The 125,996-nt window shown below is 40.5% G+C and overlaps 1 protein-coding gene across 1 annotated transcript; it reads right to left on the bottom strand.

Annotated features, from left to right (window-relative positions):
* Positions 1 to 4,976: 4,976 nt before the first annotated feature.
* Positions 4,977 to 53,279, bottom strand: LOC122801269 (vomeronasal type-2 receptor 26-like). Its single transcript, XM_044070819.1, has 4 exons — positions 53,265 to 53,279; positions 35,207 to 35,437; positions 30,917 to 31,040; positions 4,977 to 5,893 (listed from the first exon to the last, which is right to left on the bottom strand). Exons 1-4 carry the CDS (start codon positions 53,277 to 53,279, stop codon positions 4,977 to 4,979), a joined length of 1,287 nt encoding a protein of 428 aa, XP_043926754.1.
* Positions 53,280 to 125,996: the final 72,717 nt, after the last annotated feature.

Below are 125,996 nucleotides of genomic sequence, written 5' to 3'. Positions count from 1 at the left end.
ACTCTGCGGTATCCCTCAACTTAGTTAAGGAATTTTATTTTGACTTACCTTTTCAGGATTAACACTGGTCCATAACAAGTATTGTTTCATTTTTACTTCAATGATGTCTGTAATATGAAGCAAGCAGTACAGTGAATTTTCATTTAGTGGCAATGAAGTAGCTGTCAAGATCCATTTACTTTCCACTGGGTTGTTTCCGGAGTTGTCAAAGCTTGAGGGAATGTGAAAGATGCACTTCTGGAATCAAGAAAACCCATTGGTAAATCTCTTTTAAATCCCATAATGTCAGGTCTGATGGCTTCATCAAAATATTTCTACAACTTCATGGTTTGGGTCTCCCCCTTTTCCTGTTTATATGCAGGCACTTTCAGGGTTAGAGAATTAATTCAATCCTTAATATGGGGAGATATTGTATTAGGCAAGGATTGTCATGCCATTTGGATAAAGAGATACAAAAAAATAATCAAACCATTAGAGGCAAATAAGTTTGCTTAGTCAAGTCAGGGGTATACTGGCATTGTCTAAAGCACTGATTCAGGGTTTTTCCTAGATGAGATCAGATGTTTCACCTTCCCAAGTGCTTTTTAAGCTCCCTTTAGGACACCCAATTTTGTCCAGAAACATGAATGTTATACTCCAGAAAGCAATGGCACGCCAAGGACTTTCATAAGCAGGTTTTTCCTCACAAATCTTCAGAACTGTCAGAACATCAGACCTAGCTCAAGAATGCCATTCAATACAAGTCTTAAAGAGGATAGGCAGATGGACATCTGATGCTCTTTTAACATACTTTAGGAAATAACGTCACATATTTTCTTTTCACAGGTAAGGTCACACTGATCATAGACCATTCACTTCATTCATTCATTCATTTATTCATTCATTCATTCATTCAGAAAACAGTTTGGAGAGCATCTATCTAAAAGAAAGGTTTAAACCTTTATTTGGATCCAACATCCTGGTCAGTACTACAGCTTGGCTTTTTTAATCTGTCTTGCTTTTAATTTTGGAACATTTGGAAACAGAAATTAGCAGAGTAACCTCTTCCCAAGTTTCAGTTGTATACTTAGGTAACAAAGATTTAGTCAGCATAAGTAAGAAGGTACTCTTAGCCATAATATTATTGGACTTATCAGCATTAAGGTCAAGTCATCTGAATATGTTAATCATTTGATCTTCCATAGTATCAAGATTTTGCTGGTGCTGGGGCATAAAACCAACAGCAGTGGAATTATCCAGGAGGCACATTAACCATCATATTGCCAGATCTGCTATATCTATTGATATTTATGTAAAAGAGCATTCTGACTTAGGGGTGCATTTAAATGCTTTGGCTTTGATTTAGTCAGTCATCAATTTACACTAGAGTTTCACAAGATAATTTATGCTCAAGTTTCAAATATGTTGTGCAGGCTAATTCTAACGGTTGATATTCATTACTTTGCATACAAGCTGTTGGACATGCTCCACTTAAAGAAATCCCAATCCCTCCAAGCTACGCAGTCTAGGGACCTAAATCTTGTCACCACAATAAAAAGAACATGCTGGAGGGATAGATTCCTGTCCCAGAGACTTCCCATACTCTGGAACAAACTACCTATCTATATCAAACAAAGCTCCTCATTAGCACTCCAAGAAAAATCTTGATGATTGGATGGGAAATAGGAAATTCACCCCGGGGATCACCTCTGTGGCTCTCCTCAACAGGGGCACAGGAAAATAATTTTCTTGGGTGGTAAAAGCCCAGGTACCTTTTTGGCTAGGCTTATATAGGCCCTAGGGCCAATAGCCTAGTACCTACCTATGAACCTATGAACCTACAACAGTTGCTTAGTATGTTATTATTATTAATTGTATACTCTAATTAAACAGAGGCCTGTGAGGGGGAAACAGAATGCAGAGACATGCTGGTACAAATCTGCATCATGGTCTCACCTCCCTTGTATAATACCTTAGTCTTCATAAGACCCTTATTAGGGCAAGTGGGGTGTAAAGGTTGGGATCTGATGAACTAGACTGTCTCATATAGGGCATTTATTTGGGGAAGAAGTGTGCAAGGCCTTATTTTGAGTTTTTAATAGCAAAGATCTGAGCGGGCTTGGTGTATGACACTTGGACAGGTTTGAATGCCTGGACTGGTGGCTTTTGCTTACTTCCACCATATAAAAGGAAATTTGAATTGATAAACATGGTTTACAGTGTTGAAATACAGCATAAGTGGTTATTATTATCTTTTGTTTTGTTGAGATAATGTTAAACTGATTGAATGGCTGATTGCAATGGCTATTTTGAGTAGTTTATTGACTCGGGACATGAAAAATTGCTGCAGACTAAAACCATTAGCAAAATAGGAAAGTTGACATCTCTTTTTAAAATACAGATTTAGCCAAAGACATTCAAAGATCATTTTAGCAGGACTTTTATAACAGAAGAAAAAATCCATTTTATTTGTTACTACCAATACATTTCAAAGTCACAGAATAAGATATACCGACAAACTCTTCAAAATCTATAAACAGAAGTAGAAATTCTGAGTTTGAACACTAAACTCATTGGACATACAAGGCAAGTGTGGTCTTGTACTGTCATGTAATGGGGACTCAGCATTTTGGGAAGTTTACAGAATGGCTGTAGAACAAAATCTTTTCAGCATGCAGTTCACATCTTAATATTTTTTAATACAGCAAAGTGCAACATAATATTAATCACTTGGTGAAATTAACAGATATAACCACTGCATAGAAGATCAACTATGTGAAAAAAACATATTTGCTTTTCATGCCTGCATGGAGCTATTTAGTTCAAAATCAGAAAATGGGGTGATAGTCCAGTGTAAGCAGGTGCAATGCAGTGTAGCTTAAAGGTAGTCACATATAGTGACTTGGCTCATGATTGATGGTGAAGTCATTTTTGTCTGAGAGAGCATTTGGGGCTTGGCATTCATTGCAGGCAGAGGTGAAAAAATGATTTTGTAAAGGGTCTCAAGAGAGGTCAGATAATTAAGGTGAAATTCTGTAAGTTTTGCTATGGACAACACAGCTGATATTTGAAAAATAAAAAAATAACATTGCAGAAGATGATCTGTTCCATTATAATCAGTCACCAGAGCTGTGGATGAAGACAATGTGGTTCATACAGCCTACCTTGATATGGCCAAGGCCTTTGATACCATTCCCCACTCAGGAATCAAATAAAAACTCACTAAGCTAGGCATCAACCTCTATATGACTAGGTGGGTTGCTAACTGGCTCACAGGTAGAACCCAGTGTGAAAGTAGCTGACTCCAAGTCAGACTGCCGACCAGTCATGAGTGGAGTCCCGCAGGGGTCGGACCTGGGTCCTCTCCTGTTTGCTATCTACTTATCTGAAGTCCAGGCCAACATGAAGGGACTCTGGCTGACAAAGCTCACAGACAATTGCAAGTTGGGAGCTATTATTAACTCCCCAAATGATGTTCACATCCTACAGAAAGGCCTCACTGAGACCGACTGGTTTCAGAAACATGGCCTTAAGCTCAATGCCAAAAAATGTGTCGTCATCCCCTTTGGGAAAAACCCAGTTCCCATGAATTACTACATCGATGGTAGTCCACTGAACACAGAAGGCATTATAAGAGATCGGGGAACACAGGTTGACAGCAACCTCTTTTTTCACCACCACATTGCCACTGTGGTCAGAAAGTCCTACTATGTGGCACATCTCATTACTAAGAGTTTTGCATCCAGGAAGAAAGAGGTCATTGTCTCCCTCTACTCTTTCCTCATTAGGCCAGTCACTGAGTACAATGCCCCATTTGGCATGTACCACACTAAACACCTGCGACAACTGGAGAGGCTGCAAAAGTACCTCACAAAGAGGATCCTAGGCCTTAATCTTTTGTCCTATATGGACAGACTAAAAAAAACTCCAACTATTCTCTGTGTCATATCACCTACTTAGAGGCAATCTCTGCTTGACATACAAAGCCATGTCTGACCCAGCTCTGTTAGAAATGCTGCATCTAGAGAAATCCCAATCCCTCTGCACCACATGCTATGGAATATACTTCCCATACATGTCAAGCAAAGCACCTCACTGGCCCTCTTCAAGAGAAATCTTGATGAGTGGATGGGAAATAGAAAATTCACCCCAGGGATCACTCCAGTGGCTTTACTCGACAGAGGCACTGGGAACTAAGTTTGGGTGGCATGATGCAAGGGTAATCCTATGGGCTAGGCTTTTAAAGGCTCCAGGGCCATTAGTCTAGTACACACCTATGAACCTATGAACTTATAATCCCTATGGATGCTGTAGTGTCCTAATGAAGTATATTTAGCTGTTGTTAATAACTTGTGCATGGCTCTAGGAAGTATTTTTTGTAAGCACAAGAGAAGACAGTGGAGTGAAAAGAGAATGCCAGTATAAGGAATGATGAAGCCTGTTCCTCTTTTAAACTCTGATATGACAACTACATTTAGGTAGTTAGAAAGAAGAACATTCTGACATTTAGTTTAGGATGGGGTCAGGTGCATAATATCTAATGTAATTTGATAGCTAAGGATATAATCTTACCCCTTCTCTTATTTGTTTTTTATTCCGACGTCAGAGTAAAACTTCAGTCTGGAATTAATTTCAGCGTTATTATCACTCTCTGTTTTGAAACACATAAATGCTCTCCACATTGCTATTATAATATTCTAAAATATAATTTGCTTGAGTAAAGCTTAAATTCAAAGGAAATATGTAATGCAGTGTATAGCTTCATCAGCTGTTGATTCATTTATTTGTTCAACAGGGTAGGACAGATGTACAGACTCCCATGTAGAATGCACCCAAGCTCAGAATCAATCTGTAGAGCTAAGGACTTTGAGGTAACAATGCTAACTGTTGCACTAAAATGCCATCCTGCCAGAGGTTGTTGTTTTCATAAAAGCTGCTTATGACTTCTGTTACTGCAATAATTCAACTGATACATATTTACATATTTGATGAAGGATCTATAGTTTCTTGGAAGAGTTTATATTCCCTATTAGGTGTTGCCTCGTGTTATGATGTGGTTTAAAAATAATGATGTAACATTTTGGGCCAAATATGCAAATAATTACTCCAGCACCAGATGCTATGATGGCAAATATCTCTACAGCCACCATATACTTTCCTGTTGTGCTGAGGTATGCTGGTATGAATGACAGCCAAACACTAACAAATACAATCATGCTGAAGCTGATAAATTTAGCTTCATTAAAACTATCTGGCAAAGTTCTCACTAGAAAAGCCACAACAAAGCTGATAGTGGCCAAGATACCCAAGTATCCCAGCATGCAGAAGAACATGACTACTGAACACTCATTGCATTCTACTATAACTTTATCCTCTTCAGTTTTCATATTCTGATACAGAAATGGTGGAAAAATTGCCAACCAAATGATGCATATGATAACCTGCACCAGGGTGCCAAAGAAGACAATAAAGTAGGGAGTTTTTGGTCCTGCATATTTCCTTAACTTGCTGTCAGGCTTTGTTGCTTTAAAAGCAATGACCACTGTAACAGTTTTAGCCAGTATCCCAGAAACAGAGAAGGAAAATACTATCCCAAATACAGTCTGTCGGAGCAAGCAGGTCAGTGTATGTGGCTGACCAATGAACATCAAGGGACACAGGAAGCAGAAGAACAGGGAAACAAGAATAAGAAAACTGAGTTCACGGTTGTTTGCTTTCACAATCGGGGTGTATCTATACTTAACAAAAGTACACAGGGCAAAAACTATAATCATTGAAGAAAATATTGTGGAACCAGTCAGAGATGACCCAAGTGCTCCTTCATAAGAAAGAAAGTCAACAGATTTCTGGATGCATGTAGTCTGTTTCTCATTTGACCATTGGTCTTCAGGGCATCTGAAGCAGTTATTAGCATCTAGAAAAAAATATATATGGTCATACAAATTCGTAAAGGAAATAATCCTTCTGTTACACATTTATCAATAATCATGACTGCATACTTCTCAATACACTTGCACATGAATGATTTTTTTTCAAACTTTTTAGGTAAAACATGAAACAAATAAGAAGCTGTAACATAACTTAACGGCAATATTTCAAATACATGTACTCACCTTCTTCTCTAATGCATGTCAAATAGCAACTATGCTCATAAAAGTCAGTATAAATACAACTAAATTTCTAACAACTCAGATAAAATAAAAATTGCAAAGAAGTTGAAAGGTATAGTTGAGGGGGGTTTAGAAGTGTTCAGCTGTCCCTGATTTTTCTTCATATTTTAGTTTCAAAAAACAGTAAAAAGGTGACAACATAGTGTAAGGATGCAGATGTATCAACCAAATAACTAAGGCATTCAATAGCACTGTTTTTATTCAAAACTGTAAACCATTAAGCACTTTCGTCCATACCAATCAGATCCTGAAGAAGCCCTGATCAGTGTGGATGGAAGCCCTTAATGCTTTACAGTTGTTTTGAATGAAAACTGTGCTGGTGAACATCTTAATTATGTTGTTGATACCTCTGCATCCTTAGACAACGTTGTCACCTTCACGTTGTCTTTTGGTGTATTTTTGGTGACTTTAAATCCTTTGGAAATCATATTTTAATTTGCTTTATGAAAAGTTGTGGTGCTACGGCAAATCATTGAGGATTGCAGTTACTAAATAATGACAGACATTTGAGTTACATACTTCATAACTGTCAGAAAAAGCATGCTGATACAAAGCTTGCTAATGTGAAGAAATCTCTCCCCAATCTTTTAGTATTCCCTTTGATTCTTGAACTAAGATGTTGACAATTATGGGTCACACACTATATTCTGACAGTAGTGAGCTGTGTTGCAGTTATCTGTTTAGTGTGCATGGGTCTGTGTGTGTGTGTGTGTGTGTGTGTGTGTGTGTGTGTGTGTGTGTGTGTGTGTGTGTGTGTGTGTGTGTGTGCGTGTGTGCGTGTGTAGGTGCGGGGGGTTTGAAATTACTCTGGTTAAATATTAATTTTTAGTTTACTATATTCTGATATATGACATGTATAGCATCAATAACATTGTCTTCAGTTGTTGGGTACGGATGCTGTCTCTGGATGAAAGTGACTGACAATATTCAGATTAAGTATATTTGTTCTGGCTTTGTAGTATTCATGTGCATTTGTGTGAAACTAGGTGGAGTAATTTACAGGGTCTATTTTAACACAATTAGATCTCTGTGGTGCACAGTTAATGACATGGCTCTATTTGATTTGTAAGAGGATTGTCTGTGATGAAAATGTCTATAAGTGAGTAGTTGGGGATGATGAATTGTATCTAACAGTATCACATTGGCCACATTGGGACAGCTGGAAGCTTGAAAACAAAGCATTTGGACTACATTTTGCATCCAGGGACGTACCTTTAAACTACATTTAAAATTACTGCATTTATCATTTAAATCAGCTTTATGTGTTTCCTGTTATGCTTTTGTTCTGTATCTGAAGTTAAAGCTATTAATTGAAGGCATTTTTATAGCTGCAGTGATTTATAGCATATTATTTTCAAGTGGTTTATGTGTTCTGCCTAGGTGTTTAAACCATTTCTGGGTGGGATCTCATTTTATTGCATTTTTGCTATCTTTCTTCTGATTTTTTTTCCATCCTCCACCCCTTTCTTGCTGTGCTTTTAAACTTGGAGACTTTTGAGCTGCCTGTCCTTATTGTTTATCTAGCCTTGGTAGCTGAGCTGCCTGTCTTTACTGTTTATCTAGCCTTGGTAGCTGAGCTGCCTGTCCTTACTGTATATCTAGCCTAGGTAGCTGAGCTGCCTGCCCTTACTGTTTATCTAGCATTGGTGCTACTCGCAGACCCACTCTCATCCTTTGTATACCTTAAGCTATCAAACAGCAACACCTATCCTCAACAATCACTAAAACACACACCAAAAGCAACACCTAACAACATATATAAACCTACACCCAGTGATTCCCCCCAAAAACAAAGAACAAAAGGCAAGCAAACACTTTACTTAGTACTCTAGTGGACTTGATTGTACAACACACAGATGCCCCCTCACCAGGCTGATCAAGCGGAAGGTATGGTTAGTTCTTTATATGGAGTTGGAAACTGCAAAACCTCATACACACTCATGTCACTGCACCACAGGTACCAATATAATGCTAATATAGTCCACATGGGTGTAAAAGACCACAGACATATATCACTGGATAATATGAAAAGAGATATTATTGATCTCTTTGAATATGTGTAACAGACAGGTTTGTGCCTTGCATTGAGCAGTATGCCACCTTCACCAAGGATGATGCCACAGTATGAACAGAAAGTGACTGACTTTAATAATTGGCTTAGTTTCTGGTGTTATTCCAGGTGGATCCAATATCTATTAGTATAGGAGGATATGGTAAACAGTCCACATTTCTTTGCTAAAGATGGTCTGCACCTGCCACCCCCCCACCAGGCTTTTGGATATTGGCTAAAAGTTTATCTATTCTACAGTGCCTTCCACACATTTAGACCAACAGCAGCAAGGATATGAGCTAAATGTAGAGGTGCCTTGATCCACATTACCAAGAAATACACCTCCGGCTTGGTTAAGTAATACCATATTCCCATAACCATAAGCTTCAGGAAATTTCTAAGGCTTTCTGTTTCTGGGTCGCATTATCAGCTCTCTGCAGTACCCTTTGGTTTATCTACAACTGCAAGGTTATTCTCACAGTGTCCACAATTCCCTCAGTCAGGCACACTGGTTATGAGGAAAAACAACAAATCAAGTTGTACAAGGTATTTTAATAAGAGCGAGACCCTAAATTCTCAGTACAAAACTCCAGATTAAGCGCTTTCATTCCACAAGGGAACTTCATCAAAATAACACAATCCAAAATTCAAAGCACTTAAAATAGTATCATCAATTAACATACACTTCCAGCAATAGGTTAACTGAATGATTACAAATTATTATGTATTAAAATGTGGTCTAAGATATCTGAAAATCAAACACAGTAGAATAATGATAAAATGGATGAACACTATAGATGAAAAATAAAACTGAACATAAAACTAAAACATAAAAATTATGTCTACGTACAACCATATATCTTCCAGCAAATGCCCAAGTATTCCAGGAGAAACAAATTGTCAGCCAAAGATTTACTTTAAGGCTCTCTTTCTTAAAGGGGAAATAATGGTACAGTGTTCATTTAACCATGGGGGTGAACAAGCATCCAGTCTGAGCTGCCACATAAGTTCACAGAACTCAAGGCTGTTTTCCCACTCACCACTCCTCTCAAATTGTTTAACCTGTTTCAACACCCAGAATTTGAAACAGTAATCTACACATACCAAAGTGTGTTTAAAAAGGGCAATGGTGTCTTTCTTTCTACTGATTTCATAAAAATGCTCATAGATCATCTGTTTCAACTTTTTTTCTGTTTTGCTTGGTTGTATTCTAGTAAAATGCTCGAGATTTTACATGGTGATGGAAAATATCAAGAAGTATCTATAAATTAGATTAACTTTGCATACAGGAATGTGGACATGTATCTTGAAGACTACTTGTTCCAGGAGGTGTTAGATGAACAACTTTTTGACTTCATGCGGGTTCCCAAACTGGTGATTCGAGATATTATTGGGATCCCTAAAACATACAAAGATGTTCAAAACTCCCCTTTGAGACCAACTGTCTCTTCAGTAGGGCCAAAAACGCAACCGCTTGTTATGCATGTGAATAGCAAGTTAAAACCATTCTATACCATTTAGCCCCACATTCTAATAGACCTGTGGGACTTCCTGACCAAGTTCAGGGACATAGAATTTAATGCAGACTATTTTTTTTTCACAATTGACATTAAAGATTTGTTTAGTGTCATTCCCCACAACATAGGGCTGTCTTGGTTTGAGGAAGTTATAGTGGATTTTGACTTCCTTTCCCTCTTGGAATTCAGACTCGTCTTGGAAAACATGGAGTCAGTACTTAAGTACAAGTTTGTATTTTTCCAGGGGGAGTATTACAAGCAGATAGGTGGGGTGGCTATGGGGGCCTCTTGTGCCCCATATTTGCCAATATAGTTATTTTATACTGGGAAGAACATTATGTGTTTACTTCATCATTCTATCAGTATAGTAGAAGCCATTTTTGGCACCTGGGCAACATACTTATTGTATGGAAGGGCCCAAGGGATACTGCAGAAAAACTTTTAGATTATATTAACAAAACTACTAATTTTCTGAAATTTACATCCAGTGTGGGAGAAAACGAATCCTGTTTTTTGGATGTAGACATTAGGAAGGACTTGAGTATGAATAAATATATTTCTCAGTTATACAGGAAAAAAAATTTCTAATCCATACCTACATTTTAAAAGTGAACACCCCTACTTCCAAAAGAGGAATATTGTCAAAGGGCAGATGGTTAGGACTGCCTGCATGACCACCCTTAAGACTTAATATCTGAGTTGGAATATATTGGAGACCTCATCGTTAGAAGAAGGCACCCCAAATCTATGGTGAGTTCTATTAGAGATGTAATGTTGGAAGGACGGGGTGTTAGATTTAAACCTATTTTATCCATAGAAAACCCAGTGGGTTGTTCACGAACAATGGATGGTGCTTTGCCAACAATGGATGTGGATCACAACAGTCAGGTGGGTGGTGGTGAGCCTCACCAAGGTAGGGAAATCTACTTTGTGTCAGATTTTCATGGAGGCATCCACTTTATGAAAAATATTTTCATGACTTACTGGGGCATCTTTGCTAGTATGCCCAGTACTTTGGACATTTTTTCCAGGGATGTAAAATTTAGTTTGAGAAGGGGTTACAACCTAAACATTTTTGAAAGGATTAATAGCAATACTATTGGGACAGGGTGGCGAGGCAAATATAAGTGTGGTATGTGCCCCCAATGTTCTTCTATTGCTGACACGGATAAACTTGATTTTCAGCACCCTGGTGGGATTTTGAAAGCCAAAGGCTATTATAACTGCCAGACAAGGGGGTTGTTTATTTGGCATTTTGCTTAGTCTGTTTTGCATATTATGTTGGCAAAACAGAAAGAAAACTGAAACAGAGGATCTATGAGCATTTTTATGAAATCAGTAGAAAGAAAGACACCAATGCCCTTTTTAAACACATTTTGGTATGTGTAGATTACTGTTTCAAATTTTGGGTGTTGGAACAGGTTAAACAATTTGAGAGGGGTGGTGACTGGGAAAACAACCTTGAGTTCTGTGAACTTATGTGGCAGCTCATACTGGATGCTTGTTCACCCCAAAGGTTAAATGAGCACTGTTCCATTATCCCTGCTTTAAGGAAGAGAGCCTTAAAGTAAAACTTTGACTGACAATTTGTTTTTCCTGGAATACTTGGGCATTTGCTGGAAGATATATGGTTGCACGTAGACATTTTTATGTTTTAGTTTTATGTTTAGTTTTATTTTTCATACACATTGTTCATGCATTTTACCATTATTCTACTATGTTTGATTTTAAGATATCTATCTTAGACCACATTTTCATATGTAATTATTTGTAATCATTCAATTAACCTATTGGTGGAAGTGTATTTTAACTGATGATACTATTTAAGTGCTTTGAATTTTGGATTGTGTTATTCTGATAAAGTTCACTTGTGGAATGAAAATGCTTAATCTGGGGTTTTGTACTGAGAATTTGGAGTCTCGCTGTTATTAAAATACCTTGTACAACTTAAGTTGTTGTTTTTCCTTGTAACCAGTGAGCCTGACTGAGGGAATTGTGGATTCTGAGTTTTGGATTTTGCAGTCAGTATTTTTCACCTTGTGGTTACCGATGTTTATACTCATAGTATCTAGCCTTATTCATAGCTTATTGCAGTCAGAATGACATTCACATTTTTTCTTTATATCGATGACTTGCTTGTCTTTGCAGAATCTTTATCCTGATGACAAGAGTCATTAACATGGGCAATGTCTCTTTTGAACAATCTGGGCTTCCAGACAAATATTGTAAAATCATGCTTGGTTCCATCTCGCAAGATTGTTGTTTCTGAGATACCTTATAGATTCTTGTCTTCAAATTAACTTTTTAACACAAGACAAAGTGGATCTTTATCTAGATGTTTCCTGAACTTCTCCAATCAGTCTTAGGCTTCTGCAAGAGAATTTGTCAGGATTCAGGGATTCATGACTTTGATGATTCTCATGATACCGCTTGCCAGATTACACATTAAAAAATATGAATGCAACATTTGCAATCTCTGCAATATCAAATTCCAGTTTTGGGCTTTATGAAAAGGGAACTGCAGTGGTGGAGATGACAAATCCATCTGAACTGAAGTCTCAACTTTTATCCTAAGACTCCAAACCAATCTGTCAAAACAGATGAATACGATTTTAGTTGTAGTTTCCAGAGGGGTGAAAGTACAAGACCTGTGGAATCTTTCAGTCAGACTACAGCACTTCAACTTAAAAATGATGTTAGCTGTGATCCATACCTTAAAGTTTCTGTATCATCTTTGGTCCCCAGGACTTCTTTAAATGATTGCAGACAATTCATCAGTAATGTAATATATAAACAAGTAGGGACATACAAGGTCATACCCTCTCTGCAGGCTGGCAAGGATAGCTTGGGAGTCAGCTCTTCAGCATTCCTTATCCCTCCAAGCTGCTTACAATTTGACAGAGCAAAACTTGTCTGCCACTAAGTTTTGATCTTACATTCCTTCAGAGCAAACTTAGTGGTAGACAAGCTGAGCACAATCAAGGTAGGACCTCACAGATGGAACTGAATAGGTGAGGTCTACTAAGAATTGATCCAGGTGTGGTGAAATCAAGTAGATCTGCTTCCTTCCTTCCTTTCAAAATAGACAAACAAGTTTTGTTACAGGGGTCATTGCAAGCAAGCCTGGAAGATGGATTCATTTTCATTTTCTTAAAAGGGAATTTTCCTTTTATGCATTTCTGCACTTTCCAATGATATACGTGTAACACTGAAGATTCAAAAGCATACCCCAAAAATAACTGTGGTGACCACCATTTGGCACAGGCAATATTGGTTATCATTTCTTATGGAACTGGCCAAAGGCAATTACCATGAGCTACCTCACAGATTGAATGTATTCACACAAGACTGGGGGGGGGGGGGGGGGTTGATACACCTTTTTATCAAACAACTTCAACTGACTGCATGTGTGATTCAATTTTGATATCTTTTAGGCACTTATTTCATAAGGACTTGCACCGAGTACTAAAGGACTCAATAAAGTCTACTAATAGAAAACCCTATGTTGGTAAGTAGAAACACTTTTTTTTAATTGGTGCATAACCAATATACAGGGTCCCATCAGGGAGTTTGTAATGCAGGTGCTCAAATATTTATATGGGTTACTTTCCTTTTGCCTCATTTATTCCACTATAAATGCTCATTTTGCAACCACTTCAGCATGCCAGATCTCTTCTCCTCTCTTTATTGTTTGTTGAGAAATAGTTACTGAAATGAGTTTTACAGCTGAGACCTCCTAGTAAAGAGTCTGGTCCTCCTTGGGATCTGATCTATGTGATGAAGACATTGTCTGTATCACTATATGGACCTGAACATCAAACCAATTTAAGGTTCATGACTCTGGGAGCAGTTCCCAAAACAGTTAATGTGCAAGACATGGGGAATTCATCAGACAGCCAAAGTACATCATCTTAAAAGAGTTTTGGATGTTATCCATGCCTTGAAGTCTTTCTATCACCTTAGGTCCCCAGGACATCTTCAAATGATTACAAACAATACCACAGTCATGTAGTATATAATACTGCCATGAAGGTTGGCAGTGATAGCTTGGGAGTTAGCTCTTCAGCAGATACTCTTTTTTTGCAGGATGCCAGAACAATGTTGAGTACAGTTTTCTGAGTTATAACATCTCATGGTGAATGAACCCTATCTGATTTTCCATTGGGGTTGGTGTCTTGAAGGACAAGCCCATTCATGCTGAAAGTGGGTTCAGAATTTACTTTGAATCAAGCCACCAGGAGAACAGGTTCTGCATGCCCTCGATGTGGATAGGCAGCTCATGCACTATCTTGGGAGAACTAAGCCATTTGGAAAAGATGATTAGCTATTTATTTCTTATCAAATGGGAAAAAAGTGGCACTTTGCATTCAAACAAACAATTTCCAGGCTACTGTCTACAACTATTATTTGGTTATTCCCTCCATAGCAAATCCACACACATTCCACTAGAGCCTTGTCTTCTTTGAGGGTGTAATGAATTTGGTGGACTCTAGAATCATTCTAGAGGCACCTGCTTGGTCCTATGTACACACATTTATAAAACATTACAAACTGAATTCCATTTCTAGGCCCAGGTCAAACTTTAATAGAACCAATCTCCAGAGGTTCGTGGATCCATATCCTTCTCCCTTCCAGGGTGGATTGATTTGGTATTTAACCTACATATAGCCTAAGGGCAACTGTAGTAGTGGAAATGATGAACATAGTACAGTTGTGTAAGTTGCACTTACCCATAACAGTAGATATTTGAATTCTTCACTGCTACAGTAGCACCACCCACCCTCTATCCCATTACTCTTGCATGCAGTAGTCAATGGGGTATAAAGTAGGGTAGTCTTTTTTTTTATCATTATATGTTTTATTATTATTATTATTATCGGGTAGCTATTACAGGACTGTTAGGCTCTTCTCTCATTGTGTGGTCAAGAAAGTCCTGAAGAAAGCTTTCCTCTGTCAACTGGTTTGTATAGGATATGGAAGTCATCTCTAATCCTGGCCATTGGGTCACCATACTAATTGCCAGTCATATGACTCTTACATAGTACCGTGTGAGTAGGATACGTATTTATTTTAGCTACATGGCTGCCGTACTTGCCACCATAAGTCCAAGTGTATGTTAGACAAGCCATAAGAACACAATGACTGTGGCAGGCAGGTACAGGTATAGCTGGTGTTAATATTGTGGGATACCTTATCATCTGTGCCATCTAAAACCATGTGACAATGCACACGCATATATTTCTTTTGCAAGATATTTGGAATGTGGATGCAAGTGGAACAGTACACATGTAGCCAAAAACAACTGATCAAACACTTATGGAGTATTGTATGTCTCACTAGACTGTCCCTAAATCCAAACAATGCTACACCTCAAAATGCATTCACTCGAGGCACTCCTTAAAATGGAGGATATCAACATCTGTGCAGTGACAGAGACCTGGTTCAAGGCTCCAGAGAGCACCCCTGCATTACCAAGCTATAATTCATACCACACCTTTCGGCCACCTAACCTGGACCAAAACACTAAAGGTGGAGGCATGCCCATATTCATTAAGGATGTCCACACCTCCAGGCAAGTTGCTCAGCATAATGCATCCGAGATTATCTAAGTACAACTAACGCTGGGCAAGACTGAAATCCAAATTGTAACTTGCTACAGATCCCCCACCATGCCCCAGGATTCCCACTCCTCATTTCTTGATACACAGGAAAATATTAGGGTACAACCCAACACCCTAATAGAGGGCGATTTCAACTACCCCACCATTAACTGGGAAAACGACTCATGTGCCAACTGTTTTGCTCAATGTTTTCAGGAATTCATAAATTTCAACGCCTTGGATCAACTTATCCACACCCCCAACAGGGGCAGCAATATCCTAGACCTGGTCATTACCAACATGTGTGACCAGTGTTCCACACCAGAGGTCAATTCCTCATTGGTCAGATCCGACCACAAGCTAATCAGCCTAGACATCCACATCCCACCCCCACCCCCCATTAGGGAAACCACTGTAAAAAATTTCTCCAATGCCAACTTCACACTTCTTAAGACAAAAGTGGCAAACTTCACAACACCCATGCAAATGGACAATAGAGGTACGACTGCTGAATCCTACACAAATGCACTTTATAAGCACTTACACAAGTGCATGGTTCATGCTATCCCTAACAGATCCAAGATGCTAGCCTCCAAAAAAAGGAAGCCGATCTGGTGGTCCCCTGCCATAAACAAACTCTACAAGAGAAGAAAGAAACTGTTGCAAAAAAAGAGTAAAATCCCATGACTAGAAGAACTCCCTGGTCAGCCTCAGTAAGAAGCTAAGATCCCTCATAAAATCCTCCAAAGCTAGTTATGGAAACAAAACCGCCACTGATTCAAAAGACAACCACAAAGCATTCTATAACTACGTCAAGAATCTCAATGGCAATACCTCAGATCTGCTCTGAGTTACAGCACAATGGCATTAAATATATAGAACCAACTGATATTGCCAACATCCTGGCAGGTAGGTTCAGTGCTAACTTTACCCCCCCTCACCCCCTAAAGGGCCCATCTCTATACTAGAAGAATGCAAAGTTCCTGTAATCATGGCTGCATAGGTAAAAAACACACTTTCCAAAACCAAGAACACAACATCCATGGGATCTAATAACATCCCAGGCTGTGTTCTACATGAACTACAGAAAGAACTGGCACACCACCTAAGCACCATGTTCAGTCATAGCCTCATCTCAGGCTTTGTGCCCTCTGAATGGCACACAGCAATGGTTATCCCACTCCACAAAGGGGGAGCCACCACGGACTCCGGGAACTACCTCCCCATTAGCCTAATGAGCCTGATCTGCAAGGCCATGGAACGTTTCATCATGGAACTTATAAACAAAGACACTGGTAATCTCCAAACTCTGGACCCCACCCAGTTTGGGTTTGTAAAAGGCAGATCATGTCTCCTAAATCTGATTGACTTCTTTGAAGCAGTCACCAAAGCCATAGATGAGGGTACGGTGGTTCACACAGCCTATCTAGATCTCGCCAAGGCTTTTGACATCATCCCCCACTCTGGAATTATAGATAAACTCACTAAACTAGGTATAATTCCCTATGTCACAAGATGGATTGCCAACTGGCTCACTGACACAACCCACACTGTGAAAGTAGCAGACTCCAAATCCGACTTCAGACCAGTGACAAGTAGAGTACCACAGGGTTCAGTCCTGGGTCCTCTCCTGTTTGGTATCTACTTTTCTGAAGTACAGGCTAACACAGAAGGTCCTTGGCTAATGAAGTTTGCAGATGACTGCAAACTAGGAGCCATAATTGAAACTCCTAAAGATGTGGACATCCTATAAAAGGGCCTCAATGAGACAGATGCCTGGTGTCAAAGCCATGGCCTCAAGCTCAATACCAAAAAGTGCATTGTCATCCCCATTGGTTAAAACTCTGTACCCATGAGCTACCACATAGGTGGTAGTCTACTTAACACCGAAAGCGTGATAAGAGACCTTGGGACACAGGTGGACAGTAGTCTCTCCTTTGATAATCACATCTTCACAGTAGTCAGAAAATCCTTCTACATGGCACACCTCATCACAAAAGGTTTCTCATCCAGGAAAAAAGAGGTCATTGTTCCCCTCTACTCATCACTCATTAGACTCATTATAGAGTATAATGCCCCTTTTGGTATGTACCTCACAAGACATCTACAACAACTGGAAAGGCCACAGAAGTACCTCACAAAGAGGATTACTGGCCTCAAACAGATACCTTACGCAGACCATCTCAAAAAACTCCAGCTTTACTCTTGTCACATATCGCCTACTCAGAGGTGAGCTCTGCCTAACATAAAAAACTATGTCAAACTCAGAGCTGTTGGACATGCTCCACTTAAAGAAATCCCAGTCCCTCTGAGCTACACGCTCTAGGGACCTAAACCTTGTCACCACAATAAACAGAACATGTTGAAGGGATAGATTCCTGTCCCAGAGACTTCCATACTCTGGAACAAACTACCTACCTATATCAAACAAAGCTCCTCATTAGCACTCTTCAAGAAAAATCTTGATGATTGGATAGGAAAAAGGAAATTCAGCCCGGAGATCACCTCTATGGCTCTGGTCAACAGGGGCACAGGAAAATAATTTTCTTGGGTGTCGAAAGCCAGGGTACCTTTTTGACTAGCTTGTATAGGTCCTAGGGCCGATAGCCTAATACCTACCTATGAACCTATGAACATATATAAATGTATAAATATGCATACACACACACACACACACACACACACACACACACACACACACATATACATATATACACACATACATACATATATATATATATATATATATATATATATATATATATATATATATATATATATATATATATATATATATATATATATATATATGTATATATATATATATATATGTGTGTGTGTGTATATATATATATGTATATATATATATATATATATATATATATATATATATTAGTATATTTATGGGTCTACTTCATTTGATAGAAAGCACATTTCACTGACACTCATTTGCTAGAAGTTTAATTTCACTGAAAATCAGTTGCCTTATCACAATTCACTGAAAGCTCACTTCACTGAAAACTCATTTGACTGAAACTCATTTCATCGAAAGGTATATGCCCCATTCTCCACTGCAGTGCAACACTGGAGTTAGTATATATAGTAAGGGGGGTGGGGGGCACAGCCCCTCACATTGGGGGGTGAAGTTTGGATATATAATATCTTCTGGAAAGAGTTATTCATTTGACTTGTATGCATGTTTATGGTTTACAGCGTTTCAACTATATATGACTTTACTTTCAAATCACACAGTCTTACATTCCCAAAGACCACAATACCAAGACCAAAACAATGAAACATGAATTTCCTGAAACTTCAAAAGGTCTGTTCCCACAAGATCGACTCCCAAAATTTTAAAACATTAAAGGCACACCTATACATACTACACTCCACCACAAAACATAAGCCAACTAACGCAAACAAGTCACAGCTGACTTCTCTACTTTTAAGCAGGGGGGCAAGCCCCCCTGCACCCTTCCACACCCCCTGCTAATTATATATATCAACTTCAAGATCACACTACAGTGACAACAACTGGAAATATAACATTCTACTCCTCAGCCGACTTCAAGTAACAACACCAATGCAGTTTTGTTATATTCCCTTTTCTAAATAATGTACATACCATACTATATGAAAAATGTACTTATCTTTCTGACACTTCCTGTTCTATACGCCTCTATGATATTTCCCGGACTTATTACATGATGGCAACCATCTTTTTTTTTTTTTTTATTCCATACAACATGAATTGTCTTAAGGGAACAGTATCCTATAAAAAGCTAATTAGCACTCATATAATAGCTGATCCGATATTTTAACATTCAGTATTATGGATTTTCAGTATTATAATGTTTTGCTACAATAGTCTCAGTATTTTCATCTTCGGGAATATAAGATTTCATGATTTAAAAGGGGATCCATACACATATATATATATATATATATATATATATATATATATATATATATATATATATATATATATATACAGTGCTTTGGAGCAAGAAGAAAGCAAATCACACTGAGGAAGAAAACAAAATCCTTCTAAATATACTTAAAACTGATGGCGATCCCCTGATGGGATATGGAGAATATAAGAGAAGGAAGGATGGAATGTGCAATTAAATTGTGGTAGAGTCGGTTTACTATCAGAATTGCGAACGTCATTCGGTCGAACGTTGTATAGTCGAACGCATATGGTCGGAAACACAAATGTCGAAGGCAGTATAATCAATCGAGAAATGGTTTTACCATGGGTCGAGGTAGGGAGGATGTTTGTAGTAGGGTATTATACTGTACACCTACCTCGACCCATGGTAAAACCGTTCCTGATTGATTATACTGCCTTCGACATTTGTGTTTCCGACCATATGCGTTCGACTATACAACGTTCGACCGAGTGACGTTCGCAATTCTGATAGTAAACCGGTAGATTCACTTATATTGGGTAGTCATTGCAGGCTCCAGATAAAGTACATGAGATGTATAAATGATATGAAAGATACAGTCAAAAGGAGGTCCATGACATATACTTCCATGAGCTAGCAGATAAACAGGTCCTCTGGGGCCATGGCACTTATGGCAGATAATTAGCTCCTTTCAAAGCTTATCTGAGAAGTGTTGATCACAGGTGTTCCTGCATGCACATATGGTATTGCACCTCACAGATTTGGTTAATGTCTGTTTTTTTTTTTTTATTTTTTGTACTGGATTGTTCACAAGTTTAATGCAAAGCACTGTGTCCCATGCAGTACAGAGGGAGCCATGCCTCTGTATCTGCTGTAACTGCTCCACATGCTGCAGGCCAGCATGGCCAGGCTGTAACTGAGATCAGCCGAGAGCACATATATGCTACATGTCAGCTGTGTTAGGAATGGTTGTTTTAGAAACTGAAATAATTTTATTTTCTGGTACTTGTATTTTGTTTTGTTTTGTTTTCAGATGCTGGGACATCAAGCATAGGTGGTATATCACAGCACATGCAAGCCTTCTTTTTGATGGTATTGTGAATACAAAAATAGCAGACAGGATGGCAGAGTGAATACAAAAATAATAGACAGGTGAATATTATTCTTGTATATAAAAAGCTTTACTTCAGTAAATACTTATCCTGTTCCAGGTGAAGCAATAACAGATAGCAGAATAAAGGGAAGACAAGGAGTGAGAGTAAGGTCAAGGTGGAGAAGGAAAATTGGGATGAGAATTAGATGAAGGAAAAGAAGAAGAAGTAAGTGAAGTGAGAAAAGCAGAGTCAGTGCTTGGTATGCAGAGTTTAGTATAAGGAGATACAAGGCAGGAAATAGGGGCTTTGGAGATAGGGGGAGATAGTATGTGGTCATCCTGGAGTGTAGCAGGAGGATAGCAAGTGTTGTCCAGATGATCTCTGAGAAACAACTTAAATCTGGACTTATTAGCAGTATTTTGTATGTGAAGTGGGATTGACTTCTGTCTTTTAGATATCTGATTGGAGAGGACAGAGTCTCCAAAGCTGTGGTTAGACTTTGTAACTTTTAGTAGAAACTTGTCAAAAGATCTCAGAGTTCTGGAGTTAGAGTATGGCAGAATTACATTTTTGAGGGCAGGGTAGTTGTCAGATTGGTAGAGTAGAGAGTGGGTAGTGCTTAATTGGTTCAAGGCAGTTAGAGCCAGTTTAGTATGTGTAGGGCAGAGCAGTGATGAATTCTGGGTGGAAGGTGTACAACGAATTTTGCTATTTTACTAAAGGAAGTCTCCAATTTGTTTATGTCAGCTTTTCTTAGGTTTGTGAAAATGGGGGTGGCATAAAGGAGGGTAGAGGGTAAATGTGGTCTAGCTGGATATTTTGCAGATCTGTATAGGATGCCAAGTTTCACGTGGACCATTTTGATGGTGAGAGCTTGTTTGTCAAATTTTAGACACTGATCTAGTGTTACCCCAAGTAGTTTGATATGTCCAACAGGTTCAATTTTGGTTTTATTGAAGGAGAAGATATCAAAATGGGGGAGGAGGCTGTTTGATTTGTGATTTGAGGAAAGCATTAGTTTTGTTTTGTTTGGGTTAAGTATGAATTGGTATTCTGTGAGATAATTCTCTATATCAGCGAAAGATTTTTGAGTAATTTCTAGGAGAGTTGGTAGGAATGGGGCTGAACAGATCAGGGTGGAGTCATCAGCGTATTGCACTGTGGTGGCTAAGTTTGTGCCAGTGCACAGCTTGTTTGTGAAAATGCTAAATAGCAATGGGCCAAGTATGGTCCCTTTTGACACCCCCACTGAGATGGGCAGCAGGGTAGAGAGGTCATTTTGCCACTTGACAGCATGTTGATGGTTTGATAGATAACTGTGAATCCAGGCTAGAGCAGGCTAAGAGAGTTTTAAGGAGGTTAGTTCTTTGAGTAGTTTCTGGTGTGATACTGTGTCAAATGCCTTGGACATGTCAAGGAAAATAGAGGATAATAGCTGGCCGTTATTCTGAAGCTCGCTGATCGTATTTGTGAAACATTAATGCAGTTGTGGTGCTATGCTTGGGTCTAAAACCATATTGAGTTTTAGAGAGCAAGTTATTACTTAACAGGTAGACTAGGAGTTGTGTATGAATACATTTTTTGTAGGATTTTAGCTAGTGGTGAGAGTATAGCAATTGGTCTATAATTAGAGAAGTCGGTAGAGAAGCCACCATTGTAAAGAGGGATGATGTAGGAAATTTTCCAGAGCTTGGTGATGTATTGTTCAGAGAGGGATCTGTTTATGATTAGGCAGATAGGATAAGTGATGGTGCTAGCTGCTAGCTTGAGGAATTCATTGCAGAGCTGGTCATCAGTGAGGGTAGTGGGCTTTAGTTTGAGTAGAAGCTTTTTGATAATATTGGTTTGTATTGGCCTGAAAGAAAACTAATTTGTGTTGAGTGTGGATTCAAGTGGGATTTGTAGTGGGGAATTGTTTTTATGGATCCCCAAATTTGGGAGGATTGATTTGGTGAGTTTGTTGAATAGTTGTGTAATAGGCTTTTTTGTCATTTAGGATTTGTTTTTTTGGCTCTGTTTCTTAATTGGTGGTAGGTGATTAAAGAGGATTGATCTTTGGTGGCTTGATATTGTGATTAGGCTGTGTCTCTCTCTTTGAGGAGTTGTCTGGTCTCTTTTTGTAGCCATGGTACATGCCTAAATTTGACACAGATCTTCCTGTGGGGGGGGGGTGCCTGTCTGTGTAGAATATCTAGGAAAGTATTGTTGAAGTATTCAACTGTTTAGTCAAGGTGAAGGTGTTTTAGAGGGACCCAGTTATAATGCTGTAGAAGATAGTTAAAGGTTTCAGGACAGAAATTTCTTTTGTTGTGGATGTGTTTGTATATGGTGTGTTTTTGCAGGTTCGTCTTGTGTCTTATTAGGTAGGTGTAATGCTGGTTGCTGAGAGTGTCAGGAAGACATCCAACATTGTAATCTGTAGAGGGCCTGTTTGTTAGTATCTAGTCCAGTACTGATAGCTTTTTGCTGTGTTTATCTATTCTGGTGGAAACTGGAGTTATTGTTGTGGTGGGGAGATATGTTAAAGTAATAGATGCTATTGCTGGGTGGTGTTGTATATGGGTTTGTTTGGGAGTAAATGCTGGTAATGTGATAAGTATTATAAGAGGTGGCGAGGTAGGCTGTGGTGAGTAAGCTTACTAATAAAATTTGCTGAAGTAACACTTTAGTTTAGGAGTACTTTAGAGTAGATGGGTTCCTGGGAGTGGGCTTGGTGGTTTGTTTAACTTTGTGACACTCCACTAAAGAGTAGATACACCGAGAGTAACATGTGAGAGTAATTGGATGGTGAGAGGAGTGGGTGTGGCGATAGGCTAGGGAGATGTGTTGTGATAGGTTAACGAGGAATGTGTGTTTACAGGCTACCTACAAGTGTAGGGCTAGTGGGGGTGGTTGGAAATTGGGGGTAGGATAGGGGGGAGTGGAGTAAGCCTGATTGGATTGAGGGCAAATGTAGCGGGAAGGACCCTGTTTTTTTCTTGGCCTAACAGCTGTGCAAAAAAGTCAATCTTTATGTATAGACTGTTTGAGTTTTAGAGGTGTTTCCTGCAAAAAAACATACATCAGTAACTATAAAATGAATGTTCACTTTTAGTTTTTAGGACTTTTAGACTGCCAGACTGAAAATATTTTGTTATTAATTTAAATTATTGTGTTGACATATGGGGTAGTAAATGGTTGAGCAGTCACCTGTCTTGCTAATGTCTTTCTTTCACTTTCTGTCTTACTTATGTCCTTGTCTATGATGCACCCTGATTGTTCTCATGCACAAGTTGCACTATTCAGGATAATTGATCCCATAGGACCCATTATGTTCTTTGCAGCAAAAACTTACAATCAGAGGAAACTATAAGGCCATTTGGAACTTTGCAGAATTTCTCAGAATGGAATCATGCATCATTTTTCAGCACTTTTGTACCATATACTTGAGTACAAAAAATATATAAAGTAGGGCTACTACAAAATGACATGAACTTAACACATCCCTCCAATAACCCAACTTTATGTCAAAAACTACAGTAGGGCTGCAGTTATTGCATGTTACATATTTATTCTTTGTTGACTTGGTGGGTTGGATGCTCTTTGGACTTTTATTGGCCATGTTCCAAGTGCAGAAGGCACAAAAGCAGAAGCAAATGGTTCAGTTGCAGTACTTCTAGGATGATACAAGTAAACAAAATTAGTTTATACAACTTCAGGATAAACTAATGTCTCTTGCTGTCTGACAAGTTATATCCATTTAAAGCAGAAAGCATTTGAGTAAAAGCATTAATTCCTTTTGAGCAAAATTGTTAAGGTAAAGAAACTAGAGTCAGGACATGAAAGGGAAGTATGGTCAAAGAACTGAAGATAGGTAAAAAAGTTATAAAAAAGTACATAAAACAAAGGGAGGTTTAGTGATTAGTGGAGCAGAAAGAGAGTTGATTAGAATAGAAAGTGTTAATGTACTGTTACAACTGAAAGAAACCGTAAGATATATTTATATATTTGCCATATATATAAAATTAAAATCATAGCTTCATAGGTTCATAGATGTATACTAGGCTAACATCAACTGTAGCCCTTAAAAGCTTAGCTGTGCAACCTAAATGTGACCCGCAAATGTGATTTATATTTGATTTGAAGGGGGTGATTTACTGTCTGCCTCTGTCCATCAGAGACATAGGAACCAGACCAGGGTGAATTTCTGATTACCCACCTATTGGTCCCAGTTGCACTTAAATAGGGACAGGGAAGAACTCTGCTTCATATGTAAATTCTCTGGGAAACATGTCTGCCTCTCCAACACATGCTATTTATGTTGCAAGCAAAATGTAGGTCTTTTGATCTAGTAGTTCTGATGCTATTTGTTTTGTGGATGGGCAAAAGGTTCAGCAAAACAGGGTACAGAAATGCCTTGTACACCAGGCAAAGATCACCTCTCAGAAGTCTCTATGACACCTAGTAAAGTGACAGAACTGTGAGACACTCAGCCTAGGACATTGTGCTTAGTCTCTGTATTCTTTTTGTAAGAAACCTTTGTGGATGTTCCAGTTGCTGCATGTGTCTGGTCAAATACATACCAAAGGGAGCAATATACTCTATGATGGACCTGATGGGTGCTGAGTACAGTGGTATGATGACATCTCTGGATCTATATGCCATGCCCTATCTTATAATTTGAGCAACATAGAAGGATTTTCTTACCACCATGGACACATGTTCGGTGAAGACAAGGTTATTATCTACATGAGTTCCCCCTGACTAAAATCAACTTTTATGGGTGTTTTATGGCTGACACCTTTACCCTGGGTGACCGATTTCCTAAAATGTGGTATAATGCATTTCTTGGTATTAAGTTTTAAGCTATGCCTTTGGCACCAAGTGTTTGTCTATATTAGACCTGTCTAAAGGGTGTTCTTGTTTTGGGTAGATTCAATGACTGCTCCCATTTTGCAATCAGCTGCACACTTAGCATACCTTTCAAACATACCAAATTCCTCGGCATTTACTGGTTTTGAGGTCCAAATAATGGGGTGTCACAAATTTCCAATCGGCCCCCTTTGTTCTCAATTCTATCCCAGCTTTTTTTTTACATTCTTTCCCTCTGTAGTTTTTCACTGATGTCATCGTATGCAGAAGCGTACGCGATGATGTCAGCATCATGAGCTGCCTGCCAGCCTGCTGGAATTGGCTGAGGGCTCATTGTTTATGGTCAGCAATCAGTGTGCATGTAGGTCTGCAGCAGCAGAGTTTTCAGTTAAGGAAAACAAAGTAAAACACTAGCCGTTAGGACCATTCCGTACATTTTATTGTGCTGATATATAGAACATCTGGTCATGCTGCATTTTAGTGTGGGAATTAAGCATTTGAATTACTGTGATGCTTATGCTCCTGAACTTGGTTGCACACAATTATTTGAATTGCTGTGATGTATGTGATTCCATTTGTTCTTTCTGAAAAGACTTGTTGCTTCATATAGGTGTGTATGTGTGGGAAACACCCCAGTTAGGTGTAAATGGTGGTTAAGGTTATTCAGGCTCAAACCCTATACCCTAGGTACAAGAAGCAAGACCCTGAGTTCTCTAAACATAACACTACTTCTCAACAAAGGAGTTATAGCTCTTAACTTTACAAATTTTCACAGAATGTCTGGAATGTTTGGCTCATACTTTTGGTGTGCTCCTTTTAAAATTTAGATGGTGCAGTGGTAGTATTGTCACCTCACAGGAAAAAGTTATCTGGTTCAATTTTTGGCTGAAGTGAATTCTAACTGGAGTTTGTATGTCTTCCCTGCATTTGTGTGGGTTTCTTCTGGGTGCTCCAGTTTCCTTCCATGATACAAAAACATGCATTTAGAGTGTTTCTCCCCAGGCCTCTACTAAAAATTGTCTTAGTTCCAAATCAGACTTTCACATTAAACAAATGTAAAATAAAATTTGTGTTCTTCTGGCAAATCAATGAGAACTAAATTTACTAAACATTGATAACCATTTAAGTTTCAGTCTTCCTATCTTTCAGGAAACACATGGTAATGCAACATTTTATTCTAGTAACTTTCTAAGATTATACAAGCAATGTTTAAAATGTGTCCCCAATTCTGGGCCTTTGCCCCTCCCCCACAGGTTTTTCCTCATTTCTTGTGCTGCAGAGTTCTTCAGAGAAAGAGTAGTTTAGTGCTACTTATGCAAAATCTGCCTGCATTGTCAGTAGCACAACTGGTACTATGCTTGCTTTTGCTGCAGAAGGCTGTGGTTCTACTCCCACAGTATGTAGATGAATTGCTGATACTGTACGGTGTTGTACTTTTGAAGGGGTTGGATTCTGCAGTCCTTTGGCAGAGATACCTTGTAACTATGCACCTGTTATCAGTTTGCCAGCCATTCCCTGTCGAAATATTACTAGATTATCATTTTTTTAATGCAACACAGGCAATTTATTCTTCAAGGGCAACAGATGACTGTGCATATTTACTGATACTGGTAGATTATAAAAGTCTGAGTAGACTTTAATGATGGAAATGTTGTGAATTTTGAAGTTTTGTCATTATTGGTTCATGCATTTTGTTTCATTGCTTACTGGAAAAATGTTCAAAACAATAAATTTAAAACACTCTCTAACAAGTGTGCTGCATTATACAAGAAATATAATGTAATACAGTCAGGAAGGTGTATCAAAGAACATGTGTATGTTTCGTGTGCAAGGGGCCTATGATATGAAAACGGCTCAAAGGTAATCTTTATCCGCCACTGGCCAGATGCATTTTCTTTGAATGTGGGTTTCAATGCTGTTTCAATGGATGTGAGTTTCAAGGGCAGAGAAGTTTTAATGCTAAGTCTATTTTCATTGTGAGACTGCATTGTTTGTTTAGCAGACGTATATTAGTGTCTGTGTTATAAAATGTAAAATAAAGCTTTAAATAAAATCCAAATAATCATTGCAGAAATAAAGCAGTATGCACATTACAGTGTTTGTGGTAAATGGGGTGAAATATCCAAGTAATGGGACATTGGAATGGCTGCAGGGGGACTCTGGGGCCATATTTTGGTTGTCTGTTCTTCAGTTTGTGTTTGAAAGTTGTTATCCTGCATTTCCATTGGGGTGGATGGGATTACATAATTATGTATGCAAATTTTATGTTAATTAGTGTACAGATTTGTGCCTATTTTTCATGGGCCTTTGTCCAGATGTTTGATGTTTCCAGGTTGAGAGGTATGACACTTGATTAGCCAGAGGCCGTTGACATTGGTATTGACATCTGAGAAATAGATGCTAAAAGGAGCATGGGCCTAGCACAGAGCCCTGGGGGACTCCACTGTGACTGCCCTCCTTATAGAGGTGGCCTCATTGATTCTAACCTCCAGGGTTCAATTAGTGAACCAGTTAGCTATCCGATGTGTTAAAAAGGTGTTTATACCTAGTTATATAAGTTTGTTGACAATGCTCAAGTGGGGTGTTGTATCAACTGCCTTAGCCACATCTAGATAGGCAGTATGTACAGTTTTCCCCCTCATCCACTGCCTTAGTGACCTTTTCAAAGAAATCCACCAGATTCAGTAAGCATGACCTTCCTTTGACAACGCTAGACTGGGATAGATCCAATGTCTGAAGATCTCCTATGTCGTTGATAATTTTCATGATAATTTTTTCCATGTCTTTGCAAATTAGGCTAGTCAGACTAATGGATCAATAGTTTCCAGGATTTGTTGAGGGTTCTTTCTTATTAAGTGGGGGGGGGGTAACCACTGCAGTCCTTCATTCATGAGGTACAAAGCCTGTTTTAAGACTATAATTAAATAGTGACTCCAGCGGTCCTGATAAGTTGTATTTTAGACTATTCAGGAGGCATCCTGGGGTGTTATCAGGGGCCCACTGAGGCTGTGCTCTTGGCTTTAGTGAGTATTGCTAGTTGATGCTCCATATTTATAGCTCAATCGGCTGTATTTCAGGGTATTATTAGAGGGTTGGTTGGGGGGGTGGGGTAAAGTTAGAACTGAATTTGTCCACTAACAGATTTGCTATATCACCAGGCTTTGTGAATGTGGCAACATTAACCACCAGTTCAGCACATTGCTGTTTGCTGCCTTTGAGGTTTCTGATATAGCTGTAGAAAGCCTTATGGTCATCTTTCACCTGGGATGATATCTTAACCTCAGAACTGTCTTTTCTTGACTTAATGAGCCCTCTTAGTTGTCTATTTACATTGATCAGAGAGATTTTTTATCTCCATGCGAATCAATCTTCCTGATTTTTGCCATGTTTTTTTCCTTTTGTTGTATATCTTGTTTAATTTGGGATGCCTGCAGGGAATTTCTTTTCTGTGGCTAGTTATGGGCTTACTTCTGGTAGGTACAGCTGCCACTATTCAGCCATTGAGATGGTTGTACAGAGTTTCTGAGAGCAATTCAGCATAGGCTGATTTGTTCTCAGGATTTGGAGGGGCAATTAATTTTGACCAGCCATCACTGAATGAAAGGTAATTTGCCTTGGAATTGTTTCTAACTGTTACTGGCTTGAATGAAATTACAGAGCTGATTTTGATTTTGAAGGAGACAACTTTATGCCTGGACCTTAGCAGGGAGAACAAGACATTGAGGGTGTGCAGTGTTCTCCCATATTTATGAGTATGAGGTCCAGTATGTTGGAGCCTCTATTCGGCATATTCACTATTTGGTCAAGATTGTTTATATTTATGAAGTCCAGCAATCTCTGTGCCTGTAGATATGAGACCATATAGGAATCCCAACCTATAGAGGAGTAATTAAAGTCTCCCATGAGCAGGGTGTTAGGTTGGAGGGTCAGTGTCTCCAGTAGGCCTGAGTATGCATTGTGAGCTTCTTGAGACATGTAGGGTGACCTATAACCAGCCTGGATATGGTATGGGATTTTGTCTGTGGTAATCTGCACATGGAGGAAGCACGTCATCCTCTTCGACCACCTTAGAGGTATGCTTGTTATTGATGTATACTGAGACACCTCCTCCTTTAGCCCTTGTATGTGCAGTTACTGGTCTAAAAGTGCAGAAGGCACTGAAACCTTGCATTGCCGGGGTACTCTCGGCTGCTTTAAACCATGTCTCAATACCTGCACAGATAGCTATACTGTTGAGTGTGAAGAAGTCTTTTAGGGGGTATAATTTTTTAATAAGGCTCCTGGCATCAAGCAGTAACACCTTGAGGTTCTGTTGAGCTGATTGTACTATCAATTTGGCATTGCCTAAAAAAAGGCACTGGAAAGGTGCCAACCGTCCTTGGCAAAGCAATGTTGGTCTACTGACCATGTCCTCCCAAGCTTACAATTATTGGATCTTCTTAGAATGACACCAGAAAGGCAAACAGTTGTTGAAATCAGTCATTTTTTTCTTATATTGTGGCATCATCCTCGGTGATGGTAATATGCTGCTCAGTGCCAGGCTCATGCCAGGATAAGACACATAGGCTGAAAGCTCCATAAAGCCTCTGTTCATATAGTCAGGGGAGGTACATCTCAGGTCATTTCCTCCTAAATGTACTATGATGAAATCATACTGGCACCTGTGGTGTAATGACTTGAGTAAATGCTTGATTTGGTGGATCCTGGCTCCAAACAAGCAACTAACAGTTATCTCCTCCTTGTTCGGCCTGATTAGGGAAGCATCAGTATATCCTACAATTGTGTCCCCTGTGATGATAGTCCTGGCAAGTGTGTTTACTTACCTTAGTGGCTTAGTGTTTGGGGCTTCAGTATGAGTTACAGTATGTGTTTTGTTATGTGTGTTTTTTCTGTGGACCTTTTAATTTGCTGAAGCATTGTTTTGACAGCAGGCAGTCTAGGTCATCTTTGTTGTTTAGGAAGATTGCTTTTAAGTGCCTCAACATATGTTTATCTACGTGTGTGTTGTGTGATACGTGATGTGGGTGTTGCATGTGTGATTTCAACAACTTGATGTGGACTTGAATGAGAGAGGTTATCCTCCAGTGTCATTGTGTAATTACACCTCTTGGATACTGGGCCTTATTCTTTACGAATTTAGTGGTTGTCAGTAAACATGAGAAAATTGTTACATTTTCTCAAGATGGCCATATCCACCAAACTGGCTACAAAGAAAATTGTATAACCATATTGTCCAGTTCTTTGATGTGTGAGCTACAAGGGGGTGGTTTATTAGGGTTAGAAAGGTATTAAGGGTGCTTTGTTTGTGCAGACTAATAAGGGTACTTTACTGGGACAGATTATGCTAAACAGTACTAAATTTTACTAACTTTAATGTTTACACAACACTGAATTCTACTAAAGCTGTAGAAATTGTCATTCAAGGCCCAGCTAGCTGTTCTAAGTTTGTTGGTGCAAAGGTATTTGCTCTATATTGTTGCTTTATAAGTTACAGTTTTATGGATTGTTCTACAGAGAAAATTTGCTTTCTAGGTGTTTGTTACTGCATAGGGCACTACTAACCCATGCAAAGATGCAAAATTTATAACAGCTCAGAAAAAAACAGAAAAGTAAATAATGATCTCTCTGGCCAATAAAGCGATTGCACTATAAGACCTTTTGTGTATTTCCCAACTGAGATAGACTAAGCAAACACCTCCTCATAAGATTTGAAATAAGTATGCTTAATCATGAACATTGCTTACCAGTTTCATTGCTTATTTCTCCCTTGGAACATTGAATGCAATCAAAGCAACAGAATGGTTCTCCTCTACGAACAGCTTTCCTAAATCCAGGAGTACACGATTCACTACAGACTGAGTGCGGGATCTATTAAAAGACAATTCATTTTATACATTGCTTCAGAAACTTAAGGACACATAGTGCTTAATGTAGAAATCTGTTGTTACAAGAAGTGAACTGACCTACAGATACATTGCAATGGATGGTGAAATGATGTATAAGAAATAAGAAAGAAAGAATGACTTTCTTATAAGGGGCTATAAATACAAATCAAGTCCATTTATCACAAACATTACATTAATAGGAAACAATTCAATTTAGTCAAAATTTGCTTTACTGCTAAAATGTGCACAATTAAGTGTCTTAAGCTATTAATAAGTGAATATGTATGTGTGTGTGTGTGTGTATTATATATATATATATATATATATATATATATATATATATATATATATATAGTTCCACTTCATATCGTCGAAAGCTCATTTCATTGAATTTCAAAACAGCGAAACCAAATCATCGAAAACTCAAATCATCAAAAACTCATAACATCGAATCTCAAATCATTGAAAACTACAAAGCATCTAGAAATAACATCCCAGACACTGTTTACTATGCCCCCCACACCCCCCAAAAATTAAATATAACAACTCCAAGGTCGCACTACAGTGGGGTTAAGAAATTACCTTTTTCCCCCACTGTAGTGTGACCTTGGAGTTGGCATATTTAATGTACGGGGGTGCCGGTGGGGCTTGCCCCCCTTCATAAATGTAATAAAAACTCTGTGGGATGTTATTTCTAGTTGATTTGTAGTTTTCAGTGATTTGAAATTCGATGTTATGAGTTTTTGATGATTTGAGTTTTCGACAATTTGGTCTCGCTGTTTTGAAATTCGATGAAATGAGCTTTCGAAGGTATGAAGTGGAACTATATATATATATATATAGATATATATATATATATATATATATATATATATAAAACTAGATATCTATATATATATATATATAGTTTTATATATATATATATATATATATTTATATATATATATATATATATATATATATATATATATATATATTTTTATATATATATATCTATATCTATATAGCTATATCTATATATATATATATATATATATATATATATATATATACACACACACACACACACACACACACACACACACACACACACACACACACACACACACGTTTGTACAGTTTCTCGCAAATTATTTTTCTTTCCTAGTAGATTGTCAAGTATAGCTGTTTATACTCTATCTCTCTATGCCACCTTTATCATGTGCTAACCCTAATTTTGTCACTACCCCTAAACTCAACCCAACAACTTCCTTAGAAAAAACCCTTTCTGTACCCATGCTTCCACACAAGACATTCTATCACACAACATATACAGCAACTCACGTGTACAACCCTAAATCTGCCCTCTTCCCTCTCTCTTATTATACCCCTAACCTACAAAAAGATCTGCAAGGCCATGGAACGTATTATAATGGAACTTATAAACAAAGACATTGGCAACCTTAAAACACTGGACCCCACCCAGTTTGGGTTCATGAAGGGCTGATCTTGTCTCCTGAACCTTACTGACTTAGTCTACAGATGGTAAGTCAGTCCACATAGCCTATCTGGACCTTGCTAAGGCCTTTGACACCATCCACCACTCTGGAATCATAGATATACTTACTAAGCTTGGCATTAATCCTTATGTCACTCGATGGGTTACCAACTGGCTTACTGACAGAACCCATACAGTAAAAGTAGCTGACTCCAAATCCAGCACCAGACAAGTGACAAGTGGAGTACCATAGGGTTCAGTCCTGGGACCTCTCTTGTTTGGAATCTACTTCTCTGAAGTACAGGCCATCACTAAGGGACTCTGGCTAACAAAATTCACAGATGACTGCAAACTTGGAGCCATTATTGAATCCCCAAATGATGTGGATTCTCTACAAAAGGGCCTTACAGAAACAGATGCTTGGTGCCAGAGCCATGGGCTCAAGCTCAATGCCAAGAAATGTATAGTTATTCCCTTTGGGAACAACATGTACCTGTGAATTATCACATAAGTGGTAGTACACTAAACACTGAAAGTGTGATAAGAGATTTAGGGACACAGTTGGACAGTGGTCTCTCCTTCAATAACCACATCACCACAACAGTCAGGAAATCCTTCTATGTGGCACACCTCATCACTAAGGGCTTTTCATCCAGAAAAAAGGAGGTCATTGTTCCACTGTACTCATCCTTCATTAGACCCATTATAGAATACAACACCCCATTTGGTATGTACCTCTCAAGACATCTGCAACAAGTGGAAAGGCTGCAGAAATACCTCACTAAAAGAATCACAGGCCTAAAGCAGATGCCCTATGCTGACTGCCTTAAAAAACTCCAGCTATACTCTGTCACATATCGTCTACTCCGAGGCAATCTCTGCTTAACATACAAGGCCATGTCAAACCCAGAGCTGTTGGAGATGCTACACTTAAAGAAATCCCAATCCCTCAGAGCCACACGCTCCTGGGATCTACATCTTGTCATCACAATAAACAAAACATGCTGGAGGGATAGGTTCCTGACCCAGAGACTCCCCAGACTCTGGAATAGACTGCCCATACATGTCAAGCAGAGCGCCTCTTTTGGCCCTCTTCAAAAAGAACCTTGATGATTGGATGGGAGAAAGGAAATTCACCCTGAGGATCAAGTCATTTGCCCTGCTAGACAGGGGTCCAGGGAAGTAAATAGAGTGGGAAGAAATAGCTAGGGAATTGTTATGGCTAGGCTTGTATAGGCCCTAGAGCCAATAGCCTAGTACCAACCTATGAATCTATGAACCTATAAGAGATCTGAGGATGCAGGTTGACAGCAACCTCTCCTTCGACCACCACATTGCCACTGTGGTCAAAAAGTCCTTCTATGTGGCACATCTCATTACCAAGGGTTTCGCATCCAGGAAGAAAGAGGTCATCATCTCTCTCTCTATTCTTCACTCATTAGGCCAGTCATTGAGTATAATGCCCCATTTGGCATGTACCTCACTAGACACCTGCAACAGCTGGAGAGGCCACAGAAGTACCTCAAGAAGAGGATCCTAGGCATTAAACACTTGTCCTACATGGACAGACTCAAAAGACTCCAGATATTCTCTGTCTCATATCGCCTACTTAGAGGTGATCTCTGCTTGACTTACAAAGTAGTGTCTGACCCTGCACTGTTAGAAATGTTACATCTAAAGAAATCCCAGTCTCCCTGCACCACACACTCCAGAGACCTCAACCTCATTACCACAATCAACAGAACATGCTGGAGGGACAGATTCCTCACTCAGAGGCTGCCCATGCTTTGGAATAGACTTCCAATATGTGTCAAACACAGCACCTCTTTGTCCCTCTTCAAGAGAAATCTTGATGAGTGGATGGGTAATAGAAAGTTCACCCCAGGGATCACTCAGTGGATCTACTTGATAGAGGCACTGGGATCTAACGTTGGGCGGCACAATGCCAGGGCACTTCTATGGGCTAGGCTTGTAAAGGGTCCAGGGCCATTAGCCTAGTACACACCTATGAACCTATGAACCTATGAGTCTCAACCCTATGGTCAAACGTTTTGGAATACCCAAAAGTTTCAGCATTAACAATCCCAAGCTCACACAATTTATCCATATACACACATTCTACCTCTGTGTCACATTTTCATCACCTGTTAATGAACCCTCTCTACAAATTTACTTTATCCTGTTGACAAACTGATGACTCAACAGAGTGAAATTTACCCATGAATACATATATATTTATTTATAAACTTGCACAGATATATATATATATGTATCTATTTCTCTCTACATATAGGTAGATAGATATAGATATATACATACACACATATATATATATATATATATATATATATATATATATATATATATATATATAGATAGATAGATCAAAGATATACAGACCTGCAAAGTTTCATGACGTACTTACTAATATAACAATGCTTTATAGGGTGCTTTTAATTCTGACTTGTACACGACTCACAAGGCTATAACAATAACTACACACCTTTTGAAGTATACTTCGGTCACAGAAATTGCTACATTAAGCATTTTTACAAATGAGTAGATAAATTAGCACTTAATTCATTTTATGTATCATTTAGTTGTTTATTTGCATTCCTATCATAGTAAAAAAGGAAATATTTTGAGAATGATGTTGCAAACTGTTCACTAACCATTGTGTTGTACACATTCCATGAAATCAGGCTGTCATTAATGTATAAATTATATCTGGCAGGAAGGCTTGAGTCATAGTAGCCCACGTGAACATACTTTGTCATTCTTCCATCACTCGCTACCTGAAAGTTTAGTATGTCATAAATTGCGGGAGAATCTCCATTTCTGTCAAAATAAACGGTCTCACCAGAACTGTCTTTGAAAATTACATTCTTCACATAATGTAGGAGCTGTGGAGTTTAAAAAATATAGTCAGTCACATATTTTTTTAATTATAACAAAATCAGGCAGCTGTATATAGAGTTTTTTGCAAACTAGTATATAGTTCATGCTTTTCTTTTTAATTAGTTAACACTGACTAGTATTTATTTCTTTTCTCTGTTAGCTGATAATCTGAAATAATTTTACTTAAAGCATTTTCCCATGTGGTTACAGCTGTATACAACCTGCATACCTGCATCAGTAATAATAACGACAGTAATAATCACAAACTTAGTAATCGACAAAAGAGTCGTTTTGGTACAACCAGCTGTATTTTTCTCAGACAGCCGTTTCACAGTTTAGATGGACTTTTAGATCTGTTAAATTACTTACTGTAATCTGCTAATATCAAACCCACATACTTTCCATGGACAAAAATGCACTGTTATGTCATCTGAGGATTGTATTGGACTGGGGCTTCTAGATGTGGATGGCAGTGCTTGCTGCAGTGGGAAAATATCCATTTCCCCTACCTACATTGATGTATTAACCTTAAAGGTGAGTGTAATACATGGTGTGGGGATAGGAGATACAGTCCTTTGCATGCATGATGAGGTGGGTGGGTTAAGTCCTATAGAAGAACCAACTTATATTTTTGGAGACTTTCAACATTTTTATAAAGCCATTGTCTGATTCCTTTCAACTTTCATATTATTTGCCTCAAACTATATTTTTAATTGTCTGAAAACATTTGGCTGTATTTTTTTTGCATTAAACTGAAATTGAAAGATGAATTTATATTATCAAAGTCCATCATATCATAAAAAGTTATGGCAGTGCTGGGAGATACATTTGTCCCTTCAGCATGTCTTATTTAAGTCGCAGCCATATTTAGGTCCCTGGAATGAATAGTCTTAGTCTCATTAGATTTATAGGTATGCAGCAAGTTCAGAAGGTTTGGGTCTTGGATTATTCTGCAGGCCAGGCATAAGTCTCCTAGGCACATTTTTTAATGAAAGGAACAGGCCTCACTACAGTTCACAGGAAGGAAGTATCATATTACATTATATACTAAATTCCCTCACTAGACAAGACCTTCCTGCCTCTGATGCTGTGCAAAGGAATCATATTCAGACCTTTAATACACATCATTCCCAGCAAAGGGCTTGGGTTCTTATAGAAAAGGAGTGGATATTTTGACTGGAAAGAAAGGAGTATAGCAGTAGAAACAGAGTCAGCCTTAGGTCAAGTGGTGCCTTAGGCAAAAGGACTCCATAACACCCTCCCACACTACCTGGTACCCCCATCCTGGTCTATTTACACCATCCAGTTTACTGGAAAATTGACCCAGATAGAGAGGTGCCCTAGGCAGCCACCTAGTTGGCCTATGCCTAAGGCTGGCTATGAGTAGAGAGCCCCCCAGATTTAATAAACTCCATGTAGGAATAGTGTAAGCCCTACATGGAGTGTATCGTGGCCATGTCTGCAGCTCATGAAGGAGTGATACTGAGAGGGAGCTGTGTACACGGTTACTGAATCAGTGCTAGGGGGTGTGTCACAGTGCTTGCAGAAGTGTAATACACCACCTATGCTGTCAAAGTGCCATACATCACTAAAATATGAAAGAAAGTGTCCTTGGACACTTATTTATTAATATTTCCTGTATGTTACACAGGGGGTGTCTTACAGTGTCTGTAACACACCTCCTGCACTGTCAATGGGCTGTACGGCACTAAAATATTAAATTGTAACTGTGTCCTGGTCAGTATGTAAAATAAATACGTAGGGGGTGTGTTACAGTGTCGTAACACACCCGCTGTAATGTCCAAGTGTCATATACCTGTGTATATTTTTAAATTGTTTTTTTCATTCGTTTTTTTTTTTTTGTGTGTGTGTGTGTGTGTTTGCAGTCAAGTTTAAGCTTACCTGAGCGTGTTTGTGTGGTGCAGTGCATTGCTTAGCAAAGCTTAAATGTAACAAAAAGCTAAATAGAAATGCATAGCTGAAATCTTCACAGTTATGTTATCTGAATGGTTAGAGTCCTGACCTTGTACGCAGTAGGTGCACTGTTTGAATACGGGTACAGGCTGTTCAACTTTTATATGTGATAGCAATATTTCATGCATTATAATTTTTTATTGATGTATTTAGTGATATTTGTTACCTGTGTTAGTCCAGCTAATCCAAAAGCCCTTTTTCAGTGGAGTCCTGTGGAGCAAAGCTTCAGTTATACACAAGTGTCCAATACAATACAGTCACACTCCAAGTACTGTAATTAAAATATTTAAGGTTAGTGGATATAAAGTAAAAGGCATACATAATAATAAAAGTATCCCTAATTATGAATGACTTTCAATATTGTTTTTTTTTTTTTAATTTTTACAAATATCTGGTTAGCCTGTAGCTAAGCTCTGCTAAGGAGTGCTAAGCTAAGCCAAGCAATGCTTAAAGAGGACCTGCTTTAGCAGTACTTAGCAACATGCAACTCTGCTTAGTACTGCTAAGCAATCCCCTGTTTAAGCAGTCTTCAGCACAGCTAAGCAGGTTTGTGTGATGCTAAGCAGAGCTACACATTTTCAAAAATAGTCAATGGTGGCAAAGGGTGGGAAAACAGCCTTATTTAAACTGAACAGGTGGGAATACAGGCAGAACTGGTTGGAGTTTGATCACTGCAGGAGCTGTGGCTGGAGTTGGAAAGGGAATGCACTTTTGGGCACAGCGCTGGAAGCATGTTGGAGTCCAGGGTCATGGTTGGAGTTTTAGTAAAAGACCATGATGCCAGATTGCTGCAGGGCCAGAACCAGGGCTCTGAATACAAGTCTGAGACCTGGAACCATCTAGCACATGACCTCATCAATGCCACTGGAATCTCCTGCACTGGTGAGCAGGTGTGTCACCACTATGACGACCTGAAGCAAAGGAAGGGGGGGGCTCTTGACCCAATGGACCCAAGATGCTCAGGACAGGATTGCCCCAGAAGTTTATAAGTATAGCAAAGGGTTACTTATCAAATTTTAGTATGAATATCTGACTGACAGGTATGCATTGTGGTGTGTTCCCCCCCACAGCTGCAGAGGAGAGGGTTTGCAATCTAAAGGCCCATGCCAGGCACCTAGTGAGGATGTGCCGACAGTGTGGTGAGTACATATCTATCTTGCAATATATAGTACAATAAATAAGAAAGAGTATGTTGTTTACTACCAGTAGGCATAGTGTGTTCTGAGTGTACTGCAATAAATATGTTCTTAGACCCACAGTGATATAAGTGAGTAATGCCAGGTGCTTTTCAATACAGATGAAGGCAGCAAACAAGCTACTTTTGATGAAAGAAATCTAATACCGTAGTAATAGTGTGTAGGAATGACACAAGTATATACTGTAGTACTACTAAGAATCTTGTAATAAAGTACACTGTGATTGAAACTGTGAAGATAATAAATGACATTCATTCATCATTTACAGGATATGCAGTACAAATGTATTCAGAATTTTGAATGTAATAAACCACTGTGACATGTCACCCTAAATAAAGTTCTATCTTCCAAGTGTTGTGTTTATTTTGGTCTGTTGTTGAATAAATCCAATTGTACTGGTGCTCCACAGCAAATATATCTCTGACACCATGAAGTGACTGAAGTTTGGTTGATAAAGAACTGTTATGCTAAAGTGTAGATGTGGAGCTGTAGAACAGGATCCAATGCAATTTGATATATGTTCTACACTAAGATCTGAACCTTGTATAGTAATATGTAATGCATTATAGTGTTTTTCCCTCAGGATTGTTTTGTGTTAACCTTTGCATTTCAGCTGTATGTATTCCTGAATGTAGGTACGCTGATGCAAGCTAGTATGAGACTATAATTGCATGAAGACTGCAAATTAATTTTTTATTTATTTTTATTTAACATTTGTTTACTGGGAAAGTCCAATTTGAAACAAAGCCAGTTTTCAGCGGATGCCTGGCGAGAAATGCTCCAGATGCATGTCTTTGAAATATAGTGTAAAATAATAATATGAAATATATCATGTGCAAATGTATATGGATCAGGTATGCAACCCAGTATCCCGATATGGTCTGTACAGATCACACATATTCCCATCCACTAGGGGTTAAATGTATACACCTGCATTCCAACTATTAATACACACTTCCCCTACTACATGAATCCCAAGCATGTATGTTCAACAGTCACTGCAGTCTTCTGTGACACTCTACCTATATTACCAAGTCAGACTTTGTAACCAAGTGAGCTTTAGGTACAAATCAGTCAACCAGCGCACAGCACTCCCTGAGTAGCGCAGTATGATAAGTAATAGATATGCTGTTCATTTTTGCATGCACAGACTGGGGTTTGAATCCAGGGACCGGTACTACGATGTATTTGTAGTAACAGGTAAGTACTCCTGAGTATTTGTACAAACTGTCAAGTTGTGTCAACAGATATTTTCTCCACAGAAATTATAAGTAATCAAATGTTTGTAGTAGCTGTATGAAGGGTATACTAATAAATTGTGTCCAGATGTACTAGTGTGTAAACAGCAGTGATCAGCAAGTTGATAAGACTCCATTAAATAAAATGCCAGGCAGTACATTAGTATTCCAACTGAATTAGACAAATGAAATGTTCTACTGTTGTTACGGCTGTATGCCTGGTGCCCGATGCATGTCTCTCAAGTGTCATGCTGTCATGTCTAGTGATCACTGTTGCCATTAACCTAGGGCAAAGATATAACTCCATTTGACGTATGCCAGTAGCACACTCACACAACATCAGTGCAGGGTACACCTTGTTAGTCATATAAATTACCCTGACATGTACAAGTCCTCTGTAGTTACGTACCTATAGCTTTTATAGCTTGGCCCATACCATTCTATGTCAACAGCTTGAGAGGTATGTACTGTATGTCCTGCAGAAGCTTTAGGGCACATGCAGATGTAAAGGCAGGGCAGACCTGTACAGTATTAATTTAGTACTGTTGTGAAACATAGAGCCTATACAGTTGTTAATGGAATGTTTTCCTCTCCCCACACCCCTTATCTGCATCACAAAATATTATTGTTATACTATGGGCATGGTTTAATTTCCTCATATACTGTTATCAAAACCTAATGTTGGGGTTGTTTTGTATTATTGGTTATATATTTCAATGGTTGCATGCTAACATACCTTGTTGAAATTCGACCATCGTTGGCCTTTTGCCATAACTGTTACTGGCATGCTGTTACAATAATTAATGACTATTATTTCATTTACGCCTGTGTTCTATATGCTCTTCCATTTTATTGTTCTTGGTTAAATGGAACACCCATGCATGCTGTTATAACTAACATCAAATGTGTTGTTCATGATTAACCAATACACTTTTACCAACCGCACCACCATAGCATGTTTGGGTAGGCTGATCCCAGTAGATCTGCTTGTCTCACCTCATCTAGCCACGGCACTAGGTCCCAGCACATCTGGGACCCAACCTGGAGCTGCCTCTACTGCTGGTCCTACACCACCATCAGGTGGAACCGGCTCAGGGGGTGGGGCTTGTCCCCCCGTGGGCATGGGCACAGAGAAGATCCAGTCACCCATAACTAGTTTCCAGGGTTGGTTTGCAGGGTGCTCCAGCACAATTTGGATGACCGACTGCACCAGATCAAGGGCAGACTGGTGTACTCAAGTTGCAGGCTGGCCCCAGTGCTCAGACCCAGCACAGCCACCTTAAGGTCCATGAAGGAGCAGTGGTGATTGCCCATGGGTGGAGACCTCAGTCCCACTGTTTCCATCTGGAGGCATGTGGTCCTCTGATTCCCAACCACCCTCCAAGGTGTTTATCCCCCTCATGTGTCATACACCCCCTGTCCACTGTCTTCTGTCTGCAAATGCAATCTCTCCTACCCAACCTACCTCCCAAAATGTACCTACAATCCTTCCCCAATATTCCACTTTCTCCTTAAAAGAAAAAAAAGTCGGGCACCTGTCCCGCAAAAAAAATGTCATCCCATACATAGCTCTACATTTTGTCCTCACATACACTGGAATCATTCAATCAAGACAGCAATTAATCAAACAAGTTATGTTGCCCACACCCCTCCCTGTGGATGTGAGGCTCCAAATACCAAATTGTCCACAACATGCACAGCTGTTGTTGTAGAAGAAATGGATAGCTATGGTCCTTTCCTACACCCATCCTGTACATCCCTACCTACCTTTCATATTGGTTTCCTCCTGTTTCCCGCCAATTCACCACTTTCCTATCACACATTTCTTTCTTTAATTTTTTTTTTTTTTTGGAAATAGAGCAGGTTTAAGTGAGGAGTGTCACTTAGCATCACAGTGCATTACACAAAACCATGCAAACCCGCTTAAAACTGCTTTTATCACCCTATCTCATTCAGACACTGTTTTGCCCAGAACAAAATAACCAGCCATGATATGTCTCAAACATAGAACTGTCTACACTACAGTGCCAAGTATTGAACCCAGAACACTCTGAACTACAGTTAAAACAACACACCACTGGGCCAAGTCAGCTAAGTGGGTTAATGATGCTTTTGTAAATATATCATGCACTACAGTGATGTAACTTTAGGGAAAAAAATAACCCAAGACTTTCTGAACTAGCGACTGAACAACACACCACTAGGCCAGATCAGCTCTGGGGAGTTACTGAAGCTTTTGTAAATATATCATGCACTACAGCCATGTAACATTAGGGAACAAAAGACACAGCTATGAGGTATTGAACTCAGTACCATCAGAACTATAGTCAAAGCTACACAGCAGAAGACCAACTGACCTCTGAAGAGTACCAACTGTTTTTACAAACATATACTGATTGCCAGTCACACACTACTCCTACATATACTGGGGCAAATCACAGTGTACTTGCACCTCTGATGCAGACACAGACAAATAAATGCTTCTGGATGTACAGGAGGCCTATAATATCAGGTAGTGCTGACAACTGTACAGACTGTTACTGAATATACACAGTTGTGCCCCCTACTTCTGGCAGGGTTGTCATAAAACCTATTCTGTGTGCTGACATACCAGCAAGGTTATGCAGATTAGGGTTACAAAATCATGACAGACAGCTCAGTGTCACACATCATACCCATCTGAACGCACATGTCCATGTTAATCCTGTGTAACACACTGCATGCACGCACATATGTCTTACAAATACAACTGCCATGATAATGACTAGGTGGCTCTATCTGTTACATTTCTAGCATGTGTCACATCTGGACACCCACAGTCCTGGCCCACAGCCCTGTCTGTGGCGTGACAACTACATGCATGTCAATAAAACATAGGAATAACTGATTCCTGCAATGTCCAGCAAAACTGCTTGCTCCTACTGCAGTCACTGCCACCCGCAGTCGCACATTAAAGGTCTGCAGGGTGAGACACATTTCAGAATTATGAATATGTGTACTAAATGGTGCCTACCACTCTCTGGATGGTGCTATTATGTACAATATGCAGCACAGGCACATGCTTCATCTGGACTATTTTGGGCATCCTCAACCAGGCCATGCTGTGACACAACAGCTGACGCTGCACCCGCACTGACAATAACATCTTGCTGTCCCCCAATGTCTTCATCATCCCTAGTCTGAATCCTGGCCAGAATGCAGCAGCTTCGGCCTGCTACACATGCAGCAGTATATTCAGCTACCTGCGACAGACATAACATACCTCTCATACACCTAGAACAGGGCATCCACACAACAATCATACATAAAGGGTTGAGGGGGGAATGTTCAGGTAAAAGGGACATGTGTCACAGTCTCCCCCTACAAACATACACAGCTGATAGACCAACATCAACTATAGCAACATGCACATTCAGGTAAAAAGGATGTATGACACTCACATCTGCCTGTCTCTTTACTCACCCCAACACAAATTTAAAAAGTACACTGCTACAGAATCTGAAAGTCTGTTAACAATGGCCAGACATAGCATTCAAAACTGTGGACATAACACATCAATCTAAACAAGGGACAGTATTTTCACCTACCCTATGTGCTGCTGTAGCTCCCACACCTCGATAATGTCCTCCTCACAGGCCAGGAAAAGGGGCAAGGCCCACATGAAGGCCTTAATTATAGCACTGTGTTGCCATGTCACTTGCTAATGGAAAGGCAGCCCAGCTGTTCTGGATGGAATTAGCAAGTGGGGGCCACAGACTGGTGCACAGGCAATCACCTGTCCATGAGCTTTACCTACAAATGGCAAGCTGCTGCCTATGGTAAACAGGTCTGACACTTCCTTCATGAAGACAAACTGTGATTCTCTATGATACTACAACTGGATTTCTCCTCACATAGAAGTACAATACTATACCAGTTATGTCATAGAATTAAGCATGTTACAAAATGCAGATGTGGGGATGCAGTCATGGGAAATAGGAATTTAAACAGTAGGTGTCAACCACACTTCCTGAACTGACATTTTGTTGTCATTCTGTTGTCAAACACCTATGGCCATTCCTGATGGCTCTCTCTGCATTGACATAGATCACAGCTCTGGCCCCTGAGTCACCGCAGCAATGGTCAGCTCACATATGACTGCTACTGGATTGTTTGTTGTACAATACTGACAGTATGTACTGGTGGATACAGCTGGCATATCACATTGTGTACTGTCAATGAGACCCTTTTAGCCTGTGAATGTCATACAGGATTATTTCAAACATTGTCCAGGTCTCCCTGACCATTTCTGATGTACTCTGGCTAGGTCACTGTGTACTCCACACCTGATTCTCATTGCTTGACACCTATGGCTAGCATACCTGGTGCCCCATGCAGCAGGACAGCAGGTTATAGGTACTAGTAGTGGGAGGACGCTGGCTCTGGCTCAGCAGCAATGCATGCATAGTGAGCATGCAATGTAAGGTAATGGATACAGTACCAGAAATGCATGTACCATTATTGTGTTTCGAGGGGTCTGGCATGTCACAGACACATTCCCCAAACTCTGGGGACAACTATCACATATTGTCCAACTGGTGTCTGGAAATACACATTTGTCTGGTGGGGGGGGGTCTACATCTATCAGGCACATGTACACATTCTGCAAACATCTGGGTACTGCAGATGTCAGACACCTATGAGGAGGGTACCTTACACCAGCTATGCACTGCGCTCAGTTACTGTGTACCTCAGATTGTTGCTGGAATGTCCACATGCACTTATAGTACCACACACCTATTCATCGGATGTAGGCTGGATGACATGGTACTGTAATATTGCCCAAAGAGGACATCCAACAGTCAATGGCAGTGATGGGTGTGGACACATAACAACACAGTCTGTCACAGCACTCAGGCCATATCTGGTATTCCTGTTACCATATGAGGTTATTAGGCTATCAGCCCTGAGCAGCCATACGCCTAGGCCAGATGTTAGTCCATGTGCATGCAAGTCAGCACCTGATGTCCCCATCCAACAGGGACACAGGTGGTATCCCAAGGGTGTATGTGCAGTTAACCATCCAGTTATGCAGGTTATGCCAGCAAAGGTGTAAGTAGCTACCCTGCCTGATGTGGACAGGGTACCCATTCCACCACAGGGTGATTGTATAGGACACACATCAGGTCACACCCCAGGTTGTGTGTGTGTGTGTGTGTGTGTGTGTGTGTGTGTGTGTGTGTGTGTGTGTGTGTGTGTGTGTGTGTGTGTTAGCAGAGTGGAGCATGACTTGCACTTATGCAGCAGTCCCAGCAATGTGGAGTCCATGATTTCCTTGCATGCCACAGTGGGGTCACCCCTGAGGAGTATGTATGACACCACAAAGAGGGTTGGCAGGGATGTTTATACCCCATGTCTCATAGGTTCATAGGTGTGTACTAAGCTAATGCCCCTGAAGCCTTTACAAGCCTAGCCCATAGAAGTGTCCTGACATCATGCCACCCAATATTAGTTCCCAGTGCCTCTATCAAATAGAGCCACTGGAGTGATCCCCAGGGTGAAGTTTCTATTTCCCATCCACTTATCAAGATTAAAATTTCAGTGAGTTTAGTTTTTTTATAGATTACTACTAGGCTAACTGCCCTTGTGGGCCATTATAAGCCTAGCCAGTCACCCCATGTGGGAGTCAAACCCTGCATAGTGCATCTTTAAGGTAAACACCTTAACCATTATGCCAACCTTCCACCCCTTGCCAACCTTCCACCCCCTTAAATGTATGATGACATACCCTTATGTAGGACAATGGCCATGTAGAAGGGTTACCTTACAATGGAAACAACATTGTGTTGAAATATCATGTTGCCAAAGACCTGTGTCCATAGCATCCTCACGAATGATTGCATGCTTAGGATGTTGTTAGTACTGTGATAATATGTGGGGACGTCACTCTCCCCATAGGGGTTCACACTGCATGTTTTGGTATGCAGCCTGAGGCTATGTGTTTGACAACAGTCATGCATCTGTGTGAGACCCTCCTAGGCAGATGTTCACAATACTAGGGAACCTGTGATGGCACACAGCATGCAGTCATCCACAGATGTGGTCTGACATAGGATAATGGCTGTTACATGCAGCTGAGATGTGTACATCACACATAACTTAGTCTCAAACACAGAACAACAGGGGGTCAACTGCTTGAGGTGGATGCCCTCATGTAGAACAGGTGGGTCATGTCAGCACACTGGTGTGCTACACCTATGGTAACATATGGTGTGATGCATACTTGGGAGTGTTATATCTGTTATGGCGATGTGGGATATACTGTCACAGAGTTTGTCCAGGTCAAGGTAGGCAGTTTGTACTGTCCCCCCAATCCATGGCTTGTTGACTGTGTCATAGAGGTCAACCAATGCAAAAGACATGAACCCTTCCATGACAAAGCCTAAATGTGCATAATGGAATTTGGGTAGTTTGCCAATGTCCTTGTTAATGGGTTTCACTATAAACTATGTTATGGCCTTGCAGAACAGCCTAGTTAGACTACTGTGTCTATCATGTGACTGAGAGTAAGATGGCCTACCTTAGTCTAAAGGGGTGACAGTGGTCGTCCATCAAACAGATGGGACAAAGACGGGTTATCAGTCTTCTTTTGAATATGGTTCCTTATGGTTCATAGTTTCATAGGTTTATAGGTATCTGCCCAAAGGCATTTATAAGCCTAGCCAGAATGTGTTGGCTTTTGCCACCCCCTTAGATTAGTTCCCTGTGCCTCTGTCCAGCAGAGCCATTGAAGTGATCCCTGGGGTAAACTTTCTGTTTCCCATCCACTCGTCAAGGTTTCTCTTGAAGAGGGTTAGCAATGAACTCTGCCTAATGTAGATTGGAATCTTGTTCCAGAGCATGGGAGGTCTCTGGGAAAGGAATCTATCCCACCAGCACGTACTATTTATTGTTGTGGTGAGGTTTAGAACCCCATAGCGTGTGGATCGAGGGGGATATGGTTCTCTTAGGTGGAGCATGTCCATCAATTCTGGGTTGGACATGGCCTTGAATGTCAGGCAGATATCACCTCTGAGCAGGCGGTATGCAACCGAGTACAGCTGGAGTTTCTTCAGTCGAGCTGCATATGGCATTTGCTTGAGGCCAGTGATCCTATTGGTGAGGTACTTCTGTGGTCTTTCCAGTTGTTGCAGGTGTCTTGTAAGGTACATCCCAAATGGGGCATTGTACTCTATGATGGGTCTGATGAGTGATGCATAGAGGGGCCCAATGACCTCTTTCGATCTGGATGCAAACCCTTTTGTAATTAGTTGGGCCACATAGAAGGATTTTCTAACCACTTTGGCAATGTGATTATCAAAGGAGAGGTTACTATCTACTTGGGTCCCCAGATCTCTTATTGCTTCTTTCATATTTAGGGGGCTACCACCTATGTGTTTGGAGGTTTCCAAAGTTGCTGTTAATGAGATCCATGATGATGCGCTCCATAGCTTTGCAGACCAAGCTAGTCAGGGTACTTTGTTTTTTCCAAAGGGGATGACTATGCATTTTTTGGCATTTAGCTTGAGGCCATGGTTTTGACACCAGGTATCTGTCTCAGTGAGACCCTTTTGGAGGATGTCTGTGTCAGCCAGATAGTCAATTATAGCCCCTAGTTTGCAGTTGTCTGTGAACTTGGTCAGCCATTGTCCTCCTGTGCTTGCCTGTACCTCTGAGAATTATATGTCAAACAGGAGGGGTCCTAGGACTGAGCCCTGGGGAACACCACTTATAACTGGTTTAGAGTCAAACCTAGCTCACGCAACTCTTACCATGTGGGTTCTGTCTGTGAGCCAGTTGGCAGCCCATCTCGTGACATAGGGGTTTATGTTCAGACTGGTGAGCTTGTCTATAATACCTGAGTGGGGAATGGAGTCGAAGGCCTTTGCAAGGTCTAGGTAGGCTATGTGGACCACCTTTTCCTCATCTATAGCCTTGGTAATTGTCTCAAAGAAGTCCACCAGATTTAGGAGGCATGATCTGCTCTTAACAAAGCCGAACTGGGTAGGGTCCAGTGTTTGGAGGTTTCCAAAGTCTCTGTTAAAGAGATCCATGATGATGCGCTCCATAGCTTTGCAGACCAAGCTAGTCAGGCATATAGGGCAATAGTTCCCAGGATCCATTGTGGCTCCACCTTTGTGAAGTGGAATAACCATTGCTGTGTGCCACTCTGTGGGCAAGTAGCCTGTGGAGAGGCTGAGTTTAAACAGTGTGTTTAGGTGAGGGGTTAGTTAATCTTTGAGCTCGTGTAGAATGCAGCCTGGGACACTGTCCTGTCCCACTGATGCTGTGTTTTTGGCTTTGGAGAGGGCTGTTTTAACCTGAGTGTCTGTAATTTCAGGGGCACTACATTCTTCTGGTATAGTTATGGGCCCTTTTGGGGGTGAGAGGGGGGTGAAGTTTGCACTGAATCTGTCTGCCAAGATGTTGGCTATATCAGTCGGTTCAGTGTATTTTGTGCCATTCTGCACTAACTCTGAGCAGATCTGAGAATTGCCACTTAGATTCTTCACATAGCTAAAGAATTCCTTGTGGTTATCTTTGGAGTCCATGGCAATTTTTCTTTTGAAGCTAGCCTTGGATGATTTTATGAGGGAACATAGTTTCTTGCTGATACTGATTAGGGATGTCTTCCCTTCTTGGGATTTTACTGTTTTCTGTACACGTTTCCTCCTTCTGTTGTATAGCTTGTTTATGGCAGAGGTTCACCAGACTGGTTTCCTTTTCTTGGAGGAGTGAGTCTTGGTTTTGTTTGGGATCCATGCATTCTTATTGGTGCCCGTAGAGTGCATTAGAAAAGGATTTTGCAGCTTGGACAGTGTTATCCTTTAGCATGGGGGCTTTGAAACTTCCCACCTTGGTCTTAAGTAACATGAAGTTTGCTTTTGAAAAGTTTTTCACAGTGGTTTCTTTGACCAGGGGTGATGGTGGAATGTGGATATCTAGAGTGATTAGCTTATGGTCAGATCTAACCACCGAGGGGTTGACCTCCGGTGTGGAACACCAGTCACCCATGTTGGCGATGACCAGGTGCAATATGTTGTCACCTCTAGTGGGGATGTTGAGCAGTTGATCCAGGGTGTTTGAGTTTATAAATTCTAGGAAATTTTGGGCAAGGGAGTTTGCACTTGTGTAGTTCTCCCAGTTAATGTTTGGGTAATTGAAATTTCCCAATATCAGGGTGTTTGATAACACCTTTATGTTTCCCAGTGTTTCCTGGAATGTGGAGTGGGGGTACTGGGACATGGTGGGTGATCTGTACCAAGCTATAATTTGAATAGCAGTTTTGTCCATTGTTAGTTGCATGTGGATGATCTCTGAAGCATTGTGCTGTACCACTAACCAGGAGGTATTGGTATCCTTGATGAATATGGATACTCCCCCGCCTTTTGTATTTCGGTCCGAGTTTTGTGGCCGAAATGTATGGTATGATTTGTAGCCTGGTAGTACTAGGATGCTTTCTGGAGCCTTAAACCAGGTTTCTGTTACTGCACACATATCGATTTTCTCCATACTGAGGAGTGCCTCGAGTGCGTGCATTTTGATGTTTAGACTTCTGGCATTGAGTAGCATTACCCTCAGTTTTTTGTTACTTGTGCTGTGTACGGTGGTTGGTTTGTCTTTTGAGCCTTGCCTAAAAAAGGCACTATGGGGGTTGCAAGAGCTTTGGCCAGTATTCGAAAGCCGAAGGGCGACAGGTGCAAGCTGTCTCTAGCGAAGCAGCGTGGCTTGACGAGCATGTCATCCCAGGCTGAAAGACACTGGATCCCCTTTGAATGACACCAGAAGCTTAGCCAATTGTTGAAATTGATATTTTTTTCTCTATACCATGGTATCATTGTTGGTGAGGGCAGGATGCTACTTAGGGTCAGGATCATACCGTCCTGGGCTATGTGATCAGAGAGCTCCTTCATGTCTCTTTTCATGTAGTCCAGGGAGGTACAGCTCAGGTCATTCACACCAACATGGACAAAGACAGAGTCATATTTGTACTTGTTCTGGAGTGACCTGAGTGCTTGTGTTATGTGGCGGATCCTGGCACCCGACAGGCAGCTAACAGTAACCTTCTCCTTGTTCAGCCTAGTGAGTGGGATGTCAGTGTGCCTGACTATAGTCACCTATTACTAGTGTGTTGGGTATGTTATTTTGCCTTAAAGGCTGTGATTTTGTGGCACACTGGTTTTGTGAAGTATGTGTTTCATGGTTTGTGTTGGGGGTGGAGGTTGCTTGGTTATCTGCTTTGGAGGTCTCTGTTGCTTCTGCAGGTTTTTATTTAGAGCCTCCAAGTATGTTTTTGGGTATTTATGTGTGTTTTTTGCCTGTGCTGGTTTCATAGGTCTATGTGAGACTGGTGGTGTGATGCAAGTAAGTCCCTTCTCCTCTTGACTGCCTGGTCCAGTCTTGGGTTGAGACAGCTTAACCTCCAGTTTGGCTGTATAATTGCATCTGTCGCATGTATTAGTGTTTGGTGGAAGGAGGAGAGTGTTGTCTGTGTACATGAAGCAATTGTAACATTGCCTCAAAATGCCCAAATTCACCAGTTGGACCAGAGAATACACCTGAAACTGCCCTTTGGACATGCCTGGATAGGTACAGTGAACTGTTTTACTGATTGGCTGGTAAGGTCGAATAGAGAGCCTTGTCCTTCTCTACAGTATAGTGGGGTCTAGTGCTAAGGTTTATTAGTGCTTGCTATGAGTTTTGAGTAAGTGCCGGTATAAGAAGTGAATGGTTTGAGTGCTTAAGTTGAAAGTTTGTCTAGTTTTAAGGGAAAAACTGAAGAGCAGACTTTGTGGAGCTGGGAATAGTTATACCCTAGCTAACCGACGCTGCCAGGTGTGCAAAACTGCTCAAATGTGGGTTTTATAACAGGGAAATGAAAGAGATAGAAATTAGCCCAAAATGGCCAATAAACTACTAATTTCCTGGCTGAAGCCACTCCTCCAGGGACAGATAGGCTGATCAAAGCTCCCTCTCTCACAGTGAACAGAGAAACTTCCTTCTATCCAAGTAAGGTATGGGCAAACACAGAAACTTGTAACACAGCCCTGAATTCAGCGCTAACCTGAAAACTTGACTATACTAGATTAGAAAGGTGGGAAAACAAGTATAATTTTTTTTTTCTTTTCAGAAAATAAAACAGATACAGTCAAAAAGCACTTTAAATACACAGAAACGGCTATCACACTTGAGTGTGTAGCCTACAACAGATAAAAAGGTAATTTAAACACAAAAATGACTTTCTTAAAGTGCAGGCAGTAAAATAAATACAATATGTGACTGAAACAAGCTTTTTAAATCACAGAAACTCTAGAAAATTGGCGTTTTAGGCAGAATTAGCTAAAGACAGCAAGACAATGCAGAAAAATGATACTTAATCACTCCAAAGTCTCTCTTTTGTCTCTCTGCTGCTGTAGACCTCTGCAGGGCTCCAGGCAGGAGCTTGCTGAGCTGTATACTAGCACAAAAACCTTGCAAATGCGGGTTTTATAGCAGGGAAATTAAAGAGATAGAAATTAGCCCAAAATGGCCAATAAACTAGTAATTTCTGGGCTGAAACCACTCCTCCAGGGACAGATGGGCTGCTCAAAGCTCCCTCTCTCACAGTGAACAGAGAAACTTCCTTCTATCCAAGTAAGGTATGGGCAAACACAGAATCTAGTAACACAGCCCTGAATTCAGCACTAACCTGAAAACTGGACTATACTAGCTTAGAAAGGTGGGAAAACAAGTATAATTTTTTTGATGTTGCAAGGTTATGCTTGGGGTCATGTAGGATGCATCCTGTAATGTGATAGGCACCCATGGCAGATGTATACAATGACTATCACATGGCAGTGGTGACCTGTTCCCCACATATAGGAGACAGGGGATGTACTGTGGATATCCTGATGTACTCATGGGGAGCACAGGCAGTGCAGCCTACACCGACTCTGTCAGGCATCCAGTATGCTATACTAACAGCAGTGGTATAGCTGGTTTCCCTGAGCACCACAATTATGCATCTGCAGGTGCTTTCTGTGCTGTTGTAGACATATGTACAGTAGTGGAGATGACTGTGTGTAGTGGATGTAGACAATGTAGGCTCTGCATTTGTTGTGCAGATTTAGAGGACAGATCCCATTCTCATGTATACACTAATGAAACATTGCTCCAAAATGGACACCTGCCCCTACTGTGTCTCAGACAGTGGTATGTCATTTTTGTTATGGACAGTATGTATGGCACAAGTCCACCATACAGGTGTACATATCCTAGCAGCGGATGATGTAGGCCTGTCGGGTATACCTGACTACATGCAACTGTACAAATGCACATATAGCACTGATGTTTATGTGTGGATATTGGTGGCAGTTCTTAATGAGGGGGTGGGAGCTTTGAGACTGTGTATATATCCCCCAGGAGGATGTATTCCACATTGAAGGTGTATGTATGGCTGCCCTAGCTAGATGGGTATTGTGGGGATGGTGACTGCAAACATGACTGCATAATGGTTGCTTTGCCATGGAGGATGACACTGTAGGGATGGGTCAGTGGTAACCCGTGTTGTGTAATATCCACTGCAATGCACCTTCACATCATGCAGGGGTAGGCCCTGGCTGCACTAAGGTGTTACTACATCCACTGATGATGACTTACTGGCCATTTTTGTGCTGGCATGGGTACGTCTTACAGTGTATGTTAGGGTTGTTCATCTGACCCAGGATCAGGGTACAGACCCAACTCCGAATACAGTTGATGAGGTCCATATAGACAGAATGGGCTTCCTGGTCACATGTGGTGGCTGGTAGCTAGTTGTGATTTGAATAGGTTTGTGTTGGCAATGGTGAACTGCCCCTGCAGTGTCCCCTGTGCATCTTACTACCTGTACAGGATGGAAGTGTATATGTGTCTCATATATATGGAAGCCCTAAGTCCCATGGCATTACTGGCTACACTTTGGCTTCTGCATGTATGATAGGATGGTTTACCATCTAAGGCTGGGATGCTCTCTACACCTTTGAACCATGGTCTGTATGACTGCACAGACATCTACAGTTCCCAGGGTTTGGAATGCTTGCACTGAGGACAAAGTCTTGTGTACACCTCTAGCATTTAGCAGCATGGCCTTCAATGTGTGCGCCACTATGTATGTTGGTAGTGATAACTTCAACAATGTTACTAATGGAATCACTATGGGGTTGGCTGGAACCACTGCCAGATGCATGAAGACCTGTGAAGACAGATGGAGGCCATCTGTCTCACAGCTTCGTGGTCTGTTTACCATATCATCCTAGACTCACAGGTACTGGAACCCTTAGAATATCACAGGAGAAATGTGGACATGTTAAGGGCAATCATTTCCTGATTGTATTGCGGCATCTGTCTGGTTGACAGCATAATGCTGCATAAGGCTTGGGACATACCTGCCTGGGACACATAACTAGTGTGCACACTCATGTCTCACTGCATATAGTCCAGGGACATACACATCAGGCAAGTCAGGCACACTAACATGTACTGTGACAGACCCATGACAGTACCTGCTGGTGAGAGGCAGCAGTGTGCATGAAACATGGCAGGGTCTGTCACCTGACACAAAAGTAACTGTGACCATCCATATACACAGCCAGGTCAGAGGCACACCAGTTTGTCTCTGCTGTAGTCTCCTATGTATAACATGTTTGATATGGGCTGACACCTGTGTGGCTGTGGGACACAGGTGTGTGGCCATGTGTACTATGTGCTGTCTATGGCTGTGTTGTTCATGTGTGTCTTTACCTCAGAGATCTACTCTGTTTATGGATGTGTATGCTGAGGACGACTGCAGATGCTTGTGTGTATTGTGTAGGTGTGTGAGGTGTACTTATTGTGTTGACAACTTGCTTGGGGAAAGATATACGGCATTGACAGGCAGAGAGTATGGACTGCAGGTTCCTAAAGTCATTGCAACTATCACACAGTGTGTTCCGTGGTGATGTTTGCAGATGGCTTTCCATCCATGTACATGAGGCAGGTGCTACATGGTGCCAGGAAACCAATAGCAACCACACTGGCTAAGAAAACCGTAGGACATTGTCTAGCCATATAGACCAGAATCTGAGGGAGGAAGACCAGGGAGGCCTGATGGGGTCATCCAACAGACTAGGTGATTACTGATACAGTAGGTGGCTGATACCACAGCAGGCCAAGTAGATAGCCTATGACCAAGCAGTAATAGGTGCAACAGCTACATGCAGTGCAACACATCATAGCACATGCCGCAAGTAGCATGACACATCAGGATCAGGGGGGCAACGCATGCTGTAATGCCAGTATGTTGCTGATACGCAGAGACATACTGTGCTGATGGATGATGTGGGTATGATGTGGGGGTTATCAGTGGATAGTGCTGGCAAAAGTGGATGTGCAGGGTCTGTACATAATGGTGAGCAATGTATGCAGTCCTGCGATGTGTTCCCCTGTTCATATCTTTCAGGTGGGATATACAGAGGACACAACCCCCCCCCCCTCAGAAGCTGAGACCTCTGCAATTATCGATGCCCTGAGACTCCATCACCAGGTGCTGTTGGCATGGATCTGCCAAAACCTGCAACAACATGCCACCTCGTGGGCAGAACTGGTAGCAACAGTGAATAATGTGGGCCACCGGGACAGGAGCTACAAACAGGTTCGGCACCGTGTCACTGATCTCATAAACCATGCACAGCAAAGGGCTGCAGCTGTGGACAGGGGCCGTGCTGGCAATGATGGTGACCCTGCTATTCAACCACCGCTCTCAGCAACAGAGGAGTTCCTGGAGCACCTCTGTTCAGCCACCACCTCAAAGGAAACCATGAGTGTATATGCCATGGAAGTAGGTGGCACAGATTCCACAGCAGAGTGTCCAGGTAAGTCTCCAATGGACATCACATTAATATTGTAGCATTCATATTGGCAGGCTCTGCATGCCTGTATGCATATGCCAGGTGAATCTGCATTTGTGGGTGGGATTTTGTAATGTACACATGTGCACAGATATTGTGAATGTCAGCAATATGGGTAGTATCACAGCTTGTACTGTACATGTTCATAAATGCACATATCCTGCAACAATGTTATGAGTGTGTGTGTGGTGACAATACTTCTCCCCCACAAGTCCATAGGTACCGTTGGTGTGGCTGGGGAACATCAACCGGTAGCCAGTGAGTGTGTAACTATCATTTGTGGCTCACATATACCCTAGGCATGTTAAGGGTTGCCAGTTTGCCATATGCACAACTGTTAAGCTTAGCCACATTGCATTATGTGCATGTTCACTTGTGGTGGGGTTCACTGCAGTGCGTCACATTGGTAATCACATGCCCATATTTGCAGGAGCTGTAACATATTGGCACATAGTTTTGTATAGGTGTAGCCACTGTGCTATACAGGGGTACATTAGTATTGTGCACACAGGTGCACTGTGTGTTAGGTGAAGGGCCATCACATGCTCCCACTTTTCACGTATCTCATAAGTGTATAGTAGTAGCAACATTAACTGGACTTAGCTGCACTGCATTTTGTTGAGAGCCTGTCTAGAGTGTGTCTGTTGTGGTCTGATTGTGTGTTGTGCATGGCATCAGTCAGAAGGTATGGTCTGTATAATGCCTTTCTGGCATCTCACGTGTGTGTGTGTGCGTGTGTGTGTGTGTGTGTGTGTGTGTGTGTCTGGATCAGCAAACATTATAGTGCAGGAATTAATGTAGTCATGTGGCCTTCCCCTCACAGGTGACCATGGGGGTTGGGGTTTGTCCCCCTCACAATCTGTCAGTGTCTCATTGGACTCTGATCATGAAGATGATCATTATGAGGCAAAGATGGGGTTGATGGGGTCTGAATCTGTACCATTAGTTGACATCCCACTTCCACCCCCAATGTCCTTACACACAGTTAGTACACCCACACATTCCCAATCCCCAGCAGCCACAGATATTGGGCAGTCAGATGGTGGTGGCATCAAACAGGGTGGTGTGGTGACTATGGCATCAGTGACTGTAGGCACTAGCCATAGCCAGACAGCTGGTCAGGTCCCACACAGTCAGATTGACAGGGGTGCTCAAAGGAGGACTGCTACCCATCCAGCCCCTGTTAAAGGTGCCACAGCATGTGTGATCCAACGCATGCTTTGGTCCATCGTGGAGGCACAGGCATGTTATGAATTGTACACCAGACAGACAGAGCTGCTTCCATTACCAAAGCTGAGTATAGCAGAGTGGAAACACAGAGACCTTTTCATTGCCAAGGATTGGCTGTGTATGTGCAGATTTACCTAGGTGTGTATGCATCCAACAGTTTTGAGAGACAATGGAGGCAGACAGTGTAACCTTGCATGCATAACCCTTGACACAGCAAGCTTAACCTTGATGCATGTCACCTGGGTGTTCTGTAGGATCACAAATTCATATGTACAGAGGAGGATACCAGAGCACTGGCCCTGGGTCCCTTAAAAGCCTAGCCATTACTTTTTCCCCAACAGAATCACTCAGTACCTGTTGCCCCAGCATTGCTAGGCACATTTTGAACCCCTGGGACAGATGTTTTATTTTCCCATCCACTCATCCTTGATGCAGTTGATGAGGTATGCATGGTACTGTGTTTGACATGTTTGATGAGTACATTCCTGAGACAGGACAGCCTCTGGGATGCAAACTTGTCTCTCTAGCATGTTTTGTTGCTGTCTTATATGCAATTTAGGACTGTCGTGCCAGTAATGTGCACAGAGTTGTACTCACATATATGTGGGGCAGCTGTTGAAGGACTGAGCACAACATTGCCATGTAGACATAGCCCACCTGTGGACAACCTGTCAGATACCAAGTGGTGCAGCACTGATTCCAGGCTGTCTGCTTGGAGCAGGTGTTAAAGGCCATGGATAACCTTTGTGGGTATCAACATAGCCTTTCCAGTTGCTGCAGATGTCTTCATAGGTACATACAAGACCAGCCATGCTGATAATGTACTGTTGTATTGACTGAGGACTATACAGAGGTACTGCCCACCTTTTGTCTGGATGCATTCCCTTTACCTATGTGGTGAACCATGTACAAGCCTTTTCTAACCACTGCCACTACTTGCTTCCTGAATGCGACAGTGTTATGATCCTGAGTACCCAGGTCCATTAATGCACTTTGGGTGTTTATGGGGTTGCCGCTGATGTGAAAAATAGTGGGGCCAAGTCCTGGCTGTATGGTATGATGGTTCATTTGTCTGCATTCAGCTTGAGGCCAGGACCTTGCCACTATACCAAACCCACTATATGACCCCATTGCAGTGTGTTAACAGTAGCTTGTGGATAAATGACAGACAACTCACTACTTAAAGTTCACACAGCCTTAGGCAGTACCCACATATGTGGGTGCTGGCAGTTAGCATTCATGCCTATATATATGTGGGTCATTGGTGGGAGCGGATACTCACAGGGGCCCCAGATGCCTACATGTTGCACACACATAGGCAACACAGAGTGGGTTTGCTACCTTGTCCAATGTGGACTGTGGGACACATCTTGTAGTATCGTGACAGTTGCCAGACATACCATACCACAGCAAGTGCAATGTACAGGACTTTCCTTGGTTTATTAACTGTATACATTTTCACAGACTGGCCACTGGCCACTGGCATCCCTGCAAAAGCAAAATTGTTGAGTTGTACATTGAAGGTGACTTTGGCGAATTGTTTGCATTTTTTTCTGTTTGTTGAAATTGTCTTTGGTGACTCTACAATGAATCCATTTGACTCCAACACATCCTAATAATACAGAAAATATTGGTTAACAAAGCTTTTCTGCAAAATCTCTAAAAATACTACTGTTTTTTTAGACTGCCTGTTTCGACTGCACACTCACTGTCCTACACAATAATTCTACTAACTCTAAAGTTAATGTCACTTGCAGACAGAGAGAATTGTTTTCCCAAATAGTTGATGTGCTTATAATTTTTTTCCCTGTTTGGGTACACATCCTCTTCTTTCTTCTGAAACACTTTATATACTGTTGTACATGAAGCTGCATGAACTTTGATATTTTCCTAAACTTTGCAAGATTCACCTCACCAAGAAAGTTCCTTCAAGTATTCAATTACAGAAATGTACTATCTAGTACAATGTACAATGTAGTACAGAAAAGAGTAAAATTCCAAGAAGGGAAGACATCTCTGATCATTATCAGCAAGATACTATGATCCCTCATAAAATCATCCAAGGCTAGTTTCAAAAGAAAAATTGCCAAGGACTCCAAATATAACCACAAGGTTCTTTAGCTATGTCAAGAATCTAAGTGGCAATGCTCAGATCTACTCAGAGTTAGTGCAGAATGGCACAAAATACACTGAACTGACCAATATCGCCAACATCCTGGCAGACAGGTTCAGTGCAAATGTTACCCTCCCTTTCACCACCAAAAGGTCCCATACCCATACCAGAAGAATGCAGTGCCCCTGAAATCACAGACACTCAAGTTAAAGCAGCCCTCCCCAAAGCCAAAAACACAGCATCAATGGGACTGGACGGTGTCCCAGGCTGCACCCTATACAAGCTCAAAGATGAACTAACCCCTCACCTAAACACAGTGTTCAAACTCAGCCTCTCCACAGGCTACATACCCATAGAGTGGTGCACAGCAATGGTTATTCTGGTCCACAAAGATGGAGCCACAACAGACCCCGGGAACTATCGCCCTATAAGCCTGACTAGCTTAGTTTGCAAGGCTATGGAGCACATCATCATGGAACTCATTAACAGAGACATTGGAAACCTCCACACAATGGATCCTATACAATTTGGCTTTGTTAAGGGCAGATCATGCCTCCTAAACCTGTTGGACTTCTTTGAGACAGTTACCAAGGCTATAGACGAGGGTAAAGGTGGTACACATAGCCTACCTAGACCTCGCAAAGGCCTTCAACACCATTCCCCATTCTGGTATTATAGACAAGCTCACCAGTCTGAACATAAACCCCTACATCACAAGATGGGTTGCCATCTGGCTTACGGACAGAACCCATATGGTGAGAGTTGCAGGAGCTAAGTCCGACTATAAACCAGTTACAAGTGGCATTCCCCAGGGCTCAGTCCTAGGACCCCTCGTGTTCAGCATATACTTCTCAGAGGTACAGGAAAGCACAGGAGGACTACGGCTGACCAAGTTTGCAGATGACTGCAAACTAGGGGCTATAATTTACTCTCCAGCTGACACAGACATCCTCCAAAAGGGTCTCACTGAGATGGATACCTGGTGTCAAAATCATGGCCTCAAGCTAAATGCCAAAAAGTGCATAGTCATCCCCTTTGGAAAAAACAAAGTACCCACAAGCTACCACATAGGTGGTAGTCCCCTAAATACGGAAGATGTAATAAAAGATCTGAGGACCCAAGTAGATAGTAATCTCTCCTTTGATAATCACATTGCCAAAGTGGTTAGAAAATCCTTCTATGTGGCCCACCTAATCACAAAAAGGTTCACATCCAGATCAAAAGAGGTCATTGTGACCCTCTACTCATCACTCATCAGACCCATCATAGAGTACAACGCCCCATCTGGGATGTACCTTACAAGACAGCTGCAACAGCTGGGAAGATCACAGACGTACCTCACCAAGAGGATCACTGGGCTCAAACAGATGCCCTATGCAGCTCAACTGAAGAAACTCCAGTTGTACTTAGTTGCATACCTACTCAGAGGTGATCTCTGCCTGACATACAAGGCCATGTCCATCCCAGAATTGATGGACATGCTCCACCTAAAGAAAACCATGTCCCCTTGAGCCATGCGCTCTAGTGATCTAAACCTCACAGGACATGCTGGAGGGATAGATTCCTGTCCTAGAGACTTCCCATGCTTTGGAACAAGATTCCAATCTACATTAGGCAGAGCTCCTCGCTAACACTCTTCAAGAGAAACCTTGACGAGTGTATGGGAAACAGAAAGTTTACCCCGATGATCACTTCAGTGGCACTGCTGGACAGAGGCACAGGGAACTAATCTAAGGGGGCGGTGAAAACCAACACATTCTGGCTAAGCTTATAAATGCTTTCAGGCAGATAGCCTAGTACCTACCTATAAACTTATGAACCTATAAGAATATTCACATAGGACCATAATATCATAGGATCATAGGAGATTACTAAGCTATCAATCCTGAGGTAATTTTAATCCTAGCCATTTCATCCAATGTAATACCAGAGAGATGCTAGTCAACACCAAAGATTGCATTTAGTGAAGGCTGCCCATGTCCAGGAGGGTTGTGGTCTCTATCACCAGTAAGAATTTATGGTGCCCCATCCACTCATCCGGGTTCCTCTTGAACATTGTTATAGAGGTGCTCTGTTTGACATGAATTGGTAGCCTGTTCCAAAGATGTGGCAGTCACTGGGAGATAAATCTGTCCCTCCAGCATGTATTATTTAAGTTGCAGGCCATATTTAAGTCACTGGCATAGGTAGCCTTAGTCTCGTTTGATTTAAGTATATGCAGCAAGTTCATTAGGTTTGGGTCTTGGATTGCTCTGTAGGCCAGGCATGAGTCTCCCCTAAGAAGTCTATACAATATGGAGTATAGTGACAGGGACTCTCTGTAAGGCACATGCTGGAACCCCCTGATCTTCTTTCTTAGAAACCTCTGAGGTCTCTCTAATTGATGCTGGCACTTAGTACTTTTCATGCCAAACATGTCATTATACTCAATTATAGGCTAAGTGCCGAGTATGGGGAGTTTATAACTTCTTTTGCTCGCAAAGTGATGCCTTTTCTAATCAAGTATGCTATGCAGAAAGCTTTTTTTACTACAATAGATACATGGTGGTCGAAGTTAAGGTTGCGGTCTACTTGTGATCCAGCATTCCTAACCACTTCATGGGTAATTAGCGTATTGTTGTTGATTTGATAGTGTGAGGGGACATTGTTTGTGCCAAAGGGAATGATTATGCATTTCTTTGCATTCATTTTGAGACCATCACTAATACACCAGTCGTTGGTCTGTGTGAACCCCTCCTGGAGTACATTAACATAATTTGGGGATTCAGTGATTGCACCTAGCTTGCAATTCTCTGCAAACATGATCAGCCATGAACCCATAGTTTTGATCTGAACTTCTGAGAAGTATATGCCAAACCAAATAAAAAATGAGTGCTGGAATATTGCAACTAATAAAGTAGATAAAAGTAGGTATTCCAGAACCACGAAGAGAGAAATGCAACTGTTTATTCACAAGTACAACTCCAAACAACTTTCACAGTTAAAACTGCTTCTTCACACTTGTGGATTTAATTTTTTAATCCTGGAAAATATTCCTAAATACATTAGAGAGGGATATTATTAATTTAATAGAAAAAAAGGAAAACAAGTGGAATTTATGTTTTAGGTCTATCCACCAGGCTTAAATGAGGTATTTACATTGAAACCAGAGCTGAAGTCTCTTCAAAAATGCATTTGATAAAATTTTTATGTCTATAATTTTACTAAAGTTTTTATATTTGGTGTTAATATTTTAAATGGAAAATGCCAATTATATAGATTCATATGTTCATAGGTAGGTACTAGGCTATCTGCCTGAGGGCATTTATAAGCCTACCCAGAGTGTGTCAGCTTTTGCCACCCCATTGATTAATTAACTGATCCTCTGTCAAGCAGAGCCAATGAAGTGATCCTAGGGGTGTATTTTCTGTTACCCATCCACTCGTCAAGGTTTCTCTTGAAGAGTGTTAGTGATGGGCTCTGCCTGATGTAATTTGGAATTTTGTTCCAAAGCATGGGGAGTCTCTGTGACAGGAATATATCCCTCCAGCATGTTCTATTTATTATTGTGGTGAGGTTTAGCTCACTAGAGCATGTGGCTCGCAGTGACTTGGATTTCTTTAGGTGGAGCATGTCCATCAATTCTGAGTTGGACATGGCTTTGTAAGTCAAGCAGAGATCACCTCTGAGTAAGCGATATGCCACTGAGTACAGCCGGAGTTTTTTCAGTCGGGCTGCATAGGACATATGTTTGAGACCAGTAATCCTCTTGTTGAGGTACTTTTGTGGTTTTTCCAGCTGTTGAAAGTCTCTTGTGAAGTACATCCCAAATGGGGCATTGTACTCTAGGATGGGTCTAATGAGTGACAAGTAGAGGGGCACTATAACCTCTTTATTTCTAGATGCAAACCCTTTAGTAATTAGATGGGCCACATAGGAGGACTTCCTAACTACTTTGGCAATATGATTGCCAAAGGAGAGATTACTATCTACCTGGATCCTCAAATCTCTTATTACCTCTTCTGTATAAGGGGGCTGCCACCTATGTGGTATTTCGTGGGTGTTTTATTTTTTCCCAAATGGGATGACTATGCATTTTTTGGCATTTAGCTTGAGGCCATGACTTTGATACCAGGTGTCCGTTTCAGTAAGGCAACCTTGGAGGATGTCCATGTCAGCCTGAGAGTCAATTATGGCTCTCAATTTGCAGTCATCAAAGAACTTGGTTAGCCATAGTCCTCCTGTGTTTGCCTGTACTTCTGAGAAGTATATGCTGAACAGTAGGGGTCCCAGGACCGAGCCTTGTGGGACACCATTTGTGACTGGTTTAGAATTGGACCTGGAGCCCGCTATTCTTACTGTGTGAGTTCTGTCTGTAAGCCAGTTGGCAACCCATCTCATGACGTAGAGATTTCTGTTCAGGCTGATGAGTTTTTCTGTAATACCTGAGTGGGGAATGGTGTCAAAAGCCGTGTCGAGGTCAAGGTAGGCTGCATGAACCACCTTTTCCTTGTCTATGGCCTTGATGACTGTCTCGAAGAAGTCAACCAGGTTTAGTAGGCATGATCTGCCCTTAACAAAGCCGAACTGGGTCGGGTCAAGTGTTTGGAGGTTCCCAATGTCTTTGTTAATGAGTTCCATGATGATGCACTCCATAGCCTTGCAGACCAGGCTAGTCAGGATTATGGGGCAATAGTTACCAGGGTCAGCTGTGGCCCCACCTTTGTGGAGAGGAATAACCATTGCTGTGCACCATTCTATGGGCATGTAACCTGTAGAGAGGCTGAGGATGAACAGCATGTTTAGGTGGGGGGTTAGTTCATTCTTTAGTTCGTGCAAGACGCAGCTTGGGACATTTTGGATACTTCTTATAGCTATGCATTGTATTATTTAAGAGACTGTTAATTGCTTGTGTTATCTGTTTTACAAGCCTGAAGAAGCATTTTAAACTGTGAAAGTTGTTTGGAGTTTTACTTGAGAATAAACAGTTACATTTTTCTCTTTGTGGTTCCGAAATATCTACTTTTATCTAAAGTATATACCAAACATTAGGGGGATCAACACTGACCCCTGTGGTTGATGTAGAGTCACATACTTTGATAGTGTGTGTCTGATTTGTGAGCCAGTTAGCAAACCCATTTTACAACAAAGGGGTTTACATTCAGTTTGCTAAGTTTATCGGTAATGCCTGAATGTGAGATTGCGTAGAAAGCCTTTGCCAGGTCAAGCTATGCTGTGTGCACAGATTTGCCCTCATCAAAGGCCTTGGTCACATTTTCAAAGCCTTTCATGAAGCCAAATTGGTTAAGATCCAGGTTTTGGAGGTCACCTATGTCTTTATTTATGAGGTCCATATTGATATGCTCCCTGGCCTTACAGATGAGGCTGGTCAGGCTTAGGGATCTGTAATTTCCCAGGTCTGCTGCTTTTGTGAAGGGGAATAACTGTTTTTGTTCTCCATTCCGCAAGAACAAAGCCTGTGGTTAGGCTTTGATTGAAAAGGGTACCTAGTGGTGATGCTAGTTTATGTTTTAAGTCTGTTTAGAAGACAGCCTGGGATGTCATCTAATCCCACAGAGGCTGTGTTTTTTGCCTTGGACAAGGCTTTGAGGACCTGCTCTTCAGATATGTAGGGTAGAGGAAGTTTGGATGAAGATTTGCTGTAAGTTAGGAGGGGATAAGGGAGTGACTCTTTTGTCAAACCTATCTACTAGCAGGTTTGCTATCTCTGTGGGGTCAGTGTGTGTGTGTTCTGTTGGCCACTAGTTCTGCACATGCTTGGATCCTACCCTTTAGTTTTCATATGTAGCTGGAAAAGGCCTTATGGTTATTCTTGGCTGTACTTGATAAGTTTCTGTCAAAGGAGCCCTTGGATGATTTGACAAGTTGTCTTATTTGCCTGTTGCATACCTCTCAACCTGGAAACATCAAAAATCCGGACAAAGCCCATGAAAAATAGGTACAAATCTGTGTGCTGATTAACATATAATTTGCATATATAATTACGTAACCCCACCCACACCAATGGCATTCTGGGATACCAACTTTCAAATGCAAACTGAAGAACAGACAACCGAAATATGGCACCATAGGCCCCCTGCAGCCATTCCAATATCCCATTACCTTGCCATTTCGCCCAATTTACCATAAACGCTAATGAATGCACACTGCTTTACTTCTACAATGATTATTTGGATTTTATTTTTACATTGACAGCACAATGCAGAAACACTAATAGACACCTGGTAAACAAAGCAATACTGTCTCACAATGAAAATAGGCTTGGCATTAAAACTTCTCTGCCCTTGAAACTCACATTTTTTGAAACAGCATTGAAACCCACACCACATCCAAAGAAAATGCATCTAGTCAATGGTGGATAAAGATTGCCTTGGGCTGTTTTCAAATCATTGGCCTCTTCACACAAAACAAGAAACATACATGTGTTCTTTTCTTTGATACACCTTCCTGACTTTATTAAATTACATTCCTTATATAATACAACACACTTGTTAGGCAGAGCACATTTTAAATGTATTGTTTGAACATTTCTCCAGTAATGAAACAAAACACATAAACCAATAATGACAAAACTGCCCAATTCAGAACATTTCCATCATAAAAGTTTACTTCCACACCCACACTATTAATAGAATGACAGTAGTGTAAGCCATAGGCTTAAACATTGCTTGTATAATTTTGTAAAGTTGCTAGAATAAAATGTTGTGTTACTACCATGCATTTCACTGGCAAGCTTTGAACCCAGGACCCTATGCACTAGGGTCAGTGCAACATATCACTATGCCAAATCAGCAGCTTCCTGAAAAATAGGAAGACTGAAACTTAATGGCTATCATTTAGTGAATTAATTTCTCACTTCTCACCACAGCTCTCAACCTCTTAGCACAAAGGCTCTTTTTACCCTGTACCCAAGGTACAGGGTTTGAGCCTGAGTACACACACACACACACACACACACACACACACACACACACACACACACACACACACACACACACACACACACACACACACACACACGTGCATACAAACAATACGTTCTGTTACATGTTTCATAACTCAGGTCTGCTAATTGCGAAGTACATGTGAGTAGGTCATAATAAATTTTTGATTCACACTTGTGATTGTCTGCCGAAATTACTATTTTGATATATATTTTTTAGAAGATGCATGTGTCAGTTATAATAACCAGTATCTCGCTTAAGTCCCTTTTTTTGTTTAGACAAGACAGTGCCAGAAAGCCTTGTTTCATTACATTGGCTTGCAGTCCAATAAAGCTAGCTGCTCCATGCCTTCAAAAAGCTTGCCACTTGGCTAAGATTAAATGTGTTCCTGTTGTTTCATCCTCTTTTCAAAGTTAAGGCCTATGCGTCACAGTTCCAAAAGGTTCAGACATCAACTCCATTCATTATCTGTGTGCATACTGTGCCAAATTCTGTATATACAGGTGTTATCAGAATACTTCACTTTTTTTCCAAAAACATACTAGTAATTAGGTGTACTAAATTTATATATATATATATATATATATATATATATATATATATATATATATATATATATATATATATATATTATACACACATTTTTTCTTTCTGTGTGTGTGTATATATATATATATATATATATATATATATATTTTTTTTTTTTCTAGACACTGCATTTACACTTGTCCTTGAAACCCAAATTTTGGTTGAGATGGGTCAAAGATTGAATAAATAAATTAAAAGAAAATACTGTCTTCTTGGTATCACCATAATCGTTTTCTGCAAAGCATATATATTTTATAGCTAGGAAAATGCCTTAAATGTTCAAAAAATAATTTGTTTCATTAGTATTTCTAAATGAGAAAACATTCCATTTGCATGAATGATGCTTAGAGAATAAAATAATTACAATAAATACCATGCAAGCAGATTGGAAGAAATAAAATGTAATTATTTTCAAAATTAAGAGAATATGGGTTATCTGTCATTCAGAAATGCAAATATATCTTCAGAAACACATACACACACACACACACACACACACACACACACACACACACACACACACACACACGCACACAGTTTCTTAGTAGTGACTTGACCAATAAAGCGATATATTCTGACGCTTTACTTTCTTTGTCTACTGTAACAAAAATGTGTCCCAGGAAGACTATATTGCTGGTCATAGTGATGATTAGGCCACATTCAACAACACACTTTTATACTTGTCCTGCAGGACTGTGATAGCTGATAGGATCAGTATAGACACAGGTATTAGACTGACATTATCAAACTGCACTCTGGCGACTGTTTTCAGCAAAGCTTATGATGTGGTGTGTGACTGGCTGATAACACAGAATGATAACTGTTAACCTGTATAGAATTATAATTGTGCCATTGTTTACTTATAGTGCAAACACTTGCTCTACACACTTTGTGAATATGTAATCTTATGTGGAGATATATGGACAACACAATAGCTATAATATCAATGGGTCTAATGAAGGTCTTAAAAAGTATGAAGCTTGTGCAGTAAAGTGATGCCCTTTTGTGAAATGTCTCAGGTAATTTTCTGTGGAAACTAGTCTGTATCAAGTACTCATTTATGTATGTATTTATTTATTTATTTATTTATGTGTGTATGTATTGATGAGGGATGATTCAGTGAAAGTTATAAACCCAGGATTAGTTGGTTCATGTGAAATGAATGAAAATATGTAACTAGTGGTGCATATAGTTAACGTATAGAGTTCAGAGGCAAGTTCAGAGAAATATGTGTTAAATATCTCACAGAATGTGCTCCTTTGTGCACAGGGCAACATCTTTTTAGGCCAAATTCTAATTTCAATTGTAATAGGATTTGCCAATAATGATATGTGCAGTGACTCAAACAATAAATACCCATTTAGTTTTAAAACACACTGACATTCGATTTGTATTGCCTTATTATGCTGCTGTGAACATCACAGCATTATTCAAAATTATACTGTGAGTGGCAATGCACAATACAATACACAGGGAGGAGAGGACCGAGAGACATGTGCAGTGTGATCATGCTACCAGAGAAACAGAGCAGTATGCATTGCATTCAAATAACTGCATAATAGCATGCAAGTAGTGTTGGCATGCTAATGAGAGACATTACAAGTGCAAATGATGATTGTATACACACGCACACACACACGCGCACACACACACAGTCACACACACACACACACACACACACACACACACACACACACACACACACACACATCTTACTTTGTCTCTGTCTGCAACCAGGCGATAATACATCTACAAATGAGCAGCCAGGAGCTAATAAAAATCCATAAACGAACACTTCTAATGTGATCAGCCAGGCACGAGCATCAGAAAACAAGCCATTCCCGCTCAGAAAGTATTTGATTTTGAGCCGGAAATATGTGCAGATATGTGCGCTAGCTCAATTCCAACGGGCTGGTAGCCCTGACGGTGCTGACGTCATCACGCATGATGATGTCAGCTGACAAAGCACAAAAATTTAAAAAATAATAAAAATACAGTGAAAAAAAATCAGAACTAAAGGGGTGCCACTCGGGAATCGTGGCACCCCAGTTTTGGACCCCAAAACTCGGTAAAAAACGAGTAATTCGGGACAGTTGGGAGGTATGGCCTGTTGATGCTGACGAGGGTGATTTTCCATTGTTGCAGCCTTGCCTTTCTTTTCTTGGACAGCAACTTTTTGCATTTATTGTAAAGTTTGTTGATGCTAGATGTTCACCATGGCAGTTTGTTTTCACTTGGGGCTTTGGCTTTGATTATTTCTGGTACAGTTGAGTTTATAAAATGGAATGAGCTCACAACAAACTGTACTCCTTAGAATAGCAAGTTCCAGATACCCCAACAAACTCGAAGCAGGAATACCAAAGTACACAGATTATTGACAAAAAGACCACGTATAAAAACACTTAGATACTGAATCGGTTAAGCGCTTTCATCTGTCTACATACAGATTTCATCAGAACCAGTGAGACTCCTACAATCCATTCCTTTTGTAGTGTTTTTGGCGCTAAAATCCATGAATCTATGAAACAGTAATTTACTATTAAAATGCACAAATTAATGAATTACATGCTATTTTGTTACAGCACTATATGTTCTATCTACAATTTGATGTATTTATGTTTAACAAAAAATTATCCCTGTAAAAATATTTAAAAATTTTAAAATTTACATATACTGTCTACAGCATCTATTTCATGCCTCTAAAGGATGTATGATTTTCATCACCTGTTTAACCACTGTGTCTTCCACTCTATGTATTAATACCACGCAGTGATAATCATCTGTGTGCTCAATAGAAATAAATAGGAACTAATACATTGTTCACCTAAAACTACTGCATCCACATTATCCAAATGTCAGGTACATATACTGTATTCCTATACTATTTCCCAACAGTAATATAATATGTGTTAATTGATAATACAGGAGGTACAACATACTTATACAGTAAAAAATTAGACACTAATACATTATTCACCTGCACTCCTGTATCCTCATTGTCCAATTTTAGGTTTAAAGCTAAAATCTATTACAATGTCCTAAAAAAGTAACATGTGTTCAATGATAGTTCAGAATGTACAATAAATATGAACAATATGTTGAAGAAGTATTTATAAACATTAGTAAACATGTTCTCAAGTGTTAACACCCATTAATTCAAGGCTAAAAAAGGTTTCAAGCTGATATAATCATTGATACCTGGTGGTGTTGTTGCATCTGTACATATTTGCCATTTACTTTCAATCCATGCCAAGTACGTCTTCCAATTCCCACCTCTATCACTAATCTCTACTTGGTCAATAATGGCGAAAGTAAAATTGTGTTCAATCCCCTTGTCCAAAATATGTTTACATAATGCATTTTTTGTATCACCCTTTTTAATCCTGTACATATGCTCGTATATACGAGTCTTAAACTTCCTCTCGGTTTTGCCTATGTAAAAGGCTGAGCATTTTGTACAGGTAGCTATGTACACTATTCGTTGTGAATTACAATTCCCACTTTTACTTGTTACCTTAGTACCCATAATATTATCCAATCTAATCTTTTGTGCAGTATTAATATGGGTACATTGTTTACAGAATCCACATTTTCTAGTGCCCTTCAATCTCTTTACACTTGTTCCATTCATTCCATACTCCATAATTCTTTTTATATTAATTCCAGTCTTATAAACTGTGCATATCTCAGTTCCAACTATATTTCCAATAGGGCCAGTGGTTGTGATTAGAGACCAATGCTTTTTAAGAATTTCATTGATCCAACAAACATATGGATTGAATCTAATCACACATACTTTTCTATCCCAATCCTTATCAAGTTGTTTCACTGGTACATTACTATTACCCAACAAGGGTTTGTATTTTTGTACCCATTCCGTTTTCACATATGTAATAACATTATCCAACAAAGCCTTCGGATAACCTCTATCCTGAAATAGTTTAGTAACTGTATCTAACTCATTCTTCATACTTTCCAAGGTGGATGACATTCTCGCTGCTCTTATGCACTGGCCCTTCACAATGTTTTTAAAAATGTGTGGTGGATGGCAACTACTGAAATGGATGTAGTCATTAGAAAACGTGGGCTTTCTATAAAGTCTAGAAGAAAACCCAGTACCAGTGTTGCCTATCCAGGTGTCCAAATATGAAATACCTTTTTTATCAAAATGATAAGTGAACCTCAAAAAATCTGTTGTATTATTGAGGTAAGCTATAAAAACAGGTATTAATTCTACAGGACCAGTCCAAATAATGAAAACGTCATCCAAAAATCTGGTATATAACCTGATGTACTTGTAAAACTCACTAGGAAAAATGTGTAGGTTCTCCCACTCGAGCATGACCATGTTGGCAAAAATGGGAGCACAAGAAGCTCCCATGGCCACACCTCGAGATTGTCTAAAGAACTCCCCTTGATGTACTATATAATTATGTTCTAGGACTAGTCCCATCATATCCATGATGAGATTTACTCTATCCCAACTACTTCCTAAATATTTGCTTAAACTGCTTTGAAAGTATTCTAAACCTGTAGATACAGGTATACTGGAAAATAAATCCTGAACATCTATAGTAAGGAATGTCAAATTCTCATCCCAAACATCAGTCGTAAGTTTACTCAAAAAATCCCAGGAATCCTTGACCAAATGGTCCACTTTGGTATAAACTTGCTTAGTCCAATGATCAATAGTGGTCCCTATTTTGAAAGTCTTGGACTTGGATCCTGATATTATCGGTCTAAATGGTGGCTTAATCTGGTTTTTATGAATCTTTGGGATTCCTATAATGTGAGCCATAATCGGATGTTCAGTTCTTAAATACTCATATAATTCACTAGTGATACGATTATCAAGTAGATATTCCTCTAACACCAGGTCTATACGTCTATATCCGATATTAATTTGATTAAGTGAAACCTGTTCGTAGTTGCCTGATTCGTGTAATATGTTGTTAATTTCATTGTAGTATTGTTGACTATCAAATATCACAATCCCCCCTCCCTTGTCAGGTTTCATAATTCTGACCTCATTATTCATTACAAGTTCTTTCATGCATCTCCTTTCACCCTCAGTCAGATTGTCTGTTTGTACATATTTGTCTCCTACATTCTCTGTAACTTCTTTGTATAAATGGTACAAATCATTGCATACCATTTTCTCAAAAATTGCCACCTGAGCATTCATAGTCGGGATATATGTACTTTTTTTCACTAGAAAAGATCTATTTCTTGCAATATGAGATTTGTTAGAATCCTCATTGAATTGGATGGCAAGGTTCAGCCTTCTACAAAATAACTTAATTTCCTTAATAAGGTCGAATAGATTCAGCCTGACAGTAGGGATGAACTTCATTCCCTTACTAAAAAGGGATATGATATCATCTGTTACATAGGCATCCGTATAATTGTATACATTAAAGCCTTGGTGGCTTCTAATGCTAGGCCCCTTCACATTGACCACATTCTTCATAATCAAATCAACTGAACTGGTGATTTTTTCACAATTGGTAACAGTTTTATCCAAAAGTGTACCTGAATTGGTAGAAAAAGTGTGTGGTGGAGCCGTAAATATGGAATCCTTATCATTGGAATGTTCACGTTCTGGGGATTTCTCAATGTATATAATGGTACTACCCTTTAGTACCTCCTTTGCTGTTTCTTTGGGGCTGGAAAGTAACGGCCCCCTTGAAAATTTTCCCCATCATTCTCTCTCATATATCTCTTTCTTCCCCTAGCTTGTACCACCTCAAATTTACCTTCTTCAAATCTTTCATACGGTGGCCAAACATAAGCCCTTCCATTCCTGTATAAATCCATGTCCCGTTCAATTTTGTGCAATTTTCTTTCATAAACATTTTTTACTTTCACTTTGGCTTGGTTAAACTGGTTAGAATAACAGTCATACCATCTTTCAAACATTTCATCATGTATAATTGATTCATTCAAATTTTCAACCTCTTGTACTAGTTCATTAACCTTCTGTTCATTGTATTTCATAAGACATTTTATATATGTAAATCCAAATTCATCAAACATTCTGTTAAAATCAGATGCTACTTCAGAATTATACTTAATTCCTAATGGTAATTTAAAAAACCTCAGTCCCTTTGGGACTAGTTTAAGATCTAAACATTTCTCCAAATAAGCATTATCCATCTTCACACATTTTAATTGTATTAATTTTTTACCCAACAAAAAGATTCTAGATTTTATATCATCCTTTTTGTTGTTGTTCTTAAATGGCATCTCTTTATGCTTACTCATAGGCTCTAATTTACTCATAAAATCAAAATCATCAGATAAAAAATCATTAAACATACTGCCCTTCCCCATTTCTTTGGCATTATTGTCCATTCTTTTCGTTGGTATTCTTTTAGGGCTAGATAAAAATTCATTTGTAACAGTACCTTTGTAACTGTGATGTGTCTTGTTGGCAACAGATGAATAAGTTCTTAAATTCTCAATGTGTCGTTTAGGGCGCGCACCCGTTCTCTCATTTTCATCATTCGTTTGAAACATACTAAAGTCAAAAGTGAAGTCTTCCTCCAATGAGACGTTTACAGTGTTTACATCCAAGTCTATACGATGCTTATTGTCCATTGTAGGAGCCTCTCCCTGCCCGTTAGGGATATCACTCACAGAGCTGCTATCATCAGCTTCATCCAGTATTACAAATTTAGCTGTGACAGTATCATTTATATGCTGTAACTTATTTACTTCTTCTCGTACAACGGCCGCTTCAGCATTGCTGGTATGGACTGTATGAGCGGAACCTCCGCTCTCCATAATTGCCGCTGTTAATTTATTAACCATATCGAGAAGCCTATTGACGTCGCCCTTAAGCGACGTCACCTCCTCACAAAGTGTACAATACTCCTCTGGCCTCAATGAAGTGCTCGGGGAACCCTCCTCTGCCATCCGACAACCAGTAACGAAATGGAATGAGCTCACAACAAACTGTACTCCTTAGAATAGCAGGTTCCAGATACCCCAACAAACTCGAAGCAGGAATACCAAAGTACACAGATTATTGACAAAAAGACCACGTATAAAAACACTTAGATACTGAATCGGTTAAGCGCTTTCATCTGTCTACATACAGATTTCATCAGAACCAGTGAGACTCCTACAATCCATTCCTTTTTTAGCGTTTTTGGCGTTTTTTACTGTATAAGTATGTTGTACCTCCTGTATTATCAATTAACACATATTATATTACTGTTGGGAAATAGTATAGGAATACAGTATATGTACCTGACATTTGGATAATGTGGATGCAGTAGTTTTAGGTGAACAATGTATTAGTTCCTATTTATTTCTATTGAGCACACAGATGATTATCACTGCGTGGTATTAATACATAGAGTGGAAGACACAGTGGTTAAACAGGTGATGAAAGTCATACATCCTTTAGAGGCATGAAATAGATGCTGTAGACAATATATGTAAATTTTAAAATTTTTAAATATTTTTCCAGGGATAATTTTTTGTTAAACATAAATACATCAAATTGTAGATAGAACATATAGTGCTGTAACAAAATAGCATGTAATTCATTAATTTGTGCATTTTAATAGTAAATTACTGTTTTATGGATTCATGGATTTTAGCGCCAAAAACGCTACAAAAGGAATGGATTGTAGGAGTCTCACTGGTTCTGATGAAATCTGTATGTAGACAGATGAAAGCGCTTAACCGATTCAGTATCTAAGTGTTTTTATACGTGGTCTTTTTGTCAATAAATCTGTGTATTTTGGTATTCCTGCTTCGAGTTTGTTGGGGTATCTGGAACCTGCTATTCTAAGGAGTACAGTTGAGTTTATACACTTATGCAAGTCATTGTACAGGAATTTAGTGCAAGATTCTATGTAGTTACCACTTCACACTTGGGGTGGGGCTTGGAATGCATTTATACCTTCACCTAGGAGGGTATGGTTTACCTTGGTGAAGTTGTTTAGTCTGATTTCACCCTTTGTGAGTTCTGGTGTTCATGCTAGCTTGAAGGTGACTGATTTGTGGTCAGTTTTAACTACTGAGGGTCCGAAGGTTGCGGAAGTGCATCTGTTTGACATGTTGTTGAGAACCAGACCCAGAATGTTTGTTCCCCTTGTCAGGGTATGGAAAGTTTGTTCCAGGACATTTGAATTAACAAAGTCAAGGAACCTTTGAGCTAGTGAGTTAAGGCTAGCATTGGTTTCCAAGTAAATGGTGGGATAATTGAAATCTCCATAACCAGTGTGTTCAGCAATATTTGGATGGTCACCATTTTGATCAAGTAGGCTTCATGGGCATCATGACCCATGGAGGGGGATCTATAACTGGACAAGACTTAAATGGGGGTCTTACCCACTGTAACCTAGACCTGGCATAACTCCATGGAGTTCTCCAGTGTAACTAGATGGGAGGTGAATTTATCTGTAATATAGACTGATACAGCACCTCCTTTGGTTTTCACATGTTCATTTTGCAGTCTAATGTTGTGGAAGTCATTGTAGCTTTGCATGGCTGGGGTACTGCCTGAGGTCCTGAGCCAGTTTCTGTGACTTCACAGACATCTGCATCTTCTAGTGATAGTAGTGTTTCCAGGGGGCGCAGTTTTTGGTTTAAGCTCCTAGCATTTAGCAGCATGACCCTTATTTTGTTCTGATTGGTTAATTTCACATCAGTAATATTGCTTTCAAGACCTTGCCTAAAAAAATATAATAGTGCAGCGAAATCAACCCAAGAATTAGACACACAGAAAAAATGTAAATTTTGCTGGTGTTGTATCACAGTCAAAAATGTTGCAGAATAGCACAAACTGGACGCAAACTGAAGTTTAAAATTTTTATTGTTAACAAATAAATAACTGGTTAAGCACTTATCTACAATAAGTAGACTTCTTCAGAACACTACATGCGATTATCAGCTGGGTTAAATGCATTTCACTGACCAATCTGTGCGACATCTCAATTAGACTAGAAAGACATTTAAAGTGCACTTGCTGTGTAAAAAAAACTTCTTATATTCAGGTCAACATATTAAGTAAAACATTTTTTAAAAAAAACCTTATCCTTAAATATTAAATATGAAAAATAAGATAATGTGGTAACTAATAAATACATATGTATATATGTATAAATAAATGTAAAATATATAAATAAGTAGAAAAAATGGGAAGGTGAATACCTTCTACTAATTATATTCTAGCTTCAAGTACTGGTTTAATAGATATATTGTCGTTAATGCCTGGATATACTACTGCATTTAGCAGAATCTGCCATTTTATCTCTCTTTCACCCAGTTTGATCTTAAAATTCCCTCCACTGGGGTTAGCTTTAACTTGTTCCATTATGGCAAATTTAAATAAATCAAAATTCGGACTTGCTTCAAGGTGCCTATAGAGTGAATTTTTAGTATCTTTCTTTCTGATGCTATAGTAATGGCTGTAAATATGATTCCTAAGGCACCTGTCAGTTTTCCCTACATAATAACTTGGATACTTTTTGCTAAATAAATCACATGTTGTGTCCTTCAGTTGCCCTTTTTAAATCTGACTAGTGTGCGATTGAGATCTCCCAGTACCAATGTACTGTCTTCCATTATAACAAAACATTGATTGCAATGTCCACATTTTCTAGTTCCACCTTGTGTCTCCAGAATTTTACTACCATACATTCTAGATTCAAACAAATTTTTTAAATTAAAACTCGTTTTATATACAAAACGTGGTTGATCGCCCAATTTCCCTTGCACACCCCCATCACTATTCAAAATGTTCCAATTGCTTCCTATAATTTTTTGCACACCTTTCATGTGGGGACCATATTTTAAAATACAAGCACTCCTATAATCGGTATCACTGCTCTTGTTACCTAACCCCTCATTCGAATTCTTAAGTAAGTCACTCTCATAACCTGTACCTACTCCCAAAAGGGGTTTGTATTTTTCCCCGTTCGTACTGGACACAATTATTAATGTCAACTATTAAATTATTTGAATAACCACATTTTCTAAACATATCATCAATGTTTTTCAACTCATTAACCATCTCAGTGTAATTGGAAGTCATACGGGCAGCCCGTATATATTGCCCTTTGAATATACTTTGTTTTTGACTCATTGGATGACAGCTTGAAAATTCCAAATATGAATTACTGAAAGTTTCTTTCCTGTAAATTCTTGATTCAAAACCAACTGTAGTAGTATATATAAATGTATCCAAATATGGAATGTCAGTCTTACTAGCACTATGTGTGAATTTGAAACATTCACTAACTGTACTTAAATCCTGTAAAAAAATATTTCGTCCATAGTGCCATTCCATAATATAAAATTATCGCCCAAATAACGAACATAACAACTAACATGTTTAAAAAATACGCTATTAAAAACATGTTCTTCTTCCCAATCAAGTAGTACAAGATTAGCATATATGGGGACACATGCAGCCCCCATAGCGACCCCCCTTGTTTGCCTGTAATGTTCACCTTCAGAAAAGATATAGTTGTAATTTAAAACTATGTCCATAAATTCAAGGATAAGCGACACTTTATCCCATGATAGCTGTGCATACTTGCAAATGCTGTTACCAAACCTCATCATGCCCTCCTCTTTGGCTATGCTAGAAAATAAGTCAATTACATCTATAGTTAAAAAAAAATCACATTCTCATTCCATAATTCAGGTTTCAACTGACTTAAAAAATCCCATGAATCTATAACAATATGAGGGACTTTACTATATATAGGCTTCAACCATCTGTCTATGACAGTACCATAAGGAAATATTTTTGATTTCCTTCCAGAGATTATAGGTTAAAAGGGAGGGTCTTTAAATTCCTTATGTACCTTTGGGATACCCACAATAGTAGCCAATACAGGAAATTCAACTTGCAGATACTTATACATGTTAATATCTATTCTGTTGTTTAATAAAAATTCCTCCAGGAATAGATCAATACGATGATATCCTATATTGACTTCGTACACAAAACGAGTTTTAATTTGAAAAATTTGTTTGAATCTAGAACATATGGTAGTAAAATTCCATAGTAAACCAGGAAATAGCAGCTCTGTGCACATTTGAGCACTGTGTTTGTGCGGCGTGCCCCCGGGCTTAAACAGGAAGGCAATGGGAAGGGAAAACAGCAGTAGGAAGGTAATCTATGAGAACTAGCATAGCTGGCAGGTGAAATGTATCAGAATCAGCCAGTTACACAGGCAGCAGACCAGCCCAGCCCAGAACACTACTATAAACTATGCAAACACCTTTCCCTCTGGTTTTTCCCACATACTCTACACCATCGGTGTAGACAAGCGGGGAAAGTTTAACAAATAAAACAACAAAATGATAGGGGCTGCAATAGCTATCATACATGTGGAAGAGGCTGAGGGTGGTGATGATGTGAATTCTATCATCCAACCTACAGTTAGGAGACGGAGAAGAGTGTACAGACCAGGGGTAACCTACCAGGGACTACATGAGCTGGAGATAGTGGAGCACTATAGGGTGGACAGGGACCTCCTACAGCAAATTGTTGAGCTGTGCCAGCCATGCCTGACACACAAAACTAACAGAGGGGAACCCATCCCAGTGGATACCAAGGTATGTGTAGGCCTAAGAATACTAGCTACAGATACCTTCCAAAGACCAACTGGGGATATCATGGGGATCTCACAGGCATCAGCATCCAGGGTACTCCACCAGTTCCTGGATGCCATGTCAGCACATAACAGTGAGCATGTATATTTCCTCAACACCCGTGAGGCATTTGCCAGCAATATGCATCTGTTCCACCAAATAGCAAAATACTCTGAGGTAGTGGGTGGTATAGACTGCACACACATATCAAAGCACCACCCGTGAGCGGGTTAGAGTCTACATCAACCGCAAGGGCTTCTCCTCCATCAACTGCCAGGTTGTGTGCAATGCCCAGGGCATAATAATGAATGTGTGTGCTAGCTGCCCTGGAAGCTATCATGATTCCCACATCTGGCATCTGATGCAGCTGTACCAGAGATTTGCCAATGGGGACATCCCTTATGGTCAACTAGTGGGGGATGCTGGTTATGCACTGGAGCCTTGGCTGATGACACCCATCAGAAATGCACAAACACACAAACAAAAACTCCATAATGAGGCACACGCACAGACCAGAATTATAATAGAGCATGTGTTTGGGATGGTCAAGTCATGGTTCCAATGTCTTGACACATCCGGTGGAGCCTTGCAGTACTCACCAGCTACATGTACAAAAATTGTCATTGTATGTGCCATGCTACACAATATAATCCTCTGGAAACAGCTGCAGGAGGAACAGCATGGGGCAGGCCCACACAGCCCCCCACCATTGCCAAGGTCTGCACAGGCACAGAGTGACTCAGAGGAGGAACAACCTGAGCCTGCCCCAGTAGGCAGAAGGAGGCATGCCCAGTATGCCCTGGGCTTGGCAAAGAGGCAACGCATAGCACATACACTGACACAGGAGGGACCCAGGGAATGACACCTCTCTCTGACTCGCACATACAGTAAAAGGGATGCCAAACATGACACTACCTGTTCTCAACCATGTGTAGGGAGTGTACTATGTGCATCTGACATAGGCAGTCCTTCAGCACCACCCTCAATACTGGCACACCCACAAGGTAAGTCACTCAACTTACCAATTGACGAATTTTGTAGTATGTGTTGTTACCTGTATCTAAGGTATGGATGTGAGCATGCAAGGGAATTTGTGGCTGAATGGGATGCCAGCAGATAGTAGACACCTATAGTGACAGTATGAGATCTGTAACAAATACGGGCGTCACCATAGTAGCCAGTACTACACATGGTGACAAAACGCACTGCAGGAAATGTGTTGGGCCACATGTGTGTCCATATGACACACACATGTCAGTCAGGGAGGTTCACATACCCAACAACAGTCACAGCCAGCAGGACAGGTGTAGACAAACACAAACAAAGGCTGTGCTAAGGCCACTGAATTATGCCTATGTGTAACCGCCACCCCACCCCCCCGCCAGGCCTACACAGACAGACTAGATCAGGTCAGGCAGTGGGATGTTAGACATGCCTGTAGTCAGCATGATAGGTTAGGAAACAGAATGAAATGGAGTACCTGACATACCAGTACAGTCATAGCAAATGTGTACAAGTGTCAGGTGTGTGTCCCCCCCCCAATCCTGTGTAGCAATGTAGAAACAGTCAGGTGTGCCCACCATAGCCTATATAGACATGTAGTGACAGTCAGATGTGTCCCCCCAATCCTATGTAGACATGTAGTAACAGTCAGGTGTGCCCCCCAATCCTGTCTAGCAATGTAGAAACAGCAGGTGCCCCCCCATATCCTATGTAGACAGTAGTAACAGTCAGGTGTGCCCCCCCTATCCTATGTAACAATGTAGTAACAATCAGGTGTGCCCCCCAATCATATGTATACACATAGTAACAGTCAGGTGTGCATCCCAATCATATTTAGAAATGTAATAACAGTCAGATGTGCCTCCCAGTCTGATATAGAAATGTAGAAACAGTCAGGTGTGCCCCCCAATCCTGTGTAGAAATGTAGAAATAGTCAGGTGTGCCCCTCCACTCTTGTGTAGAAATGTAGTAACAGTCGGGTGTGCCCCCCACCCCCAATCCTGTGTAGAAATGTAGAAACAGTCAGCTGTGACACCCCATATCCTATGTAGACATGTAGTAACAGTCAGGTGTGCCCACCACGAATCCTATGTAGAAATGTAGTAACATGTATGTGTAGGTATAATACCAGTGGAGCACAGATGCCCAATGGTGGCCAAGGTAGCAGGATAGATTGTAGCATTTGCACAATATGCAGGTATGAGTGTGCTAGGTTGGTGTGTGTTTCATATTGTAAGAGAGTGGTCAGTATGTATGCATGTTGAGGTATGACCTGGTGGCCATTGCCCACTACTGCTGATGACAGGGCCAAGTCCTCACAACTGCAGTGCCAAAGACAATCCCCACCAGTATAACACATGCTAGCAGTAAGCCACTGTAAATGTATGGTGGTAATATGTGTCACCATCTGAAAGATTGACATGGCATGGCTGTTGGGCTAGATATGCAAGCAGTACACAGGGGAAAGTACCCCAGACATACAGTATATATTGTGAAACTGTGAAATGGACACACCCTTGGAACTGTAAATACAGGTATGCATCACATTATCTGGGCCTGTAGTAGGGGATACCGGTGTTGTCTGCCTGAACACTTGCAGATCACAAAGGTGGTAGGACTGATGTATTGGGAAACAGCCGATGTACCTGCACATGCCAGCATAACTGGAATGTCCCATGCATATCTGTGCATCAGATGCAAGTAGTGTCCATAGCACACATGCATCCAGCTCACCCAAACACCACCCACAGGTACCTCTCTGGTCGCTGTGGGGAATGGGTACAATATGACCCCGCCTGTATATGGCAATAGCAAAAGAATGCAGCATGCAGTGCAGGTGTCCCATGCAGGTGTGCCCCTAGAAGTAGGTAGCACACTGCCAGCATCCACACCACCTGATCAAGACTGATAGAAAGTATTGGCATGAACACCAAGCACACCTACCCTGTCCCCCTAGGGGAATATACTGTATGGTGGTCTGAGACTGTAGGACTCACAGATATGCAAGGGCCTGCCACAGTTGGCCCGCATCACCACCAAATGGCCTACAGGCCTCTGCTAAAGGCCCGTGTGTCACATGTACTGCCAATGCATGTTATGTCATGGACACCCAAATAACGACATAGCACACTCCACATAAGCCATATGCAAGGCCATGTTGGCAAACCATCGTAAAATGTCCATCATGTCCCACTGCATGAACTGTGGACCAACAGCAAAACACAGCTGTGATAAGGTGATAACCTTAGGGAAAGTATCAGAGAATGTATGCATAATGTATGGCAGAGGATAGAATAATTGGGGGGGGGGGCACATGGGCAGCATGGAATGTGCAAGGTCCGACACACAGCTGTGTGCACAGACTATCCCTGGCTGCAAACACATAAATGGGTGGCTACAAACCTGCCCATACACCGAAATAGGGGTAATGTCCTGACTCATTGCCCCTGCCTCTGGGTAACATGTATGAAAGGTGTTGCCACAGCAAGATAAGGCCATGCTGTCATGTTGATGGATGTACAAGTATGAGATCCTCTGCCAGCACTGTACCAAGGTGCTGAACCAGATACACAGACCCAGCAGCAAGTGTCTGCAGCTCCCCCACCAGAATGGCATAATTTACCATGAATATGTAGGCATCTGCCCACAATACCGGACACAGCTGCATTCACCCTTGTTCACCAGGACATCACTGTGAGCAAGAATGTCCACCTGACAGTACTTGAGGACATAAAACATCACAGAGTATAACAGTACACATGTCTGAATATCTCTGCTAACACTGGTACCATGTAGCAGAAGCAGCACAGACACAATCACCTACACTAACCTACTATCCCTTACACAGTTTGTCCCCATATTGCCAAATGATCTATGGATAACCTGCAGAAAAAGTTTGCTACTTGAAGATGTATAACACAAAGGTCTGCACTGGAGTACAAACTACCTGAAATGGATCCACGCATTCAATACAGAAGGGCATACTGGGCGTGCTCACACACTTAAACAAATGAAGCCCATGTCTGCAAACAACAGTGGACCATACATATCTGACAGTCGCAGATGTTAGTGCATATACTCCTCAGTATGCACCAGTCATGCATTGCACACACATTGGATAGGAATACAGACATATATCCAAGGACAACACACTATAATAAGCCAAAAGTAGACATACATAGATGTGTGGAAGAGAGTAATATGACAAAGTGCCATCCATCATGAGGCCTGTCCCACCCAGCAGACAGCCTAATGGCTAGAACCACATGATGTGTAAATGTCATTCACTGTAGAAATCAGCCACTGGTATCCATCAACATTACAGACTATGTGGTGCAAGTGCTTGCTGTGCAACATGACTGTACAAGGCAGTATTCATCTAGCAGCTGTATACACATACCTGCGGAATATAACCCTGTGTGTGCCTGCATGTGGTGTGTCAATCTATAGATAAATGGGTTATGGCCCATGCATACACACTGCCCTCCCCATAGCCCTATGACAAGCCTGCTGATGCCATCCTCTTTGAAATACACCTTTGAAAATGGAGTATCCCAGTAATCGCTGTGCCATGTCCTAATACTGTGTAATGCTGTACTGTGATAAACTAGTTCAGTAGGAGTTTTAATCCCAGACATGGCAACTGTGTGTGTCTGTGTGTGGCTCTGTCTGTGTAGGGAGCAATGCTTTTTAGGCTAGTCATGCTCAGTATAATTCAAATGTCCTACTTTGGCAAGCCTGCTGATGTCATTCACCGTGAAATGCACCTTTGGGAAAGGTGTAGCCCAGTAATCTCTGTGGTGCGTCCTATAACAGCGTAATACTGTAGTGTGATAAACTAGTTAGGTAGGAGTACTAATCCCAGGCATGGCAATTGTTTGCATGTGTCTCTGTCTGTGTAGGGAGTGATGCTTTTTAGGCTAGTCACACTCCTTAGAAATCAAATGCCCTACTTTGCCAAGGCTGCTGATGATATTCACTGTGAAATATACCTTTGGAAAAGATATAGCCCAGTAATTTCTTTGGCTTGTCCTATAACTGTGTACTGCTATAATGTGACAAACTAGTTAGGTAGTATTTCTAATCCCGGACATGGCAACTGTATTTGTGTGTCTCTGTCTGTGTAGGGGGCAATGCTTTTTAGGCTAGTCACACTCACTACAATTCAAATGTCCAACTGTGGCAAGGCTGCTGATGTCATTCACTGTGAAATACACCTTTGGTAAATGTGTAGCCTAGTAATCTACATGACACATCCTATAACTGCATTCTGCTGTAGTGTGATAAACTACTTAGGTAGTATTTTTAATCCCAGACATGGCGACTGTGTTTGTGTGTAGGGGCAATGCTTTTTAGGCTAGTCACAATCATTACAATTCAAATGTCCTACTGTGGCAAGGCTGCTGATGTTATTCACTGTGAAATACACCTTTGGGAAAGGTGTAACCCAGTAATCTGCATGGTGCATCCTATAACAACATAATGCTGTAGTGTGATTATAGTACCCTGGTAGGTGTTTGCTTCCCTCACATGGCAAGTGTGGATGTTTGTGCATGTGTTTCTATGTATGTGTAGGGAGCAATTCTTTTTAGGCTAGTCACACTCACTACAGATCAAATGCCCTACTATGGCAATGCTGCTGTTGTCATTCACTGTGAAATACACCTTTGAGAAATGTGTAGCCCAGTAATCTCTGTGGCATGTCCTATAACAGTATAATGCTGTAGTGTGACATAGTACCTCTGGTAGAGGTTCATTTCCCACACATGGTGAGTGTGGATGTTTGTGTGTGTGTGTTTCTATGTCTGTGTAAGGAGCAATGCTTTTTGAGCTAGTCAAACTCACTACAGATCAAATTCCCTACTTTGGCAAGGCTGCTGATGTCATTCACTGTAAAATGCACCTTTGGGGAAGAAATACACCAGTAATATCCATGGTGCATCCTATAACTGTGTAGTGCTATAGTGTAATAAACTAGTTAAGTAGGAGTTCTAATCCCAGACATGGCAGGTGTGTGTGTGTGTGTGTGCGTGTTTGTGTGTGTGTGTGTGTGTGTGTGTGTGTGTGTGTGTGTGTGTGTGTGTGTGTGTGTGTGTGTGTGTGTGTGTGTGGCTGTGTTTGTCATTCGTATCCTGTGTGGAGATGGCCATGAATGTGTAACAACTGGACTTATTGTGGAGTAGGTTTTGCAAATTTCTTATATGGTGGCCCTATTATATGTCACAATATCCACCTTACAAGGATAACAGATGTGAAATAGCCAAGAGGCTGGGGTGCCAATCCATACCCCTATATGTGACATCAAGGCCTGTTGAACAAAGTTAGCAACCCTTGTATTACCCAGAGAACACTCTCAACCCATGTCTCATACACAAACACACTTGCCTAGGCAACAACCACTATGGTGGTAGTACCCTGCATATTGACTACAGATAGTAACCATGGTGTGATTGCAATGGACTACAGAGTGCATGGCACCCTGTCCATCAGTATAATAGCCATGTACATGCAGACAGTGCGCCTTCACTATGTTCCCCACTGGACACCTGCAACACCTGTTGTGCCATCAAATGTGACCCACAAAGGACTTACCATGCCTTAAACACATGCCCTGTATGGAAAGATGCCAATGACACCAGGGAATACCTGTATCATGGTATCAATGTAGGTGCAGTGTCAACCTGCTGTCCATTACCTGTTCCTGCCACATGAGGCCAGGACTAGCACATCTGATGATAACAACCTGTGTACACAACATGGGCCAGACACCCCAGGTACAGTTCCACATGTCACTGTACATGCATGTGGGATGTGTGCACATCCCAGACACCATCCATGTCATGGACTAAAGAACACATACATGGCAAGCAATGCACAGCAATGGCCACACACAATAGTTATCCAGGTGACTGGATGGTGAATACAATACCCACCTATGTGGGCCAATCCAGACACTACACCCCTGAGCCACACTGCAGACCATTGTCATGTGGCCTGATGCCAAGGTATACCCATCACCTAGCCTTCTATAGCCTTCTGGCATAGTCAACCACTACACACCCGTGAAGCAATGCGCCCATGCATGTCGATACTGGCACTCTGTGTCTTTGTGTGTGTGGTGTATGATGCTTTTGACCACATTCACACTCACTACAACCCCCATTGGCATACTGAAGCATTCTGTCTGATGTCAGACACCTCCACATACCCTTTGCCTATATAACCTCTGGATAACCCCTGTGGTGCATATGATTCCTGCACAGTACTGTATTGTAGCAAACTGAGTAGTGAGGAGGTGTATTCCTGACCCTGCCAGTGTGTCAGTGTGTGTTGGTCCTTGAGATAGAGTGGCTATATTGACACTGACACCTGTTCATGTGTATAGACACGTGTATGACACCTACCGTATTGCTACCATATCACTGTTGCAGATGTCACTCAACATCACATATGCGTTTGGAGAGTTCCTCAATATGTAAGCTATGTGGCACATCCAATATCTGCATAGACATGTGATCACAATACATCCACAGTCAGGGATTTGATACCCTGTACTGGTAGGTGTGTGACACAAACATGCTTAGGTTTTACTCTCCCACCCCCGCCCTGACCTATCTTTGCCTCTGGCTGCCTCTCTCACTCCCTCTGTGGTGGATGTAGAGACTTACACCTGCTTTGCTTAGGCAGCAGCATGTGTTTTGTAAGCGATGCTCATGATCAGCTGATGGCCCCTGCACAAATTGCAGCCCTCCTCTAGCTGATTGCATGTGGAACAGCTGTGGTAACATTCCCATAGCCAACTGCATGGAAACACACTCCAATATCTAGGAACATCAAGTTGGTGTTGGGCCTTTTCATTTACTGTGAGCAGGACCTAGAGCTGTTGTTTGGCAAACAGCATCACAGATGGATTGGGTATTTACCTCCAACAGTATACACTGTGGAAACAGGCCAATACACCAGAGGGGGATGTGCCTGACATGACTGCAGAATGTAAGTGTCAATATTCTGCATTTGGAGTAATGTTGGTTTAACAGGGTGTGTGTGGATATGGCTGGGCTACAAGTTTTAATATCTGTCATGACAGTGCTATGTTTCTGAGGAAACCCCCATCTGTAGGGTCATCTGCAGATTGGGTGGTGTGTGGTGCCTTTTGTGTCTTGTGTTACTCACAGAGCACCTATCTGTGAACTGCAGAAGCATAGTGTGAGGATTGCAGACAGTACATGGTGACAGACATGAGAGTTACTGACTTCATATCCCTCATAGGACATATGTCACAACAAACCCTGTTACAACAATAAATGTATGAGGTTATCACAGCAACATGTCAATATTGGCCCTGTGACTGTGCCTCCAGATACAACTCTGTCAACCTGTGTACATATGTCATGCAGTAAGATGTGCATATGTTCTGTACACCATAATTTTTTGATATCATATCTGATAACAATCCAGTGAGATATCAGACTGCGACACATGTTATGTATAGTAGAGGTAATCTTTGAGGACATAGCCAGGGCATTCTGTGGTTGTGTGTATAGTACTGAGGTCTGTGTACTTATGGTGACTGTCAACAGTGTGTGTATTGTGAATATGTATCTTGGCCTGTGTACAGACTGTGGTAGATGACATTGTTCTTGGTCCTGTTCTATCTGATGTTACATGCTGCTCCAATGTTTGTTACCCTATTGGCTTACATGTTTGTAGGGACAAACACACACATGTCCCATAACACAGACAGGCATTGGACCACACTGTGTAGTGGTGAAGTATATGTAGGGTTAGTGTGTGAGTGGCACATATGAGGATAGTGTTGATCAGATAGTCCATATACTGTAATATTACGCTAGATACTATATGTGGCTGTGGATGTGTTCACATTGGTTGTAGTTATGCACTTTCACACAGGTGTCTGTTACTCTGTGCTGTGACATGCCTGTAGAGCCTGCTAGATATGAAGGTACATGTGTATTCCCCCATAAGAAATGTAGGCTAGTGTTGTGGCAGTCTGCCTGTAGCCTGCACAGTGCTTTGTTACATGGCTAGCAGCTTAGTGTACTTAACCAGCATGATGTTATGTCCAGATATTTGCCAGATGTACTGATGCCAGGCCACCATAACAGTCATGTATGTCGGACAAAGCAGTGGGTTGCTGTACAGATGTATGTCACTAACTAGTGGGTAGTATGTGGCCATGGCACCTCTGTACCAGTGGTTAGTATGTGTCAGGACAGACAGGGGTATGTGAATGCATAACCTATGGGGCAAATGTATACCATTGTTAACATGATATATCCATCTACATGGCTGTTAACATCCACATTGTCAGGCTTGGTCCACATGTCTTGCAATAAGGGGTACTATGTATACCTCTGGACTGGCCAGAGCATGTCAGACTTTCCACATTTATTGGCCATATCTCTGCTGTAGTTCACAGGATCGTTACTGTGCTAGCAGTGGTACTGTACTATGATGTCCTTAGGATGTCAGTCTGTGGCCAATAGCGCAAATGTTACAAGCAGATATGACCTCCCACACACGTCTGTGAAGACAACCCCTATCACAGTAGCAATAGTCTACATATATACCTGCAATACATACCTGAAATCCCCTTGCACTAAGAGGTTGGGACTATTGAGGCTGAGGTAGGGCTACACTCCATGTTCAGGACATATGGTGAACACATGTGTATATATACTTATCCATAAATCTCTATAGATATATACACATATACATATCAATATACATAGATGTGTGTATATATATATATATATATATATATATATATATATATATATATATATATATATATACATATATATGCATATAAACACTCAGATATATACATACACACAACAATATATGTCTACACATATACAGATAGAGATATATATGCACATATACTTATGGATATCTACATATATATATTGACAGTGATACGTATATCAGAATAGATATGTATGCACATATAGTTATAGATATCTACATATATACCAACATAACTAGGCATTTATGTACACATAGGATGTGCATACATATATAGCTATATATACATATATCTATATATACATATATGTATATCTATATATACATATATGTATATATACATATATGCATATATATATATATATATATATATATATATATATATATATATATATATATATATAAATATATATGTGTGTGTGTGTGTGTGTGTGTGTGTGTGTGTGTGTGTGTGTGCATACAAATAAATGTACACATGGCCATATATATGTTGTACTATACAGATGTGTATACAGACAGTTGTATGAATATACATGTGTATGTACATGCAGACATATAGCAACCAATTATATGCATATATCCATATTCCTGTCATGTGTAAACCACAGAGTTGTGTATACACTCCCCGATGTATCTCACTGTATGTATCTGCTATGTGTACATTATGATAAAACAACATATGTGATGCAGCAGTCATATTAATAACAAGTACTACACAATTGTGGAAGTAAAGGCAATTGTTCAATACTAATCAATATGTGTATTGACAGATATATTGAAAAAGCAACAGCTGTCATCATAGTGGTCATGGCATAGTGGGTAAGTGTTGTGACTTTAGTGTACAGGGTCCTGGTTTCAAGGGCTGTTGATTTTGTCACTGGGCAGAACAAGTGCTGTTGGATGCAGAGTGGTTAAGGCAGTTTTGAGCAGCTTTAAGCGCATTTGCATGGGTTTCTGTGAAGCTAAGCGGTGCTTATACAGTGCGGGCTTCGCTTACCAGTGTGCAAATCAGCTTAGCTGTTATATAGCAGCAATGTTGATACCTGGTAAGCATGGATTAGCCCTGGTTACCAGTTCACACCACCCAGTCTGATAACATAGCAGAGTAATGATATCTGTAATAAGTGTATGTAATGCCATGTACAATACATGCACCTATGTGCTGTCATTACAGTAGCAAGGGGTGTGAGTGTCATGTGTGGGACAGAGACATATATGAGACCTGTACAGCACTGTTATCTGTGTGACTGTGTTGCTTACAGGGGTAGTAGCCCAGGGTACATGCTGTCACACTGGCATGTAGTGTATCATGGTGGCACTACTGTTGACAGTGCCTACCCAGGCAAGAGTAGAGTGCTAAATATAGTACTGACAACAAGCACACCTGCAGGCATAGCTGGACTCTGAGGCCTCCCTGTTGTATCCCTGGTGTGTGAGCTGTGTCACAGTATATAACCCCTACTGGGTAATGATCTGACATGTGGAATGTAACAGTAGACTACCGTGTGTACAGCAAGTGATAGCGAGAGCTGCTGACATGTAGGTATGGCATACATATTGTTGTCAAACATCTGTCTGTCAATTCATTCATCCTACTGCATAGCTACTTGCCAAGCTGATGACTGTCAGTCCCTGTACAGATGTGCTGATGGAAGGTATCCAGCTGGGATATGTACAGGCATCACAAACTTGATTGACACTGACATGTCTGCCCAGCTGTGTAAGAACTGGCACATATTGGAGAGAACACCCTGTATGTACCACATGCCATGGGTACCTCCACTACACTACCACAGTCAAAAGAACATGCTTGGGTACAGGTCTTCATCACAGACACTAACCATGTGATTATAATGCATGTTGCATGCATGTCAACCTGATCACCTCAGTGGCCATGTGCAGGAGGCACCTGGAGGAATGGCTGATGCATGTCGCTCTACACCCTGAGGGTCACCACAGTTGTGTCTGTCGATAGATTGCCAGCTGCCACATGGCAGGTGGCAGGATACCACTGTATACACAACCTCTATACAACCCATCTCTCCTTGGACAATAGCTAGGTACACAGCTATGACCACCTGCAGTGATGCACCCCAGTACTGACATGTGTATGTGTGCATGACTGAGTATAGCAATGTCTGTTTGTTAGCACACCTGTATGTGGGAATTCCACGAGGGCCTTCACAACCACCGCAATACCCATCGCCATAGCCAGTTGTGGCTGCTGCTGTATGGGGCATTACATGTACCCTGTTAAGCTCCTCTCCATACTGGCTACACGAGCCTTGCAGTACCATCACAACAGTGTTGTACAAATGGGTTGATAGGCATGGGATACCCATTGTGTTCTGGCAAGTGTGTGTATGTGTGCATGTCCGTTTATCTGTAGGGTACAACATTCTGAGGCCACATACTCCTATTACAATACCCATTGCCACACAGTAGTACAGATAGTGTTGTTGCTGCCCATAGGTGAGGCATGACAATGCAGCACCTTTCTCTGCATGTGGCATGTGCATTAGATGCATATCCCTGTAGTACCACCGTTGGCATCTACAGTGGGTTGTATCACAGTCATGGCCAAGGTGTGATGGTGGGTATGTCATAGTGTCATCATGGGTTTCAGGGAATACAATATCCACTGGGGTATGTGGGTGCTATGTACACTGTCATTACACCAAGGTACACCCGGTATATGTCCCATGTACCATGTTATGGTTACCACTGTCACCATCAACCATACAGATAACTGATACCACAATCCAGGCCAGTTATGTATGTGCTGTGTGCAGCCTACCTGTAACACATTGGATACATGGTCAAGATAGTTAGCAGTGACAGACGCAGGTCTCTCAGATGTGTGTCTGCCTGTTATGTGCCTGTTAATGTGTATATGAAGGTATGTCACACTATGTATTGTCCATATACACGCATTACATCCCCCATTAGCATACTGTACATGTCTAGGGATGTTCTCCATGTAACATGTAACCTGAAACACACTTCCCCCTAAACACTGTGTGGTATGTGCAATGGAAGCCACACACTTCAGTATCACTACATTCCTAGGTAGGGATCTAGTCCCAGTGTTGCCAAGTGAGAGTGTGCATGTATGTGGATGGGTCTACATCAGGTTGCAGATTATACATGCCCCATCGGGTCACCTGTCCATGTGGCACAGGCAATAACTGTTATACAAACCTGTGACATGTGTTCAACTGTACTTCAGATATGTCACAGCCATGGTGTCACCACAGTGCCATACCCTGTTGTGGAATATGACTACAGACCATCCTCATGCTGACACATGTACACCTACAACACAAATGGGTAACATTATAGAGACCACAATCAACCAGTGTTACTAACAGCTATAATGCATCATTGCTGGATGGCTACACTACCTGACATATATGCATTACACTTTACTCCTTACAACATGTTACACTGCAGTACTGTGGTACACTGTAGTACAGTCACCGTGTGCATCAGAACCATATTAGCCTGTCCCTGCATCAATGGTATGGATGACAGGGATGTGGCGCAGGTATCATCATATGCACAGGGTGTGTGGTTGGTTTACCAGAGGCCGAGGGTGGGCCATACATTTGACACCATGTGTGTGGGTGAGGGGTGTATTATGGTGAACTGGGCATGGTGATGTGGTGTATGTAGGTACGAGATTGCCCTAGGTGTGTTTGTATTGTGTGTGGGTATGCATGCACACAGTTCTGCCATGTGGCTGCTGTACACAGATGTTTATGGACAGCTGAACACCATACCTGGTAGGGTGTGCAGTTCACTTCCTCTGGCCATGAACATGTGGACTGTGTCTGCCAGGGGTTCCATGGGCACGTCCAGGTACAGGCCTCGATGTGCTACTCTCACCTGATGATGACATATGTCCGCAGGAACCAGGTCCCTCCTGGGACTGGCCAGGACCAAGTGCTTCTGGCCTGCTGTGGTGTGGTGTGGACAGCACCCCCCCCTGCAGTGCTGGGGCTGGTACTGCCACTACAGGAGCTCCTTGGTGTCCTAGCACGTCCATGTTGCCTGCCAGCTGTTGGTGTTGCTGGCCTAAATCCATGCGGCCGTCACCACACTCTCACCACACTTTCAAGCATGGACGGACCACGGTTGATGAGGGCCATCATCTCACCAGACCGTCTATACATGAACTCAGTTAACGCATGGATGGCACCAGCCAGTTCATGGGCATTGTCACTTGCAGATGTGAGAGCAGCCCTCTGCAGTCTCAGGCCCTGTCTGGTGTAATGTTCTATATGTGCCTGTGCCGCCATGACAGCCTGAAACATGCACCTGCTGGTACCAGCTGTGTCACATCTGTCAGGGGTATGATGACCAGCGGCCCTACCATGAGCACCCTGGGACATCTGCCTATGTGGTGCCCTGCCAGACATCTGGCTATGCCTGCTGCAACCAGACACAGTAGGTATGGTTACCGCACTTTCCTGTGCACTGCCACCAAACGCCAGCTGTCCCTCTGCTATGGCCATTGGTGATGGGATATGTATAGGGACTGAAACTGTGTGTGGAGTTGGGGTGATAAAAGGGGGATGTCAAATGTTGGTGCTGTTTCAGCCCCTGACAACCCCACCTGTGCCTCAACAGTACTATCATCATCTTCGGTGTCTGTATGGACACCAACATCAGATTGCATGCAAAAGGGACCCTGACCCACTCGCCACCTGTGGAGGAAAACAATAAACTCACTTTAAAACATGTACAGCATTGCCTAACAGTACACACACACACACACACACACACACACACACACACACACACACACACACACACACACACACACCACCATAATACCTACCTGTCCATGACTTTACAGACAGTCCCACATATATTTCCATGTGTTCCCCATCCTGCATCACACTTGGTAACATACACACATTGATACCACTCATTAACATATCAGTCCTCTAAATGCCTAGACAAGTGATCACAACACAAGACCTGCTACTACATTACCTGCCTGACCTGTGTGTAGTGGTTTTAGATGGCCTCACTGCTGTCATTCAGTGTGTATGTCCAGACATCATGAGCATGGCCCCTATATGTGTGGGTTACTATGTTCACTCCATAATATCATGCACTGGTGTGTCATGTGTATGTATTGCTCAGTACATGCTAGATATGCTGCTCAATCAGCCTCTCGTGTGACAACTGTAATATATGGATACACTCCCTGGTGTTGACTAGTACTTCCCCAATGCATCTGTAGTGCTGCATACGTGGGTTGTCAGTCACCTCTCTGCTGAATGCGATATTAAGGATATACCTGGTGTCTACCTTCCCTCTCAATGCCAGTTCCATGCTACAGACCTTATTATACTATCAGCTGTCCTGTGATTACATACATGACAAGTATTCCTGGTGTGTAATGTGGCAGTCCATGTCCATGTACTGCACAATCCCAAAGGGAGGTACTGCTGTATGAACAACCCCACAATCACACATGTGCATATATGGCCACCCATGCAAACACACACACATGCTCACACACATCCTACATGCGTTAACCTCCGTCCACTTCACCAGAGTGACCCTATAGACAAACTAACTACCCACCGGGATGCACACACACACACACACACACACACACACACACACACACACACACACACACACACACACACACACACAGGTGAGGTTGCACAATGATAGTGCACACAGTCCTCTTATTACCCATCTGTCAACATGCATAACATATGGTACACAACGGCATGCAGTACAGCTATAGTCAATCCATGCAAGCAGCAGTATACATGTATGTAATGCATGTGCTGTGTCACTAGGTGATGCCCCTTCCCCTGGATACCACTGCACCTATGTACACAGTATTGCTGTGCACCTATTCTGCACCCTGCCATGTATTATGCACCACACCTCACAGGTGTACAACCCATTGCTGAATGTGTAGTACTGTGTCAGTTATGTCAGCTTTAATGCTCACAGCCCCTATGTTTTTCAGCAACACATACCTGGGATGATATGTGGAGAGATGTCATTTGTGAATGCCTGATGTCTGATTTACAGCTCTCAACATCAGAGGACCATGTATGACAAATCCAATACTATTATACTTACAACCATCGTAGCATACCTTGGCTGTTGGGGGTGTACACGCCCTTATTGATATGACGCACCGATCCTTGATCTGCCATGGGACATCACTGCATGTATTAACAGTGCATGAGCCTGATATGTGACATATGTCCTGTACTTTCACATGCAGTATCTACGGAATGTGTTAGGTGTGCAGATGCTGACCACGATGCATACACTCCGTGTGGGCATATGTGTGCACACCCTTATCATGATGGCTTGTTTCACTTATTGTTATGTGTCCTACAGCAGACACTACTTCTGGCAGGGTTATACTAGTGTGGGCCATCTGCATTTGCCAGTGTATGTTCAATCTGCCCTACACATGTCCTTCTAATCTGCATGATTGCAAGGTCTACACATATGCACATATCTCTTGGTGTTCACACACTGCCGTCACTATTGCTGTAGAGGTAGGGTTACATCTGTCACAGTTCCTGAACCTGACTATGTGCACATACAGCCATTCTTAGCATCCTTAGGATACCTGCTGCAGTGCACTGGTGTGTCATGCTGACACCCCCCTTCCTTCAGCCTTTTTGCAGATGCTTGACAAGTAAAGCATACACATGTGTCAGTTTTCAGTGTCCCATACACTGAACACCACATGTTACAGCCTAGTCCCAGCTAATAATGTGGACCGCAGTAATGCCTTATGCTATAGTGTAACTCTGCAACAGTTGCCATTGTCCTACAGGTATATACACTGGTGTTGCACTGTATATGGGTGTTGTTCCAAACATGTCCCTACTGTAGGCCATGTCTCCCACCATTATGTTACTTCCTGTGGACACATTCCGCAGTGACAGGATGTTAGTTATCATGCAGGTGCCTGACATACCCTTCCAATACCCAATCATGGTCACCACTGTGATGCCATGCATTTGACAGCAACAATACATGCACATGTACAGCATGCATTCTGGGTAGTTGTGTTAGATGTGTGCATGGAATATACCATTGCCATTACATGCCCGGTGTATTGGCAAGCATCTACATAAACCATACTCACCAGCTACAGGCTGCTGCCTTGGTGCTATACCGGTGGGACCTACATAAGAGGGTGAGAGATGCAAAGTCAGTGGCCACACCTGTGGCATTGCTACAGGGTGGGTGCAGCATTAGAATACATCAACAGTACATGTCCACAATACTACCACATATGCACATCTGTTTATCACTACTATGCAGCAAGAAAATATATCTATGACATGTCAGATATGCATGATCTACCTGTACCAATGTGAATGTATTCACATCAGTGGTCTACTGATGTGCCCTGTGGCCATACCTGCATGCTCCTCGGCTGGTGTGTGGGTGGCACCCATCTCCACAAAGGTGTCCGGTAGTTGGTGGCTATGAAGATGGGCAGGTGCCACAAGGCTGTCTAGGAGCTCCCCCACACATGTCAGGGTTGATGGATGGCATGGACCTCCCTGTGGTGAGGTGACCCCCCGGACTGCAGCAGCATGCCGACGGGCATTGTGAAGCAGGTCAGAACAATGATGCCGGACCTGCTCATGACTGTGGTTGTGCATTCTGACATCATTGACCCTGTGGACTAGGTCATTCCACAGGACGGTCCACTCCTGCCGATCACGGGCGGCCTGGCTAAACAAGGCTATGTAGTGCTGTATGAGGTCTTTCACCAGTATGTCATTTTCAGCTGCTGAGTACACTGGCAGCCTTCCATGTGACATTGTGCCTGAAATACATTAAAATGGACACAGGTGTAAGCAAGTCATGCAGCAAGGATACCACAGTTCTTAATACACATCATATATAATCTCATGCATATCAAAACTAGCCCTAAGTGGAGACATCCACCCCAACCCTGGCCCTACCATCTCCAACCCCAATCCTCATAATCAGACTAGAAACCACAACTTCTCCCATATTACAGCCAATAGAAAGCCAAGTGACTTCCTTCTACTAAGCCTAAATATTAGAAGTATATCCATCAAAGTCCATCAACTCCATGCCACCATAGACTTATACTCCCCAGATATAGTCGTCCTGACAGAAACCTGGCTAAAACCTCACATTACCAGTGAGCAAATACTCCCTACAGGTTACGGCATACTAAGAGTAGACCGGTTAAACAAAAAAGGAGGTGGTGTAGCTATAATATTTAAACAGCATCTAAACATCCAGATCTTAAAATCATCAGCTCCACAAATAGGCAATGAAGAAATAATATATACCAACATCAAAATTAACCAAAACAAAACCGTCAACATAATTGGATGCTACTTCCCACCTGGCCAAAACATCCCTCCACTAGAAAACCTCCTCAGCTGGTCTACCCACCATCTCCCCCAAGAAACTATCATCCTAGGTGATTTCAATATTGACTGGCAATCCTGTTCTGGCAACAATCCAACCCATCATGTACATCTTCATGGCTTCACCCAACTAGTCCAGTCACCAACAAGGATAAATAAAAACTCCAGCAAGCACACTACCCGGGATTGGATACTAGTCAGTAAGAACCCCCAGTCATATATAACAGGCTGCTTATCAGATAGCCTCAGTGATCACTCCCCAACATTCCTACTCAAAAAATACCTGTACCAAGCTAAACCTGTCATCTATCATCAAATACGTAAAAAAATAAACTTTAACCCACTCACATTCATCTCATCCCTCAAAGAATGTAACTGGCATGCTCTAAAGTACCTCAGTCTAGATGGCGGAGTTGAATTTTTTAATACTACCTTCCTGAACATCCTTAATTACCATGCCCCCATAAGATTTTCCAGAACCAAAGCACAACCCTCCCCCATGGCTACAGAAAACCACTAAGTCAGAAATGAAAAACAGGGATAAAGCCTGGGAGCACTGGCGCAAAACCAAAACCCTCGCAGCTAGACAGAAATTCCTAGAACTACGCAATAGAGTCAAAAAGCTAATAAAACGGGACAAATTCCAATACTACCAGTCTGCCCTAGACTCCTCACAACACAGCCCCAAACAATTCTGGTCCTCCATAAACTCCATCCTCCACCCAGGTAAAGTCAGTACCCCTCCTCCTAACATCCCTCACTCCACAGAAAATATTGCTACCTCATTCAACACACACTTCACCCAAACCATACTATCACTAGCTAAACAACACAACCGCCCTCCCCTCCAACCCACACCTTCAACTAGTAATCTCCCTACTGCCTTCTCTTTTTCTCCTGTACCTACCTCAAACATAAAAAAACTCTTAACTAAACTTAAACCCACCAAATTAGCAGCAGACAACCTCCCAAGTGAATACCTACAAATCGCAGCTGATGCTCTGGCCTACCCAGTATCCATCTTGATTAACCAATCTCTGTCATAAAGTTACGTTCCCACATTGTGGAAAGTCTCACATATAATTCCTCTCCACAAAGACGGACCCTCTGCAGAACTAACCAATTACCGCCCCATAGCTATTTTCTCTCCACTCTCCAAAATACTAGAGAGATGCATACACTCTCAGGTCTCACACTACCTCCTTACTAACAACCTCCTTTCCAGTACTCAGCATGGTTTCCGACCAAACCATAGCACCACCACTGCCTTACTCTCCTTTACTAACATTATACTTCAGCATAAAAACAATGGCTATCTCTCCTCTGCTACTTTCCTAGACCTATCTAAAGCATTTGACATGGTCCCACACAAACAACTTATCTCTGTCCTCAATAACCTATCCTTCTCACAATCAGTCACCAACTGGTTTCAGAGTTACCTGTCTGACCACCAACAATCCGTTGTATGGCAGAATGACATATCTCCCCAACTACCTGTCTCCATAAGGGTTCCCCAAGGATCCATCCTTGGACCCCTACTTTTCTCTGTTTACACCAATAAACTAGCCTCTGCCACCAAACATGGCACACTCATCCAATACGCAGATGACTCGACCATCATCTGCTCAGCCTAGTCCATACCCAAACTGCAAAAAGTCACACAGGAAGCCTTTTCCTCTGTTGAAACATGGTTATCCAATGCCCAATTAATACTCAACCCAAACAAAACTAAACTACTGATCTTCCGACCCACCAAACATACTCAAAACAACTCTCACTTTAACATCACAGCAAAAGACAACACCACTATATACCCAACTGAACACACCAAATTGCTAGGAGTGGAAATAGACAATAAACTAAAATTTGACATTCACATATCCATGACCATAAAAGTCCACAAAAACTAGGAGCATTATACAGAAATAAACAATTTCTCACCAAAGCAGCAAAGATTTCAATAGCAAATTCCCACCTTATCTCCACCCTACTTTATGCCTCTCCAGTATATACCAACCTAAGGCAATGTGATCTAAACAAACTAGAGACCTGCTACAACAAGATCGCCAAATTCGCCGCAGGGCATCCTACCATAGTCACCACTGTCTCTCACTTGCTGAACTGGGCTGGCTTGAACTCCCTCACCTCCTTCAGTGGTATCAACTCTCACTCACCCACAAACTAGTAAACCATCCACTAAATGTCCCATCCCTCCAGAATCTACTCCAACCCTATCACACCACCAGACCACTAAGATCCAGCAACAAAAATCACTTGCAGATCACTAAAGCCAATAACTCTGCTGGTGAAGCACTATTCTCTTGCGCCATAGCCAAATTATGGAACTCACTCCCACCCACAATTACCTCCGTACCATCATGCACCAACTTCAAAACTTTATTAAAAGCGCACCTAAAAACATGCTGGCTATGCCCTTGCAACTCCCACTCTAATATCATCCACCCCATCCAACTACTACCTTTCTTTCACCTCCACTAACTACCTTGATGATAGCAAGTTCAGATGCTCATAGTACTTATTATACAGCAGGAACTTCTCATTGTTACATTTGTTAATGCCTGTTATGTACTTCACAGATAAAGATTCTAGTTGTCTACTGATGTACTATGTTCTTCATCTGTAAATATGTTGTAAGTAATTTCTATGTTAAATTGTTAATCGCTATGTAATCCAATGTAACTACTGTCTGTTTATTTCACTGTGGAGCTTTTCTCCCCGGGCCTCCGCTGAAAATGGACCCACGTCCAGTCTGACACTCCCAGTCAACAAATTTAAATAAATAATAAATAAATAAATAAATCACTGTCACCCCCACCATATCAGCAGCAACAAACTATACAAACAACTCAATAGGTATGGCTACAGCATACCTACAGTGGGGCAGATATTGTACTGTACCACGCTTTGTACAATGTGTTTGTAGCCAAGTTCCCTGTGTGGACACTATCATTGCTGGCCTCTTACAGAACTATTCACCTGCATGCCATTGTCAGGGCCACAATGGTTCCATATATGCCTGTGGTATGCATGCTATGTGTTTGCTGCACATCTGACATTCTGTGTTATTGGAGTTATCTATGCATGCTGTTGGACATGTTCCGGGACTGTGTAGACTATTACTACTAACATGTTCTATAACAGTGACACAATAGCATGTATATGTACTATTGGCCAGCAGAACCACCTCCCCAAACTCATCTGCCCATGTTACCAGGCCACATCACATGTGTGACCCACCCTGGGGCCTCCTCATGTACTGGTCCAGCAATACTGTCAGGTGGAACCAACTCAGGGGATGTTGTCCCCCCCCCCCCGGGGGCACACACAGACATGGTCCTGTCCCCTGAGGTCAGGTCCAGGGTCTGTTCCATAACAGGCTCCACAGACACATGTGGGATGTGCTACATCACCTTGAGGCACCGAGTACACATTCACAAGGCCCACATGCTCCTCCTGCTCAACCTCCAGGCCAGGCATCTTCGGGACATGGATTGCTGCTGTGAGTAGCAGTGGGTGGGAGGCTTGTTCCCATTGTGTCCATACTGGGGCCCATGGGGCACCCACATCACAAACCACACACATCATCCAGGGTGTTTACCCACCACATGTGTCACATACCACCCCTGTAGGCTGTCCTCTATATCTACCAACCCTGACCACATCCACAACTATACCTGTCATACTTGCCCATATTCCCATTCCATACTTCACAAACAAGGGCAATGTGGTCCCAACAAGGGGATCACATGTGACATACACGTCCATGTTGCACACACTGACAACTGTAAATATTTGTGTGTATTGCTATGTGTGCTGTTTCCTCGCATGTAACATGCAGCACTGTGGCGGTAATATAGGGGACATGTATTTACATACATATATGTTTGTGTGTGGGTTTGTATATATGTAGACATGTGGATACAGGTATATATCTATATATGTGTAGATGTATATGATGTATATATGTGTTCATATATATGTCTATATATGGGCATCTGTATATTTGTGGACATACATGTATACACACACACACACACACACACACACACATATATATATATATATATATATATATATATATATATATATATATATATATATATATATACATATATATATATATATATATATATATATATATAGATATATATATACATATGTACACATATACATACCTATATATGGGGTACAATCAGACATCAGGTCCACAATCTCACAACACCTTCCTGCACAGCTGCACTGTTCTGCCTTGCTACAACACAGACAGGTGCCACATATGGACACAGCCTGACATTAGGGGGTATATGTAGGGCCAGATTGCTGGTAACCCTATTACACACCTATGGCATTCCTGCATGCTACAATACAGGTTAACCTGAGTATCCTGCAAGAGGTGGGTTGTGGAACCCATGTGTCCATCATTATGGCATTACTTCCACCACCAGCTCTTGGCCACAATAATATACATATTTCCCATTACACAACACGCACTGTGATAGCTTACATCTTAATAGTCAGTGCTGCTCTGCATGGTTGATGGGTATGGCCCACTACCCACAGGGACAGACTCTATTGTCCTTAGCAGTTGTTCAGCTGAACAGCATTACAGCAACACCTGAAGGCACATATAAATCATTCTACATAATCTATCCCATTATTATGGACCAAGTACTATGGTCAGTTACATGCATCTCTGTCTCTCTCTCTCTCTCTCTCTCTCTCTCTCAGTCTCTCTCCAGTAAATAGAATGAGCTGCTTTTCATAGATTGCAGCATGGATTTTGTTGATGATGCACATGATGAGGTGATGGCCTCTGCACCAATAAGTGTCCTCCACTTGCTACCTGCATGCAGCATGCTGTGTAGTATTCCAATTACCACTGTCATGGCAACCAACTACTATAAAGCCCTACATCATGTGGGCATGGCCCCTTTTACCTTTCCTGACTGATGGACACCCTTCCTGTGTGTGGGCAGCAATGTTACAGACAGCAGGTGGCAATGCCTCTTAAAGGAGAACCTGCACACTCAGGAAAGCTACATATTTGTAGGAGGGTCCAGAACTACAGAGAGAGTGTGAGTAGTGTTGTTTTATGCATTGTATAGCACCGGTGTTACAGGGTTTGTGTGTACATACTAGTTTAACTTGGAATGCAGTCTGTCTGCATAGCTCTCAACTGTGGGCCTATCCACATGATGGCCAGAGGTGTGCCTGTTATGTTTTGTCTGTCCACCACACAGGTCTTGTGTCAGATATATCACTGGCAGTGTGTGTGTGTTGAGTGCTATCAGTACATGGCTACATCCATTTCTGTTTCTAACTTCATATTCCTAACTAAGGGTATGCTGCAGACTATCCTGTAACACCAGTGACTTGCTTAGTGTATGACAACAGATTTACACACATGGGCCTGTGTTCCAGCTTCTGTCCTCCACCTACATACCAGGCTTTTTACATATGTCATGCTGTCAGGGGTTGTTATGTAGTGAGCTGTGAGTATGTCATGCTGCTAATCCTGCCATCAGTCCACTGCTGTTGTGTCCCCCACACATATTGTGGAGTTGGGTCCATATATGTGTGGGTTTCACCTACACAATAAATGTGTGCACTTATGCACTCCAGAGGCCAGTGTAGGTAACAGTGGTATATGGCCCTGTACTATTGTGTCTAGGGGGGGGGGGTGCACCATAACTAACCTAGGTTGTTACAACATGTGGGGGTCTCAGGGGTAATCTGACTTAAGGTATCTGGATGTACATTACCATACAATTCACCTTGGGTAAATGCAGGCCTACTGCTTCCTGCCATATAGACTGTTCTGTTTGTCAGTGTGATTGTGATAGTGTCAGTTATGCCTTGTTATGTAACAGATACATCCCATTGTGTCAACTGAGGTCTTTACCCCTTAGGGATTCTGTACAGAGTGTAGGTAGAGGCTGCTGGACTATACATCTGCATTATTTACTGTTGATTGACTGGTATCCTGTGGCCTGTCTGTCTTTACTATTGTGGTACTTAAAGGCGTTGGCCTGGACAGCAACATATATAAACATTTCCAGACTACTGTATTACTATAACTGTTTCACAGTTGCATTACTCTGTTTATATATATGTCAGTGTCTAAACAACTATATGACTTGGCATATACAACTGTAATAGTACACAAATCAAGCTTTCCCATGTATGCAAACCTGTGTGTGGTGTTATATCCTTTGACCTCTCTGTGGGTATATGTTGCAGGCAACAACTGTCATTTGTATGAGTGGCTCTTACAGTGGCCAGATGGTAAGGTGGCTAGTATTGGCATAGTTGCTGTTCCGTATTGTCTGCACCTTCTATATATGTATCTTCCTATACATATCTCTGAGTGTGTATATGTAGTTACATATATATGTGTGTATATATATATTTATATATATATATATATATATATATATATATATATATATATATAATTATATAGATATATATATATATATATATATATATATATATATATATATATATATATATATATATATATATATATATATATATATATATACACATATCTATGTATCTGCATATATGTGTCTGTGTATATGTATCCTGGAAATGTTGATTGCTTCTACATTGTACATTACCTATGGTAGCCAGACTGTATGGCATGATATGTTACTGATACCAGCCTGGCATCATACAGGTGGGATGGAATACTGTTAACATCTTGTGCCCATGTTGTGTCAGGTCCTGGTTATGGGATTTGCAACAGTTGGCATTGTATTGCAGGGCAGACGTGTTTAGATGTGGGGGGGGGTATATCTATACATACAAGACGTATGTTGTTTGGGCCCCCTCAAACCCATTAATGGTGCATGTGAACATATATGTTTTTGTTATGTTCCCTTTTATATCTATAGATGTAAGTCTGTATATACCTATATAGATATATAGTTATGCTTATATATATATAGATATATATATATATATATATATATATATATATATATATATATATATTGCTGTATATATAGAGACATATAGATGTAGACATATATATCTATAGATGTATGCATATGTATGTATATATGTTTATATAGATTTTATATATATATATATATATATATATATATATATATATATATATATATATATATTTCTATATATATATATCTATATCTACATATATATATATAGATATGTTATATCTATTTAGATATTAATATATATGTGCACACACATACATCTACATGTTGAAATACATTTCCTGTACTGTTGAATGACTGGGCTGGATGATATGTTTGTGAAAACATCAGGGTTATGTGTATCTGACATGGCTTAGTGGTAAATCACTTTGGCTATGGGGTGCAGGGTCCTGGGTTTGAGCATTGTAAATGCTGCTTATTTTGTTGCTGGGCAAAACAAGGGCCATTGGATACAGAGTGATTAAGGCACTTTTAAGCAGTTGTAAGTGAGTTTGCAAGGGTTTGCATGGAGGTAAGCACTGCTAACTTCCGGTTACAGTTTCTTATACTCAGCTTCTAAATTGCTTAACCTCTGTAGGCATTGCTTACCCACAAGCAAACAAGCTTAAACCCGCTTACTGCTGCTTAAAAGTGCTTACTCCCACTTACCCTTGCACTAATTTCTTTAAAAGAAAAGAAAAAAGGATTGATAGGAAAGTGGTAAAAAAGGGGCACAAAGAGGGAAAGACAGTGGGGAAAATAGCTAAGGATGGGCAGGAGAGTGTAGGGAAGCTCCATAGCTGCTCATTTCTTCTACAGCAACAGCTGTGCATATACACTGAATTTGGAGGTAGATTTGGACACTCAAACCCCTGAGAAAGGGGTGAGGACAATAATAATATGTTGTGATGCCAATTAGACCAGATTACATGTATCCAGTGGACACATGTGTGAAATGGACAGCTATATATGGGGTGAGACTTTTTTTGGGGAACAGATTGCCCTTTTTTTCAGATGAGAGTGGGATGTTGGGGAGGGATAGTAGGTATATTTGGGGAGGTAGGTTGGGTAGGTTAACTGATAAGACAAACAAGACGCATACAGGGGCAGTACATGACACATGTGGGGGGTACACACCTTGATAGCGAGGGATGTTTGGAAACTGGTATCCCATGAGCCCTCTAGTGGAAACAGTGGGACTGAAATCCTCACCCATGGGCAGTCACCACTGCACCTTCACAGCCCCAAAGGTGGCTCTGCTGTTGGCTGAGTTGGAGAGCCAGGCCGACCCTCTAGTTACGACACATGGCCCTTGAGCTGGCGATGAAGATGTCCAAACTGCTGATTGAGCTCTCTACACACCATTACCCGGACCTGGCAATGAGTGACAGCTTCCTGTCCGTGCCCACTCCCGAGGGGTGAGCCCCATCCCCTAAGATGGATCCATCCGAAGGGGGTGCAAGACCAATGGATGAGGAGGTCCTGGGTTGGGCCTCAGATGTGCTGGTGCCCAGTGCCATGGCCAGCTGAGATGGGACATGTCGGTCCACTGGGACCCGCATACCCATACATACTATGGTGTTTATGGTGTATAAACATATGTGGGTTAGTAATAGTCAGCACATTCCAGGGTTAGGTATAACAGCATGCATAGTTATTCCCATTAACCCAGACATCAGATATGGAACAGTTGCATAGCAAATGGAACACATGCATATATGGGACCACAGTGGTAATAACAACAGCATGCAGGTACATTGATGGCACCATGCCACCAATGTTGGAGTATTTCAACATAGCACATGCATAGAAACAGATTTAAATAATTATCAACCAATAGGACATATGTCCCAACATAACAGTGGAGTCATCATGTACCAGTTGAGGTGGGTATTTAGTGTATTCTTGGAGATATGGTGGGGGGAGAAAGATGTCAATTAACAACTAGTATATTCCTGTAGTTCGCATTACTTTCCTAGTCAGTGCTGTTATCTGTACCTTACAAGTATTACTACACTATCAGAATGCCTTAGTTTGAACAGTGATATGGCTGTCGACATCTTTATACATGAACTGGTTTTACCTGCAGTATACACCTCTTACCTGGTATACCTGTGGTGGAATTGTTTGTTAACACTAACTGTTTCTACACATACTCCCAAACTCCACGTTGATGTTATGCACATACCTGTCCATCTCTTTTTGCACAGATTCTGGCCATGTCTTGACCACATGCAGGTGAACCGGGATATATGTAGACTATTGCCCTCTTCAACCTTTAATGACTTACAACACTTATACAGGGTTTTCTACACAGTTATATTATGTAGCATAGTGTGGGTAACAGTGATACCATATTATTCAGAGCAACTGCAACACTCACAATTCCATACAATACTAGAGTAAACAGTACCAGTACAGGGTATCAAGCTCTTATTTCTCGACACAGTGCTCGTATCTGACGTGCCTGTGGAAGCAATGTTTGTTAGCACTACCTGAATGTTGCCACACAAAGTACCAGATTTCACATTAACATTATGCACATACATCTCACTCTGTTACTGTACACACTCAGGTCACAGCTTGACAACATGGGGGTGTAGATAGCACATACTTGGCTTATTACTCTCATAATAGTTTGTGGAGTTGCTAGAGTGACAGGTATGTTCTTATAGATGTGTGACAATCAGTTGTATTTCTTGTTTGCTGCCTATATATCTGGGATCTTCCCACTGATTTCCCAGGGGAACAGAGTGACAGGCAGCAGATATGGGCAAATTTACTAGACATTCTGGACATATCTGTACAGTTGTGGGGTATGATTCTATATGCAGACTACTACCATTTCCAGGATTCGAACCATGGCTGTGTGTGCTAAAAATACAACAGTTCACGTCTCAGTTTCATGCGTTATTTGGATTTTGTTATCTGTCTTTTCACGGTTTTCTGTCTATGTCTCTCTCAGTTGTACTAAATGACCTCTGGGGATTACACCAGTCATATACAGACATTTCCTACACATTCTATTTATGTTGCACAGTGTGAGTAACAGTGCTTAATACAACAGTACTATTAAGTGATTGCATAACTGCATTACCATAAAATACCAGCGTATACACATGCAGTCCAACAGTTAGACCTTCATTGTCAGGCTATTATGCTTTTATTTACATACAAACTATATGAGACTCTTCCTGCCATATTCTCCGGTAGATGCAATACTTGCCTTAAACAATACAGGTTTTACACTGGCAATTAACTTACTAATGCTTTTAGATTTATTTCCTATGACAGTACATGCAAGAGTATTACTAACCTGCCTTGCGGTGTAACCTCTGCAGGCAACATCCATGGGCATCCTGGTTCGTGATCCACTCACTTGTCACTGTGAAGGACATAAGAGGAATATTTAGCCATACCTATCCATAATATATATGAGTTGGCAATTATTAAACAGGTAGTGGAGTGATACTAACACACTGCTGGGACAACCCCTGCCATCCTAGCTCTTGGATCCACTGATCCAAGAGATCCCCCTTAAGCCACTTCAGTTCGGCATAGTGATGCCTGACCTGCTCACCAGTTCGGGGTATGCCAGTGGCACTGGTGAGGTCATGGGCGAGACCATCCCAGGCTTCCGCCTTATATTGAGAACCCAGGTACTGGTCCTGCAGCAGTCTCAGCTCATGGTCTTTGACAATGAGTCCTGCCATGACTCTGGACTCCTGGATGCCCCAGCACTGTGCCCGAAAGTGCACTCCCTCTCCCCTTTATGACATGGTGCCTGCAAGGGGAAGCTACAACCAGTTATGAGATGTACTCCCGCCTGTTGGGTTTAAGTAGGGCCGAATTCCCACACTTTGCCGTGATTGGTCTGTTTTGAAAAGGCTAAGCTATGGGCAAACCTGATTACCTAAGGTTGGCATTGTTTAAAGGGGTATACCACTGGGCAAATTGAGTTTGCTGGCCTACACATTGCTTACACCAACTAAGCTGGCCTGTGCAATGCTTAGCATTGCTTAATATTTACTTTGCATTATATTTGCTTTTTGACATTGACTTATTATTCATTACATTTTATATATATGTCTGGTATCCATGATTCATGTGTGCGTACACTGTATGGGGTCATTGTGTTTAATAGGGGACTTCAACACTCTATTACAATTAAACCTCACATCTGAGCTTACTTCTGTACTCCAGTTCACATATTTATGTAATGAATTAGGATATAGAACATATGACTGTATAATGATTCCTGTCACATGTTCAGTTTGATTTTACTATAGTGAGGATTTGTTTGGTGATACCTCATTCTTATGTACTGCTGTGATGGCTTGGTGGTTAACTACTGTGACCATAGTGTATAGGGTCTTTGATTCAAGACCTGCAAGGCTGTTTATTTTGTTGCTGGGCTGAACAAGGGCCATTGGCTACAGAGTGATTATGGCACTTTTAAGCACTTGTAATCGGGTTTGCAGAGGTTTGCGCAAAGGTAAGCAATGCTAACCTCTGGTTAATGATGCTTACACAGAGTCAGCTTCAATATTGCTTGACCTGTGTGCACATTGCTTACTCCCATGCAAATGGGCTTAAACCCGCTTACTAGTGCATAAATGTGCTTACACCCACTTACTACTGCTTAATAGTGCTTACACTTGCTTACTAGTACTTACTCCCACTTACCACTGCACTAATTTAGACAGCAATGTCTAATGGTTCTTGGGAAGGTGGGTGATTTGGAAGCTGTATGGAGTTATAATTCATTACACATTTTACCTTCCATTTGTATCCCTGATTCCTATGATTATCTGTGGACTTTGCAACATTATGACACTGACATCTCACATCTGCATTTAATGCAGTACTCCAGTTCACAAATATATTTTATTTAGTAGGTTATGCAACAAAAAATATTGGTCATAACGTGATTTGACATGGAAAATGGAATGTGCTGCAGTGGGTCTCGAACCGGGAATGACTGCTCGTAAGGCAAATGCTCCGCCCACTATACTATTGCTATACAGCTTCATTTGCATATATCTTCCTTTTTATCCTCTTATGCCATTTAAGCTGCATTAATCATAGCTAAGCGATGGGCAAACCCTCACATCTACGGTTAAATTTCATCTGTTTCATAAAAAAAAAAAAAAAAAAGGATCTTTATATTGTTTGTGTTTACTATTGCTCTTGTACATGTGGGGGGATGTTCCTGAGGGTATGCAGACACCTATGAGCGGTTTTGCTTATTCTTTCAGGGCTTTCTGCTGGTTTTCATTGCAGGGGCATGTATATTCTGAGAGGTCTGCTCTCAGACACGCCCCCTGCACTCTTACACGCTCTGTGTAAGATTAGGAACTCAGGCAGCTCACCTTCATTAATATGCATGTCGCGCTGCTGTCCTGCTCCTAAAAGGCCAGTTCCATGCAGGACTAAGCTAGCCCTGCATGGAAGATAAGTAAACCCGGACATTTATAATTTTTCCTACCTAAAAAATGTAGAAGGCTGGTTTCAGTTAATTGACATTTTGACTAATCGACGTTTGGATAATTCACTCTCTATAGTATACATTGTACGTGGTAGAACATTTTGATATTTTCATCTATGTATAAAAGTTGCAGCTTGGTATATGGGATGACTTTCATACTGATATTATTTGCAGAGGTAATGGATAAAGTATTTTTTTAATATTTAGATGCTTGGGTAAGAATAATTAGTATGGATTTTTCTGGGTTGAGAAGTAGCTGAAATTTTATCAGTAAGGTTTCTGTTGAAGTAAAGGAGTTGGGTTATTTTTGTAGACTTTTAAGGGTTTTGGTAGAGCAGATAAGAGTTGAGTCATTACCATATTGTACTAGGAAGGCATCATTGGCTGTAGTGCAGAGGTCATTGATGAACCTTGGGAGACACCAACAGTTTTGGGAAGAAAAGAAGATGTCATTTTGCCACCTCTTGCTTGTGATCCATTAGAAAGGCAGCTATAGTGTAGGCCAATGTGGGATCACAGAGTCCTAGGTCACAGAGATTTTGAAGGAAAATGTGATGAGAGATTGTGTCAAAGGCTTTAGAAAAATCAAAGATAAGTGCTGAATCAAGGCTTCCTTCATTTCTGTTTATATTGATTGCATTAATAAAGTTTAGGAGGTCAGAAACTGTGTTGATATGAGGACAGAAGAGATAATTGTCTGATGTAATTAAGTAGCTGAATCCATACACATTTTCTACATTTGAAGATGCATATAGGTGGAAAAGAAAGGTCTGCATTAAATAAGGGGTTAGTATGGTGACAAGGCAACAAAGCTCTAGTTAGTGAGGTTGGTGGAGCTGCCACCTTTATGAACAAGTAAAATGTAGCATTTCCATAGAAAGAGGAGAATATGATTCATTGAAAGAAAAGTTTATTATGGCAGTTACTGAGAAGACTATTGCTTTGGCTATGATCTTGATATATTCAATTAGTAGATTGCCAAGTGCTGGGAGGGCTTTAATTTTAGAAGTTTTTTAATTGTTGAGGTAGGGGCTGCTTGGAAAGATAAGGTGTAAGGATGCTTAACAGATTGTGTCGAAAGCTGTAGTGTTCAGAGGTCTAAGTTATTTAGTAACAAGGAGATTTAACTAATTAAATGGTAGCTATATAGACTGAGAATTATTTTGAGTCATTGTGGTTGGCTATTGTAGGAAAAGGCTGTATAGAATGGCTTGGATTTAATAGCTGATTTATCAAGACTATAAATTTTTGGGATTGGAATGAGCTGAGGACTGGAAAATAATGCTAGATAAAAACTGTTGTGTAACTCAAGCAAAAAGACCACCCACATTGTCAAACTGTGTTGAACATCTTAAACAACTTTTAATAAAATAAACAAATAAAACCTATGCAATACAAATTACTGGGACAAGTGCTTTCATCTCTTATCTTAGGAACATCATCAGATAAAGGTTAACGTCATCATCATGTTAAATATACATACTTTAAACCCACCAATCACATGTATTATTTTTTAATTTTATTTATTTATTTGACATTTGTTAACCAGGTTAATTCGACTGGGCAGTACAGCCCTTTTGCAGTGGAGACCCGAGGAGCAAAGCTCCACAGCTCCACAGATAAACAAATACAAAAACAAAGCACCATACAAAATTAACATATAAGTGACTATACACAGGAGAAAGAGAATACAACTTATAAATGAACATGTTAGAATACAAGAGTAATAGTGAGGGTTTAAACATCCATGGTACATATTAAGTATATAAAATATAATATAAAAAGCTAGATTCTATCTAACAATTACCATCAGAGAGAAATTCAAGGTTTGCAGAATATCATAAAGACCTTAAATGAGTAGTTGTGGTAAAGTCTGAGAACTGAGAGGGGAAAGGGAAATGGAGATGGAGCAGCTTAGGTGCGAGTGGAACAAAGAGAGGTCCAGAAATTAGTAAATAAGTCCTTTACAAGTTTTTTGATGTTAAGGAAGTTGCTGTTTGTTTTTAGAGAAAGGAGAAATTTGCTCCAGGCATTGTCGATGGAGTGGCTATATAAAAGTTTGCCAATATTTTTATTGGGTTTGTAGATGCACATTATTGCAATCTGCCAAGCCTTTATATACAATCAGTTAAAATAATAGCAGTATACCCTAAACCTCATATTTTCTCTTCAAAAGGTTCCATATTAAATAAAACACACCTGTTAATAGGTGCATAAAAATGTAAACACTTTGTCTCACACAATTCAACAAGCAATATCTATATCTCTGTCTCTGTGTATGTATATATGTATATATATATATATATATATATATATATATATATATATATATATATATATATATATAGAGAGAGAGAGAGAGAGAGAGAGAGAGATAGATAAATAGATAGATATATGGGTCCCATTCACAATATAAAAATTTCAAAATATCGAATCACCGGTCTCTGAAGAGCAGATGATCAAAGTTTTGAAATATCGAACCTTGTCATTGTAGACTGACACACAGTGTGGGATGGGAACTTTACCATTCTCTTCACTGTAGTGTGATCTCAGAGTTGGATAATTTAAGTTGCAGGGGGTGTGGGGCAAGCAGCCCTCCATATGTGGGGTGCAGGGGGACAGACCCCTGCAGAAATGTGAAAGAAGAAGTTTTGTAATGTTTTAGGGGGTTTTTTTGTAAGGTTTGATATTTCAGAACTTTGATCCTCTGGCCTTTGATGTTCAGAGGTTCGATGTTCTTAAATTTGATCCTTTGATGTAGACCCACAAACACCCACACACACACACACACACACACACACACACACACACATATATATATATATATATATATATATATATATATATATATATATACATATATGGTTTCTCAAAATAATAAAATACCGAATTTTAGTATTTTGAGACTATAAAGTCGAAAGTGCAGGTATGTAAAACTGCATAATGTCAAATGCGGAAATGTAGAATCTGCTGTTGTTTTGTCAAGATTGTGATGTGCAGTGCAGTCTGTGGATTTATCTGGGGATTCAGCTAAGTGGTATTCTTGTAAGGGTATTGGGTAGGGATTGTAGTGTGTGTGAGTCTGTATAGGTTCATAGGTTCATAGGTAGGTACTAGGCTATCGGCCCAAGGGCCTACGTAAGCCTAGCCAGCAAGGTTCCATAGCTTACGCCACCCAAGAAAGTTATTTTCCTGTGCCACTGTCCAGCAGAGACACAGAAGCGATCCCTGGGGTGTATTTCCTATTTCCCACACACTCATCAAGATTTTTCTTGAAGAGTGCTAATGAAGAACTTTACTTGACATTGATGGGTAGCTTGTTCCAGAGTATAGGAAGACTCTGGGACAGGAATCTATCCCTCAGCATGTCCTGTTTATTGTGGTGACAAGGTTTAGGTCCCTAGAGCATGTAGTTCAGAGGGATTGGGATTTCTTTAGGTGTAGCATGTCCAACAGCTCTGGGTTTGACATAGCTTTATATGTTAGGCAGAGATCACCTCGGAGTAGGCGACATGCTACGGAATAAAGCTGGAGTTTTTTGAGGCGGTCAGTGTAGGGCATTTGTTTGAGGCCAGTAATCCTCTTTGTGAGGTAATTCTGTGGCCTTTCCAGCTGCTGCAGATGTCTTGTGAGGTACATTCCAAAAGGGGTGTTGTACTCTATAATGGGTCTAATGAGTGACAAGTAGAGGGGAACAATGACCTCTTTTTTCCTGGATGAGAACCCTTTTATGATGAGGTGTGCCACGTAAAAGGACTTCCTGACTACTGTGGCCATGTGACTATCAAAGGAGAGACTGCTGTCCGCCTGGGTCCCAAGGTCTCTTATCACGCATTTGATGTTAAGTAGATTGCTGCCTATGTGGTAGTTCATTGGTAGAGAGTTTTTACCAAAGGGGATGACACTGCACTTTTTGGCATTGAGCTTGAGGCCATGGCTCTAACACCAGGCATCTGTCTCAGTGAGGCCCTTCTGTAGGATGTCCACATAATTTGTGGACTTGATTATGGCTCCTAGTTTGCAGTCATCTGTTATTGGTGGTTTTTATGTGTTTGTGTATTTAGTGCGACCTCGGAGTTAGTATATATAAGTAGCAGGGGTGTGGAGGGTGCAGCTCCCCATATGGGGGGGTGCATGGAGACTTCCCCTCCCCGCTTACAGATAGGGTAGGTGTATTTGTTCATTGTGTTGTGTTTGTGTGTGTTGTTTTGTGTGCTGTAGTGTCATTAGGTAGGTGTATGTGTGCTTGTTTGAGTGGTGGTGTGTGTATTTGCATGATTGTGATTTTGAATTTTGCGTTTGTGGGTGTCGCTTTTTTAGGCTTTCGGCTTTATAGTCTCAAGATACTAAAATTCGGTATTTTAGTATTTTAGTATTTCGAGATTATAAAGTGAATATCTATATATATATATATATATATATATATATATATGAATCGTTTTGCTATAACTGCTATTATATCAATATTGTTTAAAATTGTACTTGTTTTAAAATGTATTACTGGAGCTTTTCTCCTCGGGTCTCCACTGAAAATGGGCCACAAGCCCAGTTGGACAAACCCAGTTAACAAATGTCAATAAATAAATATATAAAAAAAAAAAAATATATATATATATATATATATATATATATATATATATATATATATATATATATATATAAAAAACATACTAAAAACATTTCCAAATTCCACATATACACACCACAAGCCATAAAAATAATAACAGGTCAGTAAAATTCTATTAAAAAGCAAATTCACAAACTTTAAAATGTTTAAATTTATTGAGATCCTAGATTATCTCTCTAATTTTCTTATTTTAAAGAGATAGGATACTGAGATTTGTTCATTCAAACTGGACCAGTTGTTGGTACTGGTTAACAGCTGCCATTACAACTCCCATTTCTCCAGTAAAAGTGGCCAAGTACTCCCTCTGTCATTCACCTACACCTGTTCCAATATACCAAATGTAAATAATGCCCATTATGTGAATGAATATCCTTATACAAAGCGTTAGTTTTATTTTTTTTTAATTTCATATAAATGCTCATAAATCTGATTTTTAAGTTTTCTTTCAGTCTTCCCAATATAAAAACTGCTGAAAAGCATACAGCAGGCACAGTATACTACCCCTTTTGACTCACAGGTATTATTAAACTTAGACACTGTTTTACTGAGACTGAGATATTTCACCTTATTCCATTTTACATGTTTAGGATAGAGATTAGAGTGTCTTTATTGAACTGTGGTAGATTTTTTTATATTTAACTCTGTAATGGAATATGTAATATTTTGAAAAAGAATTGGTCTATTTTACAAGCTGACCCTGACATCAGAAAGGTTATTGATGATTCTCCTAGGTTTTGTTTTAAGAATAACCTTTCCCTTAAATGAGAATTATGCTATCAGAATACCTTGACAGAGACTACAGTTCAGTCTGATCGAAAAGGGACTTTTAAATGCTGCCCTTGTTGAGGATGTAAATATGTTCTAACAAACACCTCATTTCTGCAACCCAGTACTGGTTTTGTAATAGAGACAAACTTTTTTGCCAACTATAAGAGTAAAGATCTGGTTTATTATGCAGACTGTACTGTCTGCAGAGCTAGGAAGCTATTGAAGACTGGGGGGTGGAGGGTGAGAGGGGCACTTAGTGATCTGAAAAGGGCACATTTTAAAACTATTTACTAAAACTACATAGGTTCTCTTGGAGGACCTTTTACGCTTAGCCAGTTTCCCCATTTGGTGCTTGAATTAACATTTCCTGATTGGTCTTACCTATCCCATGGCTTATAATTGTATATTAGCTCTAGTGAGAATAAATGTGATCATACTATAGATAATTTGAGGGGACCCATGTAAGGGATGCAGCATTTAGAAACCGCCTCTATCCATTAGTGGCATGAAGGCAATCCTGGAGTACATTTTCTATTACCCATCCTGAGATCCAAGTTGCATTTGAATCTGGACAGGGATGAGCTTTGTTTTACTTGAATGGATAGTCTGTTCTGGGACAGTGGTGGCCTCTGTGATATATATCCATCTCTCCACAACATTCAGTTTAGATACCTGGACTGAGTATTTCTGATGCCATTTGACTTGTTGATGTTCAGTAGGTCCATTTGTATTAGGTCGGAGGATGCCTTGTATACCAGACATGTCACCTCTAAGCACTCTGTAGGATACTGAGTATAGTGAGAAATCTTTGAGGTGGGCCATGCAAGACCTATTGTTTAGGACTTATATCCTTAATAAAATTGATTTTGCTAGATCTAGAGATGTTGCATGGGTCTGGACAGATACATGCCAAAGTGGGCATTATACAAAATGATTGACCTAATGAGGACTTTGTAAAGGGGGACAATAACATCTCTAGATCTAGTCAAAATCAATTTGTTTATAAGCTGTGCAATATAGAAAGACTTTATGAATCTGGGCACATGTTGGTCAAAAGGTAGGTCATTGTACACACAAGTTGCCAAATGCCAAACAACTGGGTCACTTCTCAGGGAGCATTGTCAATTTGGCAGTTCCCTGGAGTAGATGACTTCCCAAAGGATACAATAATGTATTTCTTGGAGTTTAGTTTCAATTCATGATTCTGGCACCAGTTATTGTTTGGGACAAACCTTCCTGCATGATGGCTAAGTCATTTGGGGATTCAATAACTGCTCCTAGCTTGCAGTCATCTCATACTTAGTTGGCCAAAGCCCTTTGGTATTTCCTTCTACTTTTGAGATGTATACGTCAAACAGAAAAAGTCTCAGTACTGAACCTTGGGAGACTCCATTGGTGACTGGTCTCTTCCCCCATTTTGATATTATGCATCCTGTGAGCAAGCATACATGTATGCATTCTTTGATTCACCTTCCTGATTGTATTAACCTGATTTGTATTAAATTATATTCCTTGTATAATACAGCACCGCTGGTTACAATGTGTTTTACAATTACTAACAATTTCAACTAGGAAGGTCATAGGATGGTTAAAATATACTGGTTTTACTTATAAAGAAGATATTTTAATGAATTAATATGATTCATTTCTATTTACAATGGATTTCACTTAAAAAATTCCTAACACTAAATGTGTGACAGAGTCTTTCAATGTGGAACTTTGAAGAACTCCGAGGAACAAGAACTTTTTAAGACCCCAAATGAGGTACATTCCTCCTAATGAGGTACACTTGAGAGGCTCCTGAAATGTCTTGCTTGCTCTGAATCAAATGGCAATACCCTCTTCCTGGACACAACAAGCATCTCTACTCTGCTGATTATGTCAGCAGAAAGTTTAAACAAAAAGCGCCAGGAAATCGGGAATGTACCATTCCCTCAAAAGTGTGTAGGGAGGGTGCCCTTTCCCCCTCGCTCTATGGTTCTGGAGCCCATGCTGCAGAGCCTTCTATGTTGGCAAAATGAATTGCATTCTAAAGGAAAAGGTTATGGAGCTTATAAATGATACAAATAAAAAGAAAGTAACCAATGCCCTGGCCAAGCATGTAATGGAGTGAGGTAGTGCTCACTTGTTCAAGTTTTTTGTGCTGGAGCTGATTTCACTGAATGTGCAGGGTGGAGATCAGAATAATAGAATAGAATGCCATGAGATACATTGGATACTACTTCTACAAACACACCTTCCACCATGATTGAGATGATATAAATGAAGCCAGTGTTGAAACCCCACCCTCTACGTCATTGAATTACACTTTTTTGGACTTGTCTCATAGTGAACACTTGAATGGTTGATTTATTTATGCATCAGCTGACTGCGGGTGTTTTATTGATTGGACCATGGTAGATTTTTAAATGCTCTTCCTTTTGTGGTTTTTATATGATCGGAAGAAGCAGATTGAGCATCGGTGAAAGCGCTTACCTTTAATTTTATGTTTTCTGTTTTATAAAAGTTTAGAGTAATTTTTCAGCTGTGTTGATCAGATTTTTATTTATTTTCTTAGATTCTTTTGATGATGTCAGTAGTCTATGCAGCTCCACATACAACACACTACTCAAGTAGCAATGCAGGCAGGGAATGGAGTTTTCTTTGTTTTTGAACAACAAAAGGAAAAATGCTTCATTGTATTGCTGTTATTTCATCTGTGGATAGCAACAATCATGTTGGAGATGTATCTGCTATATGCTACATGCATTAACTTGGTTTCTGAGGAATCAATCAGATAGGTCCTTGAAAAGTTACCTTAAACTTTTTATTTTTTAATGGTAAGGTCTGTCTTGTTTTGCACACACTTTTACCTGCACAGTCATAGAACCTACCAATCATGATTGAGCATGTTTAACTGCTAATCTTTATTCTCAAATTAGCTCAAAAATGTGTTTAACTGATTGAATGGGGGAGACGTGTATATGTTTTTGACTGGAGCACTCATAATTGCTATCGATGTGATAAGGACATTGCTGTTACATGACTTGGCACTACAGGCATGAGATGGAGGAATGCAGAAATGGCACCATAAGTGCAAAAAGAGTCGAATAATAGAGTACCACTCCACCTCCAATGGAAATTAGCATGCAGCATTCATAATGTTCCCTTCCTTCTGATAGCATGATTATCACTTATTAGGTACAGCAAATGTACGACCTTCCAAAATTACATGAATGTTATGGAGTAAATTCCATTTAAGCTATTAATCATGAATAAATCATGAAATGAGTAATAGTCCACACAGATCTGTAATGATGAGAAAACAGACGGTCACACTGTGACACTCTATAGTGATTTTTTTTTATATTTCTCTTTTATCTAACATTCTGAATGCAAGAATATATTATGCAAACAAGAAGCTACTATCTCTTGACTAAACTATCACTTTTTTCTTGAAGAAAGACATCTTCTCCAATAACTCCTTTATATAAAGCTGGTTAAATTTTACATTACAAACATTTTTATAACTGTTTTTTTCAGCAAACCTTACTACTTATTATTTTTGGATTTCTAGTGCATTTGAATGTTAGTATTTTGAGCAACACATTTTTAAGACAGGGTTTGCTGAGGGCTCCTTAATTAAAGTCCTAACATGGAATCCATTTCTCCTGATGAAGGACTAGACACTATTGGACTTCTGGCAGCAGTCAAAGTCTCTTTATTAAATACCATGGAAAAGTACTGCACCCAAATGGGAAAATATCCAAGTATGTGGTATTTTTGGGTTCACAAGAGACTAAGAAAAATGTTTTACGTTATGACTGTTGAGATGCAATTTCAAATGCTTGTGATATAGAATTATAGCATGTGTCAACCAATTCTTTAGGATATAATACAGAAAGAAACACATCTTAGTGCGAGACATGCTCATTTTTTTTAAATTATACTTTTAATTGGGTAAAAGTAGTATGTAGAGACAGTTCTTTTCAGTGGAAATGTAAGTGCTCAGGTCTGGATAAGTAATTTCTTATACAGTTGCAGAGTTGAAAACACTTAAACCAGGCTATACCAGATACAATTCATTAGCCACTGGTAGTATCAACCTTTGTGTTAGCTTGCTGTAACAGTGAGTACTGGATACTTATGGAAGCAGTGGCAGCTGCTGACTTCAAATCAAAGGGGGGCTGCAGGAGACAGCTGAATGGGTGGGGCCAATGGGAAGGGGTGTTTCCAACTAGAAATGGGTGGAGCTATGTTCAAAACCACAAAAACTGGGACTTTAATTAAATATGCTGCCCTGGGTGCCAACCCGTCATTATGAGAGTCCAATTAAGACAAAATGAAGTATAGAAGGAAAAAATATTTCAATGCATTAGCTACATGACAGCTTACTTAATATCTTAAGATGGAAACAAAAAGGTTGTGAGGCATGAACAAATAAATTATTTTTAAATACATTACTGGAATACCAGTCAAAATTAAGTATAAAAAACAAGCAGCACTCAACTAAAACCACTTCTCATTGCAGTGAAGTTCTAATTATAATTTATATTTAGCTTTATAAAAGTACCAAATAACATGCTGAAAGTAGCAATCTCTGTGATACCCCCACTTGTAAAAATGTTTCTTATCCAAAAAAGACCTGCTGCCTGACAACTATCTACTTGTTTCATGGGGAAGACATGATCAAAGTAAAAAAATGAAAAGCAAACAAAAAACAAGCTCAAGATAAATTGCTTTAAGGATTACTGCACAGGTTATGGACCACACATGATAGATTGGCATTCTGTTTAGTTTACGGGTACTGCAAAGATGACTGCAAGTCTCCAATAGCTTCTGAAAATACTGTAATCCTGCCCTTTATTACAAATACTGTCATATGCATTTCAATACCTAAGGCCTATACATTATCTTGTTATGTAAATATTCTCTGCATGGCAACAACAAAAAGGCTTTCAATATTGGTAATTCTTTAACAGTATGCTTATTAAAGCTTACTTGCATCTTACAATCTCAGACAAGCTTACCTGATGGTCAATAAAGCATTGCTACTTAAACACAGAGCAACAGGGACTGCAACAACATGCATTTTCTGAATAATAAGAAGCATAAATCAACAGTATAAAAATATGACATTAAACCACAACATTCTGCAAAATCAAGGATAGATAATAAGCCACTGTAGTACTTGTGTCTACCTTGGATGACGAGGAATACACTGCACACTTACACTGCATAACTGTTCCTTGTTTTGCTTGGACACATCCAGATTCACTACATGGGGGTCTGGGGTGCAACAAGTATGTCACACTTTTAAATGTCTCTGGCTGACGGTGATGGTCCTGACACAATTGTCATACCTCTTAACCTCAAAGCAAGAAATCTGGACAAAGCCATAAACAGAAGTGGGACAAAGGCCAACAAATAAGGACAATTTTTAAATATTGCTCTTATAAACTTAGAAAGATAATAGAATAGTAGGTCTTGCATTAGTATGAATTTTCTGAAGAGTATGAAATCTGAAACGCAAATGTCTGTCATTATTTTCTAACTTTAATATTTAATGATTTGCTACTAATTTGCCAGAAAACCAGAATTTTATGAAAAATCGACCAAAAATGTGATGCAAAAAATATAAAATAGTCGCACAATAAAGCTGGGAACCTGTCAAAGAAGGGATACTTTTTTAATATTAGTACTGTTAAGTTGAGTAGCTGACAAAATAAGAGAATCTGCATGCATTTCTGAAATAAAAGTAATCAATAACTCTGATCATTACAATTATTTATTAATTGCAAACCCTCCACATTTTCTTCCAAAATTGCCATTTTGTGAAGGGATTATTAGGGGGAAAGCAACATTTTGAGCCAAAGTCGAGGACAGTTGAGAGCATTGGATATACTTAATTCTATAAAGCAATTTATTTGTGTGTATCTCTCAACCTCTTAACGCAGGAAATCTGGACAAGGCCAAATATATTGGAGGAACATACAGACAGTACTAAAAATTGCTCTTGTATAAATTAAGACAGTTGACAGAATAACAGGTCTTGCATTAGCATGAATTTTTCTGAAGGGTATGAAGTCGGAAACGCAATGTCTGTCAATATTTAGTGACTTCATTCCTAAATTATTTGCCAGAAAAACACAAATTTTATGAGGAACAAACCAAAAATAAGAAACAAAAATCTATTTATTCTGTGAAATTCTGGACAGTGGAGAGGTATAGTTCAGCCAAAGCTGTTTTTGAGTTTGCCCCCCTTCCCTCCTCACAAAATTATGATCGAATGGGGCATCCCCCCTGCAGCCATTCCATTGTCCCATTACTTGGCTATTTCACCCCACTTACCATAACACTGTAATATGAACACTGCTTTATTTCTGCAATGATTTGGATTTCATTTAAAAGTTTTATTTTACATTTTATAGCACAAACGCTAATAGACATCTGCTAAACAAAGCAATGCAGTCTCACAATGAAAATATACTTAACATTAAAATGTCTTTGCCCTTGAAACTAACATTCATTGAAACAGCATTGAAACCCACATTCAAAGAAAATACATCTGGCCAGTGGCAGATAAAGATTAACTATGGGCTGTTTTCAAATCACAGGCCCCTTGCACATGAAACATGCATGTGTTCTTTGATACACCTTCCTGATGTATTAAATTATATTCCTTGTATAATACAGTACAGTTGTTAGAGGGCATTTTAAATTTATTGTTTTGAACATTTTTCCGGTAAACAATTAAACAAATTGCATGCACCAATAATAACAAAACTGCCCAATTCAGAACATTTCCATCATAAAAGTCTACTCAAACTTCTACAATCCACCAGTATCAGTAAATATGCACAATCTCTGCAGAAGTAAAAGTCATCTAAATAATTCCACATTAAAGAGATCTGTAACTAATGAAGAGGTTGCTGCCAGCAAATAACTTTATATTTTATTGTTTCATCTACAAATAAAGTGCCTGTTGCACTTGAGGAATAAATTACCCATGTTACATTAAAAAAATGATAAGCTAGTGATATTGCAATAGGGAATGGATGGCAAACTGATAGCAGGTTGATAGTTACTAGGTTTCTCTGCTAAAGAGGACATTCTCTGGACTGCAGCATCTGTCCCCTTTAAAAGCACAACACAGTACAGCATCATTAATGCATCTACCTACTGTGGGAGTAGAACCCACAGCCTTTGCATCAAAAGCAAGTACACCACCGGTTGTGCTATTAACAATGCAAGCAGACTCAGTATAAGTGGCACTTTAAACCTTTCATCCCATTGAAGCTCTTAGCTCCTTATAAAATCCACTTGACACTCAATATTTATGAATTTAAGCACTCATGCGTGGAGTTCCAGGATTTTTTTAAATTTTGTTTAACAGCTGGGGGGGGGGGGCTGCAGTTCTGCAGTCCAATATCATGAGCCACCACTGTATGGAAGACACTGTACAGTTCCACAGATGATAAAAATGCAATGCTCTTTACTAATGAGACTAAGATCCTGCCTAATGTAATGACTGTGATTAATATTGTAAATACTGTGTGTGTGTGTGTGTGTGTGTGTGTGTGTGTGTGTGTGTGTGTGTGTGTGTGTGTGTGTGTGTGTGTGTGTGTGTGTGTGCGGGTACACATTTGTGTGTGTGTGTGTGTGTGTGTGTGTGTGTGTGTGTGTGTGTGTGTGTGTGTGTGTGTGAGGCAAAGATGCTCTAAACTGTCCCTGATTTCACAAATGGTATCCGATTCTGTCTAATATCTTAGTCTATTTCTGGCAAACATTATATCTTTCTATGGCAAACTAATAAGGGCAGCCATTAAATATTGACAGTCACTTAAGTTTCTGACCTTATAGCCTTGAAAAAGGTCATGCTAATTCAAAGGTTGCTATTCTAGCAACTTTCATTATACAGTAGACATATCTATCTATTATTTTGGTGCTTTATCCCCATAACCTTTTTAGCTTTCAACTTGATTATTGAGCTAAGATAGTTAAAGACACAGGGGAGGGGTTACAATGGTTTGCATACTGTATTGTAACAGTGAGTTGACAAAAGCCATTCCTGTGTGTGACAGTTATTTATGGATTTATTCATATATTAGATCACAGTCAAACATCTGAGGTATATAGTCACATTCTTACAATCAGCTGTAATTAATGGTCATAACTGTATGTGTGTGTTGGTGGGTGGGTGGGTGTGTCTGTATGTATGTATGTGTAGGGGGTAGAGATACACTCAACTGTCTCTGATTTCTCAGAATATATTTGATTTTCCTTCATATGTTGGTCTATCCTGTGAAAAAGTCAGTTTCTTCACAATGACAAACATTTGAGTTTGATACTTTTCCTGGGATTCAGAAAGGGCTACCACCAGGGTAAGCCATTATACTGGTACTAGTGGTCCTTTCTGATATTTAAATAAGCCCACTGTAATGATTCTTCATGATCAGTTAAATCACTGTGACAGGCTGTATCCATGGCCTACTGCAATGCAAAGGAGATATTTCTGGAGAGTGGCATATGACAATTATCCATGTGCTCTCCCACAGAAATACCTTAGGTATGGGAATTTACCCATCTTTCAGCTGCCACAGAAATGCCTTAGGTAAGGGATTTACCCATCTTTCAGCTGTTGTAAATTAGCATGGTTCTCCTGCCCACCTTCGTATTGTGTGCTAACCCTAACATTGCAAATGACCCTTACCCAAACATGCAGCTTACCTAAAAAAAAAAAAAAACTTCCCATAACACTATCATTATTCAAGCAAAAATTGAACTGAATGAAGTCAGGCTATGGATAGTACAACAGAAAGGAAATTTGTTTCCTTTCTTGGTATACCGAGTGCTGATGTTTTTTGTTGTCAATATTGAGAATTATCAGTATGTTTTGGTGGATGTTTTGTATGCCAGCCATTCACAGTATAATCAGAGAAAACCTGGATTTGTCAAGCCTTTGTTTTCTGAACCTCAGGGTAGGTTATATGATGATTTGCAGTATGTAGATTGCCTATAAAATTATGAACTATACCAGCTAATGTTGACAGAAGAAAATCCATACCCTTCTACTGGTCTGCATGAGTAGCTGTTTATTAGTTGACTCATGTCGAAGCTGACAGTTAAGTTATTAGGCAATGTAGTACATTATGCATCCTATATCTATTATGACAAACTTGCAGGTAATGTGACACTTAAGGCTGTTAACGTCACGATAGCACAGATAAACAATAATGATCACAGAAGGACAATGGCAAGGACCTGTGGTGTATAAGCACAGCTCTGAACAGATGCATTATTATAATCTATAGCATTGAATATATAGTATAATAAGTCTGAGACCTCTAACAGTCAGTCCCTAAAGTTCAGAAAATGAATTGCAGCTGTATGAGAAACACCATTGTCAGTTTCTCTGTGCTACAGCTGAAGCAGTTTTGCAGTGGAATTAAGTCCCCTCTGTGCTCCCTTAGTAATGCAGGGCTATGATCCCATAACCCTTTCATGTATATGCACTAAAATAACTGCAGTTTTGAACTGGGGATACCACAGATCTTGTATTAATGTTCAGACAGTCTCACTATTTTGAGGATTTAAATTGTGGTCCCTGACTTTCCATGGGAACCCATGTTAGGTTTGATGGACTGGTTATTAAATTTGGCTTTTTGTGCACCTCAACAAACTGCTTGACTTGCTAAATCAGTTCTGTTTAATAAATGTTTGAGCATGCCCACAAAAACATGTATTCAAGAGAAAGAAAGTATCCTTTCAGAATTTCATAGAGGATGGTTTAACGTCACTTAACTTTAGCTTTAAATTAATATTTCACAAATTCAACCAGTAGAGTTATGCACCTAACAAAAATCTTTCTCTGAATCTTCAAAACAATAGTCTTACCTGCCATGGGTTAAAATTGTCAGTGTTTGAGCATGTTTTATTTGCAAAGGGTCCATTGCTAATTTTACAAGAGATCAGATCATGTAACCCATGTGCTAATGCACTGACTGCCTTATAGACATTATAAGTATATCTGAAGTCAAGCATATTAAATTTCATCAGGCGAGTTTTGTCTAATTGTTCTGTTCCCATACAAAGAGCTTGTGTCTGGTTTCTGTCAGTCTCAAGTAAACTATTTTCTTTTGGCCAATAGCAGGCAAATACTTTCTCCCAGAAAGGTCGAATGAATGTATCATTTGGGGACGTGGAAGGGTGGAGACTGAGAAGAAACTCACTGAGTCCAGGAATCATCCCTCTGTGGACTGCAAGTCCTATGGTACCATGAAGACTTTTCCATAATTCTTTCATTAAGAAGATCGGGGTGAACATCCATCCAGCTGTGGCCAGCCAGATTTTCCCTGTAACATTTTGTCTGCAGATCTCCTCCATGAATGGTATGAGCTCATTCACTGTAGCATAAGCAATTATAACAGTCACTGAGAATTTCCTGATTACCTCAACAGCTAGGCGTACACCCTTCTGTGGGTTACTTAGTGAAATTGTTTCCGTGAAAGCTGTACAAACTCCATTAAGAGCAAGAACTTTTTTCACATTCTGACTGCCAAGAATACTATACTCATTATCTGAAGCTATAATTCCTACCCAGGTCCAACCAAAATGTGTGACTAAGCGGGTTAAGACAGGGAACTGATATTTGTCATTTGGCATCGTCCTTAGAAATGATGGAAACTGATACTTATCACTCAGCATCTCACTTGTTGACCCATAGCTGATCTAAAAAGGAAATAAATGTTTTTTTTAAATAGCTGAGTATTTTCCACATATTACATTATAAAATCAAGAGATGTACAATTAATGTAATTCATTTTAGAGCAATAGTTTTATGGTAAGAATTAATCAGATTAATATTCACATATATATTCTGCAGTATTCTTACCCTCACATCCTTCACACATCAGTAATACAATATCTCTCTCCCTCTTCTGTCTTTAGTTATTATTGACCTACTAATTGTTTCAAACTCTTTACCTCAGTTTTATTTACTCCTCATAAATATAGTGTAATTCTAATTACCCTTTTCTTGTAAGTCACATCCGATGTCTACTCAACATATAAATTGCACATGCACTGTCTGCATACTAAATATTTTATACTTGGAATTTAACATGATGTATCGACCTGCTTTATCTTTGTATAGAGTTGCTACAGAACAATTACCTGTTTGCATCTAGATGTCTTAAGACCTCTCTAGGTAATGTATCCTTGAAAAAAATGTTTTGCCATGAGGATTTTAATTGTATCTATTGGAGCTTTTATTCTCAGGCCTCTGCAGAAAATGACCGTTGTTCTGTGATACTTTCCCAGTTAAAGACTAATTAAAAAAAACTACAATTGCAAAACTGTCACATTTCTTTTGAAAAGGGATTCCTGATTTAGCTGTGTCAGCAAATAGTGTAACTTGACTTCAGATTGCTATGTATGAAGTAACAGGGATGGCTACCACATTTGTAATTTATATCAGAGAAAATGATGAATAAGGCAAGATGCTCTAAAGGCACAGAGGGGTTTCTGTTTGCTAAGATCGTGACCAACATCTAGGAATGGAGTTTGGTTGTAGGTGGGCTTTCTGAGGTAATATTGTCTTGAGCCCATAACCAGTATGGTAGGAGTGGCTGTTTCTGTAGACTACCCCGACTCTAAGTAAAGCCTTCAGTCATTAGTCATACCTTATGTGTTGCAGAGACATTACACAGAGGCAAGGAACATGAGATAATGTACTAGCACATTATTGACTGACCCCTCACTTATGATGTGATGTGGAGTTAAAAGCATAGATAAAGTACTGCAGGTCCCAGTCAGTTAACTGACCTGACCTTAATTACCACCCTTTCTCCCTAGTATGAAAAACGTGTGTGATAGCCTGTAATAATGTTACTGCTCATATTATTGCTATTAAAACTGGGGGAGAGCTGTGTGTTCATCCAGATAGTCATATAATGTGACAGCTGTGACAGCTCCATTAGCATGGAGGAATAAAGCCCAAAAATGAGATAGGTGACCTGAATTTCAGTAGTGAATCAGTTACCTGCTGCAGCTGTTGTGGGTGGAGGATAGAAATGACAAGACTCTGCTTACATCCCTGTCCTTCAGGAGATAATATGGGTACATGCTTATAGAACACAGCCACTGTACTATAGTGCCAGTGGTGATGCTAGAACAACATAAACACTGGCATTACAGTGCATTAGGGATTGGTAGGTTGAGGGAAGCATGATATGTTGGGGGATGTCTCAACATGGTAGCACTGCAAACTCCTAGGGTCAGCTCAGCAAATCATCAAGACAGAAGGCTAAGAATGAAGGAAAGCCTATTGTGAGTCTCAGTATGATAAGTCCTCACTTGGTGGCACATGATGTCCTACACATGGAGAATTAAAAGACATCCTTCTACAGGCTGTCATTAAAGGGAAACGTAAAACCTCATGGCCAAATGTACACAAGGAGGCAATCACAGCATGAGGAACAGGCATGAATGGGACTAGAGAGTGGACTGTAATCATCTAATGTGAGCTGCAACAATGTGGAAAAAAGATGGACACATAATCCCGGCACCGTGTCAGTGACACATTTTAAACTAATCATTTTAAGGGTGGGACAGAGCTGTAGTTCTCCAAGTAAAGTGTGTCCCTTAACATACATACTGTAACTCTGTAGGTAGTCGTTAACTTTGATTTTGCTGCAGTAATTTATTGCAGTC

The sequence above is a fragment of the Protopterus annectens genome, chromosome 4.part1 (genome assembly GCF_019279795.1).
Source record: "Protopterus annectens isolate FY-2018-M chromosome 4.part1, PAN1.0, whole genome shotgun sequence".
Lineage (NCBI taxonomy): Eukaryota > Metazoa > Chordata > Ceratodontiformes > Protopteridae > Protopterus > Protopterus annectens.
The sequence above is the reverse complement of the archived record's forward strand: the minus strand, read 5'-3'. Positions and strand labels throughout refer to the sequence as shown.

Coding starts and splice junctions, on each gene's coding strand:
- LOC122801269 (XM_044070819.1), bottom strand. Junction 31,041..35,206: donor GGAATGTGTACAACACAATG/GTTAGTGAACAG, acceptor GTCTTTTAATAG/ATCCCGCACTCAGTCTGTAG. Junction 5,894..30,916: donor AGAAATAAGCAATGAAACTG/GTAAGCAATGTT, acceptor ATTTTTTTCTAG/ATGCTAATAACTGCTTCAGA.